Raw genomic sequence first — 144,179 nt, 5'->3', positions numbered from 1 at the left:
TCTAATTTTGTATTAAGCAAAAGTAATCAAAAGACATTTATACAGAAATAAACATAGCTGTGAGCAATCTGTTTCCACTCAGTGTGCTTAGACCTTAAACCTCTGAATCCACTGAAACTGGTTTTATGTGATAAGTATTTTAGAGCAAACACACAGCAGGTGCTTGACATTGAAGTTTGAAGTTGACTTTTACACTTCCTCCCAAAGGAGCAGCAGATGGTGATTCTGCACTCTGTAGGTTCTTGGGAGGTAAGAAAGAAAGCAAACACAAGAAATTTGCTTAATTTTCATGTGTCCTGCACAAAGGCTAACCTTCCACATGCTAACCTTTTCAAGTACTGCTCATACAAGATCCATTTGAGGTGTTACCTAGGAGAGGAAGAACCTGTGGCCTTTTCTGCTTGTGTACAGACCTAGCTGGGTGAGGGCTCTTCTCCAGGAGCTCAGGCACCAGCATAGCTCCTTACTATTTTTTTTTCCTTCAGCTCACTTTCAAACTTTTTATTTTATCTACTCTTTATCTTATCCCTTTCTGGAGCTAAATGACCCAATATCAGAGTGGAGATATCTTTCTATGTCTTGTTATGCTGCTTGTTATGTAAAATCAGTAATCCCGGACAGAAAGATATATCAAATTATCAGCCATTTTCCAGGGTTGATATCACTGATATAGTTTTCAAAATCTACAAGCATTCCTAAACTTTAAGGCTCAGATCTATAACATATTAGAACATTCATATGAAGTAGCTTGGATAGTGACTATATTTTCAGTCAAGGTTTTTATTTTCAGAAGAAATTTGGATTTTCTACTGATTTGTTTTTAGTAGGAAATGTTTATTTTCTTGTAAAACTCTTGAAGTGTTTGCAAAAGAATTTTTTTTTATGAGAAAGAGTTTTCTTTTTAGTCTTCAGACACATTCATTCCATCACAGTGACTGACAGAAGAGCTAAACAAAGCAGGACCTTTGAGTATGCATCTTAACACAAAAGAATTACTTGTGGAAGTTTAGTATGTGCAAGGGGGAAAATTATGGATAAAAATCTAAGTTCTAATTGACATTCAGTGAAGAGACAGGTCAACACTCAGAATGTCATGGTCAGGATACAGAAATAATCCTAGATTACATAGGAAGATAAATGAGGTATTGTATTGGAATCTCTTCCAGGTTTTCCAGTCCTGTTCTCATTCTTGAAAAGTATTACAACAACCACATCATGTGTCTCCTGGACTCATGCAGGTGGAAGAGAAAAGGAAAAAGAATAGGAAAAGAAGAGAAAAGAAGAGAATAGAATAGAAGAGAAAAAAGAAAAAAGAAAAGAAAAGAAAAGAAAAGAAAAGAAAAGAAAAGAAAAGAAAAGAAAAGAAAAGAAAAGAAAAGAAAAGAAAAGAAAAGAAAATCTCAGATTATGCACTCTGATGAACAGCAAGCATCCTCCCTTAACTGATGCCATATTCTAATTTTTTTCATTCTTGCAGATTACAAGAGAAAAGAAAAAAACGAAAATATTTTTTCTGTGTCATTTAGCAGGCTCTTGGGGCCCTATGTATACAGAGCATTTCATGTGTCATTTGCGGGGGTTGGTGATTGATACCCAGATACAGAATTGGCTGCCTTTGGTCTTGACATATTTAAAAAACTGCAGGCTTCCCAGTCTTTCCCATATGTTCCATTTATATATTGAAAACTAAGAAAAAGAAGGCAGATGTACAAGAGAAACAAGATGTTGGGTAAAGCTAAAGTTTATGCCTTGGTTTATGTATTATGTTTACGGATTCTTTGGCAAGAGTCGCAGACCTATGTGGACAAAACACTTATTCAGAAAGCTAATCATTGTACATGTGGAGTTTAACTTCTCCTTTGTTATTGTGGTCTTTGCTCTAAGATTCAACCTACTTGGTTGCCTGCTGGTAAGGTGGATGACCAGTTTGCTAGACATCCAGGAGGGTGCTTAGCAGTGGCTACAAGGACTTTGAGGCTCTCTTAAATTGACTCAGTGGTATGGCAAGATTATGCAGAGTTTCAGTGCCCTGGTTGCCCAGCTGTAAAAGAGAAGCAATATCATAGCTTTACTTTAGAATAGTGATGTGAAAATCATGCTAGAATCTGAGAGGTATTTATTTATTATAGTAATGATGGTTCAGAAATATATTAAAAATAATAGGAAAATAGGTTTTTCCCTGCTCAATGAAATTTCATTTCTCTTTTGTTTTTTTTTTAAATTTGAAAATAATTGAGATGAAAGTGTATGATTATTCTCTTCTGGAAAAGTTGGCAATATTGAGAGAAACATGTGTGAGCTTGTGTACAGGCTGATAAAAAAGGAGGATCACCAAAGGCTGACATCAGATTATATGAATCTTAAATGAAACAATACCGTATGACCTGTGGGACATGTACTGAGATATTCTAATGTCATGATGTTGCTTGCCAGTAAAGTCATTAACCCCATAAGAATACTCCAAGTCTTTTTATATTATGAGGAATTTTAACTGATTTCTTAAGGAGCTGACTATTCAAAAAAAGTCCTAACTTACTTCATTAGACTTCATTAGACTTCATCCTATTCAGCATAATTTATTTTATATCAGAATTACTCTTGGTTGGAAAGATAGATAACACACTTCAATTAATGTCTTCCTAATATAGCAAGATGAGTATAGTATAACATGCTTTACAAGATATTTATCTTCATGAGGTACCTAGTCTGTCTTATGTGATTAAGAATTAATAATGTGACATAAAGCAGGTAATTGACTTGTCTTAGATAAGGTATATATTCATACATTGTCATGAGGTTATGGGAAATTATGCTTTGATGATTGTTAAATAAAAAAATAAAACACCTTAAATTTGGAAGAGCAAGGAGAAAGAAATACAAGAGGAGCTCAAGGGCTTGAGGATGGGAGGAATGAATGAAAGGTCTGGTAACAATCAAAGAATGATTGGTGAAATAGGTTTCATACATTTCTACATGAAGCTTTTTTCTTCAATACCTCTTAATACTTCTGTATTTAAGTGTTCTTCAATTCTTTAATCCACCTTTGAGGACCAGAGTGGCCCTAGAAACAGGAGGTGATACATTTTACTGAGTAGCATAAACACCTGCATCTACTGAGCCAGACACATCTGCATTGCAATTCTAAACCAGGTGAGGGTTACGTGTTAAAGGCAGATGTTATGAGAGGAGTACTGCTGAGGAGTTTTCACAAGCAGTTGGCTGCACTTGGGATTGGGTGAAAGCCATGCCAGTTGTCTTGTTGCTGACAGCTTTTCACTTGTAAAAACCATATTGACTCCCTTTTGAAAAATGTTTTTTGATTTCTTTTTAGCTTGTTTTACTCTAGTAGAATACAGGCCAGAAGGCCAAGGAAAAACATGTCTGTCATGGAAACGTTTAGTTCCTCTCTTTTTGTTCTGAAATCCATCTCTAAGATGGCTATTGTCTCCTCTCTTGCTGTTGTCAAAGGCTGTAGTGCTTGAACCCTCCTGTCAAACAACTGTACTGAAAAACAGAGAGAATTATCAATTCTGCTCTTTTCTTATTCCTTTCATACTGCTTGTATGCCCCTGTATTTTGTAAATATTGTTTTTCCAGCACTGTTGTCCAAAAGCCAGGGGGTTTTTTTCTTGGTTATATAGGAAATCTTAATGTGTCACACATACAAATAGATCTTCTGAAAATAGTAACCAATCGGAAGTTTTGCATGAATAAATATACTTCTCTAGCTGAGCATAGCTTGTGACTTAGTGAATTTCTTTTTTTTTCATTTATTTTGATATCATGAGAGAATAATATTGAAAAATTTTGGTCTAAACATTTGGTGTCATAGAGATAATGTCAAGAAGTGTGTTAAAATTCATGCTTATTACGATAATCCTAAATAGATTTTGTAATAACAGCAAAACATGTTTACATAATAAGAAAAGTCTTTTTTCAAGAACACAGTATACTACATTTTACATACTAGTTTTGCTGGCGGTGTTACGGCATTACTCTAATTTTTCTGGCAGCTTGTAACTGTGGAAGGGTCTTTTTCCTGGGGGGAGCAGCCAATTGCATATGGCTGATGAAAAATTCAAAAATCTACAAAAAACTGTGCTATGTTTTTTTCATTTTACAAGTAAATCTATAGGGGATTTTATAGGGGACTATAATTTTTGCCTTACATGCAAACAACCTCATTGTAAATGTTTAATTTTAATTCAGCCATGAAATCTTGAATGCCAGTTCAATGACTATGTAAATTTCTTAGAGTCGAAAGCTGTAAGCACTAATTACTGGCCTTTGTGCTTACAACTGACTTCAGAATTGTCCAATTCATTATGCTGCTTTCACAATAAATCCCAGAAGCAAAGCAGATTGTCATTCAAAATGACATAGCACATTTTATTCTGATCAAGACACAGTCAAGAAAGCTGACCCAGCAATGAAACTCTGACTCTCTATGTTTAGATGCTGTGGCAGTCCTCTACTGGTAAAATCAACTGTAGTTTAAGACTGTGATTATGTAAGATTTCAAGTATCTTAATTCCCCTTGGTTTCTACAGAATTCCAGTTTCAAGGTACTGGCTACCCATAAAAAGAAGGTGATTGATCAAATTACTACAGTGTTCACTTTATGTACAACTTTACTCAATGCACCTCTTGCCTGGTTTTTTCTTTGCCTTTTGCTGACTGAAGTAAGTGGCTCATTTTCCTCCATTTTTCACAACAGCAGAGTTCCATTATTATTGGTGATTTCCCCCTATTATAAACAATATCTGAATCTGTGAAACATCAGCAATGCTTGTTATTTAATTGATTTCCATGCCTGCCCCCCCCCCCCCCCCCCCCACCCTGGCCCTTCCTTCTAACTGGCTGATAAATGAGGATATATTACATCTTTGAGGCTCTTTCCTCCTAGTGGCTCCTCACTTCAATGAAATTGCCATTGAACACCTCTGATATTACTTACTTCCGCTTATTTGAGAGAAAAGATATTGGACAAATGGAAAAGTCCTTAAAAAAATCCAACAAAATGGGGAAGACAAAATAACTGGATTAATAATTTTTCATGACATTTTTATTTCTGTTGCACTAAATTTGAAGAATAATCTACATATCAAGTGGCTTAAAAGTAATCAGGGTATAATAAAATATCAAGGTATATTTAAAGAAAACATTTCTAGTATTGAGTTTTGATAGTTATTTTTTACTTATTTTGAAGTTTTATAATCAATTCTAAACATGTTTTGAACTTTTCTCTGATAACATGAGTCCCGGACACTTGGTGGGGTTTTAAATAAGTCTCTCATGTAAACAGTTTTACTGAGCTGTTTTGAAGAAGAAGATCAAATATTTTAAGACCTACAGTATAATTATTAGAATTGTTGGCATTGTAATTGGATCCAAATGTGTAATCTCAGGCCCCCAGCTGGGTTATAATTAGCACTGACTCCATGATTCACAGCAGGCTGATCACTCACTTTATTGTACTGCACTTATTAAGAAACTCATTGCTTTTATAGATAGTTACAATACAGGTGGAACCAATAGGTCCTTCAATCCAAACACCATCACCATTGGCCAATTAAGAAACAACCCTTTGGTAAACAAATCTCCATAACACATTCCACAGATTCACAACAGCAGGTGCAGTAAGTGAAGATAAGAATTGTTTCTCATTCTTTTCTCTGATCTTCTCACAGCCTTTCCCAGGACAATGCTTGGGAAAGTTGTGCCTGTTGCTCTCTGTAGCCAGAGAGATTCTGCCACACAAATGTGGCACTCAGCTGCTGTCAAGTATGCAGCAAGTATTTCATGTACATTAAATCAGTCACGACAATACACAATGAACTTCACTGTTAAAGAAGGAGAGGTGTTTTCTGCAATTGATTGTAACATCGTTGGAAAATAATTTTTACTGAATAGAAGAGTTTCCTCCCTACTCTCCCCTACCAATTCCTTTCTACTCTCCCTACTTGAGGCCAGTGATAGATGTAAAGAAGCAGCATATTTACTTTTCTTACTTACAATTTAAATAGCACTACAAAAATTTAGAAGCAGAGAAAAAAAGTAGTGATGGTGTTCTGAGGCAGTAAGAGTAATAAATTGTGTTGTGGAAATTAAAGTCATTGTCTTATGATATTAAGAGACATCACTTTTTTCATCTTTCAATAAACTTTAGCTCATGTCAAATGCCTTCAAACTTCTATTTGAGTTAAATTCTTGACCCTGTGCCAAACATTTTCCTTTTAATTCTAGCATTATCAGCTTACTAGCTAAATATGGTGACAAACAGAAAAATCACCATCTGTGATAATGTCATTCATAATAAAGATATTGTCAGAAAGGATGCAGAAAGATTCTGCAGAAAGATACTCATGGTAATTCAATATCATGGAGACAAAGTCATATACCATAATATAGTGAGTTGGTTTTGGTGTGGAAATAAAATTTCCCTTCTCTGATTTTTTTTAACTTTCACCTTCCATTTAATCTGATAAAGCTATCCCACAAAAACCAAAATAATACAAAACGAAACAAAAAAACAAACAACAAAAAACCCCAACCAAATAATCAAAAATCCCACTACTCCCTCCCCCCAAAACCTAAATGCCTAAATCCATGTTGCAGTGTGATTTCCTGTTTCACCTATCCCAACCCCTCAGGTGCGCCATCCTTTCCCATCCCCCTTTTGCCCTCCTGCCTAAGTGCTGTCCATCAATCTTAACATTCCAGCAAGGCGTTGTGTGGTTGGCAGATGCCCCTCAGGTCTGGGTTCATTGGCCTGTCCATTTGTCTGTATCCCTGAGCCTTCCCCTCCTCACACCTGGTTGGCCCTCACCTGTCCCTTCCCTCCCCCTGTCCCCGGGGCTTAAAAGGACACGAGACCCTGCAGCTAGGAGTTCTATTGCGAGCTGTTACCACATTCAGAAGTCTACCATGCTACAATAAAAATCTGGATTAAGACTCTACAACAGAACCCGCTCCTTTTCTCTTCACTGCTGCTTGAACCTTTTCCACCAGAGGTGAACTGGGTTCCTACTTTGCCTGGATTTGTTCTGAGTGCCCAGCTGCAGCATCCAGCCGGCCAAAGGTATCTCTGGGGTAAAACGCCACAGCTGCCGCCTTTGGTCTTGCAACGAGGGCTAGACGAAGCCAGGCACCCCACTCCCAGAAACCTCGGGAGTAATATTCTATAAATCCATACTCCAAAATATCTTTAAAACTGTGCTGGTGTGGGGTTGGTATTTGTGGTTTTTTGGTTTTTCTCCCTGTGTCTGTTTTACAAGGGAACAGAAAAAGATGATACCAAGTTGTGAATATATTTTTTCAGAATCAAATTTTTGGGGTTTTTATTTAGTAATAATAATTTAGCCATTGTCCTTCATATAACTTGGAGGAATCTGCCCTTCTTGGAACACATTTTTCCCTTAACACAGAGAATTGAACGTTTTAATTTATTCTTGATCCTGTTCACCCACTTCAGTCAGACATATATGCAGCCTTTCTGTAACTGAAACCACAGTTTATGCACCACTGACAATTGCTGTGAGTTTGTGTCCACTGATTTGTGGAAATTGAGGTCACGCTTCATGGTACTCCAGTTTCCCCTCTGGAGCTGCTCCTGTGTTTGGGTGCCCTGTGACTCTCAGTGGATGGGGTGTGTTGGTCTGCAACACATCTGCTACTCCACTTCCTGCTCACTCCATTTGTATTCAGACCTCACAAAACAAGCTGAGGGTTCATCCTCAAAGAGCAGCTGCAAAAGTGTTCAGTTCAAAGGATACTGTTAAAAAACAACTGCAATTCCTTTTCAGTCTTGTTAGAGCTGCTCTCTTTTTTACTCCAGTTTGAGCTAAGTCGTAGGAAGAATTACCAGTTGTGCAGAATTGATTTGAACTGCAATAATGTGCTTGAAGATTCACTTCTAAAACTAAGAGGAAAGCTGAGTATTCTTGCCAATGTTATTGGCAGCAGTTATTGAGGTTGTCCATAGGCTGAGGGTGAAAGGTTCAGTTCTCTTTTTTCTTCCAAATCCTTATCAAAACTTTTATGTCAGTTGTGCAGAATCATGGTGTCCTTTCTTTCTTTCCATCAGACATACTGTGCAATTCCTGCATGCTCATGTTTGTGTTCAGACTGTGACATATCTCAGGAAAGCAGCTATCTTATAAACTAGGATTAAATGTAGCATTAATTTTACAGTAAAGTCATTAGTTGCTGGTGAATTACACCATGAGTTCTGTTTACACAGTGAAACATTGTTTGAAAAGTTAATTTCAATGCAGCATATATTTGTTTTTTGCTTTGCCCTAATCCTTATTGTTTCAAGCATTGCTGTTCCAGAAAGAATGTCTGAGTACATTTCAGTTGGTAGTTGTTAAAAATATACTGTTACTGAACATAAGTGACTGTTTGCTGACAAATAGACTATTTCTGGGTCTCTGGGCTAGAAAGTCCTGTTGTACTCCCAAGACACAGCCCCAGCTAAGAGTGTTGTTCTTGCAAAAGATTGAAATTCCATTCCTCACAGCAAATGATGTTGTGCCTTTACACGAAGCATGCCAGTCTGTATTTCTAGCTTGATAGTGATCACATGAAGGTGTTACGAATGTTGCATAGGAGGACATGATCATGCATTCTGGAACCTTCCCCATGTGGCAGGCAGCAGCATGACCTTTTAAACACAGGGTGTACCCTGGGTTTTCACTTTGTGCATACAATCTAATTCACATTAGGTCTTACCCTTGTGTTTCCGAGGGTAAATATTATGGAACAACATAAATCTTGGCCTCAAGGTCGCTGACACACTGCCATGTAGATTCACTCAGAAGGTATTGAAGCTCAGGTTTTGCAATAGTCAGGATTTTGATCAGTTGCACATATGCTGGCTTTTCTGGAAATTCCTCTATCAATAATGGTAATGAATCAATCAAGTGATAATGCTTTATTTTAACTAATCAGTTCTGTTTAGGCTCTGTTATGATCCCACTCCAACAATGCTGACTCAATATATTTTGATGGCTCTGAATTAAATGTTTTGGAATTTCTATTCCATGAGAAATTCTTCAGCAGCACTGCTTATGATTCAAGACAAATAAAGGCAAAACAAAAGCCTAGTCTTTCTGAGAGATGAAAATTTAATTTTTGGAACAGCTCTAATAAGCAGTGGCATTGGTTTAGTTTATGCAAAAGATACATTCCTTCTTGAAGAGCAGTATTTTTCCATACTTTAAAATCTGCTTGCTTGGTTTGGTTAATATAGCCACTCTTTCACAAGATAACTTGATATTGCTGTTCTCTCACCATGTTTGGCCTCAGTGAGACATCTTCTCTGTTCTGCTGAAGCAACTGATCAAGAGCAGATCTCTACTCTGCCAAGGCAAGACCCACTTTGATATCTGTACCTGAAAGGACACCAAAGAGAAGCTCAAGATTTCCCAGAAAACTCTTTTGTATGTAGGACACATTAGTAAGTATGTCACGGATTTCTGGCTGCAAATGGAGATGCGCTAATTATACCGGGGAGGAGTATGTTGAGTGGATTATGAAAGGCAGTTTTATGGTTGCTTTTTCTTTTTGGTTTTGACTGTTTGGGAGAGTTTGTCTCTTGGGACCAAGAGGGAGTGGGGCTGGATTTTTTAACTGATCTTTGTTTTGCTGTGGAGAGACTCATTATTCCAGTTGCTACTAAAGAGAAGTTGAGGAGACTGACAGCTGAAAGTAAAACAGCTGCCTTACTTTGGAAGGGGATAATGCCCGATTGGAAACTGTTCCTTACATAGAAAAGTCTATGCTTCTGTTCTCTTTTGTTAATTCTGTCTGACTAATTTTTTTTGTTCTGTTGTATTGATGTAGCATCTTGTTACATTTTTATTTATTTACTTATTATTAAAAATATTTAGTAGATATATGGTAAAATCTTTTGGTCAATCTGTAACAACACAAAACTTGAATTGAATTACATAGTTCTCTTTGTGGTCTGCAAGACATAAGAATATTATATAGATTCAAATCATGCTGCCTTGGTTTGCCTGTCTGTCAAATGGAATAAAGATGTGTTGGAAAAATGCATCCTAAATACCTTATAATTATTTGAAGATGAACATTTAGTGCAAGCATAAGATAGAAATTTTGAGGAAGAAATAGAAATAATAAAAGGAAATTGTAAAGATGCTATACAGCATTACATACTGCCCATCTTCCCCAATGTAATTTCACAGATATTCCACTACTTTCCCATAGATTTTTTGTTTTCTTTTTTCCTTCTCCAGGTACCTTTCAAAAGCATCTATTTCTAGGTCTCAACGTGACGTACATGACATTGATTGTAAACTCTGAAGCATTTTACATGTTAATACCCTATGAATGCCCAGGTGATAACTTGAGCTGCGCTGTGCAATTTAAGGTCACTGTATGGTATCTGGTTTTGTTTTGTTCTTGAAAGGGTTTTAAATTGTATTTCCTGTGGCACTAAGGTTATCATATTTCATCTATCAGTAATTTTTGAACTGTTCTTAAATTGTAACCAGATTTTAGATGTGATTGGAAGACAGACTCATCAATCAATTCTACCTGTGAGGAGAAGGCAAGCAGCCATTAATTTTATCAACTAGCTGTTTCCAAATGCTCAACTTCTTCAGCATGTTCAGAGACAAGTCCAAAAGCTATGTCGTAATTATCTCTGGCAGCAATGTTCTTCCTTGTCTCTGGAGATGAAGACTTAATACTACAGCAATTGAAAGGAGGACTATGGAAGTAGATGAATATGGATGAAAAAGTTTGATCAGTTGAATGACTTTCTTTTTGTCATTTCTGACAAATATTTCCACTCTCTAGCTCCTTTTTTTGTTATAGATTTGTGATCTTTTCCTTCCTTTGGAGTTCTATTTTTTAGTAGTCTTTACTTCCAAAAGCCTTCCATTCCCAGCCTTAATCTTTGCTACCTTTGCATGAGTTTTCACAGCTCCACTTACACCCAATACCTCATTTTATTTTCAGTCATTTTGTTAATTATGACATTTTCTGTCAAAATTGCATTTATTGTACAGTCTGACAAGTGATCTTGTGCAAACTGGTCCTATCCCTAACTATTGCTAAAATGCATCATGGGGTTCTTTGGGCAAAAAAAAATTACAGGTTTTATTGGAAAAGTTTGTTTTTGTTTTGTTTTTTTTCCCTAGAAATCTTGAATCCAATAAGATTTGAACAAACCTGATTTTTTTTCTACCAACAACTGATTCAGCTGAAGCCTTATAACAATTTCTCCCAAGACTGCAAAGTATTTGCATGAACTTTGAGAGCAGATCAGAAGAGTGTTCTGCATAATTCCCAAAATATTCAAAGATTACCTTTAAGGAATATACACATGAAAGAAATAATCTGCTTTCCACAAGAGAATATTTCCTGTGTTTCACTATTTTCTAAAAATCATTGCCTGAAATTGTTCATATTTTCTCCAACAGCAGGTTCAGAATTGGATTTCATTTGTTTCTCTCCATTCTTTTCTCTCCTATGCCTTCTCATTTTTCCCTGTACAGACAGCTCTTCTCTGCCTTGTTATATTCCATCTCCAATGAGGCATAGATATATAAATAATCTCAAGTATATTCAATTCTCATTGGAATTGAGGACAGGTAAATAAAAGTTAATGGAAGATTTGGGCTAGAGAAATAATAAACCAAATTAAATATGTATAAAGCCCATTTGAAACTAATAGACATTAACTTACATTTCTGTCACCCCTGTTTTCCATCATCTGACCTAAGAAGAAGATCTGGATTATAATAGGCAAAATATGGGGTTCTATCAATGACAGAAATACTTCTTATGTCCCTGATTCCTTGTAATATCCATGCTGTGTAGATCCTTGTGATGTATTATTGAATCTCATCTCACTTCATGAGGGTTCTTTGAATTAATGTTTCTAATGTAAAAGGGGCAAGGTAATTCTTCAATGATTCAATTTTTTAAATTTTTTAAAATTTTTTTCAAATAATTTTCATTTTTAATATATTAGCCTTTTTAATACTGTTTAATAGAGACATCATTGAAGTGAAAATGAGTACCTATTACTGTAAATTGCTAGTTCCTGTACTTTTTAGTATATTTATCCACACAAATTAATTTGCAAATTCAGTATTTCTGGTCAAGGTCAACCCAAATGATTTATTAGGAATTTTTGAAAGAAATCAACACAAAAGAAACCAATTCTGTGGGCCAGTTAAGAAATGGTACTGGTTTTAGAAAGAAATCCTGGGGCTCTGCTTAAGCCTCATTGATTTTTATTGAGAGTTGCTGGACCTATTGAAAAGAAAATAGATACCTTTGAATGTTCAGCAACAAAGAAGCAGCTCCCATCTCTGTGTTACTCTAGTGACAAATGTTGGCTGGCTCCTCAGCACGAAAGAAAGGAGGTCTTTTAATAGACAGAGCTTATACTTGCAATTCTGATGCTGCCAAGCTTGAAAAGGAAAATCCTACCACCTCCACTTTCCTTGTTGCTGGAGTCAGTATCACTTGTAGGTAATGAAGCAATGGACACATTGCAAATCTCTGTGTACAGAGATGAAAAAAATCAGGATTCAGCTTACAAAGACAGACGGCAATCCCTAAAAACAAAGTAAAAGCAATCATTGCAGTATGAAATATTTCAGACAAGTCCTGTGGAAATAAATTACTGTTGCCCTGTGGTAAATTACCATTCCCTTATGGTAACAGCATCAAGAACCTTCTGATTTGATAGTTCAATATGAAGGAGTTTCACAAACAAATGAGGAATATGGGGATTTCTTATAAGTAGGAGAAAATGAAGCAAATATCACAGCAATTGCTGGACTGAAGCAAAGTCGTGATTTACTTGGTCTGTTACACATTAAAACAGCATGAGAAGACATACTAATGGTAGTTTTGGCTAGCAGGCAGCAGGGCAACGCAAAGCTAGTTCCTGACTATTTGGACTGTAATCCTGCAGCCCCATGTTTGTGTGCAGCTTCTGAAAGCTGCTGGCAGGGTAGGAGTGGGAAGAAACCACTGGTAAAGGGCCAGTTGGTTCCCTTTGTTGAGCATGGAGAGAACAAGGAGTAAAGCTGTAAACAGGCTCACAGCAGATGATTAGGATAACAATGAATCACCCCGACTTTGATAGCAAGTGTGAGGACAGTTTACAAAATGAATACTGGCACGGTCCTGCAAACTTGGCTTTTTTGTTTGGGGTGTGGTTATTTATTCCTTTTAATAGCTAAAATAAGCTGTTGTGTAGATCTAGTGTCATATATTGTATAATGGAAAAAGAGAATGTTGGCATCAAGTCAATCTAGTGCTACTCTTAATATGTAATGGGATGCCACTGAATTTAATAATCTGTAGATTACTTAAATGCTCTTTGGAGGAAGAAGCATTCCCTCATAATGGTGGCTTCAAATGATAGAGTGTCATCTCACCCTAGTCACTTCTCTACCAATGATTTATGTTCACCCTTGGAAACTGCCCCATTTGCAACTAGAAGGGAATATGTAAGCCTTTTTCCTGGGCTGGTTTTGAATATTAAATTGAATTCATATAAGCATATTTTTTATTTATTTCTTTGAAATGCACAATTTTCTTCACAAGCTTACATGCATAGTGCTCTCTGTACTTTACTATTTGAGTCCCTTTACCTCTATAAAATTTCTTTTTTTTGCATAGATGAAATTCTTTTCAGGGACAAATTTCCTTCACTTTGAGTTTTTGTAAACATTTGAAGTACTTCTACAAAATAACAAAATGACCCTAATAGTATATTCTTAGGAGAAATACGAAATCAACACACCACACTGCTATAACAGCTTTTCTGTTCTTCATTGCATAGATTCTAACTTTCTAATTAATTTTCTGTTAAGTGTCATAGTAAAACCAGTGAAATATAAAAAACATCGTATGTGATTCATGAAAACTTTCATTGGTTCAGTCCTCTACTTCTTTACAAGACCAGTGAATTACTTTCACTTGCATGTGTGTGACTATTTTTCTCTCAGTCAATTTACTGAAATGATGTTGCAGAAGACAACACAATTTCTGTCAAAAAATTATAAAATGATCATCTCTATTGTGATCATTGTAACTTTGATTTTCATCTGTCCATCTAATCACAAAGCTGAAGACTATCATCATTGTGCTCTTGTGTGTGTTGTGGATGTCAGGCGGCAGAGAATTGTTCTATCATACTAATTTCTGATACTTTTTTATTAAGATTTTAAGGCAAGTTTTTGTTGGCAAATCTTAATGAATTCCAAAAGACATAAAATTTCAGTTCACTATTTCTCTAACCCCAGTTCTTCTGCCTTGCATATGACATCTAAAATTCATCACAAATGTTTTTACATTTTAAGATGGTCTGTTTTGGTGCGACACCAAATGGACTCAGCGATACTAAATGCTACTATTTCCCAACCTAAGTGACCCTGTGAATCTCTGTGAATATAATGTTTTGTATAACTTAAACCACTTAGATATATAATTCAAACTCAAATAAATAGCTAAACGAATAGCAGGAATGATGCAATCATTCTTTTCTAGCCTTTTCTCTAAGACTTTAGCACTTCTAGGAATTTTCTCAATTCCATCTACTCATGAACACTTTTATAATAGTGATGTGGGGTTTCTCGCTTTTTTTTTTTTTAAAGAAAGGAGAAAAATATTTTGGTAAACCCATGTAACTGCTATAATACAAATAGAAATAGCACACCCCTTTTCAGAGGCTTTCTAAAATCAGAGTGACTATCTATTACAGACGCATACTTCCTAGCAGAAAATATTCAAGTTGTTCCTTACTAACTAAATTTGTACTACTGTGCAGGCAGGGAGCCATGAAATTCCAGGAGGGTAACACAAAGAACAAGGGCAGTCGGCATGCTTTTCACAGCATTCTGGAACATAGACACAAGAGGATGAGGTGTGTGAACATTAAATTTTAAAAGCTTCTTATACTTCAGAAAGCCTTTAAAACTATAAAAAATTTAAAGGATTTATAAAAACTACATATGCACAGTCATCAAAAGAGCTTGAAATATGTTTGGAAAGATCAAAGAGGAATATCTTACATTATCATATGATGGAGGAAGGAGAAGGGAGGGAGAAGAGAGAACAAGTTTCTGGAGTTTGGTGTCGCAGGTGAAGAACAGAACTGAGGATAAAGGCCTGCTTTGCAGTCTTCTCTGGCACACACTGTTTGCCATCTTCACTTTTTATATCTATCTTAGTGCTACTTAGAAAATTGTAGAAGGAGGTGGGGTGTGAAATGTCTGAACAACCCATGATATTCTGTGGAAAAGAAATGTGCCAGTTTTAGTGCTTGAATGGCTGTAATTATCATATTGTGGGCGAAAGTGCTGAAAGCTTAACATTTCAGTGAAGTATGGTAGGATTATACAATGTAAAATGTTGATATGTACCTATAACTTGCATATGATATAGTGTGTCATTAAAAGCAACAACAGAACACCCATTGCCTTTAGGTGCTTAAAACCATATGTGAAATTTAGGTATTTTCTAAAGGTCCCTTTATAAATGTTCTATGGATTATTTGCAACAGGCTTACACTGTGGCACTTAACAGTTCAAAGAGTTCCTTTGGTTTTACTATGGTGAGTGTACTGCCAAACTTGGGATTTCACTGCACTCCCTCCTAAGCAATTACAATGTCTTTCAGGGTATTTAAGGAGCTATTTATTCAGCTTGCATCTTTCTCTCCCTTTTTCTGTCTTCTCTCTTTTTTTTCACCTCAATTTAAGGGGTGATGTCAGCTTAAATTTAGATCAAGATTTGCGTTTATGAAGTTTTCTTTAAAAATATAAAACAAGTCACAAAAGCAAACAGAAAACATGCTATATATTGGGTTTCTATGGCCAAACTTTAGTAGCAGAGGGGTTATAGGGGTGGCATCTGTGAGTAGCTGCCAGAAACTTCCTCCATGTCTGGCAGCGCCCAAGATGGATTTGCCGCTGGTCAAGGCTGGGCCAAATAGAAAGAACAGTAACACCTCTGTGATAGCAGATTTAAGAAGAAAAAGAAAAATTGTGCAGTCATAATTGCATCCAGGGAAGAGTGAGGTGAGAATATGTGATAGGGACACCCTGCACATACCAAGGTCGGTACAGAAGGTGCCCATGGTGCAGGCCATGATGACTCAGCTGTGCAGCCCTTGGAGGACCACAGGGATGCAGAGATCTACCTGCAGCCCAGGGTGGAGAACCATGCTTGAACAGGTGGATACCTGAGAGGATGCTGTGAACCTCTGGGAGGCCCATGCTGGAGCAGGGTCCTGGCAGGGACCTGCAAACTCATGGAGAGAAGAGCCTATGCTGGAGCAGGCTGTGACTGAAGGGCTGTAACCCAGGCAAAGTGACCCACCTTGTAGCAGGTTGTGGAGAACTTTTGCCCATGGGATGGACTCACATTTAATAATGGAGAATTCCCTCCCATGGGAGGAACTCCACACTGGAGCAGGGGAAGGATTCCTATCCCTGAGCAGTAGATGGGACAACGTGTGATGAACTGACCATAACCCTCATTCCTTGTCTCCCTGTGCCACTGGGCAAAGGAGATAGAGCTGGGAAGGAGGGAGGGTTGTGGGAAAGGTGTTTTATAAGTATTATTTCTTATTATCCTGCTCTTTTATTAGATTTTATTAGCAATAAAGTCAATTTCTAATTCAAGACTGTTTTGTCCATGATGGTATTTGGTGAGTGATCTCTCCCTGCCCTTATCTCAACCCAGGAATCCTTTGTTATATTCCTCTCCTTCTCCAGCTGCTGAGGGGACACAATAAGAGGCTTTGGTGGATACCTGGCATCCAGCCAGGGTCAACCCACTGCAACAGCCCCCACCCCAATCTAAGTGAAACAAAACAATAGTCTCACAGTTATATTTGAGGTTTTTGTGTGTTGGTACTGAAATATTACATTGTTGGTTAAGTGTTGAAAAGAGATTAAAAATATTTTTTTAAAAAAGAGAACTAAATAACTAATATTCATTGTTCAAGCAGGTGAATGCAAGTAATCTTCCCCAAAAACAGCAGTGAATTTCTCATGGAACTTATTTCTGTGTACTCTTTCACTTTCTGTTTGTTGCTCTTCATGGGTTTTTCAAAACCATTCATGGTTTGTGCTCGGATAGGTCACAATTGTTTTGTCTGCAGATTATCTTGCCCAGAGAGAGAATGAATTTTGTTGGTTCAGAATTCAATTTATCCCAAACACTCACAGTCAGTACCAATTGCTACTACACCATTCTGCTAAAAAACAGTTTCTGCTTCTTTACATTTTCCATGTTGTCACTCTAAAGTCTTCTGTACCTGCTTACTGGATTTTGTCTTGTGAGGTCTGGAGTCTTCCTGTCAAACCTATAGGGGCCATCTTTCACCAAAAGTGGCCTCTTTCACCACTTTCTGCACCTGAAGTCACATAATAGCTCTTACCATACACTCTACTGAGTATGAAAGATCCCCTAATTTGTCTGTGGTAGCTGTTTCTGAGACAGGGTCCTTTGGTGCTTTGCAGTGAGGAGCCAGGAAGAGTCTAAGAATATTTTTGAGCTGTTTGAGAGACCATAGCTAGCCATGCTAGACGTGAAACTATAAAGAAACAAATAAGGAACAGATTCCAGTTGCTTCCACTGTCTGTTCCAAACTCACATATATCAAAATTGTTAACCTGTAAGAGCCGTATTTTGAGTTCTTAATATTAGAGCATTGAAATGAGCAACAGCTCTGTAAAAGTGTTTAGATGCTTTATATACTTAAAATGTCCATAATGCTTTTCATGATCTACTGAGGTTTTCAAAGAGAGGTGCATTGCTTTATGATGCCATTTATTTCCTCTCTCATTTCCTCTCTCCTTGTGTTTAATGATATCTTACAAAAAACTACAGTATTTTTCCTCGAGAGTGATCCCAACATATTTTGTAAATGGCATAGTTTGGATTTATTAAAACTCAATGTAATTCTATTAAGTAGCCTCTGAAAAGAGGTATGTGCATGTACAGTTCCATATTTCTGGCTGCCCTATGAGGAATACAGAAGTGCTGCATATCATATTTATAAGCTCTATCTTGAGTTCTTTCTGCGAGTAAGACTCCCACTGAAGCCATCAAGCAAGTTACTTTTACAAGGAATGCAGACTTGTGCTCAAAGTGAATATTTCTTGTTATAGACCAAGCCAGGGGATGCTGAGGGAATACTTAGTTTTGCCTTTAAAAGTTACAATGCAGTTTTGAGACTCTAAGCAATAGCATTACAGAAGACAAAGGGTGTAAGGTGACAATAAAGTAGCACTTCTCAGCACAAGCAGAAAGCCAATTCACTTTTCATCAGATGCCTCCTAACCAAATTATTTGATGATGATTTCTGGAAAAAAAAAAAACCAACAAAAATGTGATTTTTGTAAACAAATAGGCAGAAAAAAGGAAACAAAATAATATGCCCATGTCAAAGTGTGGCTTTAATTCCTTAGCCTGAACACACTTACAAAAATGAAAGACTAGATGTACTTACTTGTGCTCGGATTAGGCATAGGATTTTTTTTTCCTGCATGTCCTAATTGCCAAAAAAGACTCTTATCAGAGGCTCTTGCAATGTTTCTGTCCCAAGTTATCATTTGCCTGTTTACTATGTCCACTTAACATTGTGCTGTTATTATTCATATATTTTTGAAACATATGAAGTCTAAATGCATTATTAAAAAAAAAAAAAAAAGCAAACATACTATTGAAATATTTTGAAATATTTTGAGATTTTAAAGCAGTTTTGGCTTCACCAGATCAAAATTGGTAGTTGTCATAGTAACAATTATGCAAGAGGGAATTAAACATCATTGCAATCATTCCCAAGTGTTGAATAGCTACTCAAAGTTTTGCCTCTTGACATATTGCAAATCTGGAAGTTCACAACTCTATTGTAGCAAGAAAACAAACCAAATGGCTCTTGAGTTTCTTTTTCTCTACCCACTTGCTGTGAGATACAATGTTTTAGCAGCTTTCCTAAACATAACAGCCAGAATAACAAATTATTGTTCAGTGAAAGGGGGTCCAGTGTTCAGGAACAGTAAGGAGCTCTTGCTTTTTGTTCATGCCTATTGTTCCTTTTTCATCAGGCCAAGTTCATTCCTGTAATATCCTTTCACTGCATATGCAGAGTAAAAATAATGGACAGCACTTTAACTCCATTAACACAAAAATTGAATGACATTTATCAGTTATATAGCACTAGCTAGTGTGTACATGCCACCCATTGATTTGTGTTGGGTTTGGATGGCCAGGTTTTGGTAGCACTGGGGACTACAGGGACGGGTTCTGCAAGAAGCTGCTAGAAGCTCCATCCCCTGTCTGATAGAGCCAGCTCCAAGACGGACACACCATTGGCTATGGCCAAGACCATTAGTGATGCTGGTAACACCTCTGCAGAAACAGATTTAAGAAAGGGGAGAAGTTACTGCTCAGAAAAGATTTCAGGCAGAGAAGGGAGGAAAGAAAATATGTGAAATAAGCTGTTCCAGATGCTGGAGCAGAGCTTCTCCTGCTCAGCCCATAGAGCACACCATGGTGAGGAAGACTTTCTCCTGTAGCACATGGATCCGCACAAGCGAGCAGACATCCTCCTGTGGCCTCTGGAGTGTCCCACTTCACTGTAGGTGGATGCCCAAAGGAGGTTTATGACTCCTTGGGAAATCCACAGTGGAATAGGTTTCTGGCAGAACTTTCGGAAGGAAAGGAGCCCATGCTGTAGCAGATTTGTCAGCAGTACTTGTGACCCTGTGAGAAATAATGCTGAAGAAATCTAATCATCAGGACTGCGTCTTTTGTAAGGAACTCACACTGGAGCAGTTTGTGGAGAACTGCAGCCCATTGCAAGGGCTCACTTTGGAGAAGTTCACAGAGGACTGTCCCCTGTAGAAGGGGAGTAGGGGAAGAGTGTGAAGGGGAAGTGGGGTGGATCTGGCACTTCTATTCATATAAACTTTTTAGTTGTGTTCTAAACTTCTGTCCAACAAGGTGTGTGTATTTATTAAATGCACAGTGCACATATAGAGACTTCACTAGCTCTGAACCTGACAAATGCAGTGTGAAGCCTTACACAGCACTGGGATGCAAAGCTACACGAAATATACTTTTGGGAGATCTTCCAAACTTTTGGAAGATCAACTTCCTCCACCTCTGCTGGGAAGGTAGCCACCTGTTAAATACTCTTTTACAAAACTGAACAGGGATGTTAGCCCTCTCCTAAAAGATAGGTAATGGCAGCTTTTATACATGTGTGTGCATATAAATACACACATATATGCATACATATATTAACAAAAGCTAATAAGGAAATTTCCAGACCTTGGAGCCTGGTCATGTTTCCACATGCTGAGAATTGTCATATCTGTAGCTCCTATCTCTTGCTATAACCAAAAAAACCTTTTGCAGGGTTGGGGAGGGGATGTGAGAGAAGTTGGACACAGTAAGTTGAATGGAAATGTTTCATTTGTATATTTGAAACTCCATCAGTACTAGTCAAAGGAAAACCAACAAAAACCAAACCAAAACTAAGTTTCCTGAGATGGAGAGAGTGATTTGAAGGGAGTGCAGTTTAACAAGCTTATTTTTTTAGACCATCTCTTTAAAAAAAAGGGCAAACTCAGATTCTTCTCTTCTCTCAGAACACTTTCTATATTTTTTCAAATAGTCTTTCAAGTAAGTCACAAAAAAATCCTTGTATTAGGGATTTTTTTATTTTTTTTTTCCAAGGCCCTTGATATTATACCCCCGAATGATTAAAACAGAATATCTAGTAACTCCCTGACACATCATATCAATTCACAGCAGCATCCCACAGTAATATGTCTTCTTTTCTTGTATTTTTTAGTTCTTATGCAAACCCTCTTGGAAAGATGATTCCTACAGCTGAGGTATACTGCAATTAGTATGCTATAGATAGAGAAGTGCATAATATGCACAGTATATAATTTGTCAATGGTAGCCTAAAAAATTGGCTCCTACCCTGCAAGAATTCTTGAATAAAAGTATCTGATATGCCAAATCCATCTCAGAGAATCAAGAGTGAGAAAATTTAAAATTCTGTGTTCAGTGCTTTATCTGCAGAGTATGAAGCAGATAATTTATGTGGGAAATATTAAGTAGTAACAGTATAAGAAAATATGAAAGAGGTCTTTTATGAAGCTAGTTATGGTATATATGAAATGGGAAGATAGAGAAGGTCCTTTGGGAAAATAATATAGATATTAAATGCTGTATTGTAATGAATATACACTAGGGGACAAAATATAAGTTCTGCAAGCATTCTTAGTAGCATGTCCTAGCTCTCCATGAGTCTGACTTTCTTCCAGACTAATAAACAATTTCTGTAATCATAGAATGATTTTGATTGAAAGGAACCTTAAAACCATCTTGTTCCAATACCCCTGGCATGGGCAGGGACACTTTCCACAAGACCACGTTGCTCAGAGCTCCATCCAGCCTGGCCTTGAAAATTGCCAGGGATGGGACATCTACAACTTCTCTGGGAAACCTGTTCCAGTGTCTTATCACCCTCACAGTAAATATATATTTTAGAGAGAAATCTGAAATAGTTTTCTTTTTTTAATTAATACATTTGACTACATTTTAATAAAGATGGTAGAAGAAGCTGTTCCTAAGAAAACAATAATCTCTGCTGTATTTTTTATTAGCCGCAGATGCATCTACAGTATAAATTGTGCTATTATTTTTTTTAATTTATTTTAGTATGCAATCTTTAAACCTAGTACAGATGTTTCTATTTTTTAGAGTAGCTTTACAAAAAAATTTAAATTTCTTTCATTAAAATTAAAAACATTCTGCATTTGCCTTTTGTAGACACAATGGAAAAGAGGACACTTTTCTCAGAAATATGGTCCTAATGACTGCTGTATAGAACAAACCATTAATCTGGTAAACATGAGCAACACATTCCTGACAGATTTGTACTTTTAGATAAAGCATAGGAGAATTTAATATACACAGGGACATTCAAAACTGTGTATTTATTATGACAAAATTCCCCCTGATATTGATATGTTTATAAAACATTAAGATTTCAGGTTTTGTGAAACCTGAACTTACTGATGCCATTCAGTATAATGGTAAAATATATCTTAACAGAAATTTGAAAATTCAAACAAAAGTGGTTTTCTGTTTGCATTTTTTTCTTTATTAGAGCAGAACATCTTAAGTCAAGAAAACCACCTAAAAATAAAGTGTGACATTGATGTCATTATCTAGTTATACAGCTGTCAGCAATACTGGTCATAGTTTGAACAAAATATCAGTAAAGTTGCTGCCACTTAACTAACTAGCCCAGAAAATTAGATCCTGTTTTGCTGTGTATATTTATGTTAGTCAGTTTTAATGTGCTACTTAACAGCAGAAGCAGCAACATAGTAAGTCTTTTATCCATGGCTTCAGAAGTGTAGCAGGTTTTCTTTCATCTTTTTTGCTATTTTTTTCTTCTAGCAATAATACTATTAATGACAGTTAAAAAACTCTTATTTTTGTGATTGATGTCAGTAAATGAAGACTGCACCCCTCAACTGTAAGAAGTAATTGAAGTTTTCACAGTATCTGAGAACATTCCCATGATGCTTTACCAATAAACCAGAATTTCCTGTATGCTACTCTCTCGCTTAGTGCATGAAGGAACATGCTTGAGGGTGAAACCAAAGGCATTTTTTGACATATCTGTTCTAAACTTTCTCAGCCTTTTAAAAGTAAATATTAAATGATATATAAAAACTCTGTAATTTCAAAGTAATTATGAGATCAGGTGGCAATTATTTTCCTTATGTTTTGTATTGTGGTTCACAAATGGGTAATAAACAGTTAATATATTTAATGTATATGGCTTTTGTGAGCTTTAGTTTTTCATACTGACATAAAATAACTGGCTTTGGAGAGTAATGTGAGATTTTTTTACTAGAATCTCCCACAGTTATATCCTGTGAACTACAAAATCCAATTTACAATTTTTTCAAAAAGACAAATTAAATAGCCTGTCTTCCTTTGACTTATTTCTGACCCACCTATCCTCCATATCTACGTCTCCCAGAAAAATACAATTTTTCTTCACCATTTTTCTCTCCAGCCCCTTTCCTTCTTACCTCTGTGTTTTACTTTTTTTTTCCCCCTTAATTTATCTGTTAACAATGTCTTGCTTATAAACTTGCTTCTGGACATTACAAGAAAGGTCAAGAAGAAAGCAAAATAACATGGGAGAAAGTTCTTTATTATCCTCTCTCACTCTTACTCATGGTGCTCAGGGTGCTTTGTGTGTGTAATAGTACCATGAAATTCTTTCACATTGAACGTCTTGATATTTTGGGCTGTGAAATGTAATGTTCTTCATCACAACTCTTAGATGTGTTTTCTTACCCTGGGGCAAATTATTTGTCCAAATTCAATAAGGGCTCTGCTGCAGCTTCCTTAGAAACCAGTTTCCCTGAAGTAGTTATGTCCTCTCCTTCTCTGCTAATGAAGAGATTAATCAACATGATTTCAGTATTTGGCATTGTTGATAATCCAATCTTCCTTAATTATCTCCATAGCAATACTAGTTATCCTACCAATCTAACCCATTTTTGTCCTACTTCTTTGTGTTGAAAAACCTACTGCTTATAACATAACAAAGTTAGATTTATGATCTTCCACTGTACATACCAGCTATACAGCCATCCTCTATTTCCTTGTCTACATTTAGTAGGTTCCCATTATTGTGTTACAATAATAAATTCTGAGTGTTTAGTTACATGTTTTAAGAACAGAAGTACCAGGCTACAAGTTTAACTGTTTGCATTATAATTATTACTAAGACATGAGATCACAAAAAATTTGGCATCTTCATAATGTAAATAATGTGTAAATATATGTAAATAATGTAAAGTATATGTAAATAATGTAAAGTAGCTATAAAAAAAGTGGTTACTTATTTCAAAAACTTGAAAAAACCCCAATGATTTTACCATAGCTGTATTCATACAATAACTGTGAATCAAGACACTGTTTTTTTGTGTTTTTTTAATATATAGATGCATTGAGTTGCAGTGAAAGGTTATAATTAGTGGTCAATAAATGTTCTGGCAGTAACATTTATGATAGCATAGGCTTAGCAGTTTTAGAGGTTGACCAAACAAATCCTTTCAGCATTACAAAATCACCAGGATGCTGGAAGAATAGTGGCTGAACCAATAAGGACTAAGACTGTATTGGTGCATCCCCAAATCTACACTCTTTTCCCGGTGAACTGGGAGATGTTATCCTTCTAAATGGAGAATTAAATTTTACTTTCTCTAACAGGAAAGTTTTTCAAAACCTATATTGAATAAAGATTTGAAGGGAGTTGCCCACATGATGCATATGCAGATGGATACGTCTCTTTTCTAAGAAGAATGCAAATATATTTTACAGAAAAATCTAGGTGTAGCTTCACTTAACAAAAGCAGATTTCATAATTTCTTTTTGTTTTGTTTTTTTAAATTTGAGAAGAGTCAACAAGTTATGTAGCACAATTTAACAAAATCCCAAATAGGTTTTTATATTTTGTTATTTATATAATATTATATTTATTTTATTCTGTTAATACACATCTCCTACTATCAAGTTCCCTCTCTAATCATTAAGTCCCACTATGAGACTGAAGCTAACAAAATCTGTCCTTACCACCTGTGGAAAAGAGGTGACATATAAAACTTATGTAGCAAATGCAAAGCAACATCCCTTTTCTACAAAAAGAAGAAGAGAAGGCATACATCCCTCTTGTACAAAAAGAAGAAAAGAAGACATAAAGACTGACTGTGGAGGAGCTGTTTTGGATTTGAGAGTTCCGATTTCTGGCGATGATGTAACCACAGTCTAAATTGGTCACGTGTGTTCCTTTTGCCTAAGCTGTATGGTGCTATGCAGCAGACTCTTTGGCTTGTATCCTCATTTTCAGATAAGCTGCTCCAGGTGGGCAGAACAGCCCTGCCAAGGGCAACTACATCCTTTTCCATGAAGCTGGGGAACTGGCAGAGTGGAATGTCATATCCTGCCAAATGTCTCTGAGGAGCACAGCAGGCGCAGTGGGTTCTGCAATGTATTTCTGAAGTTGTCTGCCTATCTAAATATTCATTCAACTTGAAAGCTGTATTGGGATACAATATCACAGATTTGAGTATGGATTCTGGTAAGAAGCATGTGTCAAAATAAAAATTCAGAAATATTGCAGAAAGGTAGGGGAAAGCAGTAGTCTTGACTAGAGACTAGGTTAATAGAGACAAATGTTTTGAAATAGCAGAAATACATCCAATTTAGCTCAAAGTTGGTGTTTTAGACCTTGATTGTGTTTTTTTCTGCATTGTGGTTTAACCCCAGCTGTCAAATGACTCCACACAAGTCACCACACCACCTTTCCCTCTGGATGGGGGAGAGAATAGGAATGGTAAAAGGTAGAAAACTCATGGGTTGAGAGGAAGATAATTTAATAGGGAAAGCAAAAGGTGTGCATACCAGCAAAGCAAAATAAGGAATTAATTCATTGCTTCCCATGGGCAGGCAGATGTTCAACCATTCCCAGGAGATCAGGGTCCCATCATGTGTGACAATTGCTTGGGAAGAAAAACACCATCAATGCAAGTGTCTCCCTCTTCTTCTTCATCCAGATTTATATGTTGAGCATGATGTCATATGGTAGTTCAATTGATGGATTTTACAACGACAAGTTTCTGAGTACTTGCTTCTCTTTAAACACAAGTTTTTGTAGAAATCACATTCTTATTCAGTGATGTCCTATGGCAGATAGCTGCTCTAGGGTTTTTGCCCCCTGTGGATCAAGACTGCAACCATCACTTTGACCAAAAAACATTGAAATTGCAACAATCCGCTCTTCTTCTAGGATCCATGGGTGGTCAGATCTTTCTACTATTATAATTTGTCTTTTCCATATTGATTTTCTTAAGTAGGATCTTTATTTTTCTATCTAAATATTTAGTATTTAGATAATAATAACCATAATCGCTGCATACGTCCTTTGCATTGCAAACAAATTCTTCTAAAATAAGCGCACTTATATATATATCTATAGATAGATATATCTATATCTATATCTATATCTATATCTATATCTATATCTATATCTATATCTATATATATATATCTATAGATATATATCTATATCTATATATCGACATTGATCATTCAGTGTCATTTCACTCTAATCTGCCCTAAGGGTCAGTTAACAAGAACCTGAGATACCCTCACCTTCCAGGGTAGGGTTACAACACATCCCACAAAATAGGCTTCAAATAAAGGATTTGGCCTCAAATATTTTGTTGTCAATATAAGCCAACATCAACAAAATTGTGTAAATTTTCCCCCAGCTTTCAGTGTGAGAAGTCCCATGAACAGCTAATCCATGTTCCTAAGTGTGTTTTTCAGATTCTCCTTTATTTTCACCGTTGTCACCCTCCCCCCCTGTAGCACAGAGCCCTGGGTCTATTTCTCTGAATGCAGAAGCCCATCCTTTTTTGTTGTTAGGGTTAGCAGTTTTGTCTGTGAGTGATATTTTTGGTAGCCTTCTGGGTGACAGAGGAAGTGGCATAGAAACAGCAGAAGACTGTGCCCACTAGGTTTTTCCTACAGAAAACAATCAAATGCTCTTCTTTTTTTTTATTTCATGCTTTTGTTCTCTATATATCTCAGTATGATAATGGCAGTACAACAAATAATTTCAGTGCTATATTATACAAAAAATGGGAAAGAATAAAGGAAAGGTCCACATGGGAATGATAATATTTATATGTGAATGTAGTGTATGAAATGTGTTTATGCTACTGAGATTTAAATTTCCATATCTGACATATTGGTGATTTGTTTTTCTTTGATTACATCCCGAGAAGCAGCACAAGAAATGTATGCTGTTAACAGCTGATTGAATGTCATGTTTAATGTTTTTCAAACATAATCAAAATATTTAATATTTTCTTGTGGTTTCTTCTGTATAATGTTGAAATTAAAGCAAATGAAACATCGTATTTTTTTTAATATTCCTTTGGAGTGCAAGAGAACCTATAAAAGACACATACTGGGCTGATTCAAGCATATTGCTGTATTAGCATAGACATTTCTTTTTGAAAATATACACATAAAAATCACAGCAGGGTTGTAAGTCTGACATTCCCATGCCCCATAGGCTTTATGCTTATGTGCCAGTGCTCAGAAATGGAGACCCTTTTCTTTAAAAAAAAAAAAATTGACCAGTAAAAACAATTTAATCGGGGTATTTTGGATGTATAGAAAAGTTTGTCAGTGAAGAATCTCTGCAGGACCAGGTCTGCACCTCAATAGTATGCAATAAGAAAAGGAATCTATGTACAATTATTTAATGTTGTAGATGATACTCTGTAAAAGGGTAGTATTTTTTTTATCCCTTCATTCTGTTTCCATTCCTTATGTCCTAGCACAATGGTTCTGTACTAAATTACTATTTGATCTTATCATAGTAAGTTTTAATTGTGAGGAGGAAATGAGCATCTACATTTTTCTTGGGGAGATAATTCTATAGTGTAAGAAATATCAGTGTTTTGATACTGAATTTCCCTATAGTCCATCTATATATTCCTATTCATACTTCTATATTGAATATCATGTGTTTCTTAAGAGAAGTATCTTATAGAATAGCTCTGTGATTTAGACATTTTTTCCTTTGTTCTCAAATTTCAAAGGTGCGATTCTACTGTGGAAAGTTGCTTTGACTTAAGGACATTTATTGTTTCATTTGTTTAAATTATTTTAAGCATTCTATAGTTCAAGAACAGGCCAAGTTATTTCTTAACCTATGTGATATCAGAAGAAACTTTATCTTTTTACAATTATTTTTATGCCACAAAATCTTCTCCTTCCTTCTGTTTTACTTTTCAGAAGTTTTAATATCAGAAATATAGGTGATGCACGAACAGAAAGGAACACAGCTTGACTTTTTTCTTCTGTGCTGCATTTGAGGCATGACTAAGAATGAAAACAATATTTCTATTACGATACAGAGAAAATATGATCTTGAATACACTGCCAGTTAATAAAATTTGTAATCCCCATTTTTTCTAGGCTAGGAATTATTTTCTAGGCTAGAGCTATATTATCTGCGAACAGTCACAAAATATAAGATACTCTCTTAGAAGAAATTGTACTTGAAATTATTTTTAAGTTACTACACAAAATCCTTAAGAAAACTCCAAACTAATTTTAAAAATTGTTGTTTTTTAAATTAAAAATATTTTAGATACAAATTGTATCAATTTATTTATGATTGATGGTTGAAAGAGATTTGAAAGCAATTGCTGTTGATACAATGATAAACAATGCCAATTCACAAATTCAGCCTTTTCTAGTTTTGTGGATATCCCTATTGCTAAAACCAAGAGCCTAATGCAGACATATAAACAGATTTCTGGTTAGCCAATTTCTATTCTTTGCCACTGACCATATTTCTGACAGTCCACTCTTGGTCCTTTGATCAGTTCATTTGCATTCTGTGACTATTGCTTTTAAAATACGCCCAAAATGTTTTTCATTTTTTGCTCCCAAATTTTCATTATCTTTCATCTTCCCACACATCTATCCTTTTCCATGCTATCATTCTGATGTACGTCTTCTTTTTTATTATATATTCTAATTTTTCCCAAAGTGTAACTTGAAATCAGTGATCCACAGCAATTAGTAAAAAACTCGTATATAAATAGTCCTTTTTTGTCTTGCTCCTTCTCCAAGTATGACTATTGTATGAAAGTAAAAAAATAATTTCCAGTAAAAAGATGGACAAAGAAATGTGCAGTAAGCCCTAAAGACTACAGAAATATGCCCTTATGAGAAGGGATTCATAAGTCTAAAAGCATGTCTAGCTTCATTAGAACAGCTAATATAGCTGGGTAAAAGATGCTGCCTCTTTCCGCAGGCTTTCACTCTATTGCAAATGTATAAGTGGATGAATTAAATCAGATTGCACCACCAGTAGAAATGTGTTTTTATCAATGATGTAATGCAAATCTCATTTTTTGTTTTATTTTTACGGGCTTTTCATAAAATCTAGGGAAAGATCTTTAACACATGGGGTTTTTTACTTCTAAAAATTACAGTGTTCATAATACCTTGCAATGACTTTAATGTTGGTAAGTACAGCAGCACGTCAATGACTTGGGAAGAAAAATGCAGTGGGTGAAATCTGGCCCTTACTGTTATTGCTGTGCAAAAGCTGGCTGTAAAACAGTGCAGGGTTGGCTGAACATCAGTGACAACAAATATTCTGGCACTGTTGTGCAGGATGGCTGAAGGCACTCATCCATGGCACAGAAGAAAACACACCGGCATTGCTTTGGAAAAGATCAAACTTCCCCTTTGGTCCGTAAGTTGCAGATGGCAGCATATGTGTTAGCAGGTGGGGAAGCTGTTTACTCTCTTTGGCTCTGACTCTGGTTCCCGTTGGACGTTGCTGTGTTGCCTGGTGCCCATTCTGTATCCTAATTTGAGCATTAGTTGAAACAAAGCTCTTCATTTACACAGTGGATGGGGTTGAAAAGCCTCTTCATGTCTTGCTTTCTCTCTGCATCCCTGCTGAGTGCTGCTCAGGCTTGTTCCTAAAGATTTGTCATTAAATTACAAATTTGAAATTGCTGGGAAAAAAATTTTTTTTCAGCAATCAAAAGATAATATCTCATCAAGAAATCAAATGAAAAGGCATGGAAGGAGTCCTTAGGAATAAAACCCAATCAGTTCTGAAGGAGTGGAGACCAGCTGGTGCTGAGTACTACAACCTGATATTCTTCTGTACCACTGTAATCTGCTTTAAGTGAGAGATTAAGGAGAGAGATACTTCTTTTTCAAATGTGAGCATATTCCTGCAGTCTTTAGGGTTTGCTGCTCATTTCTCTATCTATCCTTTTTTTTTTCTTTGTACCCGGAATTAAAAGCCTCTTTCATTCACTTTCCTGCACAAGACCAGCCCAGGAAAGCAACTGAATTTTTCCTCTTGAAACTGTCTTGGATTTGTCTCCAAAAAACATACTTGTCCAAAGAGCAACTTAGTTTGGAAATAATCCTTGATTCGCAGTCATATGGAAGGTTTACTTCTTTTAAGATGTCTCAAATTTGTGGGGCAGTGAAATCAAATTACTGTTTTTATCAGTGGAGCTACATAAACTAATGTCTCCTAAATTATTAGCTCTCCTCAAGGCAGTATGGCCTGTGGAGAGAACAATAGTTTTTTTCTTGTCTTCAGTATCATCCTGCTGGGTGTTTTTGGGGGAACTGGTGCACAAATAAGAGCTTTTCTGACCTGTGAAACAGTGATAATGACACTGACCGTCTTTGTAAGAAAGCTTTAAAAACTAGGGATAAAAGCATTATATAAGAAGTATTATTATCGTCACCCCTAGCAACTAGCAGCCTGCTTCTTGACAGCTGAAAGAGCAAGTCCCAAGTGACAAAAATCCCAGACCTAAACTTCTTCTCACTGTTTTTACTCAGGAAAATCTTACACCTCTTTTTCCACTACTATGTGCCAAAAATCTACTTACATTATGAAGTTGCTGGGGTGGTCATTCTGCCTCCAGCTACTAGAGGGAAGGGAAGGCTGTAATGATCCTGGACAGATTTTGGGATCCTGTGTTCCTCCAAAGATATCCTTGCACTGCCCAAACAGATCGTAAACTGTTTCTAGTCTGGGCTAAATATCTACCCATAACTCCACTAGTAAAATGAAGGACAGAACTATAAGCAATGAAAAATGTTATTATTTTACTCCCACTAAAATAAAGATCTCTGTTTTTGCAGGCATACTTTGTACAGCCTGTCATTCCCCTGTGAGAAGTGATGGGAGAAATGCTTGCCATGCTGACTCTAAAAGCAAATGCTTTTAAAATTACAGAGTTCATTCGAAGCTTGATAAAGGTATATTAATATGTGTTATGACAGGGGCTGTGTCAAATTCCATGATAAAATGAACAAATCAGGAATGTGCTCATATTTTAAGTTAGAAGACTGTTATGAAAATGTATTTCCTTCTAAAACAGAGCACAAGAAAAAGACATTGGAGTTGTGACAAGACACTGTCACTTTTTCGGCTCTTACTGGTGATCTGAAATTTTTCTAAAAAGTATTCTAATGAATTTTTCTGGAGTGGGAGAAAGGTTTCTTGCTTTGAGTGGGGATGACGGGGGGTGGGTAGGAAAAGAAAAGAAGTACTTGTTCCTGGATTTCCTGTGCTGCAGGGTGCCCTGTGACAGCCAGTGGGTTGATTCCAAGCAAAAGCACTCACTTCACCTGTAGAAATAACGTCAACATGATTTCTTTGGAACACAAGAACGTTGATATTCACAGCATTCTTTTCTGCATTTAGTTCCTGTGAGATTTAAATGAAGATGAAAAATCCCAAATTTGGAAGTGATTTTTAAATAGAGTTCAGGCCAGATCTCCCCTCATTTGAATTTTGATTCATGAACTGAAATGGAACCAAGGTGTAAAATATACCTTCTAACAAAAGGATATTAAAACAGGATAAATCAATCTGTGAAATGAGATTACTTAATATCCTCCAGCTTGCACTTAGTTGAATGTGTCTTGTGTTCTGCTATGGATTTTTTTTCTTTTTAGATGGGCATATCTGTTTGATGAGATGTGGTACCTAAAGTTGCTGTTGGTAAACCTTTTAGATGATAAAGTGGGGATTTTTTTCTAATATATATCTACATATGCATTCACAGATGCATATAGAACAAAAAATCAGGTGCCTATAAAATATAATCCCTGCCTCCTCTTGAAAGTATCTTCCAGAATTCCTCTATTTCCCATTCATCTTCCCATGGCTGAAGCAAAAAATGTAATATCCCCATTCTGTTTTTTTATTTTTGTTTCTGAAACTTCTCATTTGTCTACAAAACCAGTTGCAAAACATAAAATATAACAATACTCCAATATGCCATGACCCAGGCACTTATGTGCAATGTCTGTCTGGTTAGCAGAAGTGAGAAATGAAGTGTAAAGGTAACTCTAAAATATGACTTTCACTGTAAATTAGACCACTAGTAGTTGAAATGCCTTTGGTAGAACAAAAGGCGTTCATGTCTGTTGTCATCAATGCATAATAAATATGCCAATGGAAGTTGCATATACTTCATTCTGTGTGTAACTATTCTGTTTTAAAGACAGTCAAATAAAGAAAAAAGGACTAAAAATTTTAGGCATTTTATGTATGATGGTGGTTGCACTTAGACTACTTAACCTGGCATAATGAGGATCTTGTTTTGGCATTTCACTGAAAAATGTAACCCTCTTTGGGAGATCGTCTTCAGCATTTTTTTGTACTAAGACTACTTATCAGAGTAAGCTTATAAGTTTATGACAATAGCACAAAAGGCAGTTTAAGTGAAAAAAGAAATAGAAAATGTGTAGATATTACAAAAAAGACCTCCATCAAACTGGAATGGCTTTATGTTTGTTTGGTTTTTTCCTCCCTTGGAAAATTCACTTGACATTTTTCTGTATTCATTTTTACTCCTTTTTCTAAGCTTATTTGTTCTTAACCCTGGAGAGAGACCATTCAAAATCGATTTAAGTCTGTTCAGAATGATCACTAAATCTAACAGTATTTCCTTGGGAGTTACTAAATTTATCTGGTCCTTAGCAATCACAAGTAAGTTTTCTGCTAGAGATTGAGTTAGTCTTGTAAATTCTAAGTTTTCCCAACTGCTGCTTCTCCTTTGCAGTGAACCACAACAGAGTGGTTCTGAGTGGCAGAAGAGAGATCCTTGGTGAGATTGGCACCATAAAAATTACTTTTCTTCTTTCTCTTGAGCCTCTTCTAAGGTCCCAAAGCCTTGAACTCCCCAGTGAGAGATGTGTGACATATTATTCAGTCCCATGGATCCAGAACTTTGGTCAACAAGCACAGTTGTCTTCACAGAGGATGAAGAGGTACATAAATATGAAATGGCCAGCACTTCAGTGCCTCTGTTCTCTCACAGAGGAAGGAAAATCTGCAGAAGCATCACTGAAAGGAATTCTGACCTCTCGTCTCTCACTTTTTTTTTTTGATGCTCAACCAATATGGCATATCCCACTGCAAATCAGCACTTGTGCCCATTATTATTGTACCTATATTATTTGCATATCCAGCTGAATCCTGGTCTCTACTGGTAATTTTTTTGTTGTATCTTCTCTAAACTGTACACATCAATGTCACTCATCTAGAAATGTCAAGGAAGCTGACAACTTAATCAGTACTTTTTTGTATGGGACAACTCCAAGGCATTTTCTGTGTCAGTTAGCTCCTTCCACCACACTAGGGTAGGAGTCTCCATGCTGCATCCAGGTGTAACGTGGAGTTGGTGGTCAGAGACAGAGACGACGCACACTCAATGGTCCTTGTGACAAACAGCCTTGAGTTTATTCCCTCAGCTCCTTTTGTAGGATTTTCGATTTCCTTCGCTTACACATGCAATTGGTTGAGGTCTTAGCACCATCCAGCTCTCTGGCCAGTGATACATCTGCATTTAGGGCTGAATGATATTGGCTGAGCGTCCCTGTGTAGATTTGAGTCCAACCTATCCTTGCCCACCCAGGGACTGCAATGCTACATCCAGGTTTTCCAAATATGGACCTGTAAAACCAGCAATAGCCATCAAATTCTACGAGGCTTCTCATAACCTTCTTTTCCTCCTCTGTGTCTTTGGGAATCAACTTTATTAACTACTTTTATGCATTGTATGAATGCTTGAAATTCCCAATAGTTTTGTGAAATTACTTGTTTTACTATGTCAACTACATGAATTTCTGTGATCTGTAAATCCATGTAGGTAATTTTTTAAACACATATTGCTTAAAGAATTACAGGGCTCTTGGACTCACCAGTGAACAAACCAGAAAGCATGGGAAAGTCTCATTCTGAAAACAAAGGCTCTGTCTCCCTCTCTTTAGTGGCTATGACTCAGGGGATGAGAAAAACTAGGGTGAGAGAAGGAGAGGGAGATACCTTCTTTGGTTGATTTTCTGGACTTTCTGCTCTTCCAAATTACTGCAGTGGTACCGTGACATGGTGATACTGAGCACTTGTATCCATGAGAGCATTCTGCAAGGTGACTTCTGTTATACTTCTTTCTGCTTTCTGTTACTGAGGGAAAAAAAATTAAAAAAAACAAAAAAAAACAAAACAAAAACCAATCCACAAAAACCAAAACAAATTAAAAACCCCACAAAACAAACAAACAAACAAACAAACAAACAACAACAACAAAAAAAAACAAAAAACAACCCTCCAATATACAGAAATAAACTTGTTTCAATGTGGAATATATAATTCTTAAGATATTTTTGTGTCTTAAAGGAAAAGGAATTTCTCACACCCTGTTCCTGTTTTCCTGCCTTTTCTAGTAGCCTCTTTGAAGTCACACTGGTATCCTTTGATGTGTCCTGCTCCAGGTCTTGACAACTTAAAAACTTAGTCAAATCCAGGGGTATATACCTTGCATGTATCAGTTCTTGCTTGAGGATAGATTTTCATTTTTCTCTCCCCTGTCATTTTACTTCACTGTTTGATATTCAGGCTTCTGATGACAATTTACAAGATTGCTGAAAGATGTCCTCTACTGTGCAAGATGAAGTTTGGTGTACAACTTATATAAGTCAGAAAAGTTTACTGTATATTTTTTCTATTTTGGTTTTGTTTGGGTTTCACTCCTCCCCACTCCCCCAGTCATTTCTCTTCAGGGACAGGGGTTTTTATTCTCCTTTTGCTTTTTCCTCTATCTCACCTTGAGGTAATGTCTTAAAGTTATGGAAATTGAATTCAAAGACTAATGGATTCCTGTGTACTTTCACTTTCCCAGCAACAGGTTGAGAACATAGACTCCAGAACTCTTTTGTTTTCACCTCCAAAAGACACGAAACAGAAATATTCATTCTTATGTCGTCAAGTTATACACTAATGCCCTGTATCTGCATCACATCCATGTAAATAGCTGCTACATATTTGCAGGTTATTTTGACATTTCTGTGACACTAAAGTATTTTTGTTTTCAACAGTGTCACAGACCTGATGCGCATCTTACAGTAAGTTGTTCAGGTGCTTGTTTGGAGAAACAGTCACACAGACATTCCTTCCTCCCAGAAAAAGGAGTTAAGTGTAAAGAAACTTGGGATACATCCTTGGGGCTGGCAGAAGAGTATGGTAGAAGGATTAAATAAAGAATAATAAAGAAATGTTTTTGATAAATAGTCTGACAGTCAACATAGTAGAAAGATAATTAGGAGTGTGTTCTTATGTCTCACTGAAGGGTCTCTGAGGTTGAATCCTCTTCATCATTTCTATGGTAAGAGATAAGTTCTTCAATAGTCCACATAACATTGTCAATGTGTATCTTAAGTTCTATTATAAAAAGACGTGAAAAATGGCTAATTATTATAGAGAAACCCTTGAAACATTATTATTTTTAATTGTTTTTTTTTGAAACATCTGTAGGTGTTGATTTTCTTTAAAGTTAACATTAAGAATGGAAATGCTATGGATAATGTACTTCATATATTGTCCAAACTGTTTCTCCTTTTCCATAAATTTGAGGTTTTATATTCTTTTTTTAAAAAATGTGGATAAACCCTTCAACTTTGTTAGATCAGATGATCCACTTATATTTCTTTTATTCTGTGTTGTGAAAAAATAAGTGCATTGCAAAAAGCATATCCAGCAAATATATTTTAAACAAAAATATATAGTTGCTGATTGTCATTAAGGCTGTAGGAAATATGCAAATGTACACATTTCTTTGAAGGACTAGAACATTAACAACTTTAATAAAATACTAGTTAGACTTTGATTTTATTTCTTCGCTCCCTTTATTTAAAAGAAACTATCAGTAATGTACCTGATTTTTCTTATTGTCTCAAAGCTCCAAAATAAGATTAGTATATAATAACCTTCCTTATATCATTGATGCCAGCTTAATTATCCAATTTCTTTGAAGGTATATTAAAAATTGTTTTCATATCTGCCAGAACAAACTTGAATAGTTCCTTAGATCCCTAGGCATCAATCTGTTCTGTCCTCTCAGTGGTCATCTGTTCATGTAAGAAGGTATGTGTGAGTGAGCTTCACCACGAAACTGTATTATTCTGCCATGTAGCAATACACATTGCATGTCAGAGTGCATTTATTTATAATCACCTTTTCAAAATAGTTCTTTCTGCCCTCTACACAGCATTCCCATTGCAGAGCCCTCTCTCCATATCATTCTTGCACAGTACATTGCAACCACCAATCTGATATAAGAAGATGCATTCAAAAAAGAAGTGTTGCACAATACAAAGTTTCCTTTGTTCAGAAAGATTGGACAGTTCCTTATGATTGACAAACGACATGAGTAAGTAGTCTTTTTATAAATTCTAATTTATTTAATAAAAATACAAAAATATAAATATACATATATAAAAATATTAGGATGAATCATCACACAGACATTTTTAACTCAATAAATATGGCAGTAATATTAATCTTTTTAAAGTATATTTTTGAGATTAAGTTACAATGCAGATGCACACTATCCAACATAGTAGGAAAGGTAAAGCAAAGCAATTTAAAAATATGGAGTTTCCATGTAATTATCAAAGGCGCAAAAAGCCTTTTATTGTTTTTTCATTCCCTATAAAACCCTTTCATCAGAGGTTTCTAGGCATAGAAGGTTGGTTGTAGTGTTTTTTAAAATCTCAATCATTCATATTCATTCACGTTGACTTATTGATTAAGCAAACCCTTACTAAGACAACATCTATTTTTTGTAAATATTTTATTCCCAAGTAAGAGAGTAGGCCACTTTATTTATCTAGGAACACAGACATGAATTCCACTAACACTGACCAGGTCACAGATTACTTTCTCAGTCTCGATCACTGTCCTCTCCACCATACATATCTGCTAGTTTTTTAAAACGAGGTCCCCAGTCACTGAGGTAATCATAGTCTTGGTTGCCTTCTGTGGTAAGTGATTCCAGGGAGCTGAGTGAATTTGCTATGGAATCATTTCCTTCATAGGCATATGTTGCTAATGAATCATAAGGAGGGGCAGCTGGGTCTGAATCATTTTCCTTTAGCCTTCTATGAATAAAATCTTGAACATCGATGTTTTCCCAAAGAGGTGCAGTCCGCCTTATCTGAAATATTGTTTCTGGGATAACATCTCTTCTCATCTTACTTTCCTCCCTTGCTTCTGGATTTCTCAGTGTGCCAATGTCAAAAGCCTGGGTGTCTTCTTCCCCACCTCCTTCATCATTGTAGGTCACAATATTGTCTCGAACATCATCTTTTGAGATGATCAAGGGTTCTTTCTTCCTCTGTCTCTTGAGAGCCGTAAACAAGACAACTAATACTAAAACGAAACAAAAAGTGAATGAAGAAACAGATGGTTAGAAAGTAAATAAATGAGGAAAAATTTTACCTCATCTTTTGACCTGGAAAGGTTTTAAGGCTGGAATGGGACTTTTAATAGGAGTGTAGTGATAAAATCTATCTCCAAGTTAATAAGGGTAAGTATTAATGATCTGATGGCAATCAAAAACTTATTCTTTTTTTAAACCTATGGGAGAAATGATAAAAATATTTTATCTTTTAAATAAATTTGCAACTAAGCTGAAGTTGAAAAGTAAACAATACCATACAATATTATCCTACTAACGTTTGATTTTGATTTTCATTTTCTAGGTACCACCTTTCTGGCAGTTACTAAGGGTCTTTTCATCAAATGTAGTTGAATCTCATTGACAAAAGCTATTCACACTCTTGAAAGCTAGTGATTTAGGTATTCCCAAGTGTCTAATTCACTTTTGAATATGGGATCTACAGGTCCCTCTGAAAATAATAACCTGAAGGCCTTAAGCTATCAATATAATTGACAAAACTACTTTTGCTTCAATGACTGCAAGAATTGAAATCCAGTCTTTGTTAAAAAAATGTTTCTTTTAAAAAAACCATGATCCCCTTAGTTTATGAAGTGCTAATTGAATAACTCTTCTGAAGAGATAAGGATTGATACAAAAATGAAGCTCTCTAAGGGGAGATAAAAAAAATCAAGTTAGGATTTTTTAAATACATTCTGGTGTCTAAATGCTATTGATTTCAGTAGGAATTCAATGCTTAAGTGCATGTAAAAATCTGACTCTCTCTCCAGTAGCTGGAGTAAATAAGAGAGGCCAGAAAGACCATCTGTCAATGAGACATAACAATGATTGCTGAACTATAAATTACAACAGTGCTGAATTGTTTAGTTAAGTCCTAGGAGCTAAGTTTTTACTCTGAATCACCTGAGTATTGGTGAATAAAAGCTAAGATTTGACATGCTGCAGGTAGGGAGAGGGGAATAGAGATCTTCCACATGCCATGATATTATGTTGTGAGTATAAAATTAATAAAAATATGTTCTGTTCTGCATTGTTTGGGTTTTCTTCCTTGTACCTGTACAGAGGCCCTTCTTTTCATAATACTAGATTAGAAACTACACACTTTAGTAAGTTTAAGAACTCCATGTAGGAAAAAAGGGCCAATTACTGAGAGGTTATTATGAAATGTCTTTCATAGCCTGGTACTTAATATGTCTCATCTATGTTGGGCATGTTCACACCAGTTTACTATTATAACACACTACTTTGTTGAAAAATTAAGATGCTGAGTATCACACTAGCTGTACAGTAAAAATTCTGTTTAGATACTCCACAGCCACATGTTTCTTTGACTTCATATACGTTGGCAGTGCTGAGCAGAGCAGGGCCCCTAACCCTGGGGCTGAGACACGAAGTGGTCAAACTTGTTCTGCACAGCAATGGTCCCTGATCCTCTTCTGAGTCTCATATTCTATTGCTGGGCCCTAAGGCACATTCAGCTTTGATAAGTTCAAAGTTTAGTGCAGATTTGTTCAATCTGTACTCAAGCATTGCAGCCAATCAGAGCAATGTTTTCATTCTGAGCAAGTAAGGGCATGTATTTCATGCTCCTTTTTTCCTGCTCTTGTCAGGGCATGCAGGATGGCTTTAAAGATGCAGAGCTTGTTGACATGATGATAAGAATTATGCAAGGTGAAGAGCTAGGTCTGGCAGAGTTTGAACCATAATTTTCTCCTGAGAATGGTACCTTTCAAGTTCTGCCTCTTGGCAGACTATCAGCAGATTCCCTGACTATGCCTGGACAACATCCTGGGGAATCCAAGGAGGCTGATGCTAAAACCAGGCCAGCAGCAATTCCTGAATCTAAGATTCAGTTTATCAGTTTGCTAGATCTCAAGTATTTTCCATCCCTTAAGCACAGTACAGATACATTTTATAGATATCGCCCTTCTTCTAATACCTATAGTAAATATTAGGAGGATCACAGAATTATCTTGAATCTAGGGTAAAAACTGAAAAAAGAAATATATATCCCCTTATATAAACTAACACCTGTAGCTTCCAACTGACCCCTTGGCAAGCAATATTTGCTAGAACAGATGGAAAAGGAAAAAGCTTTTCTGCAGAGTTTTACTGGAAAGTAGAGGTGATACTTTTCTTGTAAAACATGCAAGTTGAAATTTTTATGTTCTTAACACCAGATAATGAGCTAACATTTATTCTACTTCCTTCACATGTAACCACATCTTTCTAATGCTTCTACCTTCCAAACACTTGTCTGACTTCTGTTCTTATACTTATTTAATCAGCAGTTCTCACTATCACTTGCAAGAAATTGAATATTTCTATCCTATGCTTTTGAGCTAAATATTTTCTGTAAAGGAAAAATCCAAATCTTTCATCATTAAATAGAGAATATAATTCGTAACATTGTTGCAAAAGTTAGCATAGCTTCAGAAATATGATTTTAAAAGTTCTGGATCTAAATGAAGATCTGATTATGGTATGAACATTACTCAAATGAGCACAGTAACTAAAAGTGACCCTATATTTTCAATTGTATTTAATCCGAATAGCACAGTCTCACTCTTCTCACGCAATTTTCTAAAGAGTAATGATGATATTTTTCTAGAGGGTCATGTGAATAAGGGTTTTAAGAGTATCAAGACTCTTGAAATGACTAGATCTTTGTCTGGTCAAGTAAACATCTCATCACAGGTACCTACTTAGCAGGATAATGATGCAGAGGAGAATGGCCACCAGTGCTCCCGTGCTGAGGCCGGCAGGGAGCAGCAAGGCCTCGGCGCTGCAGGACTGCATGTTCCCCCGGCTGTCACAGGCGCACACCCGGATGGTCAGCGTGCCCGTGCTGCTCTGGATCGGGTAGTCGTTGTCAAATATAATGATGGGCAGAAGATAGGTACTTGTCTTACTACGGCTGTATCCATTTCTTCTGGTCATAATTCCCGCTGTGTTATCTAGAATGGAAACACAGAATCAATAAGTGATTCTGAATTAAGTTTTATGTGATATTGGGGAGGGAGATGTTAGGGTCAGCAGTTACCTTTGTTGTCTACAACAGAGAAGTTTGGATGAACAGCAAATTCTGGCACCAACTCAAAAAAAAATTTGTGTCCTCGAGGAGGCTGATCTTTGTCGATTGCACTCACAGTCTGTATAAGCTATAAAGAAAAGAGTATTTCATGCTATTTTAGAAATCTTGTGTTTCAATTCTCTGCTTTTCATGTCCCATAAAAATCCAATGACTCTCTATCTGAAGACAAAAACTGATGTCCTAAGCCAAATGTTTCTCAAATAAATACAGTAGAGGTTACAGTAAAAAATTATTTCATGGTTTAAACACATAAAAAAGGATGAAAAAGAGTCCAGTCCTCACTGCAAAACAGCCATGTGCTTTGATTTGTACTCAGTATCTTGCAGTGATACAGAAACATTTGCCCTTCTGAATAAGCCATAAACCTCCTGTGGCTTCATGTAGCAATGACAGAGAGTGCTGTGTAAACCAGTTGTTAAGTGGGTCTAATTCTCAATCCACCTCATCTGCTCCTGGCGATAAATTGGAGTACTGCACTGGCAGGATTCTCAATTCTCCTGGGGTAATAAAAAGAGAAGCTTTACTCCCTCCTAAATTGAAACCTCTGGCTGAGGAGCTTAATAGCTGCCCTAACAAGGCCACTCAAGCCCAGCTGGGAAGGAGTGATAATAGTGCCTGAATAGGGTCAGAGCAGAGTGGCCTGAAAAAAGAGAGGCTTCAGCAGTACCTCTGGATTGTATAAGCTTTCCTGTTGCATCAAAATGTGCAAATGTGCGCGTTTATGTAGACACACATAAATGCTAACAATTTGACTATTTTTTAATCTATCTTCCGCTGGACTGACAGAGAGGCTAAAGCTGCAGAACTGAGGAAGGAAAACTTACATGGGAACAACTGTGGTTTATGAATTGACTTGCAACATTTAACACCATGCCACACTGCGTGAGTCACAGTAACTCCAGAAAGCTCTGTGAGTGGCTGTTCTGTCATTTGCCCTTCCTGGTGGAAGTCACAATAGAGAGTAACCCATAGTCTACCTTGGCTAGCAAGGACAGGTTTGCATTCAATCAAAGATGACAAAACTGGTAGCATGAGAATAAGAGTGAGTCTCAACTGAGGATGCTATAACTCACTACAAGTTCATTTCTATGCTACTTAAAGGCAGAATGAGTTCAGCAGCCAGACATTTTTCTTTCAAAGCCAAGAGAGAGCCAATGACTGTCTTGAGTTCTCAAGTGTTTCCAGTGTTCAGGGTGTCTTGAAATCCCATAGATATCAAAGCCACTTGTTATCAAATACTTTGTTTTTCTTTTATTTCCACAGAAGGTGCAGCTTGACTTCTTCCAGAAATACAGTAATTGAAAAGTAGCACTAATATGATCTGTAAACTTTGTGCCAATCAAATAAGGAATTCCTTTTTCATATATACTGTCTCGGAACATTGACCTTAATGGGACTTGAGAATACAGTTAAATTTTTGAAGGTATGTAGTATCTCACAGAATGAATCATTATATTAAAGTGGTGTTTTTGCTGTTATCATTCAGATACTTTCTACTGCTAGTGCTGTACTGCACCACGAATATTTGACCCATCTTTTTCTAGTTGACTTTGGACAATTTGATTGCAGTTAATAATATTGAATTATAATTTTAAAAACCCCACAGCAAAAAACCCAAAACACAATACAGAAACAGTTGAGGGATCTGTGTTTAGCTCATTCACTTTCCAACAGCTCTTTCTAAAAAAAGCACAAAATATTTTTTATAATTTCTTTTTATTTTTGAGGTATATTGAGGAACTTGAATGGTAATTTGTAAATGTCAGCCTTGCACAAAAGGATGTGACTATGCTCAAAGCAGGATAATGCAGTTTTTCTAAGTGTCATTAGAGTAGCAACTACATATACTACATATACTACTTTCACTTTTAAAGCATTTAATGTTCACTGATCTTTTGATTTTTTTAAATAATTTTTAGCTGTTTCACAAGATTAATCAAATCCTTGTTTATGGTGAAGTCTCCTGTTTAGAGTGTTTCTTCATTGCAGTTTATGTCAATAACTTTCCAATGTTCAATTGCTTTTGTCTTTCCTGTAATCTGCCTCTGGAAGTGTTAGTACAGAAAGCAAGACCAGGATTTGGTTTAATTTTAGTTTTCCACATTTTAAAAATACTGCTAAAAAACCACCCAAAATATTTTGATTGGGCTACGACATCAAATTTAAATGAGAAAATTTTCCTTTCACATTAGCACAAGTTTGAAAATACAGAAGAAATCGAAAAGTACCAGGGAGAAGAGAGAATTAGAGTAAGTAACAACATTTGTGTGGTTTAGAATTACTTGATTAAAAACTCAAGGAGAAAATGTCCTGCTGCAGTAACTATCAGAAACTGTAATTGAGTATCTTGGGTCTTTTTGAGATGTAATCACTCAGTGTTTGTAAGATTTGAATCCCTTCATGTGCAAATCACATGAAGAAATACAATTGTTCCAGGCACAGAGGAACCCAATTGCAAAAAATAATTATTGTTGAGGTAAGGCTGACGGAAAAAACCCAACCTCATTACCTGATCTAACTGTTGGCAGCATGAATTGGGAACCAGCTGTTTGCCTAGCAGAAAAAAATGGGAGATTAAAAGAACAATGAGAAACCATGATTGCAGGTGAATTGTTCCAAATGATGAACAGTTGAAAGGAAATTAGAAATCTTATCTAATTAAGGATTTTTCTTTTTCACTTTTACAGCTGTAAATAAAAGACAATGATGTCAATGATAATCACTACAGAAATGAAAGTGGTCTGACTATTTTTAAGTATCTCATTTATATGAAGTAAAGTTAGTATTCTTTTGTGTACATTCTGTGATTTCATTTCAGAAATATATTCACCCATTTTGATGCACTTATGGACATTGAGGTATGATCACTCTTCATCAGGACTTGAGAGCAAGGTCTCTGATGCTCTAAGATTTATGACAGAAGAGTTATTTCAAGAAAATTACTTTTACCCAAATATATTTCAAGCAGATCAAGCTTAGATAAAATAAAACCATTCTCATTTTTTTCTTTCTTTCATAGCTTCCCATGTGAATGAGCATATTTTAGAAAATACAGCAGTATTGTCACTATTTTAGAGCTTCTTATGCATGTGCATGAACACTTCTGTGTATTTAAAAAAAACAGTGTCATACTCTTGAGTGGATCTTAATGAGTAAATTCAAGTTTTTAAGGTCACTTTTCTTTGAGGATAATGAAAATTAAAACATAGGCATTGACATGAAGTTTTCTCTTTCACATTCAGGACAAGATGTTTGTAGCAGTTTGACAATGTGAAATGAGTAGCAAGAAGAATTATTCCGAATGAAAACTTTTCTTAATGATCTTGGGACCAGTGCTCATTTAGCCACACTGTTTAGCAGTGCTCTGACAGTGACTGGTGTCCTGGGAAAGGTGTTCTTTAATATCTTTATCAATTACATAGGTGGTGAGATCAAATGCATCCTCAGCAAGTCTGCAGATGACATGAGGCTGAGTGGTGTGGTTGACACAACAGAAGGAAGGGATCCTGTCCAGAGACACCTGGGAAATCTTGAGAAATAAATCTATGAGAATCTCACAAAGTTCAACAAGTCCAAGTACAAGGTGCTGCATGTGGGCCTAGGACAATCCAAGACAAGAGCACAGAATGGGAGAAGATGTCATTGACAGCAGCCTTGCAGAGAAGAACTTGAGAGTTCTGGTGGATGAAAAGCGGGACATGAGCCAACAATGACCCCAGAAGGCCAACAGTATCCTGGGCTGCATCAAAATAGGCCCGGCCAGCAGGTCATGGGAAGTGATTCTACTGCTCTACCCTTCCCTTGTGAGATCCCACCTGGAGTGCTGAATTCAGGTCTGGAGTCCTAACCATAAGAGAGATATGAGCCAGTTGGGGTGAGTCCAAAGTAGGGGAACAAAGATGGTTAGGGGTATGGAGCATGTGTGCTATAAAGACAGGTTGAGAGAGTTGCGGTTATTCAGTATGGAGAAGAGAAGGCTCTAGAGAGCCCTTATTGTCATCCTCCAGTACTTTAAGAGGGCTTATAAAAGAGTGGAAGATTTACTTCTTACACAGGCAGATTGGGAGAAAGATTTTTAACTAAAAGAGGAAAGATTTAGATTAGATGTTAGAAAGGAATTCTTCACTCAAAGGACAGTGAGACACTAAACCAAGTTTCCCAGAGACACTAAACCATGTTTCCCAGAGACACTATGAATGATCCATCTCTGGAAGTGTTCCAAGTGAGGATGGATGGAGCCCTGAGCAACCCAACCAGTCTAGTGGGTCACATTCCTGGCCATGGCCAAGGGAGTTGGAACAAGGTGGTCTTTAAGGTCCTTTTCAATTCAAATCATTGTATGATTCCATACAATGATTCTATTTGCTTCTTTCATGATGAAGACAGAGATTCTGCTAAAGGGTTTGGACCTACTTTCCACTGAAATATTTTTTTTTCAAACGTGGAAATACTTCAATTACAATCCTGTTTCATATTGTTTGGGTTTTTTGACCTGGATGCTGTGATTTTAGGATTTGCACCACAGTCAAAACTATGATTGTAGTTTATGTTCAGGCTATTTTACAGTTATTTGTACTTATGTCTGAAAAAGTGGTTGGGGGTGAGTGGACTGCCTAGAAACAGATTCCTTCTATGTATCTAAACATCTTTAAGTAAAGGCTTCTCTTCAAGTTGTTTTAAAGTCAGCAAGCAAGTAGAAGCTAGCTGAGGGAATTCTGAAGTAGGAAGGGTCTCTGTGCACTTCAGAGCATGCTGTTAGCATTCCTGAGGCTGCTCTTGTATACACAGAGAGCTGCACAAGTAGAAGGTTTTGGTTGTAGGCTCAGCCGTGGGAATGGCTTTAAAAGAAATATAGGAACCATTAAAGCAAATGTTAAGCTTTATAGCACAGAGGTCAGCACCATCTGGATTCTTTTAAGACAGGCTTTTCAGTGTGTGCTGGCTTGCATGTCATGCAAATAAATGGCTGTTGCACCTTGGCTCCAGGGTGTACTCTTTAAAAACTACAGACACATGTTTCGAAAAGTTCCTTGGAGAAACATGAACAAGATGAGGTCCACGGGTGGGCACATGTGATATATTTTCGGGTTAAACATTTCTACTAATAAAACAAAACCTGAGACAAATAAAAAGTTTGCAAAGAAGTTTGCTGCTACTTCTTTTCAAAATAGTAATGTATTGGTGGCTGTTATTTTATCTCTACACCTTTTTCTTTTTCAAAATTCTTTCTTTCAAAATTCACTATATATGGTGAAAAATAATGTCACTTTCACAGAAATTTAAAGATGGCCTGTTACCACTTTGTCTGCAATAAACTACGGGGAAAAAAATCCTATGAGAGAAACTATGTATGGCAATCATGAGAACAATGTGTGCAAATGTTATGGGGAAACGATGGAAGAACGGATTTTTTCCCCTATCCTTTCTTCCTCTTACCCCTTTTCCTGCCTGTATGATCTGGTAGGGTCAATCACTAGATAACCTTGAATGTATTACAAACAGCAAGCATAAATATGTGGCACAAAAGTTATGTAAAAGACATGATGATATGGCCCATAGGAGTGTTTCAAAATCAATCCAGCTCAGCGGATGTCCATCTTGCTATTACGCGGCCTGAGTGATCACACTAGTAACAGAAACAATTCTAAGCTATACCCCTGTAAGGTGCTAGCTGCAGAAAACATCCTCCATCACACATGTGCAAGCTTGAATAGATGCCTGCCACTTCACAAAACTTCACGTTCAGTAATGCAAAGCAGTTTGGTTTCCAGAGCTTGGCTCTGTTCCACAAATGTGTTGGCAGTTTTAAGCAGGACTGAATGCTTATCAAAAATTGGATAACTCTCACTTCAATTCTTACTTAAAAAGACAGTTAGCATGGGTCTCTCACTAAAATAAGCCAAAAGGTGTCTACCTAGTGAAGCAGCTACAATGTATATAAAGCCATGACTGATAATTAGCAATGCATGCTTGAGAAAAAGTGACCTCTCTCTGCTCTATTTTAAAAAGAGAGGGAGGGTATGGAGAGTAATGAAAAGAAAAATCAGCCAGGTCTCTGAAGGAGGAAACAAACTTTCTATGTTCTGATGTCTGAAAGCCTATGAATGGCAGGAAAGAATATTGCATCAGAGGGGAAAAATAGTGACCCACGTTGTTTTCTTGATGGATGTTGAAATTAGCTAAATTTTTGCCAACAATAAACTTTGCAATAAACTACGGAACTAAACTTTTACCAACAAGTTGTTCAGTTAAATCAATCTCCCACTCGAGTATATCTGCCTGGTTTCCATGGAGAGTACTCATCCTCTAATCCAGCTAAAATGACCCAATTAATTCCTGTGACAAGGGCATGAGAGACCTTGTACCAAAGCCTTCCCCACAACAGTCTCTGGGGCTTCAGGATTAGGGGTTTCTAAATTGCATGAGAGGAAGTCTGCTCCCTACTTTTCTTTAGCCTGTGTACCAGCCAATGAAATAAGATTCTCATGGTGACGAATGTGTTTCAGCCTAATGAACATAAATTTTTATTAACCTTTTATGATAAGGTTAATCCCCAGTCGTACCATTGTTGCTTGGAGACAAAAGAGTAGGAGACGCTCTGTAGGATTTTCTTTCCTCTGACCCTCCTAAGGCTATCTGAAAACCATGAGTGGAGCATATAATATCTGTTGATGCTGAGAATGTGTAGTGTTGCTTGGTGGCAGAGAGCAATATTTGATCATTCTGATGTACCTGAGACTTAGAAAGGAGTGTGACTAATAACTGGTTCTGGTTAAAAAAAAAAAAAAAAAAAAAAAAAAAAACCAAACCAAAACAAACAAACAAAAAAAAAAAAAAACCCAAAAAACAAAAAAAAAAACCCAAAAAACCAAAAAAACCCTAAATGTATTTATCTTCTCAGTCTGATTCTTTTGTTATAGTACCAGATGCAGAAGCAGTACTGTGATGTGTCAAGAAGCAATAATGGTTATAATCAAAAAGCTGGTTTAGATGACCTCTAAAATAGGTTGGAATAGTCCTAAATGAACACGTGTTTCCATTTTTCTTATACTATACAGGGACTGCTAGATATGAGCAATATAGGTTCTCTGGGACTTAGCACACTTGGCCAAAACATTCAAGTTCATATTTCTATATTCATTGCTATTTTTAGCACCAAAATAAAAGTACTCTCATGTATCAAAGGTAGTCTCTCTTCTGAAATACAAACTCAATTAGACATAAATGTCCAGATACAAATTCAGGTGCCTCTCTTGAAGACCTCAGCTGTTAAGAAATAGAAAACCAAAATGGATCTCTCATTTTTCTGTAGCTACACTTGGTGCACAATCTATTTCTAGTATTTTTGTGGGATTTTCCAATGAGGGAAAATAATTGCTGAAATTGCATTGGTAAATTAGCTGTGTAGGAGGTCTGGAAAACAACATGCATACCTATCAAATGGGTCTCTGTCATATCTGTTGTTAGGTAAGCACAGAATTTACCAGAAAGCTAAGTGATATTTCATACATTCATGGGTATTTCACCAAGTATGCTAGACTAGATGGAAATTGGATTAAGGAAATTGACAGCTAGTCTGCCTGGACTGAGCTTCTTCAAATATATGACAAAACCTGTGTGTGCTGGTTGGCAAAATTGCACAAGATTAATTTCAATTAGATCTTAATTTCTAAGCTTTTGAGCCATTCTTTTTGTTATGTAAATAAAATACATGACTCACTTTTCTACCAGTCATCATACTGAGATTTTAAAATTTATTTACCTCAATTTTGTCTTGTGTAATGAGACATTGTTACACTAACAGAATTAAGGTTCTACGGCAGCTGTTTGAACTTAATGGCTAGAATTATCTGAATGCATTCAGCATGAAAAAAAGCAGCTTAAAAGTCATAAAGTAAAGCTCTATGGGTCTAATAGCCAAAGGCTTGGAGAATTTTTGTACCTTCTGAAAGGCTTGAACTGTATTCTTAAGTGGCAATTTATGTCACTGGTTAAGACAGGATGATGTGATTATAAACCTTAGTTGTTGTGAAAAGCACTCTTTTCTCATTTTTCTGGTATGATAATTCCTTCCACAATTTTAAATTAATTCATCTCTTCCTTTGAAGTGTATATTAATCTAATTATATAATTTACATGAAAAATAGTAAAACATTCTTTAAAAAAAGAATGAAAAAATTGTCAAATACCTCTTCAAAGGGAAGTGATCTTTTAATCAAAGTATCCTCTTCCATCCTAACCCATTTTGCCTAAATTCTGATGCTGTGTTTAATGAATGAAAAATAAATAGAATTTCATGCAGTTTCCCTACAATCTAATGTGCCATCTTTTTCCTCATATTTTAATTTCTTTTTCTCTCTGTTAACCAATTCATAAAACATCACTTGAATTGGATCTGAATTGAGCAAGAACACATGTTCTTGCTCTGCATAGGGTTCTGCAATACCTGAAAAGCTAAATTCATTTCAGGTACCATCTATGCTACCTTCAGTGAAGCCTCTGTGACTTAAAAAACCCTGGGCAGAAAATCAGGTAAAACATGAGCATGATTCCTGATGCCTATCCATATCACCCATCTTCGTAAAGTCTTTGAATATTGCGTGGTCGCTGTGCTCTAAAGAAAAACAAAATATTATACATTCTGATCCTTTCAACATATTTTCCATGAAGCCAAACAGTTTTGGCTGGATGATGACAGCCTAAAGCTAATAAGACATGAGGGTAGACCTAATCTGTTCTTAGGGCTTCATCCTGGCTTGTCTCTCCTAGAGTAGGAACCCACTCATGTTTGTGTAAGTGAAAATAATGATCTCAACATTTTTCTTCCAGTCAAAAATTAATCAGTCTAGAGAAGAGGCTCATGCATGAGCCATTTTGGAGAGATAATCTTAGAGTACCTGATCTGCTACTAAATCCACTTCTTTGGTAAATCCTGTAAAGAAAAAATCTTTCTTCACAGGATTTTAACTGAAGGACTGACTGGCATTAGCATAAATAGATGATGTCGTAAAGACAGCAATATTAAGACATTTTTGTACTATGTTGGCTCTGAGTTCTCTTGGTTTAGCTACTTACTTGAATGCAAATTATCACTTTGTTTTATCCTCAATTTTTTTTCTTGTCTCTTAGAATTTTACAGAATTCTGAGGTAGTTTAGAAAAGGATACACATGACCTTTGCCGAGACTCAACACAATGCCAGACTGAGTTTTAACCTACAATGGAAACAGTTACACTGCCCTTTATTTTTGAAAAAGCTTGGTTTACACACCTTAACTGAGACATAATAAAGATTTTCCTGCTTCATGTACTTGAAGGTGTTGCTACATTAACCAAGGCAATGATAAAAATCCAGAAATAAATGGAATTATTGTACAGCATAAAGCATTTTGTAGCATTATGCAAAACTATTTCTGAAAAATATTTTCTGATATTAGAAATGAAACACCACCTTAAAGTATCATTTTTTTATTATATCCCATGCTATTGAACTAGGATATTATCCTTCTAGGATATTATCCTTCATCTTTTATGTCCTTTTTTGAATCAACTTGTATTTTTTGCAGAAGATAGGAAATTAAGAGGCTGGGTTAGTCTGCTGCTGTTCAAACTAATATGTTGAATTCTTCATGATGGCACTGTAGGATAGTTTCCTTACAAGTCCTTTGGTAATATCAGGATTGGTTTACCTGTCCTGCTTTTGCATTTTCACAAACAAATGTTTCATAGTAGTTGGCAAACTCTGGTGCATGATCATTTATGTCTAAAATCCGTATGAAGACAGGTATTTGACTGCTTTGTTTAGGATTATCTGAAAAAAAGAAAAAATATTACAATACACAGAGATATGTATATGAAAACAATCCAATACTTTTTTTCCAAAAGATATTAGAAATGTTCAATTTTCTTGATTATACTAAAACAATTATATTTCATTTTCTGATGACAAACATTACATATACATGAAAGTCCTATTTATAATTGAAACAAGTTTTTCTATGATTTTATATATGTATGTGTATATATAATATAAAATATGCTCAAATTGATTTACATTAAAAACAGATCACTGAGTTGTTAGGGAGTTGTATTATTTATATCAGTTCAACAAATAATTAATTGCAAAAGTTGTTCCATGAGACTGAGCTGTTAAGAACATTTGCCTTTTCAAATCAATAAAGCAGTAAAAGAGTGTCAGTGAACAACTCTACCACCACAACCACACACAAACACAAAACCATAAAAAACCCAGACCAAAGTTGTCCTTTCTCCCCTAACTATAAAAAACAAAATAATAAAATGATATATGCAGGATATGATCATCAATCAATCTTCAAAAACCTCCAAACTCAAGGTATTGCCAGAGAGGATTCTCACACTATGCGTATTGAAAATGTAGAACATTTTTAACCAAACAATGAAAAGTGTTTAAGAGGAAAAGATAAAAGATATAAATCTTTCTGAAAATGGGGATATGATTCATCTCTCCACATTACCCAACTCTCAGACTCTTAAGCACATTGACTTCAGGGGAATCTATAGGAGAAGAAAGGAAGGCAGAAAAGTTTTCCACTAAAATCATCTGTTTCCCCCTTTGATGACTGCTACCTCAGAAAAAAGGTAGGCAAGACACATCTAGCCTGAAAGTATCTAACAGAATAGTAAAGAATCCAGGTGAAAAATTAAGCCCAGGGTTTACTTCAGATATGGAGGGCAAAATTTTCCCTAGTCTTGACTTCAAAAAAAGCCATTTTCTGAGATAAGTTAAATCAGTTGAGGTAAAGCATAATTTTTTCTCATTTACAAAGGTTATTCTGACAATTTGTTTGTATGTCAGGGACATTTTTTCTCTTCTTCCCCCAAAGATTTTCCCAAAGACTTACCTTGGGATAGAGCCAGTGCATCAGACCTGCACCAAATTATTTGATGTGAATTCTCAAGGAACCAGTTAACTTATCCAATATATATTGTATATGGTTTTATTGAGCCTGAGACTTCCTAAATATCTTTGTAAAAAATGGGCAAAACATAGCTTAAAATATAAATTAGGCTTTTATATGTGTGCCTTGTCTATCAATAATATCTGGATAAGGGCAAAACTAATGAAATAAGATAAGTCATAGAAACTGTAGAATTTAATTATTTTCTCAGTTCAAATATTCTTCTGAGATAAATTTTATTTTCATCTTACTGATTTCAGTTGCTATGACAGTGATGTTGTGCCAGGGAGTTTCTTCTCGGTCAAGTGGCTTCGAGAGGAATAAGGATCCATTTCCTGAATAGATGTTGAATATTCTGTCAAGGTCAGTGTGTCGATCTACAGAATATCTGTCAAGATACAGTAAAACTGAGCATCACAATCTCCCATTGCAGTCTCCAGTTTAGCTCACAGCCACCTCTAAAAGTTTTCCAATTTTAACTGTTCTTAATCAAGAATGTTTTCTTTGCAATTGACCTAAGTTTTCCCTTAACTACCTGCATGCTACAAATACTTAAAAACAATTTTAAGACTAGTGAGGAGGATGAAGAGCAAAATATTATATGGGTGGTTTTTAGATTGATAATTGAAATTAAATTTTAGCTCATAAAGTGAATTTTGGACTAATAACTAAAAGTGAACTTTTTATGTAAGATTTTTTGCAAATTAATTGTTTCTTAGAGAACTCTGTCACCAAAGGACACATATTGCAGACACAAGAACGTATTAATTTAAAAAAATCTATTTTTGAGGTGTCACAAGGACCACAAACCTGAGAGAAAAATCTTTCAATTACTTGTTCTTTAATATGAACCTTCTTAAAATCTTGTTTTGTGATATTTTCTTTTGCTTTGTTTGTACCCAGTGAGAAAAAACTTGGTTTACAGTTGTTTTCTAATCAGCCTAGTAGCTGGCAGTCATTATCAGGTCAGATTGATATTTTATACATAATTTACTTAAAAATATTTTATTTTCCTCCTCCTCTTACACCTCCTACCTCAACACATACTGCTGTAGGACATAGAAGCCTTGTTCAGAAATGCAGAGATCAATTTTCATAATCACTTGCATGGTTAATAGACAAACTTAAGTGCCTTGTTTGTCACTGCAGATAATAATAGCAGATTGGTAACAATTACAACAATTTCACAGCACTGAACTCTTACTTCTAATTGTTATTACTTTCCTGCAATCATTTCTTATTCAATATACTGTGATAATTAAATAGTTAAGTTATGGAACATGGATGTTATGTACAGAAGTGTGACTGTTATCAAGCATCAGGGAGCACAGAAATACAAAATTTTGAATGTTTTAGATAGTATAAAAGAATAATTTTATGAACAGCTTGGTGAAACTACTAGAACATGCTGGCAATTAAATACTGACATCTCCTTTCTTTTTACCTGGTTCCTGTAGACTGTTCTTAAAAACATTCTCTGCACCGCTCATTGTGCTAATTGTATTTGCCTTCACAAGCTCACATAGATATTTCTCTTGGACACTTTCCAACAACCCCCATGTGCTTTATTACCCAAACAGCCTCTTTCTACCTTGCACTCTCATCATTCTCTGTTGACCCACATCTAAAGAATTTTATATTGTATAATGGCTTACTTTATTGCATTCTTTGCTATATCTGGGTCTTGGGCTACAACCTGCCCAATAATGCTTCCTTCCTTGGCGTCTTCATCTACCTCTATTAAATACCAGGGTCTGCTGAACACTGGAGGTTCATCAATGTCTTCAACAGAAATTTTGACAAAAGCCGTGTCTTTGAATGGCCCCAGCTGAAGAAAACGAGGATCAGGATGAGTGTTGCTTGCTTCTACTTTTAGGGTATATAACACCTTGTTTTCAAAATCCAGATGCTGAGGAGCAAATAATAATAATAATAAAGAAAATTACATCACTTTAAGAAAAATGTAAGTTTTACAGTCTAAATCAAAAGATGAAACATTTTTAGTAGCAAAAGCTCAAAATTTTACTCCATCTTGGAGAAGATGGAGTGTATTAGATCTTATTCTAGACACTAAAATTAAGGATTATTATAGGATAGCAAGGCAGTTATGATCCCTCTGTCTATTAATTGTTCAGGTTCCTGAAAAAACAGGAGGCTTTGACTTATGTAAAAATATAGAAGCATGGAAGTTTTACTCAGTCCACAATAAGGAGTTGTGTAAAGTCTTATTTGTCTCATCACATTGGCAGTAAAAAGAGCAATTATCGCAGTTCTTAAATGATCTTTGTCCTATTTATCTTTTCTTTACTTTCTTTTATCCATTACCATCTATAGTTTGGCACTAGGAACAAACCAGACTTGTCCCTGGTCTCCATGTTCCTTAGTAAAAAGAAAATATGTGAAGTTTGTTTTCAATCCATATGACATTTACATCATGCATATCCATATATGTATATGGAGGTAGACCTTCATAGATACGTATACATAAACAAGTATATGTGTTTCCAAATATGTTTATAGATTGTTATTATATTCATAGGTAGTTATCAATTAATGTTACTGATATATTTAATAACATTAAAATCAAAAAAAGGGTTCAGAGTTTCAGAGGCTGAATTCTGAAAAGCAACCAATAATGTTGTCAGACATGGGATTTTGAATTAAATTTCTGTAAATGTCTTTGCTCTTTGGAGTTTCACTGACATCATATGTAACAACTGAAGTATCACCAAGACTGGACTTAAACCAAGCCAGATTTTAGGGACTGGGGATAACTGGCTGTTGAACAGATTAGAGAGGGAGAGTTTAGTCTTGGACATGCAAATTCATCAAGCTCCAGGTAAGCCTACCACTCTTGTAAGTCTTAGCACAGCAATCAGCTGATAAACCCCACTGTGAACTGAACCTCTCCAAGTTTTCACAGCCCTAATTTGAAAGTACTGTGTGTGAGAGTCTATATATTGAACAGACAGCAGTTCCTGAAATATTGCTTTATGTGAAGTGACATGCCAGTAAATTTCCCTTGAGACTTGAAAATAACAGATACCTGCTGAAGAAAGAGAAGAACAAAACTAATACAACAGCTCCTTGGCAGCCTGACCCCTTGTGAGATCTACCCTCCCTTCCCCTGGAAAAAGAAAAATAACCGTAACACTTGAAGAGCTAAGTACATATGAAAGAGAGGGAGAAAAAGTAAACCTTTTTGACGGTTATAATCCCTTCCTGTGTGTCCTTGTCAGTGATGATATCAAACATGTCTGATCCATCCCCATTGGAGATGCTGTACTCAATCTCTGCATTTTCTCCCACGTCGGGGTCATTGGCTTTAATTCTGCCAAGAGGAGTCCCAGGTGGTGCAGATTCAGGAGAGCTGAACTGATAGGAGCCTAGAAGAGCAAAATCAAACATTTTTTGTTTTGAGAAATATTTTTTTTCTGAATAAAAATTATCTTCAATTTCAACTAGATTTTTTAAAGTAACTTGAAGTTCCAAACACTGTAAGAAAAGTGCCACTAGTCATCACAATAAGCTTTAAAACAGGATTTGGAGTTGATTGACAAACTGTCAAAATATTCAAGTTATTCTTCAAAGCCATATAACACTTCTTTTTTTCTTCATTTTTAAGGGACAAAGGTGCAAAACAGTGAGGTACCAGTTCTTACCCTGATTATTAGCACTACATATATTTTTTTATCTAGAAATGTTCCTAGATATATTTAGAAATAGGAAAGGATTTTATTTTGTTCTCTCAAGGGTGTTCTCAAACAAGAGTTGTAGAAATCAGTGAGGATTTTGGAAAGAGACTAAAACAGAATAACCTTTTCTTTTAATTACTTTGAAATATATTCCAGTAATTGTTCTGTTTGAAAACAATAAATTCATCTGTTATTGATAATACATGGTAAAGAGTCATTGTAAAGGGAATTTGGACACATGTTCATGTTAATTGCTATTTTTATTTTTATAATCAGTCTTCTAGAAAGAAATCTGATTACACAGACCCTTTACTCTTGCTTGTGTGTATGAAAAGTGAATTCAGACGTACTTTCTGACAACTTTTTTTTTTAATCTAATTTTAAAGAAATGCTTCAGCAGAAAAACTATTAATTTCTTCACCAGGAAGAAGCAGATATAGAAGATGTTTCTTCACTAGCAAGACACAAAAAAATTTCAAATTCAGTATTTTCAGTTATTTGCTATCCAGAAAATGTAAAAAAATCCAAACACATCTGATGAGTTCATATTTTGCACATAACAAGCCAGAATCTAATTTTCCTTTTGATCTATTTTTTCATGTAAATTCATATTACTTTACTGAGTGAAGTAGTAGCATTGGAGAAATGCCTTAAGAATGTGACAAAATTAGCACCTAATAAAGGGTACAACCTTTATTCAAAGGATCCAAAGAGGATACATATAAATTGTATTGACTTGTAGTAAAGTACAGTCAACTCTCCTTGTTGCAACAACCCTATTTCTTCTATTTACATGCGCTTTTAAGGCACCTAAAGGATCCTGACCTGATCCATTTAATACAAGGAATGTATCAAAATTGTGAGTGCAGAATGAGTTTCTGTCCGCAGTTGTAAAGACTCGGTACAAAAGAGAGTTCCTGAGAATACCTTATATTTCTATAGATGTGTAGCAAAATGGAAGCTAATGCTTGATGCTAAATTGTGATTGCTGTTCCAAATTCAAGGTTGTAAGTGAAAACTCAGCAGCAGCCTATTTTTCTGTGATCCACACAGAAATGTATATTGTTCCCTCAAACCGGTCTGCAAATGGGATAAAAGGTAGGATTCCTGGCAGCTAAACCATGAATTTCAAGCCTTGAACCCTTGAAAATTCAAGGGTTTGGCAGCTGAGCCAGATCTACCATAAGAACAGATTCAGTCATGGTACTTATCACTCCTTCCAGATAAATACCTCCCTTCAGTGCTTTTTTGTTTGAAAGCATTCCTATTCTTGTGGTACTGTGTGAATGCTACACAATTCAGGATGTGAGATGGCTATTTGGTTTGGAGTACAATAGAATTCAAAATGTGTAAGGTTTTCATTATAGTGCCATTTTAATTCCATTCAGGCCTATGTCTTCTAATTTTCCATGACTACTTCTAGGAAACAAAACAAAACAGAAAATGCTTCTTCTTGATGCAATTTGAACAACCACTACTTCACAGTGCCATTTTACTTTCTCCAGTCCCTCTAAGAAATTAATTTTTGGATCTTAAATACCTTGATATTAACTGGTGTTGCTTGCAACTGCCATTCACCCTCTACTTTGGGCAACAATTTTACTTATTGTTGCTTCAGATAAGAGAAAAAGGAAGACTAATGTTTTCATAAAAAGCAAACTTCCAGAACAGATAGTTTTTTGAAGATGTACCCCTCTTCATAACTACCCAAGAAGAAATCAAATCTGCCTGATATTTCTCTTTCTTTGATTTCGTAGAAAGTGTTACAACCCACTCTGCTGAGGAGAAAGAAAATGAGAGGGAAGGATCACCAGCACAACTGAAACTGCAGCATTGGAAAATCCCACAGCAGGCCTTCTGTAGGCCACACAGTGTGTTTCAGTGATGTTCAAAGTAGAATACTAGGGAGAACATTGTTTGAGGCATCAAATTGTGTAAATTTCTCCAAAAAAGTACCCATCGCAAAGTTTATTGAAATAATCAGAAAAGCTTTCAGAGACTTGAGGTTTCAGTTAATTTTGAAAGAGAATTCTTTTTCAGAAGAACACAGGCTAAGGGGACTGGAAACTTTAAATTATTTTTCAGTTCTATATGTTCTTCATTCTTTCTTTTATCTTGTTTGATTTTATTCAACAGTGAGGCTTACAAGGCAATGTGCCACCATAAATTATAATTTAGGTTCCAGAATTTCTATTTGCCAAAATATTATAGGCTTGCATTATGCTATACATTTTTAAAAAGTATCCCCTCATGAAGTTGAACAGGAATTTCAGTTAATTGATGTTTGAATTTACCATGTGAAGGTGATTCTCATCAAGTGAACTCTGAATGTGAATTGAAATTATATTTCTTTATGAGGGTTGCAGTACTTCCCCTCCCCTCTCTTCTTTTAAAGCAACGTGTTATCATGGATAGAGATTAAAACAGTAATTTATAATTCCAAAGATCTATTCTTCCATGCTGTCAGAGTTTTCCAATATTTTTTTTTTAAAACTGCACTAGGTTGAACAGTTTGTACTATTCTGGGTGTACTTATTGCCATAGTACTGAAGTGCTTTTCCAGTCCAGGAGAGCATTTTATAAATCAGCTCTCTTTGTTCAGTCCTTAGTGTATCTATAAAGAGAGCCAGGTCTCTCATCAGTGTGAACAAGCAATTCAAATTTTATTATGTGGACACTTTTCTGGCAGGCACTGAACCGAGGCTGTAAATTTCTCCTATCTGCAGCCTATCAAACAGTTATCAGACACCGACTGTAACAACATGACATTAAATTTAAACACTGGCCTAGCATAAAAAGAATTTTGTAGGATATTACTCTGAAGTTTTCTGTATTGTGCAGCTTTCTGCTATTTGCTATTTTTTTCTTGTACAAAGATACTTAAAAAAAACCCCTTATTTTATTGTGTCAGACTGGCCTAGATTATCAAAATCATTCAAAAACTGAACAAAGATTATTAGTACCTAAACCAAATGCTTAGACTGCCAGCAGAACAAATGACCTGATCAACTCTGCCTGTGGAAGTCAGAACATTAGAAAACCTGCGATGTATTTTCTTGCTTCAACACAGGGAACTAAAAGAACAGATCCTTATATTTTGTAGTTAAATTCCTCTAAAGTCCCTGCAGTTGGCCTAAATTAGTGTTACAGTTTATATTTCTGTAAGCAGAATAAGAATGAGAAGTTTATCACTCCAACAAAGAATTTGATGTTATAAAAAATGTAGGCAGAGATTCCCATTTGCCTTGGAATGCTGCAAAATAAACTGACAGAGCAGTGGTTAAGTACTACAAAAACAATGATTAAAAAAACCAAAACTTCCAGATGGCCAAAGCAAACCAGCTGATTTTTGAGAGGTTCTTTGGAAAACCAAACCATTAGAGGCTCCATACTCTGGGGGAAGCGAGGTGGATTGTCATTGACGTCAGTCAGTGTGATGTTCACGGTGGTGGTCCCTGATAGTCCTCCCATCTGGCCTCCCATGTCTTTAGCCTGGATGACCACTTGGTATTGCTCCCTGTTTTCTCTGCTCATGTCTGGTAAAGCAGTCTTGATTACGCCTTGAAGGAGTGAAATAAAGGAGAGACAGAGAGGTGAAGGAGAAGCCCCATCCACAATAATCTCAGAGCTCTTGGATGGATTCATGTCAGATACACTGTGCAGATGATAATCCATAGCAATCACAACAAGGTATACTGCAATAAACCTTTCAATCTATGGATGATTTAATGTGATTTTAAGAAAAGAGACAAAAAATGTAACAGACATTATTCATTGTTTTTGTTTTGCTAAATTGATTTAATTATTCTTTTAATGACAAAAAATATCAATATGTTCATTGAATTAACAAAATTCTGCAGTTTTTATCCTCAGTTATTATTTACTATATTGTGTAATCTTCAGCCCTGGTGACATTTTGATATTATAGCACAAGGCTGAACTCTAACATGCTCACGATTCGTTATTCTGGGCTGTAATAGATCATTGATTTTGATGCTCAGTGATGTCCACTGTCAGTCAGGAGCTACAGCTAATAAAATAATTGGAGAAGAGTCTAAAATTAGTTTTGAAAAGTCTTTTTAGGGTGTCCAGTTTGAAGGATTTCATAACTGTAATTTGAATGTCTGAGACATTTTTGCAGTACACGAAAAAAATAAACGTCTCAGGTGAGAAAACCAAAAGTGGTGCTGTACACCACTTGATTAAAGTTCCTTTTTGAAAACCAAGCAAAGCTTTTTGTTTTTATTTAGAAGAGTAGTGGCTTTTCAAAGCTGGAGTGAGCAGAGCTTTCTTTTGTGAAGTGGGAAAATGTAAGCATAGTGTCCTTTTCTGCTGGGAGGATTCACAGCCTTTCCCTTTCTTTCTCAGAAGAAGGCTTTCATTATAGGCTCAGTTTGATATTACACAGAAAAAAAAAAAGGCAACCCTGGAAAATTTATACTTCTAGCAAGTGACTGAAATAAAGAAAAAACCTTTGCAGCTTATGACATTTATGTCTGAGCCAGGATTACCAGGTTCTGATTATCATACCTAGGCTTACTAATATATGTAACATAAAACAGCAAATTGGATTAAAATGAGAAAATTAATCCCTGAACCAAAGATGAGAGGCTGGGTGTTTCCCTTACTGCCTGCCTGCCTAAACACCTGCTGCCATTATTAATTTCCCATGTTGTACTGGTCCTGTTTCCCTGCTCATACCTGGTAATGATGTTTGAGTAGGGGACTGGAGAAAAGAGAAAAAAAAAAGAGAGAGGTTGAAAAGGGGGAAAATTCAAACACTTTTATCCAATGCAAAATTTTTATGCTCCCTTTTAAAATTGTAGCCTTGTCATTAATTATCTTTTGCATATTATGTCTTTGATGTATTTAGAAAAATCCCAAATTGTTTCAACATAAAGTTAGCCATCATCTGAGCACTCTCAATGGATCAGGAACTTCAGAGATTCTGCACAGAGTTGCACTTAAATTCTCAATTAGAAAACCAGAATAATTTTGATAACATGCAAGAAAAACTAATTCAATGCCTATTGAGTCTTGAGTGCCTTAGGATCAGATATTTGGAATAGGAGAGTTCTGGTGACATCTTTCTTTTCTGACCCCTAATTTTGAGTCATAGATGTCCAAAATTCATACTTTTTTTTTTTTTTTAGTTTGTGTTTGTCTCTTATCCAAATTCTTGCATAAGAGTGAAAAAGGCTTCAATTCATTCTTTTCAATTTAAAAGCATTAATAGTACTTGCTTCAGTGTCCATAACTCTTGGAATCATAATACAGCTTAAAAAAAAAACTTAAGTTAAAAATTAACTGATTAAAATCAGTGGTCAGGGATCTATTCCAAACTTTTAGAAATAGTTAATTACCTGTGAGATTTTTTTTTTACCTTATAGTATGAAAATGTCCAGCTCCTATATATATTTTTTGAATGTAAACAGATGAAATTCCCAGAAACTGGTGTAAATAGGCTCGGGACTAATTTTGATGAGTCTTTGGAACCTTTACAGTATTTTGCACCTTTTTTTTTAAAAAACTTTTGGCCTTTACAGTTAACAATCATCTTCTGGAAACCTTAGTTATACCAAGAAAAGCAATTTTTCTGCATTAATATAATTTTACTGGACAAAGCATACTTTTATTTTGATTCCAGTGAGACTGAATGGATTGCTAACCTGTTTCTGGATCCACTGAGAAATATGGCTGTCCCTGGAGGATGCTGTACACCACTTTGGCACTGTTCCCATAGTTGGCATCATCAGCATCTGTGGCTGTCACCTGAATAACAGATGTACCTAAAAAGGTACCAAGCAAAGAATCAGCAGATTTTAGGAAGGCATCTACTTCTTGTAAACCATATACAGTTGTTGAAGTATTGAATTTAGTAAGAAATCAAACAACATCCACTGGAGCAATCCAGAGTTATCCTACTCAAGAGAATAAATAAAATCCCATCTTCCTGGTGACTGTGACTAAAATCATTATCACTTAAGATTCATGCTTCAGTTTAACAAGACAAACATACAGGGGCTGACAGGGACATCTTTGAAACCCAACACAGCATTAGGTTTTTTTGGTGATCAAACAGCTAGGAAGATTGTTCTCTGACAATAACACAACCTCAGCTGAAACTGTTCACTTAAAGCTTTGGTTTAATTAATAAAACAACCTAAAGCAAATTTCCCCATACTAATTTTCTGCTCAGATGACAAATGTCAAGTGTCTGAATTTTGGCTCAATAGAACATTTTGTCTCATCCTAAACTGATTTTTTCAGTTTCTATTTAAAAAAAGATTGGTTTTTCAATAAGAAATACAATTTGTGGGATATGGTTGGGTTTTTTTCTCTCTTGGTCAAAGTTATTTGGCAAATATAGGACATTAAATGCTGCTAATGTTTTTTTGGCATTCACTTATTTTATGTGACAATAGTTTACCCTTGTCCTGTGATCATAAAAAAGAAAATATAGGTTATATGGGATTATAAGTACTGTGAGCCAATACATTTGGTATAGTTTATGGGTTAGAAGCAAATGAAAGCTTCTGTAAAGCCTTTCTTATAAGATATAAAAGCACAAAGATATCCTTCACATGCTTTTTTTTTCCTTAGCATTTAGATGTCAGAATGCATTTTGCTCACACAATCTAGAGCTGACAAATGTCTAGATAGGTGCAGGCAGTCCAATAGCTAGAGGTGTAAAGGTGCTTGACTCCTTGCCAGGGGATGAAGGCTGACTGAGAAGAAGCTCTTTACCCTATCTTTGGCCAAGTTTTTTTTTTTGGGGCGGGGGGAGGGGTTGTTTGGTTTTTTTGGTTGTTGTTTTTGGTTTTGTTTCTTTTTTTTGTTGTTTTTATCTCACTTTCTTTGCAAGGAAAAGTTCTAGCAAGCACTGTCGATTTAATTGATATCATTCCCTATTCCTATTTTTCTCTACCTTCAGTCTCTCTAGATTGAAGTTCCCTCAGATAACTTGCAGGCAAATGTCTGTCTTGACTATAAATTTAGAAGGACCTCATTTACCAGTGATTAATGACACTGTAGTGAATCATTTGTACTGTTGCTTTTGAGCATATCCCAGGGATTGGGAAAAGTAGAAATCCAGAGTTATCAAAACCAATTTGTGACAGTACGTTATTATCAGGTCCTGTTAGATGCAACTATTTTTTTCATAGTACATAATACAGCTTTAAAAATAATAGTTTTACCTACACAACAATTACCAATATTTCAGGTGATCTGAAGAGCATGTAAAGAGAGGATGAATAATTCTCTCTGCAACACACCACCACAAAAAAAGTTGTAAAACTGCTTTGTCACAAATCATCAGACTCTGAAGATGATTTTTGCCATCAGGTACCTGGATTACTTTTTTGCCTGGTTAAACAGCTAGTGGTCATCTCTGTGCCAAGCTGAACTGTAAAGGTTGTCCCAAAGAAGTGAATATTTAAGGACATTTTAATCACTAGCAGTGCCCAGCAGAACTGCTCATCCAGACAAAAAAAATCAAGACAGTTCTTTGATAGTCGTAAAGTTCCATAAGTCCCATCTGTGTTCAGAAAAGCAAGTTAAATCCCCTGCCTCCTCAAGGCAAACAGGGAAAGAGTCAATATCTCTTGCTAACCTATAAAAAAACCATAATAAATAGAAAAATCTGCTTATACTGTGTGACATTGTAGCATCTAGAAGTTAAGAATCAAGAGTAATTTAGCTGTCCATCACCAAAGAACCCAACCAAAATACCTTAATCAGAAAAGGTTTTTTCTGTGGCCTCCTGATCTAGGCACTGTCATGGACTGACACAGAAGTTTGAGAATGATTATAGCAACCAAATGCACATTAATGTTCTTCATTTTTTTTTCCCAGTGTACTGTTTTGGTGAAGAGAAAAAAATGCTGAATTTGTTTTGAGTTAGCTTTTGTTTTTTCTTTTTTAGAGCAGTTATTACAGAGCTTAGGGGAGACTTTGGGAGACTTCTGTGTTTGTCTCATTGGAATGTCTCTTTGTTTCCTGAGGCTCAAGTGCCATATAATTATGGTTGCTGAGGGGTGTACAGAAGATGTAACCATAAAGAAACTTTTCGTGTGGTGAAAAGATAGTATTACAAATCTCCTTATTTTTGTTAAACTAATAGTACAGCTGTGAAAAATTATTAACGAGAGTATAGCCTCAAAAAATTCAATGTCAGCAGGCAGTTAAGTCTCTTTGCCAAATCTCTTTGTCTGCTGTATCAAAAAGAAGGATGCTCACAAATGGTAGACAGTACTTGTGCAACTTTCTTTCATGACATAAGAAATACTCTTCGCTTTTTGGGTCAGAAATGACAGTGAAATAAGGACAATGAAATGAATGAACTAAATATTAATTAGGAATAATTGGTAAAGAGTAAAAAATTTCTAATCAAAGAAAAGTAGCCTTATCTTTGCCCCACAGGGATGGTAGCCACTGTCGTAAAGTGGTTCATTTAAAAAAAATCTGTTCATTTATTTGCTTATTTATAGTCTAGATTACCTCACAAGCATCCTCTTACCACATTTGTCAGAGGAAATCAGCTTGATTTAAAGTACAAATAGGCTGTCTGGATGAATACAGCAGGAGTGAAGAAAACAAGTACAGTGTGGGAAGAACAGGGAGTGGGGGAAGTTATTTTTGTGTTTACCTTTGTTTTTCAACATCCAACTCTATTTTTAATATGCAGTAAATTAAATTCATTTTTCAAGTGAAGTCTGTTTTCACCCTTGTGATAATTGATAAGTAGTCACTCAATCTTTGCTTCAACCCATGAGCTTTTCCATTTTCTTTTATCTCCCAGTTTTGTTGAGGAGGGGAGTGAGAGAGGAGTTGGATGGGCTTCTGGCAGACAGCCATGATCAAATGTGCCACAGAGCAAATTGGTGTGAAGAATGACACAGAAAATGTGAGAATAACTGCAATAGCAGTCCAAGTAGTGATAACATCAATCTTCTGAATAGGCAAGTCTACTTCAACCCAATCCAACCCAGCAAGTTTAATCCATTTCAGGATGGTAACTAAATCTCAGAGTTCTCAAGAGGTATGTTCTCCTTTTCCTTTTCCTTTTCCTTTTTCTCTTTTTCTTTTCTCATTCTTTTTCTTCTCTTTCTCTTTGTCTTGAGAATGGAAACTTGAGCACTTTGATACATATATGTTGCATGATGTATGGGGTCCTAATGTAGGGGCAGCAAACTGCACAAACTTTGAAGGTAACCTGAGAGAAGAAAAATCTAAATCTGTGTGAGGAGTGCTTCTATATGTGTTTGTGTATGGATAAAAATTCATGTAAGTGCATGTAAAAATGTAGAACCCAAAAAGGAAAACTATTAGAGAGAGCATCTCATCATATCTATGAAGTGTCAGAATTGAGAGTCTGTAACACAGATTACTAGAAATCATGAAGAGTGAGCCATAAATTTGAAAAAAAACCCACAACATTTGAAATGAGAATGCTTTTATGAATTATGTTTAAAATGCTTTCTATCCCTTTGTGCTATTAAGTGTTTGAAAGAGTCCCTCTGGTATAATTAGGTCTCCCAGCATGATACCAGAGTCCATTGCAAAACTGAAGTAAATAGCTTGAGGAGGATTGTTGCAGTGCAAAAGAGGTCTTCCACTAGATGAGACAGGCGAATATTTTGTTATCTTTTCATGTGAAGTCGTGCTGTTCAGCATGCAACTCTTGTTCCTACTTGGCTCTTTTGGCTGACCTGAATTACAACAGTTTCTGCCAGTCAGAAGGATATATCTGCATCTACTGGAAAATTTTAGTTTTACTGATAATTTGTTTGCAAACCTTCATTTTAAACAGTGTTCTCCGTCTTGGGAGAAGAAAATGAGCAGATTATGCTGTTAGTAATGTGTGCTTCAAGATTCTACTATGAATGTTGGATAAAAAATGACCTTGATTTAAATATCATTCAGAACCAAGTCTCTTTTTTCTTTTTTTTTTTCAAAAGAGAAATCTGTGAGTTCAAAATGCATTTTGAACATTCTGACATTTTTTATATAACTTGTATTTCAGAACAATTCAAACTTCTGATTTAAAGAAAAAATAAGAAGGCTTAGGGTTTCTTTGGCCAGCATAAAGTATTCAAAAAGTTGTTTGGAAATAAAACAGTCTGAAAATGCTGAAACAGGATGTTTTTACATTATGAGACAGCTTAATTTCCATTTTTTTTTTAAGTCTACTTCTCTCAAAACTGGCAATTATTGAAAAGTTCTGACTTTTACAGAGGAGTTTTGTCTGTGTATGTGCAGAAAGTCTGTTTCATTTTCAGAAATAGAAGACCAGCTGGGGTAAGTGGAGAGGCAGGAAGGACTTTATCTCCCTAAAGGAGAAGCTCTTATGCTTGCTTCCTGTTTTCAAACACAATGGAAATCTGCAGTTTGTCAAGTTTATTTGCAGAGGGAAAATTTAAAAGAGGATTGCTTTTACCAGCAAAAAAGATTTGGGTAAGTTCTGGAAAACCTCTGGAGGCAAAATTGTGAATTTTGTATATCTAGAAGCCTTAAAGAGGATGAATGGACACATAGTCTGCTCTGATAATATTGCTCCAAGGATTATCCAGACGTAGTCTGGAGATGCCCCTGATGAAAACATGAGTAAAATTTTAAGTGAGTACAGAAATTTTGAGGGGTTTTAAACCAATTTTGTCTTTGAGAGCAGGTTGGTCTCTCTGGAGAACAAGTGGACAATGAACCGGACAAACTAAGGAGCTATGTGGCACTACCCAAGCCTAAAAAGTTTAGGGAGGCATTGGGCTCACCACCAAGTATCTCATACCCTATCAGCTGGATGACATCCCTTCTGACTACTTTCTATGTGAAGGACAGGACTAAATAAGGTTGAGATACAGCTCTTATATTTTGATTGGAAGAAAATCTAACTAAAAAGCTGAAAGAATAGTGAACCACAAAGTGAACTGTGCTCTTTTGAACATAACCACAATTTAGTGGGGCTTTCACTAGACTGGTCTTCCTTTTCTGTAGAAAGGGCCAGCAGGTTGGTAACATGAAAGATTTTGTAGAACAAAGGAAAAGAACAAATAAAAGCAGAAAAGGAATAAGTTTCAACAGGTAAATAGATATGTGATCCAAGGCAGAACAGGAGTAAATGGGCATGACCAAGTATAAAAAACCCAAAAATTAGAACAAGTAAGCAACCTGAGGAGCTAGACCCAAAGAGCAATAGCATTAAAATGGAAAAGTAGAAAGGACTTTAAAATGTAGTTCAGCCATATATATTGAGAAGAAGTGTTGTAAGAAGACAAAAGAGAGGAGGTAAAAGATGGCATAAAAGAGGACACTCAGTAAATAATTAATGAATTACGTTTTACCAAGTTTAAAAATTTTTAATAATCTATTGCATAGTTATGAGGTGAAGCTTAATTTAACTTGAAAATATGCTGTCTTATTTTCATGTATCTTGTCTCACAAAAGTTTTGATTGAGAAATCAGTTGATATACTAGCTACTGTACATGGTTACTCTGCCCTTGTTTTTGATATACAGTGACCTCCAACCCAGGAATCACAAATTTTGAACCGCTGTGGTGTAGGTAAAGAGTCACTGCAATCCCTGCTAATGTGACTAAAAGTAATTTGTGAGAGATTTAACAAAGCCAAGCTACGCTGCCTTTCCGTCAGAACTACTTTTTCCTCTACATTTCAGTCCATAGCAGTAAAAGCAGATAGACCAAACCACTCATTTCAGAAATACAAGATGCTATTTTTGCACACCTTTACTGCCAAAACAGTACTTTATATTTTGTAAGCAAAATGAGGAAACAATGCTCATAATTTCTTGCGTGTGGCATTGGGATGGTTTGGGGTTTTCTTTACTGCATCTTTTTCTATGACAGAAAGAAACCCCCTTTTAGATTGTGTTATGAGAGCTTGCATTAGAGCAGGAACCAAGCCCTAGTGATTGTCTCACCACACAGAGAGATTTAATATGACTAAACTGCTCTGTCTATAATCTGCCTGCATTTGCCAGTGAATAAAATACATATACCATTGTAACATAATGTCGGAAACTGAACCAGGAAAGAATGGCTAAAGCTTAACAAAGTCTCCAGCACTCACCCTCCCGCTGTTTGATACCTTGATACAGTAACTTTAGTTTTCCTTTGGCAGTAATTGTAACTGTGAAGTGCATCAGATGGCCTGCATGAGAATTTGAAAAGCATTATGGATGCAATAACAAGTGGGAAACAGTAAAAAGAATGAGGAATAATTTGAAGGACTGGTGAGTGAACAACTCTGTGCAAGTTTATTCTTTTGTGAAGCTCCTTTTTCCCCCTTCTCACCATAAGGTCACTTCTGAAACAGTAATACTGGTGCAATCAAATGGCAGAGATGATACAGAGAATAGTCAGACTCTTTCAAGTGTTAATGCAGATTAGCTTTTATATTTCATTTTCTAATGACTAAAGAGGCACAGTAAAAAATTATCTGCCATCCTTAATAAATGACCTGCAGCTTAGAAATCTTGATTTTGTTCAATACTTTAAATATGTAAATGCATATTTACAATTAGAAAACCTTTTTTTAAGGCAGAACAAGTGTCTACAGTCTATGTTTATAAATACACCAAATTCCAATTAAAACACTTAATCACATAATTATCCTCAAAATTTCAATTCAAAATAATGGTGAAATTCCCTGGTAATGTTTCTGGGTCTGAAGCTGCTGTATGTACAGAGGGTTGATCCAACTAGAAGTAGCTGCTAATGAAACTGACATGTTGAAGGAGCCACAAGTAATGCTGTAATATGGCCATAAATCACCCTGATTAGTCCTAATCTGCCCACAGGGGATGTGGAAATAGGCCACCTGTATGAACTGGCAGCTGCCCTCCATGACAGGTCAATCACAACAGCTCCACAACTTGTTTCCTTTTTAAAGATGAGAGCGGCAATTTTCACCCCATGCCCCATCTTAATTTCTGGAATATTCCAAAAGAGAGAAACAACATTCTGCTGCTTTTATGATTAAACATAGGAAGAGTTCATCCTGTTGATCCTATTAAGAGAAGCAGTAGTTCATAAAGGCTGCAGCACGCTTACCTCTTGGTTAAAAATCACTACTCCTAGCCAACAGTTTCAAAGAAGGCTTTAGTTTTATTTATAAGGTTTTAAGTAAGAACTTTAGAAATTGTTTGGAAGACCACAACTACTTTTGAGAAAAGGGCGAAGCAGAAAGCATCTTAAAGCTGTACTACATGAATGAAGGAAGCTAAGAATAGTGAAGAAATAGCATTTGTATGATTAAGTCATTATTCTATAAATTAAAAATAAAAAAGAAAAAAAGCAAGCTTAAAAGAAACAGTTTTCAAAGTTTCAGTTCTGATGTACATGCCTGTACTGTTCTGTATTTTGCAATGCAACACTAGAAGTTATGAGTTTTTTTGAGAAGGAACAAGTTAACTTTCTGTACTTATTTTTCAGTTGCTCCTTTTTTGAGCTCAGCTTATGTATCTCTTTATGAGTTTTTGAATTTATATCTATGAATGAAATCTAGAATCTTACTCTCATTTGCATTTTCAAAATTAGCCTCTAATACAAATTAATGGGAATCTTTACAGAGTTTGTATTTTTGCCAGATCTGCAAACAGGTGCATTTTAAAGCCACATGTGAATCTCTATTATGACCAGGAGCAAGAACATAATTTTTATAATGACAGGCTGGCCTCATCTTTATGTTACTTGGGATCATTTTTGTCATCTATTGGAACTCCTTTTTGGGTAGTGATAGAGTTTGTCTCTTTAAACATTAATACAGCTGTGGAAAGCAGCAATTTCCATAAAAATGCAGTCAATGAAGTATTATGGCAGCCCTAAATTTACATTAGTTTATAATATGTGATTCATGAAAATCTCTTGCTTCTGTAATGTTTAGATACTCTGGATATTGTTGGGTAAAATAACAATAAAGAACTATAATTTTTGAGGAGAAATGGAGTTAAAAACAAAGCAAAATAATAAATTCCAGGATTATCTCAATTATTTTCTTTTTAAAGGTATGTTTATTAGAGTACCATTTTTGCACAAAAGCAGAACACGTCTAGTGTGTGCATGTGTGTATATATAAGTAAATACAGATGTAAGTATATAAAAATATATCTGTGTGGGTGTATTGGTGTAGATATATGTCTAGAATATTAAGTAGGGCCAATCAAGAGATTTTGCCCTTATTGTCAATAGGCACTTCATTTACCTTCAAAAGTGTTCAAATGCCTTAAGTATAATGTGTCAAATAATTCAAAGGCAGAAGTATTCTGCTAAAGACTGTTGAATTTTCACTATGTCTGCAAATCAATTGGAAATTCATTGGTGATTTAGTGCAAGACTCCTCTCACAGTAAATAATCATGGGGACAATCTCATTTGCACATATCTCACAGATGGACGTGTTTCTATTTGAAGAAAATTAAAGGTGCTGACTACAAGTTACTTGCTTGGGAAATACTCCTAAAAATGCCTGAGACAACTTGAAAAATGCTTAGATGCTGTGGTGATTAAGACTCAGTGAAAATTAATTTGACATATTCATTGAGACAGTTTGTTTATTTTCCTCAGGTAGACACACCTTCCTGATAGCCAAGGTGTCTTTTAAAATTGTAGTCATGAAGTCAGTAAGTATCAGTCTTCTGGACCATGAAATATAATATTATTTTTTAACCTTCCTCTCTCCTAAACCACATTTGTGAACTAAAAAGGTGGTTACCCTTTAGGTGTGTGGTAATTTCTTTTCACGACTGTCACATATTTTGACTTTATGGGGAAATAAAGCTTTCAATTTTTTTTTTACTGTGTACATAGCCTAATTTATCACAGGTTATTTATCATTGGTCTTAGAATAGAATGAAGTAACTGTTATTGAGCTGCCTTTCTGGCAGGAAGCGTTGATGAGAATTTGGAGTTTATTGGCAGTTAAATGTAAGATATTCAAACATGTACATACTTTGGAAACATTAAGTTAGATTGCATTGTTCTGGATTGGTGCAGAGGGTTGTTTGCTTTTAATCTCCAATTAGGTGTGAGCAATGTATTTTGACTATGAAGATATGGAAAAATTTTATGAGGAATAAAACTGATACTTGTACAGATCTTAATTATTCTTGATGTTAATTTTACAGGGTTATGCATCTATGAGGTTGTAGGAAAAAGCTACTCTGGAAAGTGTTCTGAAGCATCTGGTAAGGTAGTACAAAATTAAATAAATGTGAACATCAGGATTTCTGTCACTGTGGAAACTTGCGGTTGTACATTTTGCAAGATATTGAGAAAAATACATGAGAAATGCTGTAACCTATTCATTCTCATGCTTACTAAAATATGAGTAACAATGGGAATAATATCAAGCACTTTTCAAAAAAGCAGAAGTCAGACAAGAGAGTCCAGGATAACATTTTTCTTACCTTCATTTTCTTGACTCTCTGAATTCTGTGTATGGTACAGAAAATTTCCAAAATGACTATATGATTGGTAAGAAGGAAAAATGCTGTTTTATAACAGAATTCAAAATGAAGTATTAACTGAATGAAGAAAAGCACACATGTAACTGTCATTCCTATAATTCATCTTCTGTGTTGCTATAAACTTGAAATAAATTATCATCACTATTTTAATGATTTAATGGAAAAAAATCATATTTAAGTAATATTTAAAAACATATGTACCTAGTGTGTATATATATATATTTGTATATATAGGCACATTTTAAGTGAGACATTTTCTTATTTAATAATAATGTATCCATTATGGATAGATATTGTATCATATCTATTAAGGTGAATAGTGGACTTCTTGGGGGCAGGTAATGTTCTTTTCCATTGTTTTCTACTCTTAGGCTGCTGGAATTCTGCAGCTAAATAGTTTTTAATTGAAATAGTACAAATCATCCAGATTTACACGAGGTAAAACTTTAACTTCCCAGTAAACCTACTAAAATTGAGAATTAGGGTAGAGAGAGATAGCTCATAAAAAAAGGTATACAGGATAAATGAAGGTTTTGGAATCTAGGCTTTTGTTTTGTGAGAGATTTAAATGTTTGATAGGACTGCTATCTCTTTGGAAGACTGAAAATTATGCAAAACATCTTTATGTGTATTCTCTCTGTGTGAAGATTAGCTAATTTATATTATTTTGAAAAAAAAAGTGTTATATTTTGAAAGCAAATATGATCTATTGTGTTTTATTTATATATTTTAGAGATTCATAGAAGTTACGCAGAAATCTGGTAGGGAAAAAAAAAACCAAAACAGAACAATGGAAATGACTCTGTGTTTTAGTTGCAAAATAGATGCTTGCAGGTGTTAGCGTGATTTAAAAAATATCCTCAACTTTACACTCAGCTGCATAATATTGGCAACTAAGGTGTATCAGGCATTCAGAAATCTGTTGTTTTTTAATAAAAACCTGAAAATATTTGCATTCAATAGATTAGATTAAGTAAGCATCCCAGATGGGGTTTAATTTAACAAACAATAATAATTTTTTTAAAAAAATTATACTTCTCAATGTAATTTGAAAAATCTCTTTTATGGCTACATATAAAAGAAAATCAAACACATTTACCTTTTATCTGGTTAACTGCAATTCCTGACTTAGATCTGTGTAAGCAGCCTTCCCATACTACTATAAAAACACTTGAGAAATCCCATTCCCAAAAACCATTTAAATGAAGAAAAGAGTTTTTTTCAGACACCTAACACAGTTTTTTCAGACATCTAAAAGTGCACATAAAGGAACATAATTACATGGTTTCAGAAAAGAACGCTGTGCACTGGCTTGATATAAACAGTGACACTAATGTTAGCACTTTTAATGCATAATCTGTCCAATACTAAGATGTTTAATTTAATGTGTGGCATATTTTAGTTGTAATGAAGGCTATAAGACACATATGCCTCTGTTTGACATGTTCCTTCTGAAAAAGACACAGGGGTTCCTAATATTGGTACTGTTAATTGGTGTCAGCTATTCCAGTCCTTAGTACCAGCAGTTCACTTGCTGCAGGCTTCAATATGGTCCCATAAATGTGAGAAGGGTCTCACTGCAAGCCTTATTCTGTAGCATGTCTTGAAACAAGGAAAACTATTTGGTGGTTGGTAGCTTCAAAGGGTCATAGGGGAATAAACTAGGTTCCTGTAAACTGGCATTGTGCATAGGAATTCCATTTACTGTGGCTCTGAAAACAGGTTGCACATGGTTGTGAATAGTAACATGTTTATATCACAGGATGTATAGAAGAGTGTATGTTGGTATCAGGAGGTTTACACACTGGCTGAAGCAACATGCTAGTTCAGAATGTAAGTGATAATTTTGGTTTTCAGATGTGAAGCCATGAAAGATGAAAGGATTTAACATGCAGTCAGAGGGACAGTATCTCTAATCAGGCAGACCATACCCCACTGTATTTCCCTGCAGTGTAAGCAAAAGTGCTGATATGAAGAATCCGGGAGCATTATGCTTTTGTTCACTGATTTTGGTGTTGTAGCTGAAATTCTAGTGAAATAAAAGTAAGGAAAATGAATGCATCAAAAAATACTTAATGTAGGTATGAAAGAAGAACTTTTAATGCTAGTTTCAAGCTCTGATTTAGAGATGCACAGATCTCTGTTTTGGGGGAGGGGGGTGTTTATTGTTTTGGGGTTTTTTGTCTTTTTTCATTTTGTTTTGCTTTCAATGTACACAGATAATGGGAAATAATAAATTTGTTGCAATAATGTAGCCAAGCAAATAGTTTTGCAATGAGTCGTTTCAAAGAGATAGAAAGGGGAGGCACATTTAACATAACCTGGTTTGAACATTCCATTTGGCAAGATGACTGTCATTCCAACGCTATTCCAATGGACATTTCAATGTCCATTGCTGCAGTAGCTGAACTTATTATGGCATATCTATGGAGTAGAGCTGTTCTATTCTTCTATGAAGTAGAAGAAAATTGAGTTTCAATGAGTTTGTAGTCAGCTTAAAACTGCATCTCCAAAATTTAGACCAATTAGTTGATGAATCCTAAAGTCCTATATAGTGCCATAAAAGTCACCCATCCTGCTTACTAATTGCTGCATTTGAACTTCTGGCACCTTCTTTCTTCCTATGAAAAATATAGACCAGAATACTGTGAAAGGTCAGCAGGTGGAGGTCTAAGGGAGCTCAGAGGTCACAGACTGACGGTGAGTTGACAGCAGCTCAGTTCTCACAGGACAGAAATAGAAAAACTGTTTATACCTTCCTGTGTTAGGAGCAAACACTGGTTACTTTTACTTGCTGACAGCACTTATATACAAAACCCCAATTTCTTGTAGCACCAAGAGGCAGCTGTTACTCATAGCAAGTGACTCAATGGTTCTGGTTTTCCCAATGTGCTGCCTCAGATTTGTGGTGACTTAATAAGAAATCGAACTTGTCCCCATCTCAAAAGAAAGGAAAAATAAGAAAGAAAGTGGGAAATCCTGTTTAGGTTAGAAGGATTTAGTAGCTGAAGAAAAAGGACATGTCAAGCAATTATTTAGCTGAAGTTAGACATTGCTGGATGAAAAGAGTCTCACCTGCTTTTACCTGGTATATTTTGCATATTCCTGACACTTCCCTAACACTAGCTCTAGCATCCAACCTCATCTTATCTGAATCAGGGAACAGAAGTAAGAATAAGTAGCAGAAAGGGAATATTGATCTTGAAAAATTCATCTTTATGATGATTTAGCTCCTTAAACTTTCTTCTTCTGGGTTCAGAGGACAGTGGCAAAAACATAAGAGATCATACCTGGGAGAAAACAGAAAGACCAAAAAGGAGAAAAAGAGTGCCACTCCTTTTTCTGTAGCTTGAGAACTTATCTGCAATGTTAAAATGTTCTGTAAACTTTAAATTTGTGAATTATTTGAAATCTTCACAATGTTACAGGTGTTTTATATCCGGGCTTCTGTAAAGCCTTTGACATGGTCCCCCACAACATTATTTTCTCCAAATTGCAGAGGGATTTGATAGGTGAACTGTTAGGTCCATAATGAATTGGTTGTACAGACACTTCCAGTGTGTAGTTGTCAATGCCTCAATGCTCCAATGGACATCAGTTACAAGCAGTGTCTCACTGGAGTTTTTACTGGGACCAGTGTCATTTAATGTCTTAATTAATGACATAGACCAAGGGCTCAAGGGTAACCTCAGCAAACTTGTAGGTGACTTCAAGTGAGTAATGTGATTGACATATCAGAAGGACAGGAGACCATCTAGAGGGATCTGGACAAGCCTGAGAACTGTGACCACAGGAATCTCATGAGGATTAACAAGACTAAGTGCAAGGTGCTGCACCTGGATCAGGTTGATGCCCCATATCAACACAGGCTGAGGCATGAACAGATTGAGCAGCCCTGCTGAGAAGGACTTGAGGGTGCTCGTGGATGAGAGACTGGACATGACCCAGCAATGTGCACTCACAGAAAGCCAAACGCATTCTGGTCTGCATCAAAAGCATCTTGGCCAGCAGGGTGAGAGACCACCTGGAATGGTGCATGGGGATCTCTGGAATCCCCAGAACAAGAACAACATTGACTGGTTGGAGCAAGTCCAGAGCAGGCCATGAAAAAGATAAGAGTGATGGAGCCCATTTCCAGTGGGGAGAGGCTGAGAGAATTGGAATTGTTCAGCCTGGAGAAGAGAAGGCTTCAGGGCTATCTGATTGCAGCCTTCCAGTGCCTGGAGGGACCCAAAAAGAATGAGGGAGAGAGACTATTCACAAGTCTGTAGCAACAGGAAAAGGGGGAGCTATTTTAAACTGAAAAAATGTAGGTTTTGATCTCATATTAGGAAGAAATTCTTGAGTTTGAGGATGATGAGGAGCTGAAACAGGATCCCCAGAGAAGTGACCTCATTCTTGGAAGTATTCAAGGCTGGGTTAGATGGAGGTCTGAGCAACCTGGTCTAGTGGAAGGTGTCCCTTCCCATGGCAGGGGCCTAGATACTTTTAGGGTCCCTTCAAACCCAAGCTGTTCTGTGATTCCATGATATACACAATACATACATATCAGTTTTAGATGTGATTACTTATATTGTATTTTAGGTGTTTATTTTATCTTCAGTCCGTAACAAAGAATAATAACAGTTTTAAATGGATATTTAAAATTTATAGAAATTATACACATTGATTGTGGAATGAACAACATACAGGAAAATCCTAACACTTCTGTAACATCCAGCTTGAAATCAGTGGAGCTGTACAAACTCAAAATAACCTGCTTACAGTACCAGAGCTGTAGTACGTTCCTTGCAGACATCCTTTTTGCTAGGAAGATGCTGTCCATATTATATACATTGATAACTGTGTAGACAACGAATAGAAGAATTTAATCATGATCTAAATAAGACTCTTTTGGTATTCTAGTGGTTTTCTTTTGAACATTAGAAATATGAAGTTTTAAAGCATCCATTCATACTACTCTTTTAGAATTCTGCCTCATGCCAAATGCAAAATACTTATAAATACTTCTATATACTTTCCTAATAAAAATACTATTCATGTCCTTAACAGACTTCATGTCCAAAAGTGAAAGAAAAAAACCAAAATGCTCCAAAATTCTTTGAAAATATTCTGGAAAGATTTATGATTTTGATTACTTAATAAGAAGAGGATTTTGACTTTTTACCTTGATGGCTTAAGAAAATGTTGCTAGACACTGAAATCTTATTTTCTATATTTTTATTTATTTCATAACAAATAAATTTTATTGCATGAAAATAAGAAAGAAATTAGGATAAAAATTCTGCATTTAAAAAAGATTCTGACATTTACATAGGTTTTGAAATTCTTTAGTTATAGTGGCTAATGCAAAAAGAAATATTGAAAGTATTCTAGTTACAGAATTTCTGCCATCATGCTTAGTTTGACTAAAAGGAATTCCAATTCTATCTTGTAAAATATGAAGTTGTGGGTGAAATATTTATTTGAAATATATCTTTCTCCTAAAGCTAACTCAATAATTCATTTTAAAATAGAGTGCACATTAACAATTAGAATTCTGAAGTTTTGCAAGCTAGCAAACTACTTTTTAAGCTTGTGTTAAAGTCAAAACAGTCATTCATAGCTTCTTTTTATAAACATCTGAAACTAGGGAAAATATGCAAAAGAGAAAATAGAAATATTTCCTGCTGAAACTTAAAAGATGAGAGCTGCTTCTCTTTAGTTGGTTTTACACATCTGTAGATTAATGGTTACTGACATAAGCAAATTCAAAAATAGAAAATGTGATGGTTACTGCATTTCGTTCATTTTCTTCCTTTCCTCTTTTTTTTTTTTTAACTTTTTAACCATAAGTCTTGCTTGTTCTTCTAAGAGCTTCCTATGCAAAATAACAAACTGTTCTTGAGAAATGCACCTGGGATTATGTGATGCTGACAACATGGTGTAACTAAAAATAATATCAGAATGGAGCGCAGTGTTATTTAAATGAAGTAGCAGTCATGATGATTTTAGATTCCCAAGAGATACTATAGAAATATTGAACAATGATAATGGAACTTTTAAGATAATCATAGTATTATTGGTGTTTCAGGATATACTACTGCACTCAAAGACAACAGCAGAGTAATAAGAAGGGTAATGTTAATGCGTATTACCCAGTGCGTTTTACTGCATGCTCATCTCCCTTTTTATTCATGTGTATGTCTTTTACATATATATTTTATTTATATCTTTTATTTAGAATAGCTGTTCAATACAAGAAATGTTTAGTCTTGCTATAATCCTCTACACCTCAGTTGAAAATAGCCATATTTATATTTTGTACATAACATACTTCTAAAAAACCCCACTGACTAGCTAAAGAAAAAATCTTGTATTCTGATTATTTTCAATGAAAGTGATATAATGGGAAAATTGTATGCTCTAAATGTAACCATTTAAAATGTTCTATGCTGTGTAGAAATCCTCCTGTGTAGAAATCTTAAAATATGTTAGGTGTCTTTGAACTATAGGTGTCTTTCAACTATAAATTTAGAAAGTAGCATTTTAAACAAATGACTGGCAAACTAAATTAGGCATTGTCCCTTTTCCTAATAGAATCAATGCAAAGATTAAACATTTGTTGTGAAATACTCATCAGTGGCGTGCTAAAGAAGCTTAATGAGATAAAACTGGTAAGCCTTACTCATTAAAATTAGCAAAGCAGGTACAGAGGGATGTAATAATATTGACTTGGGTGCCAAAAGGGATTAAATACATAGGACATCTCATTGCTAACTTCCCTTTTCAAAAATTTCCTAATAACTTTACTTATAGCTTGAGAAAAGTGGTTTACTCAGTGAGGTGTGGTGTTAGTTTTGATTGGCTTGTATTTAGGGTTTTTTAGCAATGTTTCACTTGGAAAAATACTTGGAATGATCTTATGCTCATGTAAGCCCTGAAAATGAAAAGAGTAGATTTTAGGTGTGATTAAAGCTGTATTTTTCATTCTTCATGAAGTGAAAATAAAAAAAATATTCATGATGAATAATATATATTTAACTTTTCTGAAGTTTTGGGGGATTTGGATAGGTAGTTCAGATTAGGTCATGCTTGAAATCTACCAATTCTTCATTGAGACCAACGCTATACTGTAGAACTTTGGCATTTTATCTGTTTAAAATTTTCAACCTCTTTTTAAAATTTTCTTCTTTTATTATGTTTTGATTAACCTTTATGGGTCTTCCTAGCCTCTTTTTCTAATTTTTTGAAATTATATTTTATTTAATCAATTTACTAAATCTAACATGATTGACAGGATTTTTCCAGTCCACTCTAGTATTGTTCAAAAATATAGCTACATCAGTTATTATACTTTAGCACTTCAGTACAGGAGATGATTTTAATGAGAAATTCCATGTTATTGAGTTTTAGAATGTTTTAAACTAACTTTCTCCTTCAACTTTTGAAGTCAATATCAGTTTAACATGATAATTTCCATAAAAATTTATCTGAAATGACTCTGCAGTCAGCTCACTTCAGTGGTTTTGATTACTCCCAGTACTAATTTTGCTACACAGCATTTTAGGTATACCCATAACCATGTTGGATTGAATCCTATTTAGGCATAACAGGGCTAATTTATATATGACTTGATGGCTGCACAAACAAGTGCACAAATAAGCATTCATATTTCCCCAGGGCTTGAATAGGTTGTGCTGAAAATCCACGTTATGCTTTCACTCTTCTTACTATCAAACTAGTTAAACATGACGGCAATTTGCTTATTGGTACTGAAAATCACACATTCTGTCAGAGGTGTTGACTTACCATTTTCCCTTGTGTGCTCTAGACATAGTTATTCCAAGAAACAGTCAGTAACACACTGAGAGGTACACAGTAGGATTTCAATTTGAATAACAGATATACGCACAGCTGGAAACATTGCTAGAGATGATTCCTCTTCAATTTCTCAATCTTAGTGACATTTCCCTGGGCTTTCATAAATATCTGCTGTCATACTTGTTGGATTTGGCAAACATAATAAATGTAATAGTTAAGAAAAAAAAAAAAGTGGTTTGAGAAAGAAAATTGGAAAGAGATTAAAAATTGAAAGAAACTGGGATTTTCCTGCCGATTTTTGACAGATTTTTTCATTAGTGTATCTATTTCTTATAGTGTGTTGAGTGTAACCATAAGGTGATTTCCAGTCAGAAAACTTCATTGATTAGGTATGGAAGAATCTCTATATACAGTTTAAAAATAATTTCAAGTGTTTATGTAGGTAATGCAGGAATACTTTGACTTTTTCATTTCGGGTAATCTTAATAAAGGTGATCACTCTCTTCTGCAGATTCTTGATTTTATATTATTCTTATTTTCATTCATTTGTTATAGATGAAGATATAGAATTAAAAGGCATGTAATTTTTTATTCTGGATTTTTCTGGTTTTTTGAAATGCTATTTGTGATTTCTTTCTTTCTTTCTTTCTTTCTTTCTTTCTTTCTTTCTTTCTTTCTTTCTTTCTTTCTTTCTTTCTTTCTTTCTTTCTTTCTTTCTTTCTCTTCATATTCACATTATATGTTCTCACTTTTTTTTGAGATATTTTACTTTCACAGCAGCAATAGTCCTAATATGTATTGCTCAATCAATAATTTTTCTTTTTTCTCTTACTTCATTACAGGTCAGCCAGGAGGGCCAGCCATGTCAGAAGGGTGCATGAGGCACAGCATCTCCAGCTGGGCGGGGAAAGGAAAGGAAAGGAAAGGAAAGGAAAGGAAAGGAAAGGAAAGGAAAGGAAAGGAAAGGAAAGGAAAGGAAAGGAAAGGAAAGGAAAGGAAAGGAAAGGAAAGGAAAGGAAAGGAAAGGAAAGGAAAGGAAAGGAAAGGAAAGGAAAGGAAAGGAAAGGAAAGGAAAGGAAAGGAAAGGAAAGGAAAGGGAGATAAAAAGGAAAAAAAGGGAAAAATGAGAAAGGAAAGGAAATAAGAAAAAAGGAAAGAAGAGAAGAGAAGAGAAGAGAAGAGAAGAGAAGAGAAGAGAAGAGAAGAGAAGAGAAGAGAAGAGAAGAGAAGAGAAGAGAAGAGAAGAGAAGAGAAGAGAAGAGAAGAGAAGAGAAGAGAAGAGAAGAGAGAAGGAAAGAAAGAAAGAAAGAAAGAAAGAAAGAAAGAAAGAAAGAAAGAAAGAAAGAAAGAAAGAAAGAAAGAAAGAAAGAAAGAAAGAAAGAAAGAAAGAAAGAAAGAAAGAAAGAAAGAAAGAAAGAAAGAAAGAAAGGAAAGAAAGAAAAGAAAGAAAAGAAAGAAAGAAAGAAAGAAAGAAAGAAAGAAAGAAAGAAAGAAAGAAAGAAAGAAAGAAAGAAAGAAAGAAAGAAAGAAAGAAAGAAAGAAAGAAAGAAAGAAAGAAAGAAAGAAAGAAAGAAAGAAAGAAAGAAAGAAAGAAAGAAAGAAAGAAATTGGTGTTTATTAGAGAGCATCCAAATGAGGCAACAAAGGTGGAGAAGAGCCTTGAGGAAAGCTGCATGAGGAATGGATGAACCCATTTGTTTTTCTCAGTCTGGACAAGAGGAGACTGAGGATCCAGTGCAGTTACAGCTTCCTTGTGAGAGGAAGAGGATGCGCAGACACTGATCTCTTCTCTGTGGTTAACCAGGGACAGGACCAGAAAGAATGGACTGAAGTTGTGTCAGGGGAGGTTTTGGTTTGATACTAGAAAAAGGCTCTTCACCCAGCGGGTGTCTGGGCACTGGAAACAGGCTCCCCAGGGAAGTGTCCACAGCATCAACCCTGACAGAGTTCAATAAGCGTTTGGACAATGCTTTTGGAACAGGGTGTTCTTGGGATGTCCTGATCAGGGCCAGGAGTTGGACTTCAATGATGCTTGAGATTCTCTCCCAGTTCAGGAAAGTCTATGATACTGTGGTTCTATGACTTGTTTTACACAACACTCAAATCTCAAATTACACTTTCAATTCTAAGCTAAAATGTTTGGGCCTACTGCTTTAACAACTTTAACTTTTAGGCTTTTATTTAGGTTGGTGTTTCCAAAAACATGTACAAAAGGGACTCCAAGCAGAAATATATATATATATATATATATATATTTCTACTTGGAGTCTATATATATATGTGCGTAATCTTATTTACATCTGTATGTACATCCTGACTCTTGAATCAGCATTCCTATGACTGAAATTCAGAAATACAGAATATCTGTTTCTAGAATGGACTGGTCTGGATTTGTTCTATTCCACTTGAAGAAAAATTGCAAAACTACTTTTATTAATTCAAATTCAAATGCTAAAAATTCCCATTCCAGTGGTTTTTATATTCCTAAATGCCAACTAAATGTCAACTAAACAGAGGAAAGAGTAACTCAGATCCTTTCTTTTGACTTCATGTTTGAAGCCAAAGGATATTGTTTGCTGTTTATATCCTTTTTCTTAAGGAAAAATACACAAATTCTTCCTCAAAGTAAAACTCACCTTTTCTCGTGTCTTTTATGGACACTCCCCCAGCTTAAAGTACATTATGGTACTTTTCCTGTCATCCTCCTCATCGAATATAAACTTTTCATAGACTTAGTATTTCTCAGGCAGTGCCAAAGCACTGGATCATATTCACTTCTCTTTTACTCATGCCTCTCCATTGACTCTAATAAAGTTGGACTAAGTGATAATATTAAACATGAGCATCATTATTTTTCCTATCTATTCCCATAGAGTTCCTTTCTTACAAATATATTTCAAATTAAAAATAACAGGTGATCTGCCAGCATTTTTCTTTCAGTGATTATCGGCAAAGTAAATTTTGAATGAAATGGATTACCCTGTTTTCCTGCCGATTTTTGTTTTCATTCTGTTTTCCATATGTCTTTAAAAGAAGCGTTCTAGGGCTCCTCACATTACACATGGTAGTGTATTTGTTCCTTTCTCATGCTTACAAAATATTATTTTATTATTATTATAAAATATTTTATAAGTATGTTATAAATTGTTTTATCTTATAAAATAAATAAAAATAGTATTTATTCTATCATGTTTATAAAATAAATTCTAGTTCTGTTATACTTCTTCTACAGCTCTCAGAGATATTAGCTTCTGGAAATTATTTTGTGAAGATGCATATTAATCACAATATTATTTTATATTATTTTCTCTTAACAATGCCATCATTCACAACTGATTTTGCAAACCATTACAGTAAATCATGAAAAGTAAATAACTCTTGAAGATTTTTCTGTTAATTGTTTCCCATAGCCTAGGGATTTTATGTTTACTTATCTTATGAGAGAAACTGTCTCTGCTGTAAAAAAGTGAAGCACTTAGGTAATCATGATAACTTCTGATGAATGTGTGCTGGTGAACACTATCTATCACTTTATTTATTTGAACAAAACTCAGAGAATTATTTTCCTGTTATCCTGTATTCTCACATCTACTGTAACTCCACATTTTTACTTTTCATTTCAGCAGTTATAAATAGTTGTTTTTACCCATAAAGGCAAATACAATAGTAATATTCTAAATATATTATAATATATAATATAAAAATGTCCATATTAAAATAAACAAGCAAGCAAACAAACAAACAAACAACCTACCAACAAGAACTATCAATACTGATAAAAAAAGAAGGGAAAAAAATTGTAAAATCATATTTTTTCATCATTTTAATGTATTGATTGATTTATATACTTACACACTTATAGTTGTTTCTGTCTAAAGATACAAAAAGTTATGGTAAATTAGACCTTAAAATAAAAAGATGATACTCTTTATGCAAGTGATAATGTCAGGTGTGACAAAACTATGTGGTAACTGATGAGACAACCATACATGCTGCATTTCTTGATGGTCCTGGTGGGCTCGAAAGACTAAAGAGTAGCTTATAGCATGGAAAAAGGATTAAAAAGTGGATAAAGATGAAACAAATTAATAAAAGCAGAAACCAATTATTTATGGTACATTGCTAGCAACAGAAATTGCTCCATGGAATTCAGAGCAGCTAGTGGCAAGTGTCTCAAATAATAAATTACTTATAAGTTCCAAATCAGCTCAAATCTTTTTCTATTTTACATAAGGAGTTTTTACCTACCAACTCCAGACATCTCCGGAATACTGGCGGTATACATGTCCTTGGTGAATTTTGGTTCATTGTCATTGATATCGTGGATTTTAATGATAAATTCAGACTCTGGCTCCACTTGTCTTCCAGTTTTTCTGTCTATAGCCTTGGCACGTAGCACGTACAGGGACTTTTCTTCTCTGTCCAATTTCTTTGCAGCATGAATATCTCCTGTATTTTCATCTATAATGAACAGACTGCCAGCCCCATCTCCCGTTAATATGTATTTTAAATTTCCATCTCCTTTATCTTGGTCAGTGTGTAGCTTCAGAGAGGTAGAAAAGAAGAATTTTATAAATATATATATATTGTTACTACAGATCAAATAATGCAGCACATATGAATAAGTCTGTACAATCATGACTATAATTGGGGTCAGTAGTGGTTATCTTCTGTCAGTCTGTTAGAAAAATTGAAAATTTTAGGCTCAGTCATACACAAAAAATAGCTGCAAACAAACCCATAAGGACAGAGGAGGATGTAGAGGATGTTGAAATACTATTTAAAATAACAAATTTATAAAAAAAATGTATTTCTTTTAACAGTCTGACCAGAAACTACCAGAATTCTACTTTTAGAAAATGACAGGGACTGTAAAACTCCCAAATTTCTATTTGTAAAATAATTCTTGCTTTGTATTTACTGGTTGTTGGTAAGGCAATCAGTTACCTTGAAACAAAATAGAAAAAAAGAGTTTTAAGTATTAGAGATTGTGAACTTCCCCAAATCACCTATAAATGTTCTGATTTAAGTAACTTATGTTTCTAGTTGTATTGGTTTTTTATTTTATTTTTTTTAAGGAACCTCTTACCTCTGTTGATTACTTCCTTCTTTCTAGTCATCTCCACACAGAAGAAATAATTTTCAAGAACACTAGGAGGTAAATGTTCAAAGCATAGAGAGGGCTTTAACAATCCTTTTCCTACTCAACCTCTTTGTAAGAGTTCAAAACTCTGTCCCTATGAACTTATAGGCACTGATTGATTTGCCATACAACACCATTATGAAAAAGTACATACCATGAAAAAGTATGTAAAACCAAAATCAAAACAAGACATTGAAGCTGACCCAGGCACTACAAATTCTCACATAATGGTCTTCTTCAGGAGTCTATTCCTCTTATTTCATTTACATGGCCACATAGTTCCTTTTTTTTGAGCTTCTGCAGTAAATTTTCCTTATGTAAATCCTTTCAGTCACATCTGGCCACAAATTGGTGACTTGAGTGCTTCTCAAGAATGGACAGAGAGAATCTTATCTTGGCATGTTTTCTACTTCTCTGAATAGAAAAATGTAGTATATCAACAACCTGAGAAAATCTTGTTCAGTATCAATAATGGTGTTAGAGTCACTAGAACAATAAGTTCATTTTTGCCACATCTTGCCTTGTTTCTGTGTTCCTGTCAGTATTTACCTCCATGTTTCATAGCTGAGCCATTGAACATTTTTATTATTCTACCTGTATGAAGAATCATTGCAATAGATTTTTTTCCAAATTATTCACTTTAATTTTTCCTTTTCTTTTAATAATGTATCATAACACTAGTCACCAAATATTATCTGATTACTGTTTTGGTCTTCCAGAGATAAGACTGGATGAGATAACCATCCAAGGTAGGTCATCTCATAGTAAGTTTTAGTGCCTACTGTGTTCAGTGTCTACCTGTAATAAATTCCTGTGAAAATTATTAAGGATTTCATGGTCATCTGCTAAAAAGAGGTTCTGTACACGTAAAGGTACAGATGAATAGCAGGCTCTAAACATGAATATTACGAGCTTGCCAGCCTCATTTTGACGGCTTGTATGAACAACTCTTCTGGTCATCAAGCAGAGTCTACAACCTTTTGAAAGGGACAATAATAAGCAAATGGTGGGAGCAGAGATTTTCTCTATGCTAACAAGTGGTTCCAATAAAAAACCATATCTGTCCATTGCCATTCCTTTACCCATCTTCCTAACAATATACACTCCCTCCAGAGATTAGGTTCATTTATTTTATCCAGATGTTCAACCTATCTACAAAGAGGTCAGATAACTCAAACTTTGATAAGTATTTTAAGCTTCCTACTTGTCTCAAGTTTCTACCAAATGATAAACAGAATTTTCAAGCATGATAAAGTTTTGACTAGAATGTGATTTCCTAGGAATGAAGAGTTCTACTACCTATTGACAATTTACTATTAGGAAGTACTAAAAGTATGTTTGCAAGCTGTTGTTTGTCCTAAATGTGACAATTTCTAATTCCTATGTATGTTTTGTTTTGCTCTTCATATTAGAGGAATCTCCATTTATCTGTGAAGCAATTTTGCAACATCATAACTTGTGAGAAAGAAAAGAGACCATTTTCTTATATAAGAATAAATAAAGTAAAATATTATTTAGCATCCTATAAAAATAAAATACTAGTTGTGTAAAACAGAGCAATCAAGCCATCTTCTTACTATTTTGAATTATATAAATACAAAATATACTTTCAACTTCTGAAACAGAGTAACTTCAAATAACATTGTGAAGGTTTATGCAAAATTATTATACTGATATACATTTGTAAAGAGACACTGCAATGTAATTTTGACTAATCTATTCTTTTTCTTGATGAATAGTAATCTTCTATGAACTGCTTAAATATTTTGAATTTGTAATATAAAATACAATTCCAGCTTTTCAAATGTTAATTATTCTACTTAAAATTGATAGAAAATGGCCTGCAGTAAATCACATGCAAAAATGTGATGTGTTATAACAATCATGCCTTTTTATTGACTAAAACCAAGGAACAAGAACATAAGAATTTTCTAATTCCCGTTTCCAGTTTCAGTAAATAAATTTACATACAAAATAGTTTGTGGAATTTTTTTCATTCATAAGCTGTTTAGGTGTGTGAAAGAGGCTCAAATGTTAAAACTGGAAAAATAATATTAATATATATGATCTGAAGTAATCCTTGACTGCTGTCATTTCCTTCTACCTTTTACAGATTCAGCAGCTCTGGGAATGACCACCATTCACAGAAAGCAAAGCATCATTCCTGCTATTTATTCTACATGACCTTTCTCTAATTGGATTGGGGTAGGTTAGAAAGCAAAAACTTCACATGGGTGGAGCACAAACTTTTCAAACCTTTCCTTTCTAATATCACAAATTAATCATTCTGCAAGTCAGAAACATGAAACACTTTTATAAATGCAAAAAACCCCATAACCAACACCCCCCTCCCCCCAAATCAAACCTACCAAGAGAAATCCAAACAAACCTTGCTCAAAAATCCCAAAAAAATGCAGATAATATATTAGATTCTTAATATGTATATATAGTACATATGGACCGCTGATAACAAAAGTCACCCCCATTAATTAATTTGAAACATGTTGGAATGAAGACATAACCCAGATACACTGCTGAGAATCTGGATTTCTTAATATTCCTTTGCTCACATTTCTCTCTTTGTACTCTTCTATGTGACTGGCTAAAAAATTCTCAACAAAAATTTTCCTGTGGATCATCAGACACAAAGATATTATTAAGGATTAGGAGAATGACAATCATCTATTTTTAATGATGTATATCTAATAAATATGGGCACATTTACAAATAGTCTCACAATTCTTGTTTTTTATTTTATTTTTTTTAGCTAGATAAAGCGTGCTTCTCAAATTAAGCTATCTGTCCAGTTTTGTGAACTAAATTTTTATGTGATGGGATAATTGAAATCTTGATATTCTCAAAAATCTTGACATAATTTTATGTGGATCATTGTTATTCTATTTTTCAATGAAAAAATGAGTAAGCAAGTAGAGATTATCTCAGAGTTCTGAAGCATAATTCTATTTTCCCAAAATCAAGTACCTTGCTCCACTAGTTTACACTTCATCCTTATTTAGTACTCAATATTTATCAAAAAAGGTGTTTATGACACATAACTTCTTGGTTTTAGGCAGTATTTTATTTGACTAGGCATTCTTAGTATGTCTGCTAATTTATGACTTCTCTCAAAAGTGCTGTTACGCACAGTAGACAAGATATCAGTATTCTTTGAAGTGAAAATGTACCTCAAATTGTTAAGTTCAAGAATTGGTATGGAATGTCAAACAAAATATAGAGTAAGAAAAAAAAAGGGAATATTACCTTAGAAAAGAGTTCCTTAAAGGTCCATGTTTCCTATTAATTCTGTTTTAATTTACTAAATTTCCAGTAAACTGCATTTGATCTCCTCTTAACTGTTTGTAATAGACAGTAACTCTTTTCAAGTTAGGCAGACATATAATCAATGGAAGAGGAGAGAATCAATGGACACAGTTAACAAATTATATAGTGATATGAATGCATTTACTGCATTGAGAAGAAAGAAATCACCAGACTTCATTTAGATTTCATTTCATTTGCAGTTTTCTTCTGTACAACTATTGTAGCAGAAGAAAAGGAGGAAAAAACAAGCAATAAGAGCTACTTATTACTAGTGATGGTTATGAATAAATACAGTGAAAACACTTATTTGTTTGCCTAAATTCAGAAAAGAGGTAAAATCTCCTTTTTGGAAAGGGGAGAGGGGAAATTAGAGATGAAGACACATTGGGAGAGGACAGACCCATGTTTATGTTGTGGTAGGCACTCTGCTAATGCTTACAAATTGGGAGGTTTACAGTGCGCCTCTGTATCTTGGCTCAGAAAAAGATCTATTACTACAGATCTCTTACCTCCACTGTCTCCACCCATACCGTTGTCTCCTGCAGAGGAATCCTGATGTCCTGTGGTCTATTTGCCTGAAAATACTTTCTAGTAGGAGTGAACAATTTTCTTTCCTTACCTTTAAAGTGAAGAAAATACACTGGAGGGTTGTTGTAGGCAAACAAACTCTTTGGTGGCATTAAATTGGTATATCTGCATATTTTAGGGAGACAAAGACCAGGCTAATTTCCACATTGTCCTGGTGAAACTACTACCAGAACACAATGAAACTACTAACAGAACACAAATGAACATCCTCTTTTAAGGATATGTTCATGAATCAGGATTGCATGGCACAGCAAAGTTATAATAGAGATGCACATGGGAGGCTGAAAAGGTGCAGAGTTTTAAAGTCAGAAATAGTGTAAAGGCAGGACGAAGTTTCAGATGTTTCATAAGCCATAAACATTATATCAATAGCTCTATAGCTAGAAAGTGTTGGGGTTTGGTTGTATGTGCCCAGACCTCCTGGATCTGGGAAATGTGTAGAGAAAGAATAATAGACTGTACATGGAATGAACTATCAACCTGAATTATGTTATTAACTGTCAGATTTATTATGATTCTTTGAAATATCCTTATATCTGTTTAAATTTTAAAACACTAAGCACTATAGCAAGCAATGGAAAGGGACATGGAAGCATAAGCTATTCAGGTGTGTCCAAAGTGACCCTTCCTAAAACTAGAGAAAAATTAGGAAATTTCCTCCATTTGTAGGATTCTTCAAAAATCTTTTAATCACAGTTTTTAGCTAAAGCTCCTGGCCTGAGGGAAAAAACATGCTAAGTAAAGGAAAATGTGTGTATGTTTCTTCTACAAAGCCATGTGTCTATTTACATCAAATTTCTATTCATATATGGTGATTATACGATGCTATTTATTCTGAAACTGTGAAACAGAAAGAAATTGAGTTTTCCAAGTTATACCAGTATGTATTAAAACACAAATTGATTTGAGCCCGGGAATTTGACGGTAATTATCGTTCTTAGCTTGCTCCAATTAAAGAAGGTTGTGTATACAGAGGTGGGAAAGAAGACAGCATTTGTGAAAGAGGATAAGTATTACCTGAAACAAAATAATTTGATTCTAATAAAAAAATGAAAGTGGTGGACTTGAAATAAGGGCTGGTATCATCTCAGCCAAACCTAAAATCTCACACACAATGTATTGAGTGCTAGTGACAGGCAGGATATTAACTAGTGCCCCTGCTGTATATATATTTAGACCTAAGTGAGATCTACAGCAGTTACGATACAGCATCAACAGCACCTCAGCCAATATTCTCTTTCATTAGCATTTTAAGCAATTAAAAACTCTAAAGACATCTTAATAGATGCAGTAGTTCTTCGGTGTGGATTGAAGTAGCAGTACATGCATTGCTTTAATTTCCTATTTATGTGTGTTTAATCAAAAGTTTTATGTATGCGCTAAATGGCAATGTATTTACCTGACTTGAATTTGTGACATCAGCACAAACTTCTTAATTAAACAACCAGACTCTGTGTGTGATGGTAACCTAAGTGACTGTATATTAAACAAGGCAAATGACATTTACTTTCCTTATCTTCTGCTTTCCAGCATCTGGTTCTTGTGTTCAGCTGTCTATTGTTAGTAATTCTCTAGAGAATGATATTGCAAAAAACACTGCTGACATCAGCTGAAGGTTCTGATTTTTACTAAATACTTAAGGGTAAATCTTGTTTCAATTCAGGAAGAGTTCAGTAGAATTCTTAGTAGTCTTTTGGTTAGAATGACACAAACGCAAAATGGGAAATTCCACGTGTGTATTCTGCACACATAGGAAGGAATCCTGAAAATCAGAGCTGTATCCTCATGCACCTCCGTACCGTTCTTATCTTCTGTATCTCCTGTGCCCTTTATAAGTTGTAGTGAAACCCGCAAAAATGTTTGCATCCTTACTTCTGCACAAAGAACTGGATTTCAGAGCACATAATTTTTTCTCTCTACTTTCCAAATCAACACCTGAGTTATAGGTTTTCAGACTGATGAAAAGAGCCAACTTCTTTTTATTTATTATTTAGGGCTTACCAGACACAGACATTTTTCTGTTCCATAACATAAGACACAGATTTACAGGAGGTGACTCCAGTCATCAATTGTGTCCACAGGTCAGAAATTATGACATCATAACACCAAGCACTGCCACTTTAATCAATCCTTAGAAAAGGTGTTAAATCCATCATTATTTTAAAGGTTTCACAACAGCAGAGGATATCTTTCTCATGGATTTTTCTTTCACCAGAAACTCCTGAGTGAAATCTGTCTGGGTGCATGACTTTCCTTGCTGTTTTAGAGGCACTCAAAATGTTCTTTGGTTCCAAAAGATGTGCACAGAGATTGGCAGGAATAAAAGCTCTGACCTAGAAGCAACATGAGTTTGTCGTATGGATGGATTATCCCCTACCCTCTGCAGAACTAATTGCTCTGAGCTCAGCTCTGTACTAATAAGCTTATAAGAAATACTCTAATAGGGGAGACCAATGGTTTTTTAGCCAAGTACTTTATCTCAGAGGCAGCAGGAGGTGCTGGTTTAAGAGAGTAGTCATTCTGACCACTGTATTTTTTGATTATGTTAGTGTCCCTGCCTCCCTGACCCCAGAATTTAGAACTTTTAGATTATAATATCTTTTAGATTATGATCTAAAAAATACTAATTTCTTTTAGATTATAATACCAATAATAGTATTTGGTTTCATGATTTGTTCTCTTCTATTTTCTTTCGGGAATCTGATGCCCTTTAACTTGTCTGGTTATTCATTGCCCTAACTTTGAACAAGGACTGTATTGACTCAATATACTGAGTGTTTAAGTGTTTCCAGGAATGAGGTCATCCACAACAACCTCAAGAATATATCAGTAACAGGAATATTTGAGCATTTTGTCACTTCTGATCATAGTTTCATGTGCATATATATATATATTTATAGACAGTGGTGCACTGATCAAGACTGCATGGTTTTTAGGAAGTCATACAGTATAATGGAATAGTAGGATATTGAGATGTAAGCTAATATGATCAGAGTCTTTTTTGGCCTTAAATATGTAAACAGACTTCCAGGATTTCAGCACCAAGCAAACAAAACCAGACTATAGGCCTGCTGACTGGAATTTTTTTTAAGCTGCTGGATATGTAGTTTCCAGAAATACTCAAAATATATTATTTACTCGCCTTAAAACATACTTGTTTTTACACAAATTCATTTCAAATCTGAAAAGTTATTATGCTGAGTTTCATGCTTATTGATTCAGAATGACCTCTACCACAAAGACTAATTCTAAAATGATATATTTTTCCTAACATCCTGCTTTGCAAACTAGTAAAAAAAATATTTTGTGGACACTGTGCACACCTCACAAGAAGAAATTAATTTGTTCCTCAATAGTAATTTCAAAATTTCATTGTTATGTGGTGGTACATTAAATGTCTTAAATGTTTATCTAAAAACAAATTTTCAGATGAACAGTACTGGAAAGAAGACAAGGTCATTGTTGAAATTATCACTAAGGTCCTTTATTACTGATTATTTATTGACAATCTTGATTAAAAAAAGAAAAAAAGAAAAACACAGACTGAAGTTGATTTTAATTAACTGTTTATAATTATAAATTAACTAAAGTTAATTTTAATTAACTGTTTATAATTATAGCTGTTTTAAATTATACTGTTTCTCTGTTCTGCTGACTGTCTTGAAGATGTAAATTGTCATACCAACTCAAGAGTAGTCAGTGAAAGTATCCTGTAGAGCTATCCATGTCATACCTTCATCAGTGTGAGTGAAATTCCCCTGCCCAATGTCTGCTCCAAGACAAGAATATGCCCAACCCCTGGAAAAATCTGGGAGAGTCTCAAAAGTAGGTATATGAAAGAAAAGGGTTTGAATCAGGACAGGACATAATAAGAACCAACCCTTGAATCTGTGTTATGATAAGGTAGCTTCCTAGGGGAAGCTATTTTTTCAAGAAGAGTATCATGAAAACCAGTAGTTAAGAAAAAAATGTTTCGTCTATTTTTTTCTTTTTCTTATTTGTCACTCATTTTGCATTTATTGAAATTTGCATTACTTACTTATATAGTTTTTTAAAATCTTCTTTCAAAATTTGAAAACTTGCCCAATGAGGGTAAAGACAAGGCAGTGGCTGGAATGGTTATCAACACTCCTTAATGTCTTCCATGGCACAACAGAAACTGATGAGTGTAACTGCATTTGGAGGGTGCCTGAGATGGACTTCAGATTCTGCATAAACCACAGGCTGATTGTACCTGTTTGATCAAACATGAGGATTGTGGCTTAGAGGGGAGCCAGGACAAGGCTCCCTGGGGCTTCAGATGAAAACTCCATGAGAGAGAAGTAGTGCCTAGAGAAATCAAAGTGTAAGGCCCAAACCAAGCCTAAAGCCCTGTACACCAACAGTGTTGCTTCATGTTTAATTTAATAGCTGAATTTGCAAACTGGTCAGATGAAATGAGATTAAGAAGGAGAAATTAGACAGTGCAGGAGATATTTAGGAAGGGTTTAAAAAATAAAAGTTTTTTAATGCAAATATTAATGAAAAAGAAAAAACACCAGGAGGTGCATAAGGGAATAGTTATATTATTAGTTCAAGAGCAAGAATTGTCAAAGCATTTGCATGTGGTTAAGGCAGATAAAATTCTGAATGCATTGATGGTAATGTTCTAATAACTTTATGAAAAAATTTTGTAGGGAGAGAACTGGAGAATTTAATGAAGACTTTAATTTCTGAAATCTATTTTTGTCTAAGGAAATTCTCTGTCCTTTGGAGAAGGTCACAGCACACATAATAAAACTGATTGTTTTGCTAATTATCCTGCATCTTCAGCTGGAGTCAAATGTTGACCATGATCTTGTTAATCATTTGAAAATAGATTTTAAGATAGAAATTGAGATTTTGTTATTAATAAAATAAGGGAACAGAAGTGCTTTTTATCAAATTGTTTTCACTCTTGATGAATGCTCTCCTTTCTGTCTTGACTTCTCCAAATAGATAAGCCTTGCCAGTCTGTGAAATTGTCCCTATTCCGTACTGCATCAAACTGTTGTCATTGACCTGTTCTGTGACCACAAATCACTGTTCCAGCAACTTTGTTGCAGTTCTCTCCTCCTCAGAAGAGATGTTTTGTCAGTGCCTGTCTCACCATAGGTGATGTTCATTTAATGTAAAATACTTTGATAAATTCCATTGAATTATACTTATGGATGTGGAAATTATTAATCCTAGAATCACTATTTTAACATTTGACTTATCTTTTTCTCTTTTATTCATGTCAAAGAGGTCAATGTAAATCTTTTCTTTATCCTGAAGATAAACCAGTGATTTACATGGATATACACATACACATATATTTTCATAATTTTTAGGACAATAAAAGGACTTTGAATTATGGGAGAGAGGGGGGTTGTTTCTTCTTTTTCTTTCGCACAACATGGAGTTAGATGGAGTTAGACCAGATTTAGCCACCGGAACTACAAAGAAAATTAATTGCAGTATCTATAATAAGATGAAAACAGAATGGATGATTCCTGTTTCCCTCCGTATTTTGGAGGCACTGAAGAATTTCTTCTTCTATAGATTCATATTTTTCCCTTCACTTCGTGCCTTTCTGTATGTTATTCTAAATTTTTCATATGGAGTCTGTGGCAATCAAACCGTGGCCTCTTCCATTCCATAATTACTAGCCTTTTCAGAGATTAATGTATTTGCGTGTTATGTGAAATTTAGAATTAAAAAATAACTCAACACACTTTTATGATTTATTTTGCTTTCTTGCAACAACCTTCCTTCCATTTCCTTCAGTGATGATGGATACAGAAATATTTGTTTCCATGCCAAATTCCTCTTTAAATTAATTTTATTGTCCACACCAATTGTTTCTATCTAATTTATATAGGTTTAAAATTAAAGACAAATGTTTATTTCTTTTAGTCACTTGTTTTGCGCAGAACATACAGTCTTTTTTTTCCTTTTTTTTTTAAATTATTGTTTTACAGGGACGTTAATCTCACCCTTTTAAATGCAAATAATGCAATGGTAGAGAGAAAAGGAAAGCAAATACTTTTAGTATTATATTTTTCATTTCTTAATTTGTTCTTATCAGTCAGCTACCTGTTGTATACAAACATTTAATGCTCTGTTACCTCCTGGTATTTGACAGGGTTCATTCATCAGAAATGCTTATTAAAAAGAAAAATATGTTTACTTCCACAATCCCTGTAAGACTCAGCTATCAGAAGAGTACCATTTTTAAAGGTTACATCAGAACTTACAAAATTTTATCAGTGTGATATATTAGTGTTTAATTCCACTTTAACTTCATAGAAATTGTAAACCAGAACTTTTTATAAGAACCAAATTTATTTTCAATATTTGGAAATTTAGTTTAATTCAGCTCTTAATCAGAAATATGTAGTAACAACTACAATTTCAAATGTCAAAAATGGCTACAGGTGGTGATAGCAAATACAAATTTTAAGTTGGATTAATTTTATGAATGCTTGAGTAGAAGTATAACAGTATCCCATTTAGTATCTGTTGTGGTCATTGTTATGCTTTAGGAAAAGTTAAAGCAATCAATTATATTACAAATTCAGGCACTGTTTCCCAAGTAGGTAGATAGTAAATATTTGGTTCTGTATTGTTCTCCTTTTCATAGTGTACCCTGATGTACCATTCAGCCCAATACTTCATAGCTATTGTCATTCTATTCCAGAACTACTTTTTTTTTTTTTTGTAATATTGTGTGGGAACAACTCATACACAGACATGTTCTGAGGAAAAGCTTCATTAGAGAATTGTTGGCAATTACAATTTACAGATGGAAAAAAATAAAATTTATATAAAACAAAAATCTAGTCAAATTTTATTAATAATTATTTCCAGCACTACCAATTATTTGTTTTATGGCAGGGTATGGGATAAAAATTTCTTCTTGTACCTGAATCAACCATTCTAACAACCTCTTTGAGATTCTGGCAAGAGCTTTACAACTAAAGTAAGGGATAATTGATGCCATTTCTCTTTCCTCCTATGGAAATGGAGAATAGGTAACAAACCTTCTTTTCAGTTAAATGAGTCAAATAATATTATCACCCTGGTTGTCGTTTCCTTGCTTTCAAAATTTGAAAAAACTGCTATAGTGGCTTCCATCTGAAAGGGCATACTTGTGTCTGAAATATGAAGAAAGACAGAGAGGAATTTGTGACTTCTGAAATGTTCATGGAGGTTGTAATGTTTTATTATTAATTTTACTACATTCTGTTATGTAAAAAGAGAAAAGAGGGATTTCAGCAGTGTTTCCTGACCCTAGGTTGATGTAGGAGTGAGCAGAAGTTTGCGCAGTGTGTTTGTGTTGTTACAGCAATACATACAGCAATGATCAGACTATGGTTATGTATTTCCAAAACTGATAAGAGTACACAGGTTCCTTTTTGATTGATACCCAGCATAGTGGTTAATTGGCCAATTACATGGACTAGACTAACATTTTTTTTTCCAGTTCCAGAAGACTGAAATGTGTGATGATTCCTGCAATACACAGTATTTGATGTATCGGGCACACATAGGAAGAACACACTGTTCTTGGCAGATGCTTGTTGACAGCTTCTCTATTTGTTGTCAAGATGACTATTCATAACCCTCTCCCTGACAGACAAGACATTGCACAATACCATCCTCTGATGCTGCCAAATCGACCTTTTTAGGTAGTCACATACTGTTTTGCTCTGATGGCTTTTGTACTCTATCACTGGGCTGGCAGGTACCAGTAAACCACAATGTAGTCAAAGCACTTTCTCTCTCCAAAACCATTCCCATAATGTAATCAAGGGAATAAATAAGCAACCTAATGAAAAATATCTCACAAAACATGTTTTCCTCAGCCTCCCACCTTTTCATGCCCAATAAATGATTGCCTGACAATAAATAATGATAGGTCTGCAGATTGCCACTGGTCTAATCTTCTTTTCCCAGGCTTAATGCTACAAGATTAAGAAATACTAGCCAAGGAAGCTTTAATAAGATAGAGCTATTCTACGGATAACAATTACCTATTGTGCCAAGTTCCTGAGCCAGATAGATCTTCAAGCTAGACCTTGTTAGGCCTTTTCACATATAGAGCTTGACAAGAGCAAGAGACATTTAAGCTCAGAAAAACCATTTTTATTAAAATGAAAATTATGTTTTAACTGGCAGCTGGAAATTACCACTGCAGACAGAAGACAACTCCATTCTCCATGCCCACCGTGTCTTTAAAATAGGTGGTTTTACTTCAAGCCTTGCTTTTTTATTAGTTTGTCAACATGCTCAATTCCAGTGAACTCCACAGGGGAGGCTGCCCCATTCCTGCTGTCTGGTCCCACCCCTTTAGTGCTCTGAGCACACTCAGGACATCCCCAGGGAAGGGTAGCTGTGACTAAGCCAAGAACAAACATTGAGGAGAACTATAAAGTAGACTCCATGCCATGGCTGCTAGGTTGGGTATTGGGTGAACATAACTTTTTCCACACCTGAGAGAAGCATAGAGGAAGAGAGGGAAAAGAATTGGAGAAATATTGCTGGTTTTGCCTATGTTGAATTGTCATGAATTGACTTTAGCTTTAAAAGCAGCTTAGTAATTTTTTAGAAGACCTGCATTTTTGCTATGGGTGAACTTTTCAGTTAGTGTTGCTAAATTTTCAAAAATTACATTGAAAACTCCCCTTTTTCCATTAAGTATCCATAAAGGTACATATTTTGTAGCTTCCTGTTTTATTATTTTTAAATTGAAAATCATTGCAGTCTGGATGTTCTGTCCCCAGAGGGGAGAAGAAGGGACAAGGAAATGGAAAAAACAAGGGAAAGGAGAAAGGGGAAATCTGCAATGAAAGCTTTGAGGATTTCCTCATTTCTTATATTTATGGGTTTGTTTTTGTTTTTGTTTTTTTGTTGTTGTTTTGGGGTTTTTTTGTTTGTTTTATTTACATTTTTCTCAAAAAAAGTTTAGCTGATTCAGCCATTTAACTTGAAAAACACACACAGACTCCTTGAGAACAGAACAGACAGGGCCCTAAAGAGAAACACAGACTTCAGCTTCTGGGTAGTATCATTGTCACCTTTCTGGCATGTGTTTTTTTTTTGGTTTGTCATGAAAACCTCCAGTATCAATACAATGCTGTCTCTCTGAGAGCGCTTTACCTAGTACTTAACTGTATTGACTGTATTTAACATCAAAAAACTTTTTCCTGATGATAAGTGTAAATCAACTTTATGACAATATGAACCCAACTTCTCACCCTGAACATGACAAGAACTTCAGATTGTTTTTTTTAACAGCCTTTTATGTAGCTGAAGAAACAGAAGCTGTCAGATCTCATGACAGCTGCTCTATCTGTACCAAACAATGCCAACTCACTCTTGTTATTCATGTCTTTGAAGCCTCTGATCATTGCAGTTGTTTTCAAAAATAATTCTTTATTTTATGTGAAATATGATGTTCAAATTTGACAGCAAAATTCTAGTTTAGACCCATTCTTGCAATGCAACATGCAAGATATTTCCTATTTAAACAGTTTATACTTGGGTTATGCATGATGTGATTAGATCTCTAATCACTATTAGTGATCTCTGTCACTGTTTTTCAAACTTCAATCAAAAATGTGTTGTCAGAAATTCCTGCTGCCCTTTCTAGAAAAACAGAGTCCCATTGTGTTTGGAAGATGTAACATTTGTCTTTCATCATTTTCTTCCCTGACCCTCCAGCCTTCTTTTTAAAATAACAAAATTTATTTTTTGACTTTATTTTTTATTGTTTTTTGACAAAAATAAATTTTACTTCCAGCAATTTTTCAATAAGGTTTATGTTGAAAGCCTCCAGAAAATAAATAATTTTTAAACAAGTAAAACTATGGCTCCGTATGGCTTTTCGCAATTAATTTATGAATGTGTCCAAGACAGGGACATCTTGTGGCAATTTTAAAATTTTTTTCCCCTTCTGTTTGTCTGCTTCAATTTTAGCTTCATTTTGGTGGTTCGTCTGCCTAGGATATGGCTGCTTGAAACTAGATCAAATATTTATTGAAAAATGTGCTAACTGAAGAATGCAGTGTAAGTGGAGATAATTTATTAATTTCCAAATCAAAGAAGTTTTCTCTTTTGTATTTTTTAAATATTGGTTAGACTGTTTTTCTTATTTCTTTGGTATTTACTGTCTTTATTTTTTTTTCCCTTTTCTATTTTGATATGTCATTATTTCCTTATATTTACTCAAATACAAGGAAAAACTTGAGGTCTGAGAAAGGAAAGACAAGAGGAGACCCTACTAATTTTTCATATTTTATTCAATCCTAAAATATTGGTTTTACTTTAGGAACAAAGATTCTAATGAAAATATGATATTATATCTTCTTCAAAAGTTGTGATTTATAAGATGGCTTTGGGATACAATACACACTAGATGGAATATATTAAGGATATGATGAAAACTTCCCCCGGTTGAATTATATCTTTAAGTGGTAGAAACGTATGATTTTTTTAATGATTCTGCGGGGGTTTTTGTAGTTTTTTTGGGTTTGTTTTTTTTTTTTTTTTTAATTTACCATAGTGCTAAGTTTAAAGATATCAAAAACCATTCTGTTTCTAGTTGCATTTATTGATGTCCTGATTGCAATAGTTTTACAGGGAGGACAAATGGACAGTAGCTATAACAAAGTAGAGAGCACACTTGAAACACTGAAAGCATTGTGCATCTTTATATGCTCTCATCCTTACAGGTCACTCTTAAACTGTCTCTGTAGAGGGAAAGTAGCAAATGCTATAAAGAAATCCTTATGGAAAAAATTCATAAATTGATTTAGGTTGCAAGTAAAAAAGTAACTTCTCTCTCTCACTACAAATGCAAGATAAAAATAAAAATTCAGTACACAAAGAAAATAGTATTAGGTAATCAGTAAAAACTGCTGTGGAAGAGAACATTATGCTTCAGGATGGAGCAACTGAGGTTATTGCTGGTTTGGGCACTGCAGTGTTGCCAAGAGCCAGCTTTTTTGGGTCACCCCTGTGGGCCATAAGCTTCTTCCTCCCTGCTGCTCAGAGCTGAGGTTAAGTATGGCCAAGGCCTCAGCAACATGTTTGGAGGACATGAATAAATGAGGATAAGACTAACGAATAAAGTGCTTTACTGCTCTCAGGTTTCCAACTTCTCTGCTGCTTTTCATATTAAGAGTGAGCTTACTCTGGACTGGTAGGTCTACCAAAGGCAGAGAGCAAAGTAATGTGAAATAATATTTCCAGCCATTAAGATATTTACAGTCTATATTTACAAGAAAATACTATCAAATTCCATTAAATAATAAGGAAAAAAACCTCAAAACTGTTCAGTACAAAGGGACATTTGAGTGAATATTTTTTAAAAATAACCAAGTCTGGTGAGGTTGGCAATTCAGTGATACCTCTTTTCTTGTTTTTAAGTTAAATTTTTATTAAGTAAAAAATTATTTATGGAGTTTAATTGAGTTCTTTTGGTTTTGTCTCTCTCTTTTAAGAGAGACTGCTATGTCATACAACCTTACTTGCAGATGTCTGAATATTTATAAATGTAGATTACAAGAAAGAAATGGCTGCATTTAAATATATGTTGTACCCTGCCCTTCCAAAAACCAAAACCAAACCAAACACCTCCACTCCCTCACAAAAAAAATAACCAAAAAAACACCAAAACAGAAAACTATCCTTTCACTATTTTTCTTTTCACTTTTTACATCTTGTTAAGACACACAAACAAATGTCATGAAACAAATTACTTGGTTTAACTGATGATAGAAGAGAGATAATTCTTGAGTTTTGATCCAATTTAAATGCTGCTGATGAGATGCAGAACCTAGTTAATTTGTTTTTATAGAAGTTGTTAAACAGGAGATTACTCATAAGCAGTTAATATTGAGCAGTGATGTTTATTTTTTTATTTTGTATTTCCTCCTTTATTATGAGAAAGAAAAGTTGCAGGTGGTGTGAAAAAAAAAATTATTCTTGTTTGTTTCTTCTTTTTAAAATTCTGGGATATGGCAGGTGTTGGATTGTAATGTTTATGATTGGTTCTGACATATACTGCATGGTACTTCACCCATTATCTGTGCATCAAGATTAGCAGCCTTTTATTAACAAGGTGCCTGTTTGATACAGGGAGAGGAGAGCTTCAATGTAGAGAAAAGTAATTGGGTGACTTAAAGGAGGAAAAAATCTCATCTCTTGAAATCATTTCAATTTACTGTTGCAAAAACATAAAGGACCATGTTTTCCAAAATGGCTCATGATTTTGATCAGGTCTATTTATTCTTGTCTAGGGATATTTCATAAGGAGTGGAGTTAAAGGTATTTGGCATTTTGCACAAGTGATGTCCATTCAGTGGGTATCAGTTATGTCATTTAGAAATGGAGACATATAAAATTAACATTATGTTTGGAAAACAAAACTAATTTTTCCTTGAAGGGTATTTAGTTAGAGCCTTCTGTGCAAGTTTTTTCCTTACCAGCATTTTAATACTTCCTGAACTGCTTGTCCATTTTTAAGATAAATATGTCTTTGGATAGGTTGTTAGGAAGTGAGTAGATCTGGTAAATTTTTCTCATAAAAGATCAGTATTTTGACTTTCAGGTTCTGCAAGGGGCTTAAAGTTAGTAGCAGCTAAGAGGCTGGATCTATGGCCCTTCCCATGCAAAAGAAAAAGAGATTCCCAGATATGACATACAGTCAGGTGTTTATTTTCTCATGACCTTATTTTATAACAAAAAACCTATCAGGTTGTTTTTCTTCCTTCAAAAAGAATATAATTTCAGAAATTTAACTGTTAATACTATATTGTAATCCACTTTTTCTGTGAATTCTTAGTAGGCAGAATCAGGTTTTACAGTTTCTCTCACTACATCCTCTGAAATTTCCTCCTACTAATAATCTGATTTAGACATGCATCTCACTAGGCAACCGGCATTTTGAAAGAACGTAGCTATTTTTATATTTTAGAATTTATTTTTTGTTCTTGTCTAATTTTTTAAACGGGACTCTGGTACTGCCTACCTTGCATATGTCTGACTGAATATTTCATTTGTAAACTCTCTAGAACAATGTTTATCTCCCTATGCATTTTACAAACAATGTATTTTATGCATTCACCTGTGTTTGAGACATGAATCCTGAGTTTGCAGAAGGAAAGAAAGATGTGAGGAGGGCATACTGTAAGTTGTCTGGATTTACCTTGACACCCATCACATTCACAAGGCAATTATTCTGCATGTATCCCCCATCCCTGAAGGGTGGCTGCAAGCAATCCAACTATAAAAATTAATAATTTTTTAATATTATGGCTATGATCCCCTAGAAGTTTATTTTATGATAAAGTTTCTTAATTCAGTTTATTTAAATTTTAGAACCAGATTTGTTATTCTACCCCAGAAACCCATCCGCCTGTGCATATCCATATTAAAGAGAGGATAGATAAGAAAGAATGCTTGCTATGAACTAGTCCCCATGGGTTGGAATAAAAGTGATGTTACTTCACACACACTAGTTTGCTAATTACCATCACATTGAAGAGGAGAATACTAAACCTGAGATTTAAGCCTTTCTCAGAATAATTTTGTTCAATGAAGTTGTTGGGGTGCTTTTTATGTCTTTAAAAAATCCTTCTTGTTGTAGCAGTTCCCTCTTGGTGCTGTATGTCACATGTCCCTACAATAATATGAACTAACTAAAAATGGATTTAGGCAGTTTTATACCACTGGAAAGAACTGGGATCATTTCAGGATTTAGGCAGTTTTATACCACTGGAAAGAACTGGGATCATTTCACCATGGTATAAACTGTTATAAAATCAACAAAAACACATGGAGTTCATCAGTTCAATGCAATTCCTCTTTGGAACACAGAATAATATTTGGGGTAATTTTCACCTGTTTAGATAATCAATGACGCTGATTTCTCTCAGGGGTCTTTCTGTAATATTTTGTAGTAAAGGGTAAAAAATATCAACAAGTAGTTTGAGTTAAAAGAAGTGAAACATCTGAGATCCATCTGCTCTACAGCCCTCTGGTTTTTCTTCCTGGATTTAGGTCTATGGTAATAAGGTCCAATAATTTTTTGTTAGTTTAGAACAAGTAAGATGCAATCCTACCTTACTCTGATAAGTTTGCATCTGTTGCAATATAACACATAAGCATTCCTTTTGTGAAAGAGGGATGGTGGTGATGGTCTTGATGCAAGCTTAATTTATTTGAGTGTTGAAGTATTTTGAGGTCATTCATCTATATTCAGTGGGACTGAAATTGGAAGCAGCTCTAATGTCTGACATTCGCTTCTCCTCTATGACAGATTTCTACTAAAATATCAGTCTATTTCTATCAGTCTAGGTAGATTTACAGATATGGAGTTTGAATTATTGTGCACCTTTTTGTATGTTTTCTTCACAAGTCTACTCAATATTCAATAATACTTGTAAACATGTTTTTAGGAGTATCTCTATGCAATTAGTTCATCCTTTATTGGAAACCCTTTTGCCTACAACAAAACTTTTACACACTGATAAACAGATCTAGCAATTGTATTATTTGCTTTTGTCTTATTTCTGCCACTTCACATTAGATTTATTTAATAGAAAACAGAATTGTACAGGTGTTGGCATGAACAAGGTAAGAATCAAGTTTTTAGTTACAAGGGCTGACTTCTTTGACATTTGTTTCTTAATATAGGGAGATGATTTTCATGGTTTCCAGATGATCATGTCTCCCACAACCAGAGATATTAGCTAATGTTCAAAAATATTTTGGAGCTTTTATCTACAAATGTCCAAATCAGTTTAGTAGCTAGGCACCTGAAAATGAGAGTTACCTGATAATAAGAGCTAGTGACAGCATTGTGGATGAATGACAGAAACGGAATTGGACATTTATTTATTTAAGCCATTAAGATAAACATTTCCTTAATTTTAAGTTACTCTGAGTGTATTCTAGATCTCTGATATTCTAGATCTTGATAAAGATGACTTGGTTTTACTAGACCATAAGTCAGATCTGTGGATGGTGAGACACCAGAGGGCTAAATATCTAGAAATTTTTGAGTGTCATGTTATCAGAAAAGGTAGGACTGGAGACAACAGGAATTCAGAGATGCCATTGTTGACGACATCTGACAGAGATAGATCTCAAAGAATGTAAAACCCTACAATTCATTAATAAAATTTTTTGTTTATTTCAGAAATCACAAACCCCAGATTTTTTTTCCCTCAGACATTACACCCCTCCTTGGAATCATGGAGAGACAGTAATTTTATTGTTAACAGAACTGTATATTTCACTTGAGAAAGTATACAGCCCAGCACTCTCATAAAAAGCCACAAGGTAGATGAATGAAATCATAACTTTTATATTCTCTTATCGACTATTTATCCTTAACAGTTGAGAAAGTTATAAAACTTGCATGGGCATATGTAATAAGAAACTGGAACATTTTAGTCTGAACAGTTTCCTTTCTTTTTTTACTTAACTTCTTTGTTTCTCTCACAATCTCTTTGAACAATCATGGAACCTCAGGTGATCTGTGGTGTGCTTTGACATAACGAGAAATTGGGACCACTGCTGTACAAAAAGCAAAACAGCTGTGGAGAAGGAGTGAAAGTACCAAGGGTGTTAGATGCAACACCTTTAAAGAATCCTTTAAACACAAGGCTTACCTTGCCCACGTACTGAGTATCTGGACCTGTGTATTCCTCCAGCAAGAAAAATTGATTCCACATCCAACCACGCTTGGTGCGGTGCAGTGTTTTTCCATCATTCTCTGACAATCCTGTTATCCTTTCACTGTGTGAGTGCTTGTTAGTCCTTTTTTGGGATGGTGTCATATGAACCACATAAAACACAGAGCTCCAAAGCAAAACTGTCAGAAAGGAGTGAGTCCTCATCATTTCCAGAGACGCTGTTAGCCTCCACTCCTCTAATAATTCACCAGAACAAATTTTTCAAATGTTATATTCCTTTTGTAAGAAAAACCTAGGGGACAGAGAAAAGCGTTTGTATAAGTTGCAATAACTCTTTTCCCTAAGGAAACAGGAACACAGTCTAGTGATCCCAACAATAACCCATGGGAATGACAAATAACCATGAAAATTACTCATAGAGTTTTAAGTCAAGTTCTTTAATGTCTTTTTTCATCTCATACTAGTTCACTCACACAGTACATAGACATTAATTTAAAACACAAGCTGAGTAAAATACTTTCTCTGAAAGCTTTAGCTACCAGCAGCATCCTGACACAAGGAAAGAGCCCAAATAAGAAATCTTCCAACCTAATGTCTTCCTGCTCAGCCTGATGCTATCTTCCCTTAGTATCTGTTCAGAACTGGCTGCAAATCTAAATTCTCTGTTACTTTGTGATTAATACGTCCCATTCTTCCCCTTGCTAGCCCCCAATTGTCCAGAGGATCTTCTATCTCTGCAGAAAGGAAGTCATAAAATGAAATTTGTCAAGTATTATTGATGCCCTCCTCAGATTCTTTAAACAAGAACAAAAAGTACTTGTTAGACAACTGTGGGTTCATAGGAATCCTGCTGGGGTTAATATAACTCTGTATTTGGAAGAGCATTCTCCATTTGGAATGTAAGTAATTTTTCCCTGAATCAGTCTGAATGAATGGGAATTTTCATTATATAGAACCGTACTGTAATTGGTATTTTTCTGAAAATTACTCTGATATTTTCTGTGAAGCTTGTAAGCAATATTTATTAAACAAAATCAATCTCATACTCTTTATCTGGCAGTGCAACTGAAGTGCCTGATATCCCAGTGTTTTCCATAAACTTTTTCACATTAATTCTACTTTTGCTTTAGGATACCTTTAGCTGAGTTGTCATTGTATATTACAGAAATCATAGAAAAACAATTCAAAAGCCAAAGTACATTTTCTTTGAGAGTCCTGGTCCATTAACAGTGATAGTAGTGTGAGGCCACAACACTCAGATATTTTGAAATTTATAAAAAAGCATACGAAATTATCCCCCTTTCTTCTGCAACCCAACATTACCACCGACTATTTTCATTCTGTTGTTTATTTGTTTGGGATTTTTATAGAAGATGGGAAGGTATTCTTTTCTGTACAAAAGTGCATTTTGGAAATAAAATGCTTTTTGTGAAAATTTTTAGTCAGTTGAGAACCAAGACTATTTAATGGAAAACATTTATTGAATTGTACTCTAAAGGCCTTAATGATTAAATTACTGGAATTGTGCCCTTGTGTGAAATTGTCTTAAAATGATGATATTCGGCATGGACTCAGTGTCTTAACCCGCAATTCTGAAGGAGGATCAAAGTATAAGCATTTTAGTAACTTCAAAAAGAGTTTTAGTGAGCAAGAAGTGAAGGCTGGGAATATTTATCACTTTCTAAGATCATGTTAGAAAACAAAAAGAAAGCTACTTAATAGGTGTCATATTTATGCAGAAGATCATGTATATCATGCAGGAAAAGTTGTTTTCTTTTGCTTTTTATTTTAATTGAAGAATCAAAGCATTAAGTAAATTAATTTGCATAAAATCATGAAGGTACATAGATCTTAGCATACATTCATGAATGTGTTTTATTTGAATTCCGATTTTCTCCCTTGTAATGCTCAGTATGTTACTGCTGCAGGCAGAGGGGCAAAGTGCAACTCTTCTGTGGTTATTTAACACCAGTAAATTTTGACATTAACTGAAGAACATGTTTAGTACATGATGATCTTGTCTTGTGATTGAAATATACTGGATACAGATCAAAAGAAAAAAAACCCTGAAGTCAGCCAATCTTCCATGTTTAAGTTTGATGCCTTGAATTCCTTGTATAATACTAGACTGAAGTAGGTTTTATCACTGAATAATGCTATTTATTAATGTAGAGCATAAGACATCGTTTTTTCTATTTCAAATCCTTTCCCCTGCATCATTTGAGGCAGATTGAAGGGCCTCGTGATGCTTTGTAAATTAGATCCTGCTTAAGGTACTGCAGAATGAAAGTAGGCAGCAACAGGAACCTTTGGAAATACTGTATTCAGAAATCAGACTATCAACTTTGTCCAGTGACTCTTCCTGAGTCTCTGTCATGGTTTGACACTGGCACAATGCCAGTGCCCCCATGAAGATACCCTCTCCCTGGTAGCTGCTGTGAGATGTGACCAGGAATAAGCAAAGCAGGCTCCTACTTAGGGAAGAAAGAAAACAAAACTTTATTAACTACTCTACAACTACAGATAAAAAGGAACACACACACAGGGAAAATGAAAACCTTACAAATACATTTCCTCCTCCCCCCACCAAATTTCCAACACAATACATTTATTCCTCAAATCACCAACTCTTAGTCCAGAACCACCCTTCAAACAATCAATCCTCAATTCATCAAGAGGAGAGGAGTCCCCTGGAAACACAGCTGAAGCCTCGTGTGTTTCTGTGTCACTCGTGGCACCGCCCGGAGTACATCTGCCGTCGTGACCTCTTCCTTTCATGTCCAGTGCTCTCACCACTGAACATGGACCAGAGCTGCTTCTAGGGTTGTCTTTTTTAAGGATGCTCTGTCCCGATCCAAAAAAGGCACAGTCTCTCCTTTGGGACACCTGTCCCCACAATCTCTCCTTTGGGACACCTGTCCCCCCCATATTTTTTCACCCCCTGGGGCCGAGGGGCATCAACACTGAACCCTCTTGGTTCTGAGGCCATTGCCTCCTCCTAGAATGCAGTCTCTGTGTCACAAGGAACATGGGTCTGTCCATGGCTGTACAAAAAGAGTCCAGCAAAAGCCACTCCATCATCTCTTCCCACAAGGATTCTTCTCTACTCTTCTACTATTTCTCACTCGCCCAGACCTCTCTCACACTTGCACATTTTCTTCCTCATCTTCCACTTTATCTTCTAGGAGAGGTCAATGATCTGTAAAGTTCTCATTCTCCAAAAAGGGGTTAAAAGCTCCTACAAGCGGCCGGCTGCACCCCCCCCTTCTTCTCCATCCCAGCCGTGCTGCCGGCGCAGGCCCATGTTTATCAAGTCTCAAGGTTACAGTCCCAGGCAGCGGCTCTCTCTCTCTCTCTCTCTCTCTCTGTGTCTCTCAGGGGGGGCTGCCCGATGGCTCCCGGTCTCTCTCTCTTTCTCTCTCTTCCACCCTTCCACCCCCGGGCTCAGGCCTACCTCTCTCGGCCTCATGGCTTTCCCCTCCCCCTGCCCAGCCAGCAGCTGGGCCGGGGCAGAGACCCGAACTCTTTCCCGCCGGAAACCCAAGAGGACCCTCCCAGGGGAGAGCTCTGCTTTTAACCCCGTGTTCTCAGAGGCGTGTCCATGTCCCAATGGCCAGGTTAAATGCCAATATTAAAGTCTGAATATCCATTGGCCAAAAACACAGCATCTCAAAAAACACATTTCCTGTCAAACCACCACAGTCTCTTATCACTTCTGGAGATATTCTTGCTTGATGTGTCCTCAAATAGTGCTCTTTCATTTGCTCTTGCATTTGGACTGTAGCTCAAGAATCCTCTTCTGTACATTGTGAATGATTATATTCAAAAATTCATATTAATCAAATTTTGTATTTGATTACTTTTGACTTGATATGAATTATGTGTTGTAATGTAACTATTCTGATAAAGACTGTGTTTTTATATACTTAAGGTCATGACTGATTTATTTCTCTAATTGGTTGGGTCCTACCATCTTTTCTGCAGTAAGACATAACCAGCCATAAACTAAGCAAAAATTCCTAAAACTAACATGCACATTTGGTGAAATTTCAATGCATAGTTGAATCCATAAAATTATTAAAAATACTAAAAGTGTTCTTCTAAAACCTCTATGTCTTGAAAGACTGCTGTGAAAAAGAAGTTATTAAAAATGCCAAACAGTTAAAATTTTTGCTTCAAAATGTCCTTAATTCAAAACTTAGACAAATCTAACACTCAGATGATTTAGTCTACTTTGATTTTACATTTTTTTTGTAACAGAGAAGGGTGGGTGACATCAATATATTTTCATTTGGCCTTCTAAAGATGTATGATTGCATGTTCAGTCTGGTGATAATTTAAAATGTAAATAAAATTTCAAGTGCTTAATTTTTGTTATTTCAAAACTGCACATTTTTAATTTCCTGAAATTGCCCTCATTCTTTTCTGTCCAAAGACTATTTGCCCTACTCATTTAAATGCAGGAGGGGTTTATGCTACTCTTTTCTTTGTACTCAGAGAAATACTTCAAGGTTGTCCTTGGCTTATGTATCTTGTCTCATGTCAGCTGTTCAAGCAGGTCAGGAGTTGTGTTCTGTAGACTCAGAAGGTGGAGTTTAATGGTGAAACAAAGGATTCTGGTATGGTCTGGAAAAGTAAGACCAACTTTTCCTATTCAAAGGAACTCGGTGCACCATGCACAGGTGTTCTGACCCTGCTAGAAGAAATTATCTCTTACAACACCAATTTTTCAGAGAGGTCTTTTTCTCAAAGGAATCTAGTTTCCCATATTTTGTCCCAGCCAGGGCAGAAGTTAAACTGAGCTTGCTTTAAACATGTGGTTTTCTGTGTAGTGCTGCCCTCTACTGATTTCCTTGATAATTAGTAGGACTTCACTACGTAAAGGTAGCATCCTTAATGTCAAGAAGAATGAAGCAAGAACAAAAACAAAAAATTAAGCTACAGCCCATGTTTTCCTGCTTTTTATTTTTGAGATGATTGGAGCTTTTAGGTGTAAAGAAACACTTTTTATTCTGGGTCAATGTGTCTACTGAACATTATGATAAACATCTAATTTGATTTTCCGTCTAAGAGGACCAAAGATCTTTAGAGAATAATTTATTTTTTTCCAAGCAACTGATCAATATTCTACATGCAGTGTCTTCTCACTTTATTTCTGCTCCCATCATTTAATCAGTAAAATGTCAACTACTTGTTTTTGTCAAACAATAGAAAATTATTTTCTTTCTAGTTATCTTGGAAACTTCTCTTAAGATGGGGCATTAATGTGCTAAACATGTTAATGCCAAACATTTTTGAGAACCTGCTTTTCTTCCTCATTTTGCAAAGCAGTGGATCTGAGTGGAGGTAACAAGTATTTTTTTATTTGTATGGTTTGAGGGAAATGTGATGGTAGCACAGAACTATTCCAGTCTCTTCTTGCAATAAGGACTTTGGTATCAGAATCCTACAACAGCTCTAGGTAAATGAATAATCTCTCTATGAAAAACATTATTCTCCTGAGCACAGTAACAACTGGAAAAAATTTATCTCTTGAAGTCCTTTTGAATGCAAAATATTCTATTTAGATTCTTCAGGTGTAGTGTGAAATAAGCCTTGCTGGGATCAATAGCACGGATTTGTTACTGATGATGCCAATTTAAATGTTTCTATAGCAATTGCCATGGTAATGTTTTTAATTAGTGCAGCACAGCCACTCTTAAGCGTGACACAAAGAAAAGCTAACCTTCGGCAACTTGATAATGTATCCCACATTAGTCTGTTTCATTCGTTAACAGTGAAGCAAAATTTGTGTTCTCAAAGAAAAAGATCTGGTGCTAAAATAGCTAAAAATAGCAGAGTTAGCTGCAGCAGCAGTGCTTCATTTTGCCCTCCTATCTCTAAATAAGAAAGATGTAGTTAATGTTCAGGATGATCCATACAATCTGTAAAACTAAGTATGTATTTTAACAGGATATAGCAAATATAAATCTTGTGAGGCCTGCATGCATGGAAGCAGTCTTATTGGTTTTGTCAGCCTTTTTTGGAAAACAACATATCTGAATGCAACTTTAATCTACCTAGACTGAGCACTAAGAATGGTGAAACTGCAGCAACAAAAAGCTGTGCTATAAACAGCACACTGGCACCAATAATACCAAGATTTAGGAAGAGGCTGGATCTGTGCCAGTGTAGGTTCACTTTTATCACTTCCCCAACCAATTAAAGATATCCCAGGATGCATACACATGCTTCCCTCTGGCTGCAGCACTCAAATTCTCTGAGTGCAGTCATACTGCAGACATGAATATGGTCTTTAAATATATGATTTTCTAAAAAAAGCATTATGTTTTAGCATTCTTCTGCCCAAAAGCTTTTTTTTTCCCCTCTTTCTATTCATGGATAAAGATGAGGTTTGGGCTAGGGATAAAAAGATTAAAAGTAAACAACCAATGTGCATATGGACTAAACTTGAGGTAACCAAGAAATTATTTCTAGGAGAGCTGAAGCAGGTTTTGAGGGATCCCCAAAGCTTAAGGGACAGGTTTTTTTTAAGTGATGAACACCCATTCTTTGATCCTTTTCAGACACAGAAACATGGGCCACACCAGAGAAACATTTTCCCCACTCACCATCTCCCACTGCAAACCTTCCAGAATAGACTTTCAGAACTGTTTTTTGCCTATTGGGTTGCTTATCTGTTCACCACTGAATACGGTGAAGCTCATTTGAAAATTTTGCCAGGATACAGCTGAAGGCAATTCTTTATTTCTGGGACACCAGTGTAGGTTCCCTTAGCTACATGAGTCATATTAATAAAAATAATAGGGAATTTGAACTAACAGCAATTTGTCTTGGAATGTCTGTTGAGTTAATGTCTTTAGGCAAACAAATCTATGGTTTGTAGGAGCATTAAGAAAAACATTTCTCTTGCTGTGACAAGAGAGTTAGCATTTATTTTAGAGTTTTTCAAGACTCTTGGGTCTCTAAATTGGAGATACAGGTCCAAATTCACCTCATCATGGCCTGAGTCACACTCTCAATAGCACTCTTGGTGAGCAACTCAAATCCCCTGGGTGGGTGGATCTGGCAAGAGAACATTTTGATTCATATTTGGACAAACCCCACTGGCAGAATTGTGCAGAGGCAAAGCTGTGGTTTAAAGCAACTCTCCCTGGGCAATGCAAATACCATCTGCCCTTCTCTGGAACAAGTATCTTCTGAAGAGCAGATGAAACTTTTTCTAGATGGTTTGTTGCCCAGCCATCCTTCCCTCAGCTGAGAACGAAGCCTTCAGTATTCCCAACCCATCATGTAAAAGGGCCTCTCAATTCTTAGCAATAGTATTAAATGAAGCTAAAAGAGACTTTTAAAATATCTGCTTCCAGACAGGCCACTGGAATATGCATGTGAAATGTGCATTTTCTCATTGGAAAAAAAAAAAAGATTTTTTTCTCCAATAATTAACATTTTTACAGGATCTCCTTTTCCTCAACATGAGGAGAACAAGGAAGTATAGCACTTGTAAACCCTTAAAGCAAGGACTTTTGAAGATATTCCTTTGATCTTTAATATTGATTTTTCTCTACAGGGAACACATTTCACTCTTATCATATAATGAAGCTGCATTATAAGTTTTTATGCCACACCTTATTTACAAATGCAACACATTCATCACATTCATGGTTTTAAAGAACAGCCTTTAGAAACAAAAGGAAAAGTGCTATCATCAAAGCAAATTTTTTTCTCTTTTCCTCCCCTTTAAGATTGTTTCACATTTTGTCATTCATAACCTTGTTGTCTGTACTTTGACATTGATACCCTGCAGGTGTCTAAATTAAGGCATTTATTTTTGCTGTGTTTTTGAGGGTTGGGGTTTTCAGGAGTTGGGGTTTTCTTGTTTTCTTGTTTTTTTTGTTTTCTTGTTTTTTATAAGCAGCATAGCTTTCTATCTGCCGGATACAAACCCAAACCATATCTGGAGGTATAGGCCCCTATTTTCCAGACATATTGATTCTCATTATTCTCTCTGCATGAAACAGATGAGATTCATCTATGGCAACACTGTTTATGACAGGATTTACCAGTTCTCCCGATAACTGGGACTGCACACTTTCTCTAAATTTCCTTTTCTTACCGCTTCATTATGTATCAGTCTGCTCTGGTCACACATCAAGCTCCTAACGAAGCATACTGAGATTCCACATCTGGTGTCTCCTATCTCTGCATATCTCCTGAGCATGGCATATACCACAACGAGAGCTTGCTGCTAAACTTCCTGAGTCTACAGCTTGTATAATGGCACAAGAGGTTTATACAAGCTAGAATTTCTCAGAATAAAGATATCTTCAAGCTAGTATCTCAAGGTCTTTTTAAAAACTTCAATCTCTGACATTCTTTTTTTTGTTTGTTCATGTACATCTGAGTCATAAGAAATCTTGTTCCTATAGAGAAGGACTTAATTGCTGCCTGCAAGGGATTATGCATTCACTTCTCTGGACTGCAAAAACTGAGTTGCTGACCAATTAAAGGTGGTTAGCAAATTCAGAATGTAATTGTAGCCCATTGTTCCTGCTTCCTTCCTCAGGGAATTAATTGAGCAGCTGCTGAATGCTGTCATTTATTAGAGATCAGCCTCCTTTATGTCCTTCTGCTGTCTCCAATGGGATCACAAAATCTAAAGTCTTATTCTCAGAGCTCAGCAGGACTCTTGCAAGCATAGGAATTTGTACACAGAAATAAAGCATAACCTTAACATGATTTTTTGCTATTAGTTTATCTCAGGTAATCTGAAAGGACTTTGATGCAGCTGAGGTTTATCCTATATTTCCATAACAAACACTTTAAAATACCTACAAATGGTAGTTCTTTCACTTGCAAGAATAAAATAGATAATGATATAAATTCAGAAATACAAATTTTGATAACTTTCCTTTTTCTTATTTCTAGGTCTGAATCTCTTCTTAAAAATTAAAAACATTCCCCTAAAAAAAAACCCCAAAACATCTTTCACTCAGATGTCATTTTAATGAAAAACAAACATGAAACATGAATAAATTCAATAAGTGTAATAAAGTAGTGCCTATTTTGTTAGTAACCTGACGTATAAGTAAGGATATATTCAACAAGCAAACACTCATGATAACACCTAAGCGTGGAGAAGCATATAACAGTTTTACTTCTGTGTTTTCTTAGTCTCAAAATACAAGGTAGTAGTCCCCCGTAGATTCTCTTTGCCATGACTTTCTCAAAGTTTTCTTTGAAAGCATATATGTGTCTTAGAGAAACAATGTTCTGCAAAGAGACACATATTTACCAGTCCTGTGAAAAGAACAAACCCTTTTTGTTTGTTTTTGAACGTTGTAAATGACATCTTCATTAGACAGTGAGTACAGCCATTGGAAGTCATGGAAAACAGTTATTCCCTCTCCACTCTTTTTGCTACTGATGAATGTATGGACTTAAATCAATTTCTCCCTCAGCTGTCATTTTTCCAAGATGGAAAGCTCTGGGACTTCCTGCTTAATCATTTCTTGTATGGAAGCTGTGCCAGATTTTCGATTGCACCTGTAGCCTTCCTCTGAATCTCTTCTGGTTGTTTGTTTGGTTTTTTTTTTAAATATCTCTTGAGATCAGCAATCATCATTTCTCGCTTCATGCATTTATAAACAGCAGCTTAATCGCCTTCTCTACTTAATTTCATCATGATATATGGCATAGCTTGCTTTTTCATTGACCACACAGCCCTGGGCTAAAGTTTTCCTGTATTATCTCTTGTCACATTATGGTGTTATTCCCCAATGGCAATAGTAAGAATTTATTATTTTAAATGCATAGTCTGGGTTTTACCTTGTGCGTGATTTCACGTAGTTGCATAAGAATTTGTGTCATCTTGTATCATTTGGGTGTCTACTCATTGTATTGTATAAACTTCAAATGTAGGTATGTCAAACTCCTGTAGCTATTAGACCATTGTAAAGTAGAGTTTAGTTGGCATAGCAAGGCTCAAATCAATGGTTAAACTTCCTTCTTCTCTCCCTACCTAGTCCAAAGTGTGTCTACCACATCCATACCATCTATCAAAATTCATGATGGGAGTTTTCTGGGAGAGTGACAGTTGGTACAAGATAAAATAATGTTGGAGTCTATAATTACATTGAAAAGTTATGGACAAAGTACGTTACAAAGTTTCAGAGTTGAAGTATGTTAGTTTAACCACAGTCATCACACCCACTTGGCTTTATTATGCTCTGTTGTGGTTGTTTATCCCGAGATGGAAGCTAAGCCTCAGACAGCCAATCACTCACAATTAGAACAGGGGAGAGATCCAGAAGTAGAAAAGTGAGAAAACTTATCTCAACATGGGTTGAGATAAACAGAGTTTACTAGGTAAAACAAAAGCAACATACAAAAAAAAGAAAAGCAAGGAGTTCATTCATTGCTTCCCATGAGCAGGCAGGTGCTCAGCCATTTCCAGGAGAGCTGTCTCCATCTCACCACATTTTTTTGGTTACTTGGGAAGACAAACTACTTTATGCTGAAGGTCCTTTTTTTTTCTTTTTCTCCGCCCAGGTTAATATCTTGAGCATGATGCCATATGATCTGGAATAACCCTTGGGTCAGTGGAGGTCAGCTGTTCTGGCTGTGACCCCTCCACAGCTTCTTGTGCACCTCCAGCCTGCTCACTGCTGGGGGTGCTGTGAGGAGCAGAAAAGGCCTTTGCCCTGTGTATGCCCTGCTCAGCAGTAATGAAAATGTTTCTGCATTACCAATGTTGTTTCCACCACAAATCCAAAACACAGCTCCATACTAGCCACTATGCAGAAAATTAACTTTATCCCAGCACATGCTGAATGTAACTTGCAACGTTTTTCACCTTGATGTTCCAACCTGCTTTCAGTTTATTTATGGGTATGTGCAGTACTGGCTCTAGTACAGATCCCTGTGGAACACTGAAACAGACATTTCAATGTCAAAACTCATTAGTTACTTCTCCTTGCCGGTTTCTGTCATTTAATTAATTAAATGGATTCCTTTTATTTTTTATTATTTATTAATTAAATTTAAATAACTTTAATTAAAATTATTGTTATATAATTCATTACTATATATTCAGGGATCTTCACTTCTAGCTCATGGGTGCTTAAGATCATTTGGTGAGTCACCCTGTCAAAAGCCTTCTGGAAGCAGAACTCTATCATATCAAAGACATCAAAGATACCTAAATGCTTAATGACACCTCAGAGAACTTGAATAGGTCTGTGAGGCAGGACTTTCCTATTGAAGAGCTACACTGACTTTTCCCCAGTACACCATGTATCTAACTATTATGTTCTTTATAAGTATTGTTAACAGTTTCACTCATTTGGGGCCCAGATGTAGTTTCAGTTCTACCAGGAACAAGTTGCAGGAACAGTTTTTTAAAAACTTAGTATTGCTTTTGATACCTTGAAACACTCAAGTAACAAAGAAATTCAAGTGAAAAGTTAGATAAAATAATGAATATTTTAGCAGTTTCAACACTGACATTTTTAGGATTCCTGGTAGTACATGTGAAGTGGCTGCCAGCTTGAAATCCCACTGTATTAAAATGAAATCTTCTGCTGAGCCCCTGGTCAAATAAATAAATAAACAAATAAACAACCAGATGTAGAATTTATTCCTTTAGGATTTATACTCCTTGTCTTTTTTCCCTGAAAACTATGACAAATGAACTACAGAAGATTGGGCAGTCACAAGCACAGTGCTGATGGTAAAATGTTTCATAGAACTTCCCAAAGAAGCTTTTAATCATAGCAGTTCGTTAAATTGCTTCTCCATTCTCTGATGAAATGACAGAAAGGGTATCACACTGATACATAGCTCTGGACATTAAATATATATGCTTTTTTAGTGGAGCCTGTTCTGCAATTTGTTCCCTAAGAGTTTATATTTATATTCTCTCCCAAGGGCTAATAGCTTGGATGTGGCCCTCTGGTGTTAGAAAGTCCTGCAGAGAAGCCCACCAAGAGCAATGAGTAGCTCAGAGTTCAGTTGCAATGTTCAATTTCATAATGAAAATTTGATTATAGTTTTCCTCATGAGGTTTTGAGATCTCCTGTTGTATTTCCTGAACTTGCCTTGCTCAAATTTGTATGATTATTGAAGCCTTCATATGTTTATAAACATATTTATTTGTTGCTCCCATGGCAGGAAATTTCAAAATACTTCAGACCCACCTGGAACTGAATCTAAAGGTAGAAAAATATGTCATCTGCATATGTCTTTAATAATTAATTGTGCTCTGATGACGATGTAGTTGGTATTGCTTATACCAACTATTTTGCAATCTGTTTTGCTATTTTGTTTTGTTTCTAGCTACCAGAGAAGGAAATAACTAGCTTATTTCTCTTAAAATACAAGCCAGTTTTAAAATGGCATGTGACATATTTTCCTTAGTAATGCCTGAACCAGAACTGAGAGTTTAATAACCTATATCTCAGCATGAATTTCCAGAATATTCAGGCTTTCGTGTGATTTATTTGGATTAATTCAAAGCACACAGAGGACTATTCAGACAGCATTTCAGAATTGCCTCCTATCTTTGTCCTTTTGGTTAAAAGTCAGTAAAAAGCAAAATTATAACTGCATGAAACCATGTATATGCTTCCAGTTTCAGAGTGAAAAAAAGAGCAGAAATATGATTAAAAGAGTTGATATAGCAAAGCATTTGCTTTATGGTTTCTGGTCTAGTACTTTTGGCCTAGCTTTGCCTAAAATGGCAAAGTACATTTGGCTTTAAAACTTTTTTTGCATAAGCTCAAATGCCTGTGATTGTCTCTCTTCCTTCTTGCATTCCTAAAAATCGAGGGAAAAGGATATATGAGGAGACATATCTTTGTCTGGGCTTCATACGGATAAGACAAATCATAAATATGTGACTTAATAGAAAACAAATTAACTAAAGCATATAACAGGAAAAAAAAAGGTGCACAGTTAAACTATTCATAGTGATGTGTCAGGATCTAGTTTTTAATCTTTTAATATTTTCTTGGTTTAAATAGGAATACATATTGCAAATGAAACAAACTTATGCCTTGTACAAGTGAATTTCTTCCCTTTTTTTATCTTTTGGATTCTGCAATCTTTATTACAGCCAAATGTTGCTGTCTTGTTTTAGTAGTATGGCTGGGAGTATGCAGCATCACTTAGTGAAACAGCCTAATTTCTATTTTCCATAAGGCTTGCTAAATTGCCTTGTTTTTCCTAACTCTGAAACACTGTCATTACATGCACTATCCACAGGCAGTTCTTCATGGGAAAGATATACCTTCATCTAAATCTCATTACTGCAGTGTTGATTATAAAATAAACATTTTATAGCAACTGTTACTAATAAATAGAGTGAATAATAATGATCCAGCATATCAAATGCAATTGTCCTGTTGCAGTTCTGGTGTTGAGAAGAGAAAACACATTGCAATGGTGTAACCAAAATGAGCATCATGACAATAATTTTAAGTTAGTTGATATAAATCCAGCTAAATTTATAATTATACAGCTTAACATCTTAATGAATGTAAAGGAATGGATATTTTAGGAACAGAAAGTGCTAAACAAAACCTGTGAATCCATTCATTTATATGTTCCTGCCTAACATCAATATTTTTAATAAAGGCAATAAGGAAGCCATAGGAAGAGAGTTTGAGTGAAATAAACTTTGCCTTCTAGCTGACGCTGCTGAAATAATTGAATAGTGCTACTGAATTGTGCAAAGGCATTTTTTTTAAAAAAAAATTTCCAGTTGTCTCACAGCAGCAGGGATGCATGAAGAAAATTGAGCCTGGAGTTATGGAATTATGACTAAATATTAATGCAGAAGAACGGTGGTATGCTTCCAATACTTGGGAAAACAAAATCCAAATTCAGAATTAAATACAACAATATCTATAAATCCAACAATGATTGCTAATCTTACATTATAAAAAGATATTAAACCATAGAAGTTTAACCTATGTCAGGAGTCACTATTTGGTACTAAATGATGCATTTCAACACTTTTCCTCTTTCCTCACTCTTAACACTTAATAAAAACAATTTTCTTTTACAAGATTTTTTTAAAAATTCTAAAAATGTTAAATTTCTTTTTCTTCTTCAATGGTATGTTCAAAAATTTCCCAAAATGAATGCATATAAATGTGTGGATTTTTAAATAGGTTGCATTTAAAATGGAAATTCCAAAAAAAGAACCCAAGTGACCATTCACTTAATTTTTCACTCACTGTTGAAAATGAAGTAATAATAGTGTAAGAGTAAAATTTGTTCCTTTCTGGTCACTTTTTCAGAAGGTAAGTTCTATTAAGTGCTTTCATCAATCATCTCTTTATTGTTCTCTATTTTGTATTAACAACACTGCTAAAATAAGGAGCAATCCATCAGAGTTTCATGTTCCAGTTGTTATAGGTACTTGATAGACTAATGTTTAACATATTTCAAAAATATTCTGACTACAGAGCTCTCTTGGAAATGCATGTCTATTTTATACAATTGGACATTTTGTAAGAAACCTATATAAGCATATTTTTATTGATATCATTAATAATTTCTAAGCAAAATCTTGGGGAAAAATAGTGCCCTGTGGAGATTTTTTTGATGTTAAGGACATGATGAGTTTTTTTATTATTGCATACTAGATATCTGTTATCCAAAAGAGGGAGCCATAACATTATACTATACCTTTGCACTTTTTGAGATGGTGAAGCTGCATAAATTCCTATTATTCCTCTTTCTTGAAGATGATGCTTGCTTTGCGGTGTCTTTTATTTTTTTGTTTTCTATTAATAAGTGTAACCCAGAACTAGATAATACACGCTAATAATCTTACTGAATCTGAGTGAAATGTTTACACTAAAGATAAATATGCTTTAGCAAACATCCTGTTGTGGAAAAAAAAGGAATTAAAATAAGTTTTCCTGCTCTTGATTTCACCCACGTGCATTTCTACCAATTTTGAGAAAAATTGTAGTGTCTTTTTACTTATTTCACATATTTTGAAATGGAATATATATATATATAAATATCAAATGAAAGTGCCAAGGGTGTTTTCTAAACATACTTTGATTACATGTCTCTGTAAAAAGTGAGATTGACTTAAAACATCACTCTTAATAACTGATGAGACTTCAAGTTATTAAACATTTGATTAGAGGAACACAGCACTTATAAAGGCATTGCCCGTATTTTGGAAAATATAGGCTAGATTGCTTTCATATCTGAAAGGTCAGTGGACAATAATGTATCTGAAAGAGTAGAATGGAAAAGCACAGAGCGATCAATAATGTGTAGTGTACTTTCACAATTTCTTTACAGTATTCTCTTTCCATGAGTTTCATGTGCCACACTGGGATTCCATCACAGCCTTGTAACCCTTTGTGAGGAAGGAATTGTGGTATTCTCAGCATCACAGGAGTATTGATAGTTGTTTATTCTCTTTATAATATCTTTTTTAACTAAAGTAGAAGTTTGGTTTTCCTGCTGATTTACAAAGGGGAAGCTCTCTTTATGGTTTGTCTGTGACTATATCTCAGTATTTTGTAGCAATGTATTGGCTGAAAGTAAATGCTGATTTTACAGACCTATTTGGTCAATGAAAAAAGATATGCCAAGCTAAAATTCCAGAGATGCAAGTCCAAATATATATTCTGTGGATGAAAGCATAAATGCAAAAATATGCTACCCCTTGTATGGAATGTCATTTCTTCTAGTATTTTTCTTCTTATGTCTAAATTAAACGCCATATATTATGTAATTTAAACCACTATGTCCTTTAGTTTCTTCTTTATTTGGTTGTAGGTTTTTTTTGTCTTTAGTGAGATGAATGCTGAGTAAATAAGAAAACAGGAAGGCAAGTACCAGAAAGGGAAAGAGCAAGTGAGCAGATGAGGAAAGCACCAAGAAGATGAGGAAAAAGGAGAAGAGAGAGGATACAAACACTTGAGAACAACAAAGGTGCAGGAAAGGAGAATAAGTGTTCTTCAGAGAAGAGTATAAAGTTAAACATTCCATTTATAGAATCTATTTGTTAGATGAAGCATGGCTGGCTGTTAGAAACACTTTCCAGTTACCTACCTCAGGAAACGTTGATCTGACGTTTTCAGAGCTGCAAAATATCAGCAAGTCCATGAATTAAGCTAGTTTTATAGATGCTCAGAAATCTTGACAAAAGTCTCTGTTACACTGGATCTACTGTTTCATTTGTTTCAAGATTTTTCTTACTAGAAATATTTGTAATAGCAGTACTTTCTCAATGTATTTTAAGAGCCTCTGCTACTTTCTGTGAAACTTTAAAGATAACATTTGTCTGTGAATAACCATCAGTCACACAAATTGGTATTTACCACAGTGGTATCTGATGTCACCTAACAATTTCTACTCTAATAAAATATATAGATAAGTTTTAGGAAAACTTCTATGTTATTGAGGTTATGATGCGACTTCATTGCAAAACAGACAAGTAGGACTGCAGATTTTCTCAAGAGAAGCAAATGGATAAAGCATGATGGAATGAACATTCCACCTTAAAATAGGTGAAAAAAGCAGAAAAAAAGCATCTAGGCAGTTTCTTCTCCACTCTGAAATTCATTAGACAGTTTTTGCTTATCTCCTATCTTCTTGTGACAAGCAGTCAATTCAGCCTATGATGCACCTTGATGTAACAGCTTGTGACTTGGCCTCCAGGTAATTTGCTCCAGCAACATATCTGAACTCAAAATTTACAAAAATAAGAAGTTATTAATCTTCATCAAGTTATTATTTGTTAAAAATTTAACAAAATTAAGAATTCACAATAATTTACTCTCATTACCAGTATTTTTTTTCAGATTTCCCATGAAATGAAAATTCTATAGTCGGTATATTTTGAAATTTAAGTAAAACTTTTCAGTTTTACTATTGATATTTTATGAGCTTCTATTATATCCCTTCACAATATGAAAACAACTTTCGACTTTATCATTTCCATAGTGACATGAAATGTTTTAGTAATTCATATGAAGCAGTAAAATCAGTTATATCTAATACAAAAATTAAAGACATCATCTCAATTTCCCTATTGGACCTGTCTCCCACTTGTGTCATAATGTAAGTGAGTCATCTTGCAGAGCAGATAATTTCATACCATAAAAAAAGTCATTATGTAGTCAAAAAAGAAATTACGAACTTGAGGTTCAACTTCTTTGTTGTCTTGGGCCTTCTCTTTTTGTCTTGAATACATAAGAAAACACTTCTGTTAACATCACCTTGAATGTGTTAAAATTATAAAAGAAAATATGTAGAAAATTATATTATGTGTGAAACTTTCCTCATTTGGATGTGTGTGATCATTGGGAATGTAATTAAAATAAAAGTGCTTATTCTAGCCATGTTTTCACTTTTTGTTTTCCCTCTTAGCATTTTAAAATATATTCATATTTATGTTCAACGAAGTTCTTTTATGTATCATCAGACCTACTTTAAATACCCCATAACCAAGTCAATAACATTCATACTTTCAATTTATCATCTTGTTTTAATGATAAAAGTCTTCTGTCATACAGGGAACTAAGATTACTTAATTATTTTCTGATTCTAATGCAGGTTTTATCTACACCTACACTAAAAAGTGGCTTTAATAGGAATTTAGGTAGTGACTTCATAATTGGAATTCCCAATTTCTAGTGATTTTTCTATGATGTAAAAAATTATAATTTTACATTTTCTTTCTGAAAGCCAATGTATTCTGCATTTTTCTAACATATTTATTTCAGTAGATCTCATTTTGGTATGCATTTAAAGGTTAAACATGGCAAGGTGCTCTTTATTTCCATTCTCTTTTGCTTCATCACATACACAGGACATTATTGCAATAACAAATTATTCTTTGTAGGGGTGTTTGTTTTTTTTTTCTCTTACCTACATGTACTGCATTTACTCTGCCTACATGTGCATAATACTGCTCATATTTTTCTCTCTTTTTGTGTTTGCACGACATTTTAGAACTTTCTTCTCAGCTAAGTCAGTAAAAGCATTCTGCTATCTCCAATGGCTTGCAGTTAGGTTGCTGTTGCATTTCTATGGTTTTTTCACTTTGCCTCTGTCTCTACCTTTTAATGAAATTTTCTTCAAAATATATAAATTTTAATACTTTCTAAAGTCATGGCTTCTTCAACACATTACTAATGTATACATTTGATTTTGAATTTTTAAACTAAAGATTTTTAGCCCTGTGTGTAATTTGTGTTTGTCTATTGTTCTTGTTATGTAGTACTCGTGTATAGCAATTTTTTTTCAATCTATTATTTTATTTTAACAAAAGAATGTGCTACTTTTATAAACACTATGTTCACTGTATTATATTTATCTCATTTAAAGTTATATTAAAATTGCATTGCAATCTCATTTTGATAGCTGAGAAGATATACTTTCCCTTTCTCTGCCAGCCTATGCAGAAAGAAGCCTCATTATATTATCTATATTTTCATCTAACTTTATCCTCTGCTGTATCAGAAATCACTATCTGTTGGCATTTTGCAATAGTTTTGTCTGACATTTACCTTGAAAGCAACATGGATTTTTTCCACTTGTTTGCTTGAATACTGATGACTTCTGCACAGAAGAGAACACATTAAAAAAATCCAAATAGTTTTGTTCACATAATATATTCTAATTGGCTTTGTCATTTAATGTTATCTATCTACTCACATTTCATACACATGGACATGATACAAATAATGTGGATTCTGTGCGCATACCAATCCCTATGCAGGGGGAAGAATGTGAAGAGACCAGAAAGAAAAATTTGTAATAGTTTATTATTAATAATTTTATATGATTGCACAACCTTGTTAACCATTTCCCACTTTTTGCTCTTGCCCGTGGAGCCTGGTGGGGGTCAGGAACTTCAGCTGTTCTGAAAAAGCTGGTGCTCAGCCGTGCAGTGCATTCTGCCCTTTCTGTCCCTTTGCAGCCCTCAAGTCCTCTGCTTGGCCTTTTAATGACTGTGACAATATGTCCGCCCTTTATCAAGATTGGATCCAAATGTTACTGATGTCCATGGGAATATTCAGCAAGAACATGATGAGCTTTCCATCAGAACTATGTGCACTTCTGTTGTTTACCTGAAGCTTATACTTGATTGCTGTCATAGAACACTTTAAAATACTTTGTTGTAATTACTGACTGGTAATTGGCAATTTCTGAGGGTCACCACTGGAATACTAATTTCTCTGGTCTCTAATAAAACAGCTATATTCTTTCAGATCCATGAGCTAGAACTATATTGTTATAAAGACAATGCATGTGAAGTCCTCATATTATTTGTATAATTTTCTCATGTTTTAGTATTTCTTGCTTCCAGATTTAAATTCAGTATTTTAGTCTGAGCGCAATCAAAAAATGTGTTGTTCAAGCCAGCATATATTTTTTTCTGAACAATAAGCTATGACTGTTTACACTCTCCCATTGTACCAGTAAATTTACAGCACTTCAAAAGTAAAATCATTTGGTTATTCTTATCAAAGATGGGGTTAAAGGCAAAAGGTAAATTTAAATAATGCAAGATTATTTCCATGCAAGGTTTGGAACTTCTTAATAGCTTCATATTAAAATTAGAAGGGTTCAAATGTCTTGTTTTTAAAACTTTACTGTCTGTGCCTTCCTCATTATCCTCTTGTCCTTCGTATTTCTTAGTGATAGCAAAATCCCAACAAAAGTATGAATAAAAAATTCTCCACTCCCTGTTCTTTTATAATCTCTTCCTTTTTTTTTTTTTTTGCAGTCTATGGTCTAACAAAAGAAAAAAAGGTTACTTAGGCCACATATCTTTTTTTATAAGCCTCTAATCTGTTGAAAATGCAGTAGACACATATGGTTCTAAATTGTTCCTTTTTGATTCCTACAGATTACAGATACTATAAATATTTTCTGTCAGGAAAGTGCAATTCTCTATGACAAATTTCAAGCTGTTTGTAGTTGGACTATATATTTTTTGTGTAGTTCTCTTAGAAACAAGCTCCTGAGAAGTTTGCAGACTCACAGGGTAAGAACCACTTAAACCAGTGTATCCCTAGACATCTAGGTAGTGCTGTCTCGTTCTACTAGAGCTGGGTTCAGTGTCTAATATACAAATAATAATTGACTTTCATTTAAGTAATAGCCAATATTTTCCATATCAGGGGAATGCAGAAATACTAACAATATTTCTAGTAGTTATTAGTTACAATTTTTGCCAAGTAGTCACTATCATTGGGAATAAATGTGATAGAGGAATATGCCTTATTGATGACTGCTCTAATAGCTCAGCAAGCTATGGATATCCAATTATATGGATGTGTGTCCTTAGGCCAGGTGGAATCCTACGCTTAGCCCAATCCCCTTCCTCTTCGGAGTCCTCCTAATGGTGGAGTACAGATGTCAGTAATTACTTTACCCTTCTCACTCTTTCCCTGTTTCAGCATCAATAGAGTGTTAAGACAAACATGATGGTGGCATTAATTCTTTTGGACAACAGGTCAGGAAGACTTGGAATTGAGGGAAGCAGCATCTTTTCTTGTACCTGATAAACCAGTTTGGTCTCCAGAACGTAGGGAAAGGAATTTTTGCTGACAGATCATCCTTGAGTGAAGGGTTTCACCCTCTTTTTCCTCACTTCCATTGGGCTGAGGATCACTCAGATACCTCTGAACCCTTTACTCTCCTCTCTTCAAATCAACAAATCCCTCTGACCCCCAAAAACTGAATTGTCCTCCAGCTCAAACCACAGCAGAAACACAGAGAGACCAGTTGCTGGTTGTGCAAGAAGGCAGTAAAGCTACACCCTAAGGAAGGGTACACAGTATGAAAAGAGATAAATGTTGGAAATATTATGATACTGCTGCCATTCTGGTAGGTAATAATTTTTGTAACTGGCTTCACACATATTAAGTTTCGACTGAGCTCTCATGGTACTCCCGCTCACTACCAGATGAACTCAATGAGGTTATAATGTACATGACTCTCACAAGTAAGAGCTTCAACTTCAAGCTCTTAATTACACCTATTTAAGCCCATAGGTACATACATATATATACACACACACATATAACCTAAGGGAAGCATATGTATGTTTCTCCTTTTAAATATTGATGTTTTTTTCATGATTGTGTTGAAATATCTTTTGCATGCAATTTCAGAGAACTGTCAGCAGTAAAACAAATGAACATTGACAAATACTTTTTAAAATCTCAGTGAGAAACCAAGAAATTTTAATATCCATTCTTAGCATTAAAGAATATGGCTGGTGAAGTATTAAGATTTATTAAGATAAATCAATTTCCAGTCTCAAATGTCTAACATACCATATGGTATAATTTCATTTTTTGAGGAAAAAAGTAACAAAACATGCTGCCTTCAAAGATGAACACCATTATATTTCAGGGCAAATAACTTTTTTTTTTTTTTTTCTGAGTGGTATTGGTGCTGCTGTTGTCAACCACACCTGGGAAAACAATTGCTTATATATGGAGGTGATGACTCTGGCCTATGACTACATTATCTTTAAATCTTGACATCTTCCATTTCCTTTTTTATAAATAGAAAAAGCAATCTTGGATGCTCTGTGGCAATGCTGGAAACCTCATGCTTCCTTCAGTGTGCCTTAGAATGAACCACTACAGACTACATGCAAAAAACCAAAGAACTTGTCTATGTTTTCTGTGTCCTTCCTGCTCTTCAGATACTTGATAGTGGTCACTGGGATGGAAATTTCTGTTTAAAAGGAGCATGCTCACATTATTTGACCTTTCACTTATCAGGATAAAACTAAACTTCAGGACCAATTAAGTGAAGTAGGAATAAGAAGAAAACTTTTATTTGCATTGTGAAGGAACATTAAAATTAAAGTTAACAGAGGTATTGTTTACTTTGGGGCTGATCATTTAGATGATCATAAGTAAGGATGAAGAATTTAAAAAACTCCATTGTAGCAAAAAGATTTCAGGTTTTGTGAACCTTTGTTCAATGATGTGAGAAACAGGAAAGGAAGTTTAAAACTCTATGTCAAAATAATTGTTTAAATTTTGTGAAGGTGCAAATTTTGTCAATATTTTTACTGAGATACAAAGTACAGGGATTTTAAAGTAATTCACTGAAAGTCATGCCATGCAATTCTATTAATGTAATTTAGTCAAAAGTTCCTCTTTCATGGAATTTTTGCCTCTAAACAAATCTGTTGAATGAAGTGGAATTATTTTATAGAAATCTTGAAAAAACTGGAGGACCCTGGGAACTGCCAGCCCATCAGTTTCATCTCTGCACCTGGTATGATTATGAAACACATCATCCTGCAAGATGTATTAAACCATGTGGGAGACAAGGAGGTGATTAGGGACAGCAAACATGGCTTTACCAAGGGCAAACTCTGCCTGACTGATCTCACGGTCTGACTGATCTCATGGCCTTCACTGACGGACTGACTGCATCAGTGGATGAGGTACCTTCTGATATCATGTACCTGGACTTCTGTAAGGCCTTTGATATGATCCCCCACAACAGTCATGCTGCCCAATTGGAGGCATACAGGTTTGATGGTTAGACTGTTATACAGAGAAAGAATCAGATGTTTGGCTTCATTCAAAGATTTACAGTCAATGGCTGTCTCCAAGTAGTAACTAGTAAAGAGTGATGTCCCTCAAGGGTCTCTACTGAGGCCAATACTATTTAATGCCTTTTTTAACTACACAGATGATGAGAAAGACAGCACAAAACTTAGTGAGTTTGCAGATGACACCAAGCTGTGTGGTGCAGTTGATACACCCAAGTGAAGTGACACCATCCAGAGGGACCTTGACAGACTTGTGCAAAACAGCCTAAGCAAATCTCATGAAGTTCAACAAGGCCAAGTCCAAGGTGCTGCACCTGGACTGGGGCAATCCTCAGCATGACTACAGACTGTGGGATTAAGAGATTGAGAGCAGCTCTGCTGATAAGAACTTTAGGGTGCTGGTAGATGAAAAACTCAATATGACTTTTAATTCAAAGAGAAGAAGGTTTAGGTTGGACATGAGAGGAATATATTTTACGGCAAAGATGTTGAGACACTGGAACAGGATACTCAAAAAATTTGTGGATATTCCATCATTGGAAAAGTTCAAGGCCAGGTTTGATGGGCTTTTGAGCATCCTGACCAGGAGGAAGGTGCCCCCGCCCATAGCAGGGTGGTTGAACTTCAAAGTTCCTTTCTAACCCAAACCATTCTATAATTCTAGAATAACAGCATAGACAGAGCAGATGTTTTTCTGTGTTTTTCTCTGATATTTACCACTCTAGGTCTGATATTATAGAGTAAAATCTGGACCTGCAAAGACCTCCTCAACTTGGCACATAAGAATATTGGTTAGCTGTAGAATATAGCTCTGGAAAACTTACAATGCAAATATATGCATGAATTTCACAACAGAGATGTCATGCACATAGAAAAACAACAAAAGAAATTAAAAATCTATATCCGTCATTATTCATTAGAGCTATATTTACACAGACATATGTAGGTATATATGTAGATATATAGAAAGATATAAGTGTACTTAGATCCCTAGATCTTTTAATCTAACCTGTGTCTCTAAAATTACATCCAAAAAATGATAAAACTATATCAACACAGATACAGATAGAGATACATATATACACAAATACATGTAAATTTTCACTATAGGCAATGGAATTTCATGATTTTTTAAATTTTCTACTAGACCCATGGGCTGACTAGCATGAAGTTTAATTAGTGCTAATTAACTAGAGGTGAAGGAAGCAGAAAATTAATGTGACTCATTTATTATTTCATTCTACCACAATGTCCCCTTATTTATATTCCTCTATAGTATATTTTTTTTCAGAGTTCAGCTTTCAGTCCAAAAAATTATTGATTCTGATACTATTTGTGAAGAAAAGACATAAACTACAACAATCATTTTGGTCCTATTTTTATTGTAGCTACCTACAGTATTGTATTTTGAATAATCTTAAAATAAGTAATCCAGAAATATTTATGCTGCTTCAGCTTTGTGAATCCACTCTTCTTGGAGAGGGAGCCTTCCTTCCTTCCTTCCTTCCTTCCTTCCTTCCTTCCTTCCTTCCTTCCTTCCTTCCTTCCTTCCTTCCTTCCTTCCTTCCTTCCTTCCTTCCTTCCTTCCTTCCTTCCTTCCTTCCTTCCTTCCTTCCTTCCTTCCTTCCTTCCTTCCTTCCTTCCTTCCTTCCATCCACCACTTCCGCCACTTCCACTCGCCACTTCCTTCCTCCACTTCCTTCCTTCTGAAAATTTCTTTCGCCACTTTGTTCTGCCACTTCCTTCCTCCCTCCCTCCCTCCTTCCCTTCTTCCCTTCCTCCTTCTTTTTCTTCCTTCTCCAGATAACTAGAAATGCTTTCAACCAGGTTGACAAGGTTTCTTCCAGTAGCTCTAGGCAGGTTCTTTAACAATTACCCTGGGTTACTCAATGCATGTTTTTGCCCATTTTTTTTTATTATTTGGGATCTCCACATGTAAATCTTAGAAAAGTTCTCAGTCAGATGCCTAAGACATAGCTACTATTTCAAAATACTCACACCTGCAGAAAAATATCACTTCATCCTGAGTTTAATATAATTTGTCTGCCAGTTAAAAAATAGTGAAATACTTTTTAAATACAAGTTGACATTCATTTTAAGTCATGAGACCAGGAACTTGAATCCTGCACTTGTTAATCCTTAAGACTCATTTTTGTTCTAATCAACAGTCAAACTATGAATATGTTTTACTCTTAGTATGGTACACACACAGACCAGTACACAAACTGTGTTCTGCTCTCTGTGTGTACCATATTTTGTTCTTGTATGCAATTGTTAGCAAATCTTCAGCTGTATATTCCTGTGAAATCGGGATTTATGTATTGCTAGAATTACACAGTATTTCTCTTGGGTAATCAAGGGAACCATGGTCCTATGTCTCTATATAACAGTGCAGTTCTCTATTTAATCATATGACTGCTCTGCAAACATAAAGTACTTATAAAAACTATTCAGCCTGTAGGCTTTTGGTTTGGGGAGTGCCATGAAGTAGAGTCTCAACGCATCAGTGACAGAAAAAAAACAAAGAAGGCCTTTGTAGATTTGAGAAGTTTATTCTTCGCTTTTTTTTTTCTGTATCCTATATTTTCTAAATTCTTTGGATCTCTATTTTAGGGAGGTGTTAGAAAAAATTGCTCTGAAATGTAAATGTGAGTTTCCTAAGCATAAATTCAAATGGCAAATAAATTATTAGAGTAGCATTGTCAGAAGTGCTAAATCTTTCATTCTAGCTGTACTCACATTTATGTGTCTGAATGTGAAACACTAGGCATGTTCCTAAATCATTATCTCTTAGATTCAACCTTGTAGGGATGAACACCTTTTAATTTAATTTTTTTTTTGGCAAAAGCTTCACTCTGTGGTGCATCTAGCAACTTCCTAATTCACTCCCCTTTTTAAGCTAAATGATGTTTTTTCCCCTTTCCTGAATGAAAGCTTCAGGGAAAGATTCTCAACCAGTAGAGTCTTTCAGCCAGTGATAGCTGAGAGCAGTTGTACCAACGTTTTTGAGACTTTCCTTTCTTTAATTGCCTTTAAAAGTGATTATAAGAACAATAAACACAATACATATTTTTATTTGAAAGTCCTTCTGCTTACTGCAGGGATGGTTTGGTACCATAAGTGGATTTTTCAAGAAGACAATAACTGGAAGAGCAGGCAGTACCAGAAGCTTGTGACAAATGTAATTAAAATATCACTAAATCAGTACTTCAACTAATATGTGAGTTTTCAGCCTTGAGGCTACTACTATTATTACTACCACTAAGCAAAGAACAATTACCTTCAGTATTGTTCGATCGCCATGAAGGAACTTGAGGAGATTAATTAATTTTATTTAGAACACAGGAGATTTACTTATTACCTTACTCTAGAAAAGATGTAAATCCAACGAGATAGCTGTCTTCACTAGGAAAGAAGTCATATATAACACAAATTTGAAACCATTAAGAGCAAGATCAAGCTCAATTGCAGTAAATCCATAGATTGAAGATAACAGGAAAGAATGAAGAGACTACATTATTTTTTACATCGAAATCCATTTTTCCTACAAGTCTGAGTTCTCATTAGTGATGAAATTACCTTTTATATCTGGGAAACAAATGTAAGGATTATTGCAAATCTTCCAGGAAATGGGAAAATATTTTCTGCAATTTAATATTTTTATGTTTACTCTGAGGAAAATAGAATCTTTTTTATCAGATAGCATAAGAACACAGATTCCACACTCATTTTTACTCAGGGTAAGGGAAATGCACAAAAGTAATTTCACTGGTTTCAGTGGGACCAGTCTTATTGCAAAATGTTACCCGGTCTGAATACAGGTTCTGGAATGCAGCACAAGCACAAACAGCTCTCCTGACAAATAGTTTAAACAACTACAAGAATTTCCTTTTGAAAGTATGTTTTCCTGATTTTTTTCTCCTTTTGCTACACAGGCAAAACTATTTCCATGAGATTACCTGCAACCAGCATCTGTGGCTTAAGAATAAAAAACATTTTTACAATAGCTTCCCACTACAAGGCTTGATATTTAAATGCACTAGTATGGAAAATAATAACAAAGAATAATGCAAACCATATGAAAGTATTATAATAAACAACAAAGTAAGCAGAAAAATTCAGCCAGAATGCAGTATTATAAACTTAAGAAAACCGATTGTAATATATTGTTTTCTACAAATATTGCATTATTTTTCTCTAGCATTTGCATGAGTTATACTCCAGTTTATGTCTCTAGATGCATGTGTACATGGATGAAGGTATATATATATAACAGTTCTGTTCATACACCAGGACTATTTTTCTCTGTTAAAATTGGATGTGATTAGATTACTGAAACCTTAAAATCATAAGAACTTAAAACTGATGGATTTTAAAATGCTAAATTTCACTTGTTCTGTGCCTATTTTTTCTTTAAAAAGAGAAACAATGGGATTAACTTCACCTTTATACCCAACTCAGCCCATTTTTGCTTTACCTCTTCATCTCCTTAGGAGCAAATATTAAATAATGGAGTACAAAGGAAATAAAACCCAATTATTTTAGTAAGATATTAAGCTGAGTTTTTTAGAAAATTTTATTTTTAAATTTCCTTTATTGAACACTTTTTATACAACTTGATGTTTTTATTGAATCCTTTCTTTAAGACATGTTGAAATATGAATGTCAACCACTGGTTGATTGTGCACCATTGATTATCAATATAATAGATCATATTTTTTTGAAAATAATGGCTAAATCTAATTATACCTGTATATATTGCCAGAAGGCTTGTATACATCATTAATTGACTTCAATTGAACTATTAAAAATGCACAAATTCAGATAATCTCCTTCTGAGAGCTGTTGCGTAATTTGTTTAAATGATGGGAGGGCCTACTGTTTCTATGTCCAAACACAAATGCATTATCCACAGTTTTCTATATTTCACAGAATCTATTCTTGGGTGTAATTTATGACGATCATGTTTTGAATCTGGACAAGTGTTTTAGGAGCTCTTTCTCAACATACTTATGTACAATGGCAAGATGTTGTCAGTATTTTTCAGGAAATAGAATCCTTTAGTACCAACATGCATGGCCCAAAATTGCAATATCATTACAGGCAGAATTTCTATGAAGGTGGTCGTTCTTTCTCTCAAATACAGCCTTTGAGGACAAAGCAACCTGAACACCATCTAGCATCTATAAATTTTGTACTTACCTAAACCTCCTTGATATTTTTATATCAAGAGATAACATATTATGAAAAATATGTTTTTCTGGGATAGGGAAACAGAATCCAAAGTGATGTTGTCTTGATGTTGCTATTACTCTTACTGCTAAAAGGTGTGAAATTTAATTATAGAAGTTTGCATTTTGCTAGCAAAGGAATACACTGGACACCGCTTAAAGCACTCCATTTTGCAACTGCAGAAATACATTTTCTGAGAAACATTTGTGGTTATTGATGCTGTTATTTAAGTATTCAAGGTAAATATATTTTTTGAACTTTGATTCGATCTTACAGAGAACTTTGAAGACCGGGAAAGTGGAGGCCCCATTTTATCCCTGTCTCTGACACAGAGATACTCTGTAACTGAGACATAGTCAAGGCTCTGTGTGGCACTGTGTGTGTATGGTATGACAGCAATGCCACCCATGTCCTTTTGTAATCTCCCCAGGATTGCAGAAGAAAGATTATAAGCAGCATACTTCACTTCCTGACATTTCTGTAATAAAATTTCATACTGTGTGTTAAAAAATATTTTTTTTCTAAAACATTTTGGGCCGTCCTCTGAGCTGCAGTGCACATCCAGTATTTTTCCTTTTCCCTGAAGCTAGTAATATTTTCCCAGAAGTAACCAAGTCTCAGTTTTGCTAGGATTTTGCACTGCAGAAACATAGTATGATTTGATCAAGATATGCCTCTCTTGCTCAGTCATGCTCGGCAAGTAGTCCTCGATGCCACTGGGGTATTTTTTATCAGGATCAGTCACTGAAAGTCAGGAAAATAACTTTCCTTTTAACATTCAGCAATTTCCTATGTGTTTAAATTGCAAGAAGAGAAATTACTCTGACTGCTTTTGCGAAAATTCTTTTTGTTCATTTTTCTTTGCTCTATTTTCCTCCTCCTCCTACCACCTTTCACAAAATTTTGGATTTATTCCTATGAATTATTTTCTTAAATTCCCTCACTCACATAGAGAATGCAGGCAGCTTTTACTTGGGCAACTCTATTCATTTTAAAATATTAGTTCTTCTGCAGATAACATTTGAATATAACACCTGCTGCAAGCCTTAGAAATTCTGAAGCCATTCTGATATGTGTGGGAGATGCATTTTTCTCTAGATTTTTGGTCCAGTTACCTTCTGCAGTTAAATAGCTCTGACTGCATGGAAGAAACACATACATTTATACATCTATATTATCCTATACTCTAGCCTATGTACCCCAGTTTTCTTATATGATATCTCCTGAACAAACTCATCCTCAGACAAAATTGTCAGTCCTGTTACTCTCTGGCTCTACTTCTCAAACACTTCTGCCAGTAGATTCCCTGCAACCCATGCTGTGCAGATTCAGAAACCAAGTACTGATGCCAGAGATAAGCGAATGTCAGAATTAAGTTGTAAGGTCCTTTCAGCAGCGTTATGGGTGATGACATTTAAACCAGTGGATTTTGGTTATTACATTTTGTTTGGTGGGTAGGTCAGGGAATGAAATCATCGTTATTGGCTGATCCCATGATGAGAGGGCGTCTCTGCCAGTACCATGCAACTGCTACTGAGATCAGCATCCTTGTGGAGCAACAGTCAGGTGAGAGGAGAGCACAAATCCCTGTACATGGGCTGCTGTCTGGAGAGGAGGACACCCTTTTCAGAATGGTCACTTCTGCAGAAAAGCATGAAAATTCTGAAAGCCTCAAGTAATTTTAACATGGAGCTGTAAAAAGCAAATGACAGAGCTTTGTTTCTCCCCACATTTTCTCTACTAACTGCATCATCAAACTTCTTTTTGTGTTTAGGTGAGATGTACCGGTTACACAAAAAGCGTACCATTCTACAATAATGGCTACGAGACAATCTCTGAAATGAAAAACTCTACTTAGTTCAGGCAATAAACATATGAAAAACTTTGATTCTTGAACTCACTCCATCAAGTTTAAAAAGACTTGGCAACTGTTTTAGGTACAACTAGTAATAGTACTGATACAGTTACAGTTACATTTCTCCATTAAAATTAATCTTATTTACCTAACTTAAAAAAGCTGAAACCAAGAATTATTTATTTCACAGACATTTGACTGTATAATGTTTTATATTTTTGTTAATAGAAAATCACAATAGCTGTAAACATATATAATTCTCTCTTGAATTTACATTATTACACAGTGAAATACAAATGACAGGACAATATATTTTATCTGTCAAATTGACATATAGATAGCAATATGCTTTTTTAACAACTAACATAATTCACAAATAAATTTCTTAATAGTCATAGACAAATTATAACACAAATCTTCTGAATATTTAATTAGTTCACTATATTTTTGGAATAAAATTATCCTTTCAGATATGGAGAACTACTTGGAGACAATGATTTTTAAAGATCTGTCATTGGTAATTCCCCTCACTATGACTAATATTATTTAACAAACCTTTTGATCTCATCTCCAAAACTAGTGCAAGTACTACACTTGCATTTTTATCCATTTTTATCCTTAGCATGGGTAGCTAGTGTAGTACTGATCAATGCAGCATAATCCTGCTGTGGTTTCAGGAAAATATTAGTTTTATTGCTTTTATCCCTTTAATCAGAGCAAGACTCATACATTGGTTATAAATTTGTCTACTGAAAATGGAAAGTATTTTAAGAAAATACCATTCTATTTTCTTAACTATGACTTAAATCTGTGACAAGGTGAGTGGCTGCTGTATCCATATTGCCTTACAACAGGAAGGGATATTAATTTCCTTTTAATTCATGTACATCATTCTTTCTTTGAAGCTCATACAGTGAAATTGAACACACGTGACAGCATGTTTCTTGCATGTGAAAAGGCAAAATGTCATTCAGTGGTTTTCTGCTGGTTACCTCAGTGTCAATTGGTCAGTATGACCTTTTACACTTTCTGCCTTGCTTTCTGTGGGACTCTCTGATTATATATATTAGGCTGACAAGGTAGTTTGGAAGGACTTCTGGAAAGCAACCTTGTACTTTAAGCCTGTTGACTTTGACTTTCTGCCACAGATATCCAAAGGGGCATCTACCTCAGCTCTCAATCTTTTTGAACCCTGAGCTGCACTTCCCCCTATAAAACATATAAAAAAATCCCACTAATTTTGCTACTTTCACTAAAGAAAATCCAAAAAAGTGTTACTACTTCATTCTTAGTAGCAACAAAGACATCCTATTTTTTCATCCTTCTTAACCAAGGTTGTTTTTATTAGATGTATTGACAAACACATACATGGGAAAAAAAGAAAAGGGGTATTGCTTCTATCTGGACAGCATCCTGCACGAAAGTTAGGCTATATTGTTACTCCTATATGGCAGGAAAAACTGATTCATATCAAACAGTATTTCCAAAGAGCATGTGCATTGCTAATATTTTAAGGTACATAAGTAGTCATCACATATACAGTATCAGAAGTTTAGATTTCAGCAATTTAATGGGTTGGGGGTTTTTTGAACTCTGTAAGAGAAATATCCCCAAAGTGCTCTGCTGACACTGCCCCTCCACTCCCCCTTCCCTAAAAAGTATTTGTACGGAATCTTCAACATTTTAGACACTCCTAAAGAAAGCATCTGTTCTTTTGCTATCGGCAGTTCTCATGCTACAGAAAGTTGATCTACTCACCCAGGCTGTCTGTGTGAGCCCAGTTCAGTCCGTTCAGCGCTGCTTCTCTACCTGCATCCTGCCTTCTGCATGTTCCCGTGTCTCCAGCGCGGAATGCACTCGCCTCTCACTAGGGCTCCCTCTCTCCCGGCATCACTTTTAAGTCAGGCAGGCAGCGAGCAGGAGCCAAAGGGACTCTCTGTCTGATTGGTTTCCTTTCAGTGCCCCTGATTAATAAAAAACGTCCCTCGCAAGGAGAGGTGTCGCTGCCCCTCACCGAGATGTTGCTGCTGATAGAGCCGCAGTGCTCAGCGTGAGGAGGTTTGGGGCTGGGGGGGACAGCACGGCGGCTTTGCCAGCCAAACAGTGATTTGCAAGTGAATGCAGTGGGAGGGTTCAGAGAGGAGGGCTTTGTTAAGCACCCTCTTATTAACTGAGGCTTAAATACAGAGGCTCATGTAACCAGCTCAGTTTGGTCTGTTTTAATAACAGGGGTAAAGGTATACCCCTAACATGTGGATTATATGGAGAAAAACAAATTACCCTAAACATCTATACTAGCAACACAGTGTCATTGGTGTGCAATACACATTGGAGAATGCAAAATTATCCTCTAAGGCTACTACAGTGACAAATGATTTTAAGGTGAAAGAAAGCAATGTGTGTGAGATTTCCCTGTGTTCTCAATAGTTTTACAGCTCTAGTGTCACTTACAGCTAATGATAATGATAGGCTCGTCGCTGTACCTGAAAGTGAACCTAATACGAAGTTGCAAGGGATGTTTTGGGAATTGTGACTAATAATGTTCAAGTCATTCACAGAAATAAACAGTTTTGCCAGCAACAATAAAGAATTTCTTGGTTTCTAGAGCAGCCTGCTTGAGTACAAGTAATCATTGCTCACTACTATGACACCAGATGTTCAATATTACAGAATATTGTGGTTTGCTTGAGCTATCATTTTCAATTAAAGCATAACATTTTTTACTAAAATAAGAACACTGAGTATTCTAAGTTTTGAGGTTTTTGTTTGGTTTTTGTTGTTTTTTTTTTTGCTATTTGTGCCTTTTTTGTGGATTCATGGGTGCTAAAGACTATTACAGTCAATGACATAAGATAAAAATTTGTGATGGAACTTCCAGAAACTGGTTGCCATTACTTTCTGTACTGACAAACCATGATGATATCTGTTGTGGGCACCAACAGAATGGCAGGAAATGCTGCAAGGTGCAGTTGTCTTGTAGCATAATTAATTTAGTACCAACACTTTCTTTCTTAAAAAGATGAATCATGAGGCTAGTTATGAAATTTTATTTGGGCTGTGCTTTCAGTAGTTGGAGTGAAAAAAGATGTGGGTTTAATCTGGTGCTGAAACTGTACTACAACAAAAGGAAGATTTGCATCAAATAGCCAAGTGAGAAATCCAAGGGTTTTTTTAGGCTCATGTTATTGCTTTAGTACTATCATTGATGAGCTCAACAGACTCATATTCACAGTTCTCACTGCACCTAGTGAGAACTAATTCATCATTAGATCCCATTTGAAGTTATTAATGGGTTGATGAAATTCACAGACACCAGTCAGAGCCTTTCCATTGAATTAAGTGGCAGTTAAATTGGGATCTGGACAAACTAGGTCTTCTCTGAATGCTGCATGTCCATGAAAGCAATATTTGCATATGTGTTACAGTGTGCAGAATTGGGTTTAATATTAGAATATCAGAAAGCTAAATCCAGAACTAGAACAAAATCAATTACTCTAGTTCAGGTAAAACATATAAAGCAAAGTTCTAATTAGGATTTTCATTCCACAGTATGTCCATTTCAGCAATGGAACTACTGGGTAAAAGAATGTTTAGTACACTTTTTTGTCCCAGGGAGAACAAAAAGGAAAGCTACTGACAAGTGTATATATTTCTGATGTCCTAAGGTCCCAGTGCAGATTTAAATCTTGCAGATCCTAAAAGGTATTTTCTTAATAGGAAGATGTCTGGATGATAAAAAGGCATGAGTAATAGCTCTACTTTTTTCATTGTACTGCTTTTTTTTTATTCTTTTGGCTTCTGTTCAGGAACATTGTGGCTACTCTAATCAATATTAGGAGACCATCCAGATATGAAGGAATCCCTGAAACTGCAAAGATGAGCAAAGTATCTTTTCATAATATTTTCTTGAGCTTATTCAGTGGCATCTGGGGAACTGGCCCTTGTGTAAAGGTAGGCATAGGTCTGCTCAATACCAGTCATAGGACACTCAGATAAATGGAAATGGCTCCATTTGATGTTGATGCCATCTACAAGTTTGTAGTAAAACAAGCAACTTTATTAGACAGCATAAGGCCTGCTCTCTTATATCTATTTTTAATTGTGTTTTAAATACAGCACTGTAACTACTATAGGGAGGAAATATTGAAATTATATACTATATATTTACAGAAAAAAGGAGCACTTCTAATGCAAGTAGTGTTGCATGATGGGGATAAAAAGTTTTGCAATATACACTGTAAGTGGAATATACATCAAAAGTAGGCCAAAAAGGAAAAAGCGTAGGAGTGACAGCAAATAGGGAGAGATGGGTGGAAATCTAAGGCTGTGCTCTAACACACAGAAGGCTACTCCATATAGGGGAGGAATACAAAATTCTCCTTCTGAAAAAGAGTAGGCAGTGGAAAAAGATGGAAAAGCAGAAAGTGCACCAAAAGGAAAAGGCAGGAACGCTTGTATTGCAAGACAGGCTGTACTTCAGTTTTATATTTTATGAAGTCTCTTGGAATCAGGCCTCTTCTCTTTTCACCCCTATTCATCTTTCTTTCTTTACCTTCACAAAGATTTGTCAGCTAGCATCCATGGGAAGCAGGAAGCAGTGATTACATACCTAATCTTCATTGAAATTCTAAACATTTCCTTGTTTCACAGAGGCTAAGATCACTCAGAAGTGCACATGGAGTTGGGCTGGTTGCCATGTTAAATCATTCTGAGTTCAATCACTTTTTCCCATCAGTTTTTCTTTTCCTGACATATTTACACTTAACTTGTTTAAACAGAACTAAGTGCAAATAAAACTTCAGAGGGGGAAAGTAATGATCTATTTTTATCCCTAGGTTTTTCCATCTATATTTTGTCAGAATATGATGTCTAGGTCTGCTGGTGGGACTGCTATTTCATCTTTTCCAATATTTCTGAAAAGCCAGGGCAGACCTGAATTTTCACAAATCTCTGTCCCCACATGTCCTAGGATCTGTAAGGAAAACTTGGCCTGCAGTTTGGTAGTAAAAACTTCTCTTAATTATGCGACTTCAATATGAGTTTTTTCCTTTGTCATAAATCTTAAATATGTATTTAATCTTTCTCAAATAAGAGACCGTGTGATGACAAAAAAGAACAGTTCTGAACAGAATAGAACAATCAAGAAACATATAGATAAATAAAGGCTTCCAGAGATTCTCAAGAACAATGCCAACAATTTTGTAACTTCAGCTTTGCTAATTTTCACCAGAGACTTTAAGTTTATGAAACATAAAGAAACTGGATTGAATAATGACCACTAGTTTAAAAACTAGTCTTAACAAAATCTGTATTTTCACTTAGTCAATCAATTCAGAAGAATGCTATTAGCTTTTTTTCCAGCTTTTCTCCCAGCTTTCTTCTATTTTTTCTTTGAAAGTCTTTAAATGATCCATTTGTTAAAAAATATGGTCAAGTGTATGACTTAGAAAGATTGCTGGAACATTACTGTATGAGTCAACACAGGCAGGCAGCTGGAACAACCACAAAATCACGGCTGAAACACAGAGTAAATTTATTTCTTTGCTCCCTATCTAGAGGACCTAAATCACCTGGATGGCGACATCCAAGTCAGACCACAGCCACCATTGGGCTCAGCTCATCCTAGTGAGCAGTGAGCCCATTGTTTGCACACATTTATCAAGGGCCTGGCAAGTGTCGTTTACCACCATCCTGAAATCTCCTCAGCTTTGGCCTTCTCTCTCCCAAGACAAGGAGCTCAAACATGTCTGTGAGAATGCCTTTGAGTCTCTCAAAACACCTACATCATATCCACACAGAGATTCTTCTCAAAACAGACAGAGGACAAACAGCAGTAGGCGTAATATGTGAGGTTTCCCACACTGTTGTTCTCTGGGCCTTGGCATTCCCAGTAGCACCTGAGAGAATCTATATCATCCTCCTCACCCACCACTCTTCTGCTTTTAACAATTTCCTCCCAGCCATGGCTAAATCAGCATGAGATTTTGGCTGCCCCCAGCCTATGTATATACTATCCAAAGGATAGGACATAAGAGAGACAATAAGAAATCTTTTATTTCCCATAATTGTGCCTCTTCCTTTGATAAAATTATGCAAGGAACAGCCACTCTGTCTTGTTTGAAGGGGAGTTATATTTCTGTATATGACTCCAAGTTCCCAAAAAAGACATGAGAGGAGGGAAGGCATGTATGTGGGAAGGAAGACCATATCAAGACCAAAACATGATAAGGACAAGTAGACATTGCTAAACTCTGAGCTGTTTTTAAAAACAATGAAGTAAAAACACATGTATAAAGCAATCTGTGCCACACAGATCATTGGATTAGGCTATGATATCTTCAGGGTTACTTGTGCTTCTGATTTGAGAAATACAGTAGTAAAATTGTGATCATAGGATTCCTGCTCAAAGTTAAATCTTTCAAAATTATATAATTTGTTTTGATTGACATGATCTAGATATTGTTTGTGTCTTATTCTGCAAATATTTTGAAACTTTATGCTTGGGGATAAGACTTCTCATTTCACAGAAATTTGAAAAATCACATTGAATGGAAAATTTCTTGGCCTTTCTACAGTAATTAACCATTTAATTGCAATAGCAATACAATTTCTCAAAGTGTTCTTGTAAAACAAATTAGCTTAATCTGCGGAGATGAAATAAGGAAGTTATCTGTTCTTTTGGTACAGAAATAAAGTCAAGGAAATAATTTGATTTGGATAACCTGAGTTCAATTTCAATTTTAAAAAAATCCTCCTTACCTGTAAATATTAAAAAGATAAGGCTTCCTAAATATTGCTAAAAACATGAAATTCTTCTGGCCAGTACAAAGGAGCATACATTGCAGCAGAGAGTGAGACTCCATGTGCACTGCTTACAGAAGAGAAGACCAAATCTACAATGGTGTTTGAGTACCTTCTATAGAAAAGAAGTGCATAAACAAAGCATGAAATGCCTTTTAGAAACTGTGTCATTTACATGGACAAACATAAACCACTCTACCTTTCTTGTCAGAGAAACATGTCTCTGGTGGGCCACAGCAAAGCCGTCATCTTAGATCAGACACGTTGATCCGAAACTGCCCCCAGCCTCATGAAGGTGTACACACACACACTCACAAACACACACAAACACACACACACACACACACACACACACACACACACACACACACACACAAAATAAATAACTCCACCCAACCATTTCTGTAGAAATGCTTGAGGTTCAGAAGAGACACAAGTCAAGTGCTCTGCAGTGTAAATGTCACCTTCTAACCACAGACAGAGTGAAAATTTCTGAAAATAAATGCTGCAATATTTGTGACTTGCTAAGGAACAGTTAGAAAGCACTTTAGCTCCACATGAAATTTCCATCCTTAATTCTATACCTTGAGTCCTTAGGAGCTTTGTATGTGCATTCAAAAATTGATTAAGACAAACTGCTAACTTTTTAACTGTCATTTCTTCATAAGCTTCATGCCTAAATTCTTTGCTCAGAGTGTGTGACATTTGACAGCTGTGAAGAGCTAGTGAAAATTGGGGGAGGAGAGTTGAAGAAGAAACTGGTTTCAAACACAGTGAAAAGCAGGAGCAGTACCTTTTTTTTAAATGAAACAAAGCTCTGTCAGATGATGTTTTGCCCCTTGATACAACAAGGTAAAGGATGAAACCAAAACAGAATAAATTGGCTTTCATTCTTTTTAAATTGGGATAAATAAGTCTATTAACAATGATCTTAGTCTGTCAGTGCAGATTATTCCCAGACCTCCTCTGGACTGCTCTCTTTTTATGGCTGTAAAACAGTGGAAAATTGCATAATCTTCTCAGAACATGCCATTGTGCTTCCCCAGTTTGGGAAATATATATTCTTTTTACTTGAGGTTATCTAGATTAAATTCTTCACCTTCTGTGTGGCAATATTCAACTTTTCTTCCACTATAGTCCTTGGAGCACAACCAGAACTCTGATTGTGCTGTAATTGGATCTTGAGGTAAAATTAATTTCACCTCTTTTACTGGTCCAGAAGTTAGACAGCCACTTGAAGTTATTTCATGGATAATCAGCGGATGGAGAAGGAGGTCTCCAGAGGAAAATTCATCCCATTTTAAGATAGCTATTTGAAGAAAATTCAAGTTGCTAAGCAACCTCATCTGGATTTTTTCTTACTCTCACGGGCTATGGAGGGAACCTTGCTGAGAAAGTCAACTGTTTGCCTAGCTTCCTACTGCTTATGGTGGGTGAGATGAATCCTGTCCTCTAGGTCCCAGAGGTCTGAAAAGATCTCTGTGATCCATGATGCCAATTATCCAAGGTAGATAATTTCCCCAGGTTTATACCTAAGTATGTTCCTAGTCATCATGATAGGGAGGGAAGAATGAAAGTGCAGCCAAAAAAAGAGGTAAAGAAAAAAGATTTTAGCATGTTGTTATTTATTAAAACACACCAGGGTCAGTTTTACCTCAGAGCTTGGCTTTGCCATACTGATGAATTACAAGATAGCTATGTAAATAATAGAAATGTATCAGTACTGAGAGAAGAAAACAGTGCTATTAAATCGTTTGACCTGGTCAAAACAGTTATTTCTAGTGAATTCATAGATAGATTTAACTAGACGTGCATGCATAAGAGATATGCAGATGATTGAGATTTTGCTAATTAAATAAAATATTAATATTAAAATATTTTTAGTAGAAAAACAAGCAAAGCATTGAAACAAAACTACCATGTTTATTCCTCTAAGGTTTTTTTATTATTATCTTTTTTGACCTTAATTTTGGTTTGATTGTTTTTTAAAGTCACTCCCAACTACTTCAAAAATTCTTTTTCAGTCAGCTCTGGCATTGCTCTCTGATAGGAGAAGAGAAGCAAGAGAATTACTTATATGCTCTCATGTTTATATTTCTATTCTTTTATTATGAAAACCCTATACTCTCTTTTATGGGACTGTAAACTACAGAGTGCTTGCTTTCCTGGACTTTATTTTCATAAAGCTTTGATTGATTTAACATGATTTATTTTAACTAGAAAAAATATGTGGCCTCAAGTTCCATGAAATCATTTTTCTCTAATATACACACATTTTTGGAAAATATTACTCTAAGCAGAGGAGCAAAATTGTTAAAGGAGTTCCCATTGTGGGAGGCTCTATGTAAATTAAAGTGTTCTTTACAAATATCACAGGAAATACTGGCAAAATTATACTGAACTTCTGGATATTACAAGAGGTTAACAGAAACCTCATTACCACATTCTGTAAGTGTGCACACAGCAGCAGGTGAACTTGTAAAGGTTAACATGAAAGTGCTATATGTTTTTGTTTGCATATTGTCTTTACATGACATGGATTTAGTACCTTTTCTGTTTTCCAAGCACCTTAAGTTAGGTATAAGGATGGGGAGAAAAAAACCAAAAAACAAACAGGAGGGAGAATAGATCACAATAAGAATAAAAAGAAGAGTCAAATGAGACGAAAACAGATTAGATAAATGTATCCAAATGTGCAGCCTGATCATCTAGCTATCTTGTTGTCTAATAAAGCATTCAAAATTTATTCAGATTCAAATTTATTTATTCAAAATCCAAAAGATATTAGCATGTTAGTGAAAAGCAATATAGGTTGCTCAAAGAATGCATTATTTTAGGAGGCACGGAAAAACTCAAGCTTCAAAATATCATCCTGCATTGAATAAGCATCCTCTTTGGATGGAGGCCAGATGGAGTGCTGGAGTACTTTGTTTCTGAGTCCCTCTAAACAGCAAAATATTCAAATTGCTGTAGCAGACATACAACATGTAGTTTAGATGCAGCTTTTTTTTTTTAAACTTGTGTTTGAATGAATCTCCAATAGAGTGTTGTCACAATCAGCCATTACTATTACCTGTTTTTATTTTTGTGGTGAATAGTGGGCTTTTGTAGAACCTGATAACATATTATGCTAGATGCTTTGAAAGCATGCTGTAAGACACTGATTTACATTACTGGGTGTATGTTTAGGTTGGATATTGGGAAAAAAAAATTCATGGAAAGAGTTGTCAAGCACAGGAACAGGCTGCCCCAGGAAGCAGATTACTCACTACTCCTGTAGGTATTTAATCTATACAGGTGTTGTGCTTAGGGGCATGGTTTAGTGGTGGATTTGGCGGTGCTGGGTTAATGGTTGATGACCTCAGAGGTCTTTTCCAAATTAAACTATTCTATGATTCCCTTTTGCAGTTTAAATAGTCATAGATCTCTTAGTGTGAGTGGAAGGAATGGGAAAGAACAGCACATATGAGACTGCTGAAATTACTTGTCTCAGTCATATAACTGAGGGGAATTTCCCTTTGTGTGCTGTATCTTCCCTAGATGATAATGGATTTCAGACCACTTTGAACAGAAACTTGTTCAAAGCTAAATTGTTGCCACATTGCCCTGGTTAGTGGGAAGGCAATGTGTGCCTTCTGCTCTTTGACATAACAGCAGAACTTTAGTGCACTGCCTACCAATTGAGAAGTTTTTCCTATGGATCTATTTTGTATCTTTATGTTTGATTGTGGTGGTTTTTTTTGATGGGAAGGAGAGTATTATTAAAATTATTAAAATTTTTGGTTTTTTGGGTTGTTTAAATTTTTTTTTCTGGCAGTGGTAGTGGGGTTTTTGGGGCCTTTTTTCGCTAGTTTTTGTTGGTTTCCTTCGTTTGTTGTTCCTGCTATCTTTTTGCAGTACAAGTACCACCTGTGCTTAAATGAGTGTTTTTTTCCTCATACATCATTAGACCATCTGCAAAAGTGGAGCACACCTTTGACAATGTTGAGCTGTCTTCCATCTTGTCAGGAGACATTCAGTATTTCCCAGCTCTAACCACTGCATTCAGGACTAATGACTGTTGCACACATTGGTCAGGAAGGTAAAGTAATAATAAAAGATTTCCATTGACTTGCACATTTTGTTGCAAATCACATGAATATATTCAAATCCTACCAATTTCCCATTTCTTTCTCTATGGGGTCCTCCTGTCTTTAGGAAATATTCTTACTTAACTAAAAGAATGGCCAGAAGCATGCACCCACCCAAAAAGCAAAACTCATGAAGTTACTGGAGTTAAAATAAAATATATCCAAAGTCATTACTCTGAAAAGATGAGCCAGAAAAGCTAACTGGTAGCATTTCTGACCTCACTTGTTGTGCACATCCCCTTTAAAAGTTTGTTTTTGAAAAAAATAAAGAAGAAAATTTAGAATTAAAATTACATCTGCTGTAGCAGTATGGAAAATTAAATAAATAAATTAAAAACCCAAAACCAAGCAAACCATCTTTCTTGAAAACGTTAAA

The 144,179-nt window shown here is 35.4% G+C and overlaps 1 protein-coding gene across 1 annotated transcript; it reads right to left on the bottom strand.

Moving 5' to 3' along the window:
• Window positions 1–36,417: 36,417 nt before the first annotated feature.
• On the bottom strand, window positions 36,418–134,955 carry CDH9 (cadherin 9). The gene is made up of 12 exons (XM_066559430.1): window positions 134,631–134,955; window positions 103,189–103,504; window positions 82,702–82,996; window positions 60,836–60,955; window positions 58,559–58,726; window positions 54,670–54,857; window positions 53,127–53,380; window positions 51,723–51,859; window positions 50,221–50,342; window positions 40,482–40,599; window positions 40,144–40,395; window positions 36,418–37,410 (listed from the first exon to the last, which is right to left on the bottom strand). Exons 2-12 carry the CDS (start codon window positions 103,417–103,419, stop codon window positions 36,923–36,925), a joined length of 2,373 nt encoding a protein of 790 aa, XP_066415527.1. The 5' UTR covers window positions 103,420–103,504; window positions 134,631–134,955; the 3' UTR covers window positions 36,418–36,922.
• Window positions 134,956–144,179: the final 9,224 nt, after the last annotated feature.

This window comes from Molothrus aeneus, chromosome 1 (assembly GCF_037042795.1).
Source record: "Molothrus aeneus isolate 106 chromosome 1, BPBGC_Maene_1.0, whole genome shotgun sequence".
Lineage (NCBI taxonomy): Eukaryota > Metazoa > Chordata > Aves > Passeriformes > Icteridae > Molothrus > Molothrus aeneus.
The sequence above is the reverse complement of the archived record's forward strand: the minus strand, read 5'-3'. Positions and strand labels throughout refer to the sequence as shown.

Coding starts and splice junctions, on each gene's coding strand:
- CDH9 (XM_066559430.1), bottom strand. CDS start 103,419: ATGATGAGGACTCACTCCTTTCTGACAGTTTTGCTTTGGAGCTCTGTG. Junction 82,997..103,188: donor ATACTCAGTACGTGGGCAAG/GTAAGCCTTGTG, acceptor ACCTCTCTGAAG/CTACACACTGACCAAGATAA. Junction 58,727..60,835: donor CTCAGTGGATCCAGAAACAG/GTTAGCAATCCA, acceptor CACTCCTTCAAG/GCGTAATCAAGACTGCTTTA.